A 144,179-nucleotide genomic window follows, 5' to 3' on the forward strand; every position below is an offset into this window, starting at 1 on the left:
CTAAGGGGCCGAGAGGTCTGCACGTAAATACCTAACGTGGTAACCATGGTCGCTAGTCCCCATGACCCTTACAACCTGGAAGTGGTAGTAGAGGCCTCCCCGAGAGAGTGACACAGAGGGAGCCCAGGGGGAGAGACAGAGGCAGCTTGGCCTTGGCTTTGAAGAGAGGTGGGAATGCAGAGAAGGCAGCCTGCGGAGAGTCTGGAAACACGGACCTGAACCTGGACTCCCACTCACTGGCCGTCAGATCCTGGCCAAGGAGCTGACACACGAGTGTCCAGCTCCTGCATCTGATCGGTGGTTGTGTGCCAGGTGGTTTGAGAAAGGGCAACACCAGAGCCATTGCAATACCACGGCCATGAGAGTATTAAAATATTAATAAAAAAAAAAAAAGGTCGCTGAACTCATCTTTAAGTTATTAAGATCATTGCCCTAAGGCTGAAAGTGACAGACACCAAGGACAGGACTTGAGGAGGCAGAAATGAGGATGAAATAAGCTCAGCCAGCTAGTGTCAAAAAGATGTCAATAGGTGCACTTAAGGATGTAACAAAAAATGAAGGGAGAAAGGATGTCCCCACCTGCACCCTCCACCTGCAACCCTGATGTCCTGGGGGACTGGTACAAGACGTGCTGTTTTCACAAGCTTGCCAGATGGTCCCAACACGCTGGGTGAGTCCTGCTGGGTGACTCACCTCATTCAGGCTGGATGAGTTCTGCTTTGGGACCACAACCAGGCTCACTGCAGAGCAAATGAGGGTTTTAACTTAAGAACACTAATCCACAGACTGCCCTCTTAAAACGGAAGTCAGAAAAAGAAATCCCATTAAAATCTCAAATGCAGGGCTTCCCAGGTGGTTCAGAGGTAAAGAATCAGTCTATCAATGCAGGAGACTTAGGTTCAATCCCTGATCCAGGAGGATCCCACATGCCGTGGAGCAACTGAGCCCATCCACCGCAACTACTGAGCCCATGCACCTAGAGCCCATGCTCCATAACAAGAGAAGCCACTGCAATGAGAAGCCCACGCACCACAATTAGAGAGTGGCCCCTGCTTGTCACAGCTACAGAAAGCTTGCCCAGCAACAAAGACTTGGCACAGCCAAAAAATATATAAATAAATAAAATTTTAAAAGTAAGATAAGAAACTCAAATGTAGGTGAAGTGGCAGCAACCACTGTTTACAGAATGACTTCAAAACCTACTCAGACCCATGACTCTTCCTCTTCAGACATCTGCTTGAAGCCCCAGAGAGCCCTTCCTCCCCTCTGATCCCCTGGGCAGCAACACTCGTGTGTGGGCCCAGTGACCACAGTCAGGAGACGCTCCATCTCCGGCACTGACCAGCTCTCAGTGTGAGAGTCTGGCCTCCCCCAGGAGACCTTGGAGAGCCCAAGGGTATCAGAGAACGACTCTGTTCCTGACATCCACTTCCTATTGAAGAACAAACTTGGACATTTTCACAGTCATGTTGTTCTTTATCTCATACAGATTTTGTCTGGGATGGTGCAGAAATGGAAGGTCCTCAAAGCCTCCTTTCATGCAGTGCCCATAAATGCCTCCCAGAGTAAGGCTCCTGCTGGGGCGTGTCAGTGAGGAAAAAGGATGAGGCTGTGAGACTGATCAGAAGAACCCTGCCACGTTGCCCCAGTGGGCAACCTGTCCTGCCTCCCAGGAGATGCTCTGGTATGAACCACGGGGAATATAGTGTTGCTGTTTTCCATCAAATGTGTATCTCAGACCTGCTTACAGAGCCAGTTGGAAAGACACAATTAAATAATACGAGAGCAAAACTATTCCTGGAGAGGGGCTTAGAAACTGAATTTTAGTGATGCTAGGAATAGGATCAAAGTGCTGTCCCCGGAGCGGCACACCAGCCCCCAAGAGCCTCAGGTCCAGGAAGGTCACCCAGCTGTGGCACCCGAGGTACAGGCAGTGCTGCTGTCTGAGGAAGATGGTATATGATTTCACCCAAACTGTTAATGCAACAAAAACATCCTACCAAAAATAACCCATTTCTGAAAAGAGTTTGAAAAAGAATACATGTGTCTAAGTATATCTGAATCACTTTACCATACACCTGAAACTCCCACAACATTGCTAATCAATTGTACTCCAATACAAAATAGAAAGCTAAAGGCACTACCTCAAAAAAGCAAGTAACCCATTTCATTCTGCCTGGTTTAAACACATGGATAGTGTATTTGGTGACAGATGTCCCAACAAATTGACCCACAGATTCAACGTAATTCAAATCAGAATCTCAGAGGGCTTCAAAGAGGAGGAGACGGGGGCTTGAAAGGAACAAGCTAATTCTAAAATATATATGGAAATGCAAACAATTTCTTAAAAGAAGAACTCAGAGGCATTTTCCGTCTAACTTCAAGGCTTACTATCAGCCACTCTATAAGAAGACAGATATGGCAAATGAAAACAGGAATGAGAGTAAATTCAGAGAAATACCTGATAAATAATAATGAGATATTTGCATTTGTCCTTTTTGGTCAGCCTTACTGAGGTATGATTTAGGTACAATAACTATTTACCAGGTTTAAGTATACAAATAAATTGGTTCTAACAAACATATATGCCTTTTAACCAACATCACAACTATAGCATGGAATAGTTCCATGACCCCAGATAATACCTCCAAATCGTCTGCATCCAGACCTCCCCTGCCCATGCCTGGCCCCAGGAAACCACTGATCTGCTTCCCATAACTACAGCCACTCATGTGTTCTTTTGTTCCGGTCAAAATTTTTAGATTTTCAAAGTATCTATAAATTCAAAAGTAAAATGCTAGTTATGCCATCCCCTTTAACTTTAAATTCTTAAAGAATTTTAATTGGGTTTCTGAAGAAGAAAACAAGATGCTTAAATAAAATCCTTGAAATGTTAGCTTTGTAATTAAAGAATATTTACAAGTTTAAATTTTTAGCATTTACAGCCAGTTATGGCTTAAGAAATAAAATTAGAAAATCCTTTAAGATAAACCAGACAGATCAAGAAAGGTCAAAGAAATAAAGTTAATGATACTTTGTATCACTGGCTAAATTTAATTTTGTATTTAAAAACACACCATTTTAAATTAGCTGTTTCTTTAAAGAAGTTGTGCAGAAAGTAATCAGGGAAATAATTATTACAAAATAATGATAAGAATGGCAACAAATATGATAAATATTTAAGTATTATTTCAGGATTTACTCTTGCCAAGTGCCCCATGTGTACCATCCCCAGATCACAGGGTCAGTTGGATGAATCACCATGATGATCCTCGTTTAAAACAATAAAAGGAAACGAAGGCTTAGAGTTCTTAAATGAGAGGCTCAAGATTAAATAGCTAAGAAGTACCACCCACTTTCAGCCAGAGCAAAGGGAGTTCAGTCTGATTTCTTCCACCAGAGCTTCTCAGCAACCCTGTACCGACTCTTTCCACAATTGCACTCAATGATGGATAAGACATTCATGTTTAAGACACAGAGCTACTCATAACAGTTTAATGCAAGTATGAAAGCCTGCTATGACCTAATAAAGATGCTCCAGAGGGAAATATCCCATTTAGAAATAAGTACACATCAAAACAACAGGAACAGTAAGAAATATAAAGTTGTGCGTTGACAAGGAAATGCAGGTTAAAAAATAATGACAGATTAAAATGAATAATATCCCTTCTAGTTCAATCATCACATGAGGACCACGGCTTGAAGGTATTGTTCCCACAAAAGAGACAGCGGGGCCTAGGAAGGAAACAAAGACAAAGGAAAATTCATTGGCAAAGGAAAATATGATCAGTGAAAATGTGTCAGAAATTTCAGCTGAAAAAGAATGGAAAGCAGGTTGATAGACTGATAAAACAAAAAATGTTAAACTATGCTTTCAAAGAACACACCAGCTATTCTTGTTCTGAAAGATGGGGCTCTCTATGTCATTTGTGGAGCAAAAGATGTGCTTCAGAGGTGCTATCCACCTTATCAGGGTGTTCAGCCATATATAAAACAGAAAACTATATCAAAGATGACGGTCTTTACATTTGGAAAAAAAGTATCACATTCTCACAAGTTTCTTCATTTTAATATACACTCTTCTAATATGTGATCACTCTGCTTTCCTCCATAAAAATTCAATGGTTATAGCTCTTATAAAAGATAATTACTCCTCCCTTCAACATCTACCCCTGGAGAAGGAAATGGTGACCCGCTCCAGGATTCTTGCCTGGGAAATCCCATGGAGAGAGGAGCCTGGAAGGCTACAGTCCAGGGGTCCAACTAACGACTAAACGCAAGGCAGCAACTAAACAATAACAACAACACACTGCTTACGGCCCTGACACAATCACTCCAAGAGCAAATTATGCTGACTACGCTTTATCAATGCTGAAAATAACATTCGTGTTTTAGCCCAAGCCTTTGTTGTGCTTAATTACACAATTTCTCTTTACATAACCAACATGTAGAAAATGATATAACAAAAAATCCTGTATTCTTGAAGCAGACTGTGATTTGACACTATTTTGTGTAGTAGATATCTTGGTTTTATTCATTTCAAATAACTGAAATGTTGCACATTTTGATCAGTAATACCTTCACATTTCTTCTCCCCCAGCTCCTGACAATCCTATTCTATTTTGTGTTTCTAGGTCCTCATATAAGTGATAACACAAGGTATTTGTCCTTCTGTATCTGGCTTATTTCATTTAGTATAATATCCTCCAAATCCATCCATGTTGCCAAAACTGGCAGTGTTTCCTTCTTTTTAAGCTTGAATAATACTTCACTGCACATACATACCACATTTTCTTCATCCATATGTCTGTCAGTGGACAGACCGCTTCCGTGTCTTGGCTCTAGTGAATAAATCTGCAATGGACCTGAGTGTGCAGATCCTCTTCAAGATTTTGATTTCAATTCCTTTGGATAAACACCCAAAAGTGAGATTGCTGGATCATAGGGAAGTTCTATTTTTAACTGTAAAATGAGAGCTTAGATCTTGCATTCTGGAAGTTCCCATATCAGCTAAAAGTCTATGAGCTTGTTTCATAAATTAATAATAATCACAATCACCAGTTAGCATCAGTAAAATGCCAATTTGGGGTCAAGCAATAAATTCATTCCTCCAGGCAACATCTCAGTCCCCAGGAAAATTGTCTTCATTTCGGAGATCTGTGATTCATGCACGATCAATCATCATGGGGCTGGGGCTCCAGCTGAGTCATCTATCTTCCTGCCCTCATGCTGACCTAACCGCAAGCTCTGGTTTTATCCAACAGATAACAGAATACTCAGTCATTCAAGCCGCAGGACAAAGCTTAAAATAATGGTTCGACTCTTACCAAAAGTGGCATTTCAAAGCTTCTATTTGAATTATAATATCAGTGATACAATAGGGAAGTTTTTATTACTTACAACTGTTTCAAGAACATCAGTCCTTTAAATGTTTGCTTTTCTCGTGTACAAATTTCATCCTTGTAGAGGCACCTGGAAAACACATAAAATGTTATTAAACTATAAATTAGCATAGATACCACATGTCTAGATCGGTACTTTTTAATTATTTATTTTGGGCTGCGTCAGGTCTCAGTTGCAGCATGCAAGAGCTTTGTCATTGCATGCAGGCTTAGCTGCCTCATGGCATGTGGGATCTAGTTCCCCAACCAGGGATCTAACCCATGTCCCCCTCATTGGAAGATGAATTCCTAACCACTCGACCACCAGGGAAGTCCCCAGTCAGGACGTTTTAAACTGCAGGGTGGGCCTAAGGAGCTTTGAGGTGTTAACAGATTCCCTAAAAATAGAGGGAAACTTTGATTTCATATCAATATATTTAATCGTCTGTGTAGGAGAGCTCCAAGGCTCTCATCAGATCCCCAAAGGGATCCTGGGCCAAAAATTAAGAATCACTACCTTAGCCTCTAAAACTTCGAATGGTCATGGAGAAATTCTGACTAATGAAGTCACATGCACTGACCTCATAGAAGGTAGCAACTTTTCTAAGAAAATGAAAGTTTGATGATAATTATTTTTTAAAATCCTTTCTATCACACTGAATATATTGAACTGTGAGTTATATTGCAAATCTGGCAAATAATACCATAGGACTCAAGCAGACAGGGAAGAAAACATATTCACAGAACCACAAGACGGATTTTATATTTCAGTTCTCCCATGGCTGCTGCTGAAAATCTGTAGGAAAGAAAACTGTTATAGATTTACAGACAACAATGTAACTCATCTGAACCCAAAAGTGGACGGAGACAAATCATCACCTGTGAGCACTTTCTCTGCCTTTTTTTCTTCAACTAGAGGATGGCAATGTTATCTCCTCTCTAAATCTCTGGTTTTTGTGAATGTTGTGAAAGTGAATATCTTTTTATCAAGACATTGCAAGCAGAACGGGACTTACTCCAAGTAAGTCCAGAGACTGAAGAAAGATGGCAAAGGCCAGTTAATGCTCAGTTAACAAGGACAGAGTCAACGACCCAAGAAGGTGAATTTGCAGATGGAGACATGCTCAGCAGCAGGAGTTCCTGAGACAATGATGCAAAAGCTGAGCCAGAAGGAGGAAGAAGCTGTAATTCAGAGAAGAAGCTGAGCCCAGGAAACAGAGCTACACCAGGAACAGACTCATGAATCTGAGTGTGAAAGAAATCTCCTCTTTAAACACCATTAATGAGGCTCAGTGTATCTCCTACCTGCAAACCTATTTAACCGTTTCTGCCCAGTAGATATTTTTTTAATTGTTCAATGCTCATAAGTGATGAGATCATGATCACTTTGTGGATTCCAGGTGTAATTAGAAGAGCACTGTTTCCAAGTCTCGTGAAAAGCTTTTTCCTGTTCTTGCCCAGAGAGTACGAAGCACTTGCACATGTAACTGAGCCAGCCCCAAGCAATGCTGATCACACGTCTGATCCAAAACTGTGGCTGTCATTCAGTTGCTCAGTCATGTCCAACTCTTCACAACCCCAGGACTGCAGCCTGCCAGGCTCCTCTGTCCTCCACTGTCTCCCAGAGTTTGCTCAAAATTAGCTTCTCGCTAATAGCTGTCACTGTGCTAGGTTTCTCACTGAGTATCTCACTAGTAACAAGACTTCTTTATTAACCATTATTTACAAGTTATAAAGTATTTTGTCTCATACTCTTTGTTAATTTGTTTGCTTTACTGTTGGGGAGAAACTTCTTACACTCTGGGACCCCCAGGACTAGGATGAGACACAGGGAGATCAGGAGCAGACTGCCCACAGCACCAGCCTAGAAGCTCGAGGGATCCTTTAACAACCTTTAACACCTGGAGACTGGTCATGACGATTAGGAGAACTAACAGAAGGGGCTGATTCTAAACAAGAATTCTAAACAAGAAACCTCTAGAACCAAGGTTTTAGGACTGAGAGATATAGGAGGCCTGGGATATCCCAGATGAACACAACAGGCTGCAAAACTCTTGAGCTGGGGTGTGATGTGAATTCTAGTGACTCAGGAAGATGCTATGATCTTTGTACAATTTAAACATGAGCAAAAGCGTAGGATAACATCTTCTCTTTAAAAGAATAACTTCAGTTGTTTTTTTTTCAGCTTGTCACAAAAGACATTTCAAAAATAATTTTTATGTAATTAAGTCACCCTAAAATACCCCAAAAAGAGTACTATAAACATTCTTGTTTTCCTGAAGTCTATCCTTTAAAATGAAAATTATCACCATGGTCGTGCTAACAAAAGAGCATATTCTTCAATAAACAGATGGAGAGTTACACACATTCAGCTTAAGCATTTTCCTTGAAAAAATAAATTGCACAGAACTTGGCACTGAGTGAACCCTCATTGTGCATTTGCTGAACTGTCAAACCCAGAGTCAAGTACACACAGAAGGGGAGGCTTTTATAGGGTGATCAAATGGTCCAGAAAAAACTTCTCAAAAATCCAGGGAGAAAAATAACAGGTGGCAGAAATAAATTGTGTTCGAACAGTCAAACAAGTTACCAAAAAGTCACCTTTCAGCAGCTTGGAAAGCTTCGGGAAATGCACTCTGACAAATGAGAAGTACAGATTGTTTTGGATAAAAACACTTAAAATTTCAAAGTTAAATGATTGTGCCACGTCTAAATGTATAGGGCAAGTCAGCTAATTGGATTGGCACACATGTTTCTGAATATCCTGTCACAGCTACAAAAGGTAAAACTTCTCAAATCTCCTGCCAGCGTCAATGCTGAGGCTTCATTTATAGTGTATTTTAACATCTTTGTTCTGTGCTTTTTTGATGATGGATTAATATGACAGAAGTGTGCTGGTTAATGGAGCAGGTGATTATTTCAGCCATTATACACAATTACCCAGACAGCCAGGGTCTAAAACTCAATAGCTCCTGACCTCTCACCCCTAAAGGTCCAGCCACAATTCTCCAAACAGAACCTAGAGCCACAGACACCTCACCTGTGGCACCAAGGCCACTTCTCATTATTTACGACTGCCCAGTGCTCTGGCCGTTGGGGCTGGCAGGCGGGACAGCCAACCTACGGTCTGCAATAGAGCTGATGCCATACAGAGACAATGGCCCTCTGTATGCACTGTTCCCAGCTCCAGTCCATGACCCAGTAAACCGCACAGTCCTCCGTGTGTTCCAGGAACTCCTATGCTGCCTGAGAGCCACGTGGCCAGTCCACATTGAGTTAACCCAGGACACTAACTTTGTCCTGAGAGAATTCGTCACATTTCTTTTTCTGAATAATCTCTTTAATGTTCAAAAATCATTACTATTCTTCCTTGAGTTCCCAAATTCACCACCATACCAACATTTCTAATTAAAGAGTGACAATTCTGTTCCCATATTTTATTAAACACACGTACCAGTGCATGCAGAAGGATATGTATGTATGCACATGTATATTCTATATACACGTTTGCAGACATGTGTGTGCATGCATATTGTACACTTATGTGCATGTTGCTCATGCACATCATGTAAGTTGTGGCCTGCACATGTGATGTGTGTATACATGTGGGATCTTGTACACATTGTATTCTCAGTCTCATCTGAAACGCATCATGCAGGAAACAGTTTCGACTATTTTCATAATTCTCCCCAGGATGGGGCCTAGGAGAGAACCTGGCTCCTTCCACACAAAGAATGCCTTTCAGTCTTACTCCTAATTCTCCTTCCATACTGCAGCTGAGGAAGGAAAAGATGCTACATGTCATCCATAATTCTTCAGTATATAAATGTGTTTGACATCTATTTCTGGATATTCTTATATAGTTATCTGGATTTTGGTAAAAATAAAATGTGAAATTTCTAAAAATTGCACTGAAGTTTTTATTTCTTTAACATTGTAATTCAATATGAATGTGAATACTCTGAAGTAAGAGATAAACTATCACAAAACAGAAACAGACTCAGACATAGAGAACAGACTTGCGGTTGCCAAGGGGTGGGGTGGAGGGGGATGGAGTGGGAGCTTGGGATTAGCAGAAGCAAAATATTATATACAGAACAGATAAACAGATAAAAGGTCCTACTGTGTAGCACAGGCAATTCTATTCAATATCCTGGGATAAACCATAATGGAAAATAACATGAAAGAGAGTATACATACATGTAGGACTGGATCACTTTGCTATACAGCGATCAACACAACATTGCAAGTCAATTATTCTTCAATTAAAAGCCATCATAATAATAAAGTAGGACATTAAACATTTAATTCACAAGTTTTCCTGGAAACACTTTTATTGCCAACAAGAAACAAATCCATTAAAATGATTCACAGTTGAATGTGTTTTCCAATCACAAGTACATATCTCTTGTCAAGGTTTATTCAAACATTATGCTTTCCATCAAAATACCTTTGTTACAATTTTAATGAATGGAATGCTTTCTGAGCAGTGTTCTGGTTAAGTGATTACAGATACTGTCATTTATATTATTTTTGCTTTATTTTTCATCAAGGAGACATATTCAAAATTTCTGAGAGATTCTACTGAAATTCAGGACACGAAACAATACCTAACACCCTTTCACCAGACATCAGCTCAAACTTGAGATGTGCATTTGTCTTTTATACTCTAGTTTTGTCCAACTCTTTATGACCCCATGGACTGTAGCCCGCCTGGCTCCTCTGTCCTTCAAGGAAGAATACTGAAGTGGGTTGTCATTTCCTCCACCAGGGGATCTTCCCAACCCAGGGATCAAACCCACATTTCCTGTGTCTCCTGCATTACAGGCAGATTCTTTATCTGAGGAGCCATCAGGGAAGCCCTCTATATCTTCATATTGCCTGTAGAGCCTGATTCCTACCAGCCCAGGAGCATCAGCTGAGCCAGAAGTGACTCTGAAGACACATGACCTGGACACCTGCAGGCCCCTCAGGACAGCTCAGGGCCTCCAGTCCCTGTTACTGTGTTGGGGGCTGACTGCTGCAAGTGAGTGCTGGGTGCCCAGCCCAGAAGCAGGCACACATCTGTCTCAGAGGAGGAGAAAAGGCCTAGTGTGGTCAGGTGTCTTCCCCCAACTTGGCCACAACAGGTGTATTTATTACCAAATTTATTTTGGTAATACTGGCTTTGAATTCTGCATTTTCACATTACTACTACTAACAATATTGTTTTCAGTCTACTGAATAGAAATAATATTTTTTAAAACCATTAGGCATAAAAAAAAAAAAGATGATTGCCAGCATTGAAAATAAAAAAAAGAGAGAGAAGAGGGTGATTAGAAGCCTATTTTATGTCACCATGTCATTCTAATACACTATGCCCTTTTCTCAAAGCAGATCCAGTATTGTTAAAATAAATCCAACCCAGGAATGTGACATAGCCAAGAGGGTCCCCAGCCTAAAAGTCCTGTTGAACATGAATCTGAATGAGTAAAGATAAAACAATTATTTATCCTGTAAGATGACCAGTGCCCACCATTACTGTGTGTCTGTTTCATTAACACAACTTTTTTTTCTCAGCCACGTCATAGGATCTTAAGTTTCCCAACCTGGGATGGAACCAGGCCTTCAGCAGTGATAGCATATAGTCCTAACCACTAGACCACCAGGAATTCTCTAATATATCTTTTAAAATAACCAAAATTTTAAATGTTAAGTAGTAAATAATTACCATGAGCTCCAATTAATTTAAAACCTAAAAGTAATTCTTACAAAAGTTATTCACTACGTTCAAGATATATTCTGAAGTCCTAGATGATACAAAGATAATAAAGTATAGAGAAATCTGAAAAATAACTGAAGATACCCAAGAAGGTGTGACACAGTAGAAAGGATATTTAGTTTGGAATCAGAGTGACAAGGTCCTGCATATAACCCTCACCCTCACTAAGTCATTCAGTATTTTTGTTTCCAGTGAGGCCACCTGCTTCATCAGGAAACTTTGTTAGAATCCTTAAGATACTAAGGTCTTCCCTGGTGGCTCAGATAGCAAAGAATCTGCCTGTAGCGCAGGAGATCCAGTTCAATCCCTGGGTTGGGAAGATCCCCTGAAGAAGGGAATGGCTATCCACTCCAGTATTCTTGCCTGGAGAAATCCATGGACAGAGGAGCCTGGTGGGCTACCATTCATGGGGTTGCAAAGAGTCAGACACAACTGAGCGACTAATACTATAATTACTTAAGATACTAAAGACTAGAACAAGAGAAGACTCATCTACATGGGGAGAAAAGTGATGTCGGATTTTAAAATATTACTCCTATAAATTATGAAACACCATTGTGACTTCTAAACACCATCACCATCAAATATTTACAAAGACAAATATTAGTAAACAGATGAATCTTCATGCTAATCAAAGTAGGTCAAATCATGCTGACTCATCTGTCATTCCACAACCAACTATGTAGACTCCTGAAGATTCATCTCAACTGAAAACAAGTATAAAATATTAAATATATAATGATTTCTTTCTGACAGAGAAAAATCAATTTTTCTTCCAAAACATTAGGGCCCAGGTTATGGCCTGGAGGGAGAGCAGGAAGATGAGGGAAAATTTTTGACAAGACTATAGCAACACATGATCAGGGTTACTTAGAGGTAAAACCAAATTGAGAAGTCAGAGAGAAGAAAATACCAAGTTACAGTCACGATGGTAAAAGAGAAGAAAAAAAGAAAACCCATCATTGAAATGGTTTTATGGCTCAAGTCCAATAATTGGCTGTCTTTAGAATATTTATTTAGATTGATTTTTTTGTACACTCGGGGAAGCACTATGGTTTGGAATTCTATCACTCTCTTCTTATAAAACTAGGCATACCAAAGAGACTATCCAAGATTTAAAGTTTTTTTTTAAATGCACCAATCTTTGAGCCTTCCCCAAGTAACGAGAAAACTAGGATTTCACTGTTTCATGCCCCAGTTCAGGTCTTCTACAGCCAAATGTCTGTCATAAAGCAACACCCCTGGAGACCCAACAAAATGTGCATTATGAAAACTCAGATTTTATCTTTTATGTTAAAAATGGGGTATTTGTGCTCACTTCAGCGGCACATATACTAAAATTGGAATCGTACAGAGAAGATTAGCGTGGCCCCTATACAAGGATGATACACAAATTCGTGAAGTGTTCCGTATTTTTAGCCAACGGGAATTTGCTGTATGACTCAGGAAACTCAAACAGGGACTCTGTATTCACCTAGAGGGGTGGGATGGGGAGGGAGATGGGAGGGAGGTTCAAAAGGGAGGGGATATATGTATACCTATGGCTGATTCATGTTAAAAAAAAATGGGGTACTTGCCACCATCAAATGACCTGAATTAATGAGACAATAAGAAGATGGATTTTGTCAAAGATAATAACCAAAACTAATGTACACATTACATACTGAGCACCAGCCACTGTTCACTTAGCCACCTATCTACATATCTACCTACCCACCTGTATCTATCATCTACCAGTCTTTCTGAACCAGCACACCAACTTCTTATCCTCTCTGATATTTAGATATAAAGCCACATTTCTGCTGTAATAAACAAACCATTCCCCACCCCATCCATTTTTCTGAAACCTCACACAGTAACAAGGGTGCTCGAATGTGGCAGCTGAGATGCTCAGGCTGGCAGACCTGCAGTCCTTCCTTCATTTGTTCGCGTGCATCCTCCATACACATACTGCTTCGTGGAGGAGGAGAACTTTCTTGGGTAGACACATGCTCTGTTCAGAACCTCCAAACACACTTTCAAACTTGCTCTTCTTGGCTTTTGCTTAAAAGCAAGTGTCAAAGGTGGATCCTGTTATACTGACAAATGTTCAGAAGAGCAGATCCTGTAAAACGTAAATATAACTGCTTTCAAAAGCCCATCAAGTTGTCATTGTGAAAAACAGTCAATTTGTGTTTTAACAAATAGTCAATTTTAACAGTCATATCAGTGAACCTAGTAAAATGTAAATATACAAGGCAATCAATCTGCCATCATGAACCAAAAAGACTACTTTTGTTATCAAAGTTTTAAAGGGTGAACAACCCTGGAAAGAATTCAAGCTGTCATCATCTAGGCTATGTCCACACGGACAGTCTTACACTTTCTGTTCACACTCTTCTGCCACCATGAAGTTGTTCTGCCACACTTATACTGAACATGTATATTCCTACAATAGAGATTAACAGGTTTACAAGAGCACATTTAATTTTTTCATCAACATCAAGAAAACATATATATATATATATATACAATTTCCAATTACATAAAGGATCTCATAATGCCATCTGAATTGTTTATACTTAGATTTTGTGTGTCTTTGCATGTGTGTTTGTGTGTATGTTGTTTAACTGCCCACTAACTTTTGAACTCCTTGAGGACAGAAAAGGATTATTCTCTGTACTTCCTCAACTTCATAAATTCCTCAATTCCATCAAAACTTATCACCTGTTAATCTTATCAACACCTAAACCACCCCTGCCTGTGTGTGTCATCCATATCCTATCTATGCAGCACAGTTTAAATGAGATGAATCAGATTTGTAATTTTTCTCTATATATTCATTCAGCTCTCTTGTTTCTCCTCTGTAACTGGTCTACACCTGGAATGAGCCAAACTATGTTTAAGGCCAATTCAGTTCAGTTCAGTCACTCAGTGTTATGTATAAATGTGTGCAGTATTTTTATGACTATAATAAACCTATCTGTTCAGTTCAGTCTCTCAGTTCGTGTCCAACTCTTTGCAACCCCATGAACTGCAGCACGCCAAGCTTCCCTGTCCATCACAAACTCCCAGAGCTTGCTCAAACTCATGTCCCTCAAGTCAGTGATGCCATTCAACCATCTCATCCTCTGTCGTCCCCTTCTCCTCCTGCCTTCAATCTTTGCCAGCATCAGGGTCTTTTCAAATGAGTTAGTTCTTCTCATCAGGTGGCCAAAGTATTGCAGCTTCAGCATCAGTATTTCCAATGAATATTCAGGACTGATTTCCTTCAGGATGGACTGGTTGGATCTCCTTGCAGTCCAAGGGACTCTCAAGAGTCTTCTCCAACACCACAATTCAAAAGCATCAATCCTTTGGCCCTCAGCTTTCTTTATAGTCCAACTCTCACATCCATACATGACTGCCGGAAAACCATAGCTTTGACTAGACAGACCTTTGTTGGCAAAGTAATGGCTCTGCTTTTTAATATGCTATCTAGGATGGTCATAGTTTTTCTTCCAAGGAGCAAGCGTCTTTTAATTTCATGGCTGCAGTCACCATCTGCAGAGCCCAAGAAAATAAAGTCTGTCACTGTTTCCATCATTTCCTCTCTATTTGCCATGAAGTGATGGGACTGGATGTCAGGATTTTAGTTTTTTGAATGTTGAGTTTTATGCCAATTTGTTCACTCTTCTCTTTAACTTTCATCAAAAGACTCTTCAGTTCCTCTTTGCTTTCTGAGGCCAACTATTCACAGGCTAATTGTCAGCTCATGCTGCAGTCCTTTGCTGGGGAAAACCTCTGACCCTGAAGAGTAGATTCTTCATAAATTTGTAATAATTAAGCCCAAGGGCATCCTTAACCTCATCTGCTAACCTTACTAGAATTTCCCAGTTTATTATTTTTCTGAGAAGCTTTGTCATGAGCTTTATTATCTGCTATATCTAGAGCTTCTAACTGGCCCTGTTGCCCTTAGAGTTTTTCTAGAAATTCTTACCTATATTTTCCTCTGAGTGGACTTTATAATCAACTTATCTCATTCCAGAAAAAAAAAAAATCTAATGGTACTTTTACTGTACTATAATAAATACATAAGTTAACTTTTAAAAAAGACCTTTATGATGTGGAATCCAGTCTACAGCCACATTACCCTGAACATGCCTGATTTTGTCTTTATGATGTTAAGTCTTCCCTATTCAAGAATACATATTTATTTAAATAGATATATTTGATTTAACAATCATAACCAGTATATTTTCATTAAAAAAAAGTAACCATGAATCATATCTATAATTGTAAGCTAACTGTACATGCAGGGATTTTTACATTCTAAATTTCTTCATGAATTTGCTTATAAAGATTCTGGATAAATTTAAATATTAGCAGGTAACCAACTGGATAACAAGTTAAATGGATACATTTCTGAACAGAGCTTCCAAAAATGAAATTATGATATTTGAAAAAATTAATAGATGAGTTTTAATAAGAAACCAGCTGTTCCTAATTATTTGTACATGATCATCCAATTTAGTGATAATTTTAAAAAATCTCTGGTTATCTCCATCACCAATTATATTCATGGTCAAGGAAAATACACTGAATTCTTTACCAGGGAAGCCCTATAAATAAATAAAGCATCGCTATGTTTAACTAAGTATTTCTAGAACATTATACCAATTTTTTTTTTTTTTTTTTTTTTTACTATTACTTCTCTTTCTTAGTGGAGTAGGGAAATGGCAACCCAATCCAAAATTCTTGCCTGGAAAATTCCATGGACAGAGGAGCCTGGCAGGCTACAGTCCATGGGGTTGCAATAGTCAGACACAACTGAGTGACTTTGACTTCACTCTCTTTGTTAAATATCAATTTTTTGCTATTTCTTCAGAATTTTTCAATTCTAGCCTTTGTATTATGTGTGCTTTTCTCTGTAATAGCAATTTTTAAATAGTCTCCTCATAAAGAACTCAAATTCTTCCATCATGAATAACTGACAGAAGACTAGAAAACACAGAAAAACAGTTACAAGATATGCACGATCTGTGAATGTAAAGGCTCGTTTCTATTTCTTCTTCACCCGATGAAAAGGTTCTTCGTCATGAACCCAAATTGCTTTGTTTCCTGGAAGCAGGGCCACCCTCCAGGATGGGCTCTCAGAAGACAGTGGGGCTCCCGGTCCCGACTCCCCGCTCCGACCTGCTCATTCTGGGAAGCCACTTTCTTCATCATCTTATGCCGGACAAGAATTGCATCTGTGCTTCTGGGTTAGGAATTTGATGTAAATGCTTTTGGCATTTGTTCTCATTATTTTGATCAGTAATTCAAGCTTCATTTGGTAAGGACTGTAGTTTTATCAGTTTGATCAAACCTGATAAAATTGTGGATTTGATGAGAATAATTTCCTTGCTCATTTTCATTATTTTGATCAGTAGTAAAAAAAATCTAAACAATTTGCAATGTCCAGTTGGCTTGTTTTTATTGTTTAGATCAGTAATTAAACCTGAAAAATGTGTAATGAACTCTGCAGATTTTATATGGGTCACGAATGGCAGAAGCCTGCTCTTTCATTATTATCAGCTTTTAAAAATTTAAGCAGACTGCTTCTAAAACACTACCTTTCTGCTGCTATTTTACCTTTTTCTGAACTCTATTTTTATGTCTTCTTTTCCAACCCTATCTTGTCATGTACTATTTCTCAATGGTCTAAAGAATTCTTTAAACATGATTGTATCCAAAGACTATTTGAATATATACTCATAAAAATCCAAGTTAAATATACAAAACTGAACACATTATTTTTCATACATATTTTGATAATAATTTTAAAAAAATCTAAACTGAGCAAGATGACATAGTAGGAGATACCAGCCTTCATTCCCTGCAACAACAAAAAAACAATTAGACAGCTATTCACAAATGAAAATAGCTTTAGGGCTGAAGAGTCCAATTAAGAACCTACAGCAACACGGTGGAGCAAAAAAGGAGAAAAACTGCACAGAAAGGACTGATGGGGAGAGCAGCTCAGCAAATATACTGGAGGCAGCGAGGATCAAAGAAGAAGGTGGTCCAGCAACACCAGCCACACAGCAGGCACCACTGTGGTCCCGTGGCCCGGTTTATGGGGCCCAGGCTGACTTTGCCACTGGGGATCCCAACAGTGCCTCTGTCGAACTGCCCACAACCACAGCTGCCAGCACTCTACCCCAGGGTATACCCAGCCCCAGAGCCTGCTTGGCTTGCTCTGTGCTCCCCAGCAGACAACAGCTCTGCTCCCTCATCTCAGGCTCCCTACCCAGCACTGCTGCAGGCCGGCCAGCAGAAGCTGAGGCTGACTCACAAGGGCCAGCTCTCCAGACCCCAGGCCTACGGCCACTGCACAGGCACCCACACACCCACACCTGTGACATCACCACCATGAAGACAACCACAAGCTGGGCCAGTTGCCAAAAAAACCCCACAGGCATCACCCATGGAAGGAAAAATATTAGGTGGTCCCAGCAGACTCTGCCTTGGTGGCTCAGGCAGTAAAGAATCTGCCTGCAATGCAGGAGACCAGGGTGTAATCCTTGGGTCAGGAAAATCCCCTGGAAAAGGAAATGGCAACCCACTCCAGTACTCTTGCCTGGAGAGTTCCATGGACAGAGGAGCCTGGCGAGCTACAGTCCATGGGGTCACAAAGAGTCGGACAGGACTGAGTGACTAACACTTTCACTTTCTTCCGAAGTAGACTCTGCATCTGTGCAGAGGCAGCACTGGCCCTCTAGGAGCCCTGCAGTCTTCATCAGCACCGCCCCCACCCGATGGCACTGCAGACAGCCTCCACACAGAGCAGTCCCCAGTCAGAACCACCATCCCCACCCAGCCAGGGCCTCTCACCACGCACGGTCACGGTCCTCCTACACCAACATCAGTCTGTCCAGAATGAGAGGGGACTGCTCCCCCACGTACACAGACATCAGAGCGAGGCTACAAGAAACACAAACCCTGAGCAAACCTTGCTGAATCCAGCCCCTCCCAATACCCACTGGGTGCTGCCCCTGGGGATTCTTTTAGTCCAGAGCTCCAACTTCTCTCTTAGATCTGGACTAATTCCCTGAAGAAAAAGGAAAAAGCTCAAATTTCTTTACAATTAGTTTGGAATTCTAATTGTAAGATTAGATAAAAGATACCCCTGCTGCTCTACATATCTGACAAACAAATATGTAAGCTAATACGTTATTAAAATTAAAAAGTCCATCAAAACTGACTCTTTGTCAGGACTAATTAGGAAATCTCTCATCCTTAACAAGTATAAGGGAAGTTAATTTTTAAATTAACTCCACATTCCAGCTGCTGGTTTAGTTTAACAAGATTATGGACCTGTGGGAGGGAACAAGACAGTTAATGAAGTTACTATAGCTCATAAAGTTAGGATGGCTTACTGAGCTGCTAAAAAAGAAAACACTATTGTGGAAGTGCAGTAAACAGCATTTTGTACTAAATATACATGTTGTTTAACAGGCACTTCAGAGTATAGAAATAACATGAATCCTCATTTAAAAATCTGTCACAGGATGTGAGACAAACATATACACTGACATAGACTCAAATGTCTATTGCAAGGAGATCCAACCAGTCCATCCTAAAGGAAATCAGTCCTGAATATTCATTGGAAGGACTGATGCTGAAGCTGAAACTTCAATACTTTGGCCACCTGATGCAAGGAACTAACTCATTTGAAAAGACCCTGATGCTGGGAAAGATTGAAGGTGGAAGGAGAAGGGGACGACAGAGGATGAGATGGCTGGATGGTATCACCAACTCGATGGAGTTTGAGTAAGCTCTGGGAGTTGGTGATGGACAGGGAGGCCTGGCATGCTGCAGTCCATGGGGTTGCAAATAGTCGGACACGAACTGAATGACTGAACTGAACTGAGACTCAAATGAGATTCACCTTACAGGATGTGTGTGTGTGCTTAGCTGTGTCCGACTCTTTGTGACCTCATGACTCTAACCTGCTAGGCTCCTCTGTCCATGGGATTCTCTAGGCAAGAATACTGGAGTAAGTTTCCATTCCCTTCTCCAGAGGATCTTCCCACCATCTGAGCCACCAGGGAAGCCCTAGAAGAAGCTAAAATCAACCCCAACTTTCTCATTTCTCAAATGAGAAAATGAAAGCCAAGGGGAAAACTGTATAACAGCCATACTGAAATAGAATTTGCATGCCAAAAAACTCACCCACTTAAAGTGCACAATTCAGTGTTTCTAGCATCTTGACAGAGCTGTGCAGCAATCACCAGTATCTACTTTTAGAATATTTGCACCACCCCAGAAAAACCCAAAACACATCATCATGCCCCACGTTCATCTATCTCATAACACATCCTCACGAGCAGAAATCCTCCCACGGACTCACCCACTCCATGGCCCCTACATCACTGTCTCTACAAGGTATCTATTCTGAGAGCTTGTTGGAGGTTCTAGCAGGGAAGCACCACTGCTTGCATGCCCTTGACCGAGGACCAGTCCTCCTCTCTTGGGGATGGTTGTCCTCTTCAACCGAGCGTGCAGCTTTGGGAGGGATGCACAGGGAGAGGTGAGAAAGGAAAGGGGACACCCCCCTAGCCAGACAGATCAGCCAAATCAACCCTGGTGATCAATGAGGTGACAGACGTCGAAACCAGATCGCCCTCATGATGTGTATATCTAGATGCTTATACAAATGAAACCATACAATATATGTTGGTTTGTGTCTGGCTCCTTTCACTAAGCAAAGCGTTTTCAACACTGTAGCATGAATCAGTACTGCCCTTTTACTGCTGAAGGATATGCCAAGGAATGGACAGACCACATTGTCTCTATCCACTTATCTGTTGATGGGCATTTGAATCACGTCCTGATGAACCCTACTACTAGGAGCTGATTCATTGGGAAAAAATCTGATGCTGGAAAGACTGAGGGCAGGAGAAAAAGGGGGTGGCAGAGGATGAGATGGTTACATAGCATCATCAACTCAATGGACATGAATCTGAGCAAACTCTAGGAGTTAGTGGAGGACAAAGGAGCCTGGCATGCTGCAGTCCATGGGGTTGCAGATTCAGAGATGACTTAGCAACTGAACAATGAAACACTACTAGAAACACCCCTGTACAGCCTTTTGTGTGGAAACATGTCTTTGTCTATCTTGGTTATCTACCTAGGACTAGGGTTACTGGGTCATATGGTAATTCTACATTTAAGGCTTTGAGGAATTGCCAAGAAGTTTGCCAAAGTGGTTCATTTCACAATTCCATCAGCAGGGTTTCTCCACATCCTTGCTGCACTTGTTTTTATGTTTTTATTTTCACCATTCTCAAGGCAAAATGACAGGATACTGAAAGAGAAACTCCCCAGGTCAGTAGGTGCCCAATATGCTACTGGAGATCAGTGGAGAAATAACTCCAGAAACAATGAAGGGATGGAGCCAAAGCAAAAAGAATACCCAGCTGTGGATGTGACTGGTGATAGAAGCAAGGTCCGATGCTGTAAAGAGCAATATTGCATAGGAACCTGGAATGTCAGGTCCATTGAATCAAGGCAAATTGGAAGTGGTCAAACAAGAAATGGCGAGAGTGAATGTCGACATTCTAGGAATCAGCGAACTGAAATGGACTGGAATGGGTGAATTTAACTCAGATGACCATTATATCTACTACTGTGGGCAGGAATCCCTCAGAAGAAATGCAGTGGCCATCATGGTCAACAAAAGAGTCCAAAATACAGTACTTGGATGCAATCTCAAAAATGACAGAATGATCTCTGTTCGTTTCCAAGGCAAACCATTGAATATCACAGTAATCCAAGTCTATGCCCCAACCAGTAACGCTGAAGAAGCTGAAGTTGAATGGTTCTATGAAGACCTACAAGACCTTTTAGAACTAACACCCAAAAGAGATGTCCTTTTCATAATAGGGGACTGGAATGCAAAAGTAGGAAGTCAAGAAACACCTGGAGTAACAGGCAAATTTGGCCTTGGAATACGGAATGAAGCAGGGCAAAGACTAATAGCGTTTTGCCAAGAAAATGCACTGGTCATAACAAACACCCTCTTCCAACAACACAAGAGAAGACTCTATACATGGACATTACCAGATGGTCAACACTGAAATCAGATTGATTGTATTCTTTGCAGCCAAAGATGGAGAAGCTCTATACAGTCAGCACAAACAAGACCAGGAGCTGACTGTGGCTCAGACCATGAACTCCTTATTGCCAAATTCAGACTTATATTGAAGAAAGTAGGGAAAACCACTAGACAATTCAGGTATGACCTAAATCAAATCCCTTATGATTATACAGTGGAAGTGAGAAATAGATTTAAGGGCCTAGATCTGATAGATAGAGTGCCTGATGCACTATGGAATGAGGTTCATGACATTGTACAGGAGACAGGCATCAAGACCATTCCCATAGAAAAGAAATGCAAAAAAGCAAAATGGCTGTCTGGGGAGGCCTTACAAATAGCTGTGAAAAGAAGAGAAGCGAAAAGCAAAGGAGACAAGGAAAGATATAAACATCTGAATGCAGAGTTCCAAAGAATAGCAAGAAGAGATAAGAAAGCCTTCTTCAGTGATCAATGCAAAGAAATAGAGGAAAACTACAGAATGGGAAAGACTAGGGATCTCTTCAAGAAAATCAGAGATACCAAAGGAACATTTCATGCAAAGATGGGCTCGAAAAAGGACAGAAATGGTATGGACCTAACAGAATCAGAAGATATTAAGAAGAGATGACAAGAATACACAGAAGAACTGTACAAAAAAGATCTTCACAACCCAGATAATCACGATGGTGTGATCACTGACCTAGAGCCAGACATCCTGGAATGTGAAGTCAAGTGGGCCTTAGAAAGCATCACTATGAACAAAGCTAGTGAAGGTGATGGAATTCTAGTTGAGCTATTCCAAATCCTGAAAGATGATGCTGTGAAAGTGCTGCACTCAATATGCCAGCAAATTTGGAAAACTCAGCAGTGGCCACAGGACTGGAAAAGGTCAGTTTTCATTCCAATCCCAAGGAAAGGCAATGCCAAAGAATGCTCAAACTACCGCACAACTGCACTCATCTCACACACTAGTAAAGTAATGCTCAAAATTCTCCAAGCCAGGCTTCAGCAATATGTGAACCGTGAACTTCCTGATGTTCAAGCTGGTTTTAGAAAAGGCAGAGGAACCAGAGATCAAATTGCCAACATTCACTGGATCATGGAAAAAGCAAGAGAGTTCCAGAAAAACATCTATTTCTGCTTTATTGACTATGCCAAAGCCTTTGACTGTGTGGATCACAATAAACTGTGGAACATTCTGAAAGAGATGGGAATACCAGACCACCTGATATGCCTCTTGAGAAATTTGTATGCAGGTCAGGAAGCAACAGTTAGAACTGGACATGGAACAACAGACTGGTTCCAAATAGGAAAAGGAGTTCGTCAAGGCTGTATATTGTCACCCTGTTTATTTAACTTATATGCAGAGTACATCATGAGAAACGCTGGACTGGAAGAAACACAAGCTGGAATCAAGATTGCCAGGAGAAATATCAATAACCTCAGATATGCAGATGACACCACCCTTATGGCAGAAAGTGAAGAGGAATTAAAAAGCCTCTTGATGAAAGTGAAAGAGGAGAGTGAAAGAGTTGGCTTAAAGCTCAACATTCAGAAAACGAAGATCATGTCATCCGGTCCCACCACTTCATGGGAAATAGATGGGGAAACAGTGGAAACAGTGTCAGACTTTATTTTTCTGGGCTCCAAAATCACTACAGATGATGACTGCAGCCATGAAATTAAAAGACGCTTACTCCTTGGAAGGAAAGTTATGACCAACCTAGATAGCATATTCAAAAGCAGAGACGTTACTTTGCCAACAAAGGTCCGTCTAGTCAAGGCTATGGTTTTTCCAGTGGTCATGCATGGATGTGAGAGTTGGACTGTGAAGAAGGCTGAGTGCGGAAGAATTGATGCTTTTGAACTGTGGTGTTGGAGAAGTCTCTTGAGAGTCCCTTGGACTGCAAGGAGATCCAACCAGTCCATTCTGAAGGAGATCAGCCCTGGGATTTCTTTGGAAGGAATGATGCTAAAGCTGAAATTCCAGTCCTTTGGCCACCTCATGCGAAGAGTTGACTCATTGGAAAAGACTCTGATGCTGGGAGGGACTGGGGGCAGGAGGAGAAGGGGACGACAGAGGATGAGATGGCTGGATGGCATCACTGACTCGATGGATGTGAGTCTCAGTGAACTCCGGGAGTTGGTGATGGACAGGAAAGCCTGGCATGCTGCGATTCATGGGGTCGCAAAGAGTCAGACACGAATGAGCGACTGATCTAATCTGAAGGGTTAAAGTTGTAGCTCATTTTAGCTTTGTTTTGCATCTCCTTAGTGACTAATGACATTGAGCATCTTCTGATGGGCTTTCTTGGTCATTTGTGTATTTTCTTTCAACAAACAGCTCTTCAAATACTTTCCTCAATTTTGACTGTGTTACCCGTTTTGTTGTTGCTGTTGTCGAGAGGGAAGGGCTCTTTGTTCTATTTACAAAAGACTCTTGTCAGATATATGATCTGAAAATTTTCTCCCATTCTTTGTCTTATTTTTTAATGGTGCTCTAGTTGCTAATTTTGGTAAAGAACTATTTATCTACTTTTTCTTTTGTCACTGTGCTTTTGGTATTGTATCCAGGAATCTATTGCTGAACCCAAGACTGAGAAGGGATGTGGTGGAGGATGGGACCCTCAGGGTAGACCAGACTCCCCTGGGGCAGATCCAGCCAGCCCCACTTTCCAGCCTGCGTTCTGCATTGGGGTTCCTCTTGGAGGTTCCATATAGCAGATCACTTTGCTATAATTTGGTTGGTCCAACTCTTTGTCACCCCATGGACTGCAGTCCACCGGGTTCCTCTGTCCATGGAATTCTCCAGGTAATAATACTGGAGTGGGTTGCCATTCCTTTCTCCAGGGGATCCTCCCAACCCAGGGATCAAACCCAGGTCTTCTGCGTTGCAAGCAGACATTTTACCATCTGAACTACCAGGGAAGCTTCCCTGATAGCTCAGGTGGTAAAAATCTGCCTGAGATTCTTTACATGTTAGGGTCTGGCCTGGAGAATTCTGTGGACTATGGGGAGTAGAGTCCATGGGGTCACAAAGAGTCGGACATGACTGAGCCACTTTCACTTGCTATAGTTTGACCAGATTGGTTACCTTTGTTTGTTATTTGTTGTTTAGTCTCTAAGTCTGTCTGACTCTTGTGACCCCATGGATGCCCACCACGTTTCTGTGTCCATGGGATTCCCCAGGCAAGAATATTGGAATGGATTGTCATTTCCTTCTCCAGGGGATCTTTCCAATCCAGGGATCAAACCCTCATCTCCTGCATTGCAGGCAGGTTCTTTACCACTGAGCCAACAGGGAAGCCCATGCCTTTATTTACCATGTTATCAAATTCAACATTCTGCTAAGAAACAGGGCATCTTGAGTCTTTCACATTGAAAAGTCCTTTCACTAAGTGTATACAATTTACACCATTTCCAGCAGCAGTCCATTTTTTATTACCATTATTCAAGGCTGCTCTACTGAACTGAATCTTTATGTGCAACATGAAAAGTGGCTTGCAGTCCTCTACAGCAGCCCTTGCCTTTTCTAGGAAACACTCTCCCCAAAAGAATCCTGCTCCCAGGAGTCATGTTTAAGAAAATCTTAGGAAACATGTAAATTGATATAAGAAGAGATGGCTACTATGTAGAATATGATTTTAAAAGAGCATCAAATACTGATTGCAGTGTAATTTAAATGCAGTGTGGAGAAGGCAATGGCAGCCCACTCTTGCCTGGAAAATCCCATGGATGGTGGAGCCTGGTAGGCTGCAGTCCATGGAGTCGCTAAGAGTTGGGCACGACCGAGTGACTTCACTTTCACTTTTCACTTTCATGCATTGGAGAAAGAAATGGCAACCCACTCCAGTGTTCTTGCCTGGAGAATCCCAGGGACAGAGGAGCATAGTGGGCTGCTGTCTATGGGGTTGCGCAGAGTCAGACACGACTGAAGTGACTTAGCAGCTGCAGCAGCCTTGATATGAATGTCCTATTTAATCCACTGACGTATAATCCATAGGAAAGCTGTTTAATATCTCTGCAATTTTAATGGTTTAATGGTGACTGAAACAACAGGATTCTTTCACTTCATAATATTCAGAACTTTAAGCGAATTTTCAAAGTGAAGTCTATGGTTTACATTTGGTCCCATCAATTCATGGCAAATAGATGGGGAAAAAATGGAAGTAGTGACAGATTTTATTTTCTTGGGCTCCAAAAATCACTGCAGATGATGACTGCAGCCATGAAATTAAGATACTTGCCTCTTGGAAGGAATGCTATGACCAACCTAGTGAAAGTAAAAGTTGCTCAGTCATGTCCAACTCTTTGCGGCCACATGGACTGCACTCCATGGAATTCTCCAGGCCAGAATACTGGAGTGGGTAGCCTTTTCCTTCTCCAGGGGATCTTCCCAACCCAGGGATCGCCCCAGGTCTCCCACACTGCAGGCAGATTCTTTACCAGCTGAGCCACAAGGGAAGCCCAAGAATACTGAAGTGGATAGCCTATCCCTTCTCCAGTGGATCTTCCTGAGCCAGGAATCAAACCAGGGTCTCCTACATTGCAGGCATATTCTTTACCAACTGAGCTATCAGGGAAGCCCTATGACCAACCTAGACAGCATATTAAAAAGCAGAGATGTCACTTTGCCAACAAAGGTCTGCATAGTCAAAGCTATGGTTTATCCAGTAGTCATACACGGATGTGAGAGTTGGACAATAAAGAATGCTGAGTGCCAAAGAACTGATGGTCTTGAATTATGGTGCTGAAGAAGATTTTTGAGAGTCCCATGAACAACAAGGAGATAAAAGCAGTCAATCCTAAAGGAAATCAACCCTGAATATTCACTGGAAGTACTGATGCTAAAGCTGAAGCTCCAACACTTTGGCCACCTGATAACTCATTGGCAAAGATCCTGATGTTGGGAAAGATTGAAGGTAGGAGAAGAGGGCAGCAGAAGATGAGATGGTTAGTTAGCATCACTGACTCAGTGGACAAACTCCGGGAGATAGTGAAGGCCCGGGAAGCCTAACATGCTGCAGTCCATGGGTTCACAAAGGATGGGAGAAGCTGAACAACAATTTGTTTTGGAAGAATATCAGAATTTTCCCCCCCACTCAACAATAATAGTGTCTAACCTCAAAAGATTAAAATCAATGTAACTTCCAATGGCAGTAACTAGCTAGTTAATAGAAATGCTTTATTAACCGTCATTTTTAAAGGCTATTCCTTAATGCTTTCCAGAGAAATGTCATCAATGTTACTGTTTCTGAATTATCTATGGTGGGAAGATGAAAGTATTAATAACTTTAGATTGCTGTTGATATTTAAATGATTAAAAGAATCATATGTCTTCTGAATATGTAAGTTCACAAAAGAGATTTAAAAGAATGAGTTAAAAGTATATCAATAGAGTAGACACAAAAGAACAGACACTAGTTATTTCTTAAAAAAAAAAAAACTATAATTTGAAAATGTATATACCTAATTCCTCCATATTATTTTATGAAATTCACATAAAAGATCAAAAAATGTGCCTATTATCATAACACATTTTCACACTTTAGACACACAAGCTATTTTCAGTCATTGTGAAACTGTATTTTGCATACAGTTTACCCAAGGAAGGGCTTCTGAAATTTAAGGTTTCACAGTAATTCATTTTGTTCCAAAATTAAATAAGTACATAAGAATAATATAGCTTTTATAGGGCTTGTTTTCCCATAAACTATGTTGGACATGTATTTATATAGTAGTTATTTACACAGGTAGCTGGCTTACTAATTAGTACTCTCCATTGGAGAATCCCAGGGACGGCGGGGCCTGGTGGGCTGCCATCTATGGGGTCGCACAGAGTCGGACACGACTGAAGTGACTTAGCAGCAGCAGCAGCATTCACAAAGTGCATTGGTGCAAATTTACAGGCTGATGCTGTGATTCATGGGGTCGCAAAGAGTTGGACACGACTGAGAGACTGAACTGACTGACTGATGATTTCAAACCTCAGCAGAACAAAGGGAGACAAACTTTGTATCCTCAATAGAGAAAAAGCTACATGGACAAAAGGTAGAAAATCAGTGGTTCTAATATTTATTACCTTTATCATGAAATTAATCCATAAAGAAAAATACCAACAGCAACTTAACACATTGTTCCACTCACTGTCGTTCAAAAGTATGGGGGGGACAGCTCCTCTTCTATCTGCCAGGTGGGTGTAGAGTGACCCCCCACCCCAAGGTGTGACCCTCCCATTCCACCTCCAGCAAGAGACCCCCCCACCACGACCACGTCTCCTCTTAGTCATCTCGCACCTACCACCCCAAATCCCCTCCTGGGCTGTAAGCCCCCTTGTGTTCAGAGTAGACCCCTGTGTGCATCCCCTATCACAGACACTTTCACACACAGGCAGGCACAGTCAGCCCACCGCACCAGGCTGTCCTCACCTCTGTCAGTGGCTACATTCTTCACAGCAGGCTCACGAGTTGTGACTCAAACCTTCAACATTTTCACGTTCAAGGCAAAGCGAGGTAAATAAGATGCATGAACTTCCCTTTTCCTACGTGCAGTCTCGCAGCCACCTGCCCACATGTACACACGACACAACAGCCTAGAACCTCTGTCATCACTGCTCCCTCCCGTGGCAGGAAGACTCGATTCCCCCCTTTTACCCATGAGGGGGACAGAGTACCCCTCCAAGCACCCCCTCCACATCGCTGTGGTAGGAACCTCATCGTCATCAAGCACAGAGGATGGTGTGAGCACCAGGACACTGACACCCTGGAAGGGCTCCAGAAGCAATGATCCCCAGTAAGCTTGGCAGCCAGAGTCACAGGGCTCCCACAGCACTTGGTGCCAGGTAAGAGCTCACCCACCCTCAGCAGAACAGGAGGTCAAGGTACCTCCCAGCCTCACCTTCAGTTCTCAGATTTCTAATAAGTGCCCTTTTACCCACAATTTAGTCAGTGCAAAGCACACACACTGCATAAAGTGAGCTAGAGTCGGGGGTGGGGGGTAGTGAGAGTGTCCTCTGGGGTGTGACAGGAAGCAAGGCAGGCACAGAGATGCGGGTGGAAACAGAGCCCAGATCTGAGCAACACTCATAGACCTAGACCTGAATCGCTTCTCCACAGTAGCAATGAGCCACACCATCAGAGGCAAGGCCCCAGGATGACTTCACTCAGGTGACCACCTCAGGCTGGGGTGGGAGGTGGGCGGGTGTCCACCTGCTCCTTGCCCTGACCCTCTGCTCCCTGAGAGGCTCAGACACGTCACCCTCGTGTCCTCATCGTCTTCCTCCTCCACGTCCTCCTCTACACACATCTGTAAGAAGCACAGAATTTACCCACTGCATGGTTCCCATGGACCAGGCACTCTCGAGGCACTTCTTGCTCCTTATTTGTTCCAGACCCACAACTCTCCAGTCAGATATTGTTGTTGTTGTGGAGGAAGGAACAGGCTCTGTGGGACTGAGCATCTCGCCCTGAATCCCAGGGAGGACCAGGCAGAGCCAGCTTCACACCCAGGTCGCTGAATTCAGCTCCTCCTGTGTGCAGCCCTCAGGCCTTCACTTGCAAAGGGCAGACCAGGACTGTTCTTAAAATAGCCCTTACGTCTTCTTCTTGGCATCCCAATTCCTGCCAGAAGCTATATTTTATTTATGATTCAGTTTCTGCAAGTATTCTTTTCCAAAAGTATGCTCTTTTACTTTCTAAAAAACACGCAGAGATTTGCTATTTACAGTCCTGAGACTTGACAAGCCAGGAAGAGCATCCACTTTGCGCAAGTGGCCCTAGGCTTAAGAATCTGTCTTGTGAGTTTTTCTAGTAAGACAATTCCATATTCAGGATCATACAAAATTAACAAAATACTTAACAAAAATTACGATGAAGACATACGGGCCGAATAGATATGTTTCATGTGCAACAGCCAACCACCAGTGTCAACTTTCATTACCGAGCTAAAAACCCTCATTTCATGATTCCCCACATCCCACGCGGAAGTAGGATGTGGTGTGCTCTCCCAGCCCACGGGGGCTCCTGGGTGCTGAACTGGGTGTCCACAGGCCCCACCCCTGAGATGCTGGCCTGGTGGCTGGGGGCGGGGGCGGGGGGTGTCGGGGGGAGAGCGGTTTGGGGGAACCGGGAGCATCACCCACCAGAGACTGCGGGGCGCGTGGACGCGAGCCCCGCGCGAGATTACGTGAGTTATTTCCAAATGCAACAGATCCTGTTCGTTCAATTCAGAGTAGGAAAGATGGGAATTGGGTGGGGTGGGTGTGAGGATGATAAAGGGACTAAATTGGGAATCTGTGCAGGAAAGTTACTAAAGGAATGAAGCAGTAAAGTTACTAAAGGAATGAAGATGAAAATTCTCTGTGGAAATTTCTGGAAGAAGTTGGAAAGGAGACGGACCCAGGAGCACACCAGTTCATTTCAGCGCTTCACTTGCTCGCGCTTTCCTTCCAGTCTAAGCGCGGAGGCCTGGGGTCGCAGGAAAGGTAGAAGCCGGCTCTGACCACCATCAGGGGACCTGGCGGTGGAGGGGGAGGGCCCGGCGGGCTCGTCTGGGGCGTGCGGGGGTCGCGGGTCGAGGACCCATCCACGCCAAAGCCAACGGGCATGCGCGCGTCCTTCCCCCGCGGTCGCGGCACCGTTTCCGGAGCCCAGCCTCTCAGCTGCCGGGAGCGCTTCGGAGCTCACGGTGACTAGTTATTTCGTCCACGCAGGACAGCTTTTCTTCTTTTTATCCGATAACATTTCACACCCTAACGGGCAGGTGTGGTGATAACTGGCTTATCTAGGTGCACATACCCCCTACTCCTGTCTGCTCTCAAAAGATGGTTTCCTTTCTTTCTGTATATTCACTCCTCAGACACTGGGCCAGTGATTTCTGATTTCTCCCTGACTACTGAATATGTAACAGGACCGGTGTGGCCCTGAGCCCCCGCCCTCGCCCCTGGAGCAGACTCGCCCGCGGACGCGCGTGTGCGCGGAGAGCCCCCGGGGGCCCCGCGCCTCCAGACCGGGCGCTTGCCCGCTTCGTGCACCACCAGTACCGGTGGAAGGAGCAGCTTATACAGTGAATGCGTCTCTCGGTTCAGCGTGCACTTTCCGGTCGCTCGGTAAGAAGGTATGTATGAGAAGTTCTTGGTTCTATCTTTAGAGACTGAAATCTTCAAACAACTCTCATCCATAAAGTAGAACTTAAAATATATATAAAACAGAAAAACGTAAAACTTGGGTCAATGTAAGCAACAATTCCAGATGACCAGCGGGGGAGACAAAGATGGTGAGTGGAGAACGTTTTGTCAAATTTTATCCACTTTCTGAGTATGAGGGAAAACATTCATTCGCCTTCTCTCAGTAATTGTTTAGTCACTTTCTATTCTACTGTAAGTGAATACTGCCCTCTTTTGGCAGAATGTTCGAACTTTTTAAATACGTGGGTTTTTTTTTTTTTTTTTTTAATATAAAAAAAGAAGAAAAAACTCTTCTCCATGAACAAGAATGATTTGTCTTAAAATAACTTTGAACTATGCTTGACATCGTTCATGTGTCTTTTATTGTCTGTTATCAATAAACCACAAAGCCGGCTTCCTTTCAGGCCGATTGCTATCATTCCACCGCTCTTGCTGATGTTTGCAATTTGGAGAACTTGGCCGAGAGGAGCAAGTTTATTACCATTTTCAGCTCAAAGTATCATAAATATTACATTGTATTAGTAGGGCATTTTTTTCTGGAAGGAAAGACTAAAAACTTTCTAGTTTAAAAACCTAAGCTGATGTTTAATGAGAATAAAAAAAAAAAAAAAACCTACTGTTGCATTCCATGAATATAAGGCTAAGAACTGCAGGACTCAGGGAGCTTACGAATGACAGCTGTGTCGTGAAAATGCAAAGTCAGCAAGGTAGAGTCTTGTTTAGCTGGAGAATTTACTTAACCAAGTGATGCCAGAAATTCAGGTTTGATCCCTGGGTCAGGAAGATCCTCTGGAGGAGAAAATGGCAACCCACTCTGGTATTCTTGCCTGGAGAATCCCATGGACAGAGGAGCCTGGTGGGCTACAGTCCATAGGGTCACAAGAGTCGGACACAACTGAGCAACTAAGCAGTCGCATTAACTACAGATTTGGGACAGCAGGGCCACAGGAAGAAGAGAAAAGCCCTTTCCTAAATTAAATGGGGAGTCTTGTGCCGGGGACCAGCCCCGGCTGATCCAGGGTATTCGAAGGAGAGACGGCGTAGGCGAAGATCAGGAGACAATTGCTTAATTAAATGTTAATTAAGGATATAAAGAGTAATAGAATGAGGATAGCTCAGTGAAGAAATTCAGTGGAGAAAAGAGGCTGAAATAAGGATAGCTCAGTGAGGAAATTCAGTGGAGAAAAGAGGCTGAATAATTCAGCCAGAAGGTAAGAGAAAGAACGACATGGTGAGACCAAGTTTCGGTGAACAAGGCCCGTACTTTATTTTCCAAAGTAGTTTTTATACCTTAAGTTATGCATAGAGGATAATGGGGGAAGGGGTAGAGTCAGGCAGCAAGCCAGGCTTTCTTCCTGCAAACTTAGCATATGCAAAAGTTAGGTGATTTGCATCATCTTCTGGCCCGGAGGCCTGTTAACATTTTAAGACCTTTTCTTCAGAAAACTTATTTTTCTCTAAAGGTGATTGGTCAGGAGCCACCCTCCAAAAGCATTAGATAAAGTTGCATTCCTGCAGCGCAAAGGTGTGGTGGGCTACAACAAGAAAAAGAATTAACTCAAGGGTCCCAGGTTACAAACATTAAAGCTACTATTTACACCAATTATATTAACCAATACACTGCCAGGGACACAGCAGGTAAGGGATATGGAGACTTAGCAGCAAACATTGGCCCAACAAGTGAAAATCCCTTCACCAATACAATTTCTAATCAATCTTTTAACTACTCAAAAGAATCTGTGTTTAGACAGTTTAGAACATCTCCTGCCTCTCACAGTTGGGAGGCTCTGAACAATCGCATGAGGCCGGAAAAACCTATTCAGGCAGGCTAGAGGATTTCCAAAGGAGTTTGTAAGTTAAACACTGTCACACCCAGGAATTATTAACTGGAGCTGTAAGCTAACTTTTTTCAGAGAGGTAGTGGGGGACAGCCCCCCGTAAAGTCAGAGGTGTAGGTGAAAGCACAAAGCAGAAAGTAGGCAGACTCTGGTTTTGGGGGTAGATTGCTCGAGAATTTCCAGGGAGACTCCTGAGGCTTGATCCCGCCTTTGCGTATGCCAAGCCTCCTTCCTCATGACCTTTGCCAGAGGCGGAGCTCGCTCCCCGCAGTCTTGGCTAGAATCTCCATCCCTATCAAGTTCAGTAATGGTGAACTAAAAATAATCCATCTACCCACCCCCAGCTCCCAGAGAAGGCAAAGAAAACTGCCTATTTCAAAATTTGCTATTCGAAGGAGGAAGGGAGTTAAGTCTCCCTGAAGATGTAACATGCCCAGATTCGCTTTGCCATGGATGTTCATGCCACTCTTCCTGAGTGGTGTGAAAACCTTAAGTCCAGGACTTAAAGAGGTCAGTGAACCAGCAGTGCTCACAAAGTACAAGAGAAACAGGGCTTATGAAAGCTAGCTGACAGGTTAGCTTTCATGAGATAAAGCCCACCGTAGAGTTCCGATACTGGAATTAGACATGGAATCAACCCTGAATATTTACTGGAAGAACTGATGCTGAAGCTCCAATACTTTGGCCATCTGATGCGAAGAGCTGACTCATTGGAAAATATTCTGATCCTGGGAAAGACTGAGGGCAGAGCCTGTGAAGTTAGTGAGAAACACATGTAAAGACATAAGGATACCACGAAGGTTGAAAATAAAAACATCTTTAAAAAGAAACAATCAGTACAAAAATTTACCAAAGACCTGAATAGGGATTTTCAGTTCAGTTCTGTCACTCAGTCATGTCCAACTCTTTATGACCCCATGGACTGCAGCACACCAGGCTTCCCTGTCTATCACCAACTCCCAGAGCTTACTCAAACTCATGTCCATTGAGTCGGTGATACCATCCAACCATCTCACCCTCTGTCATCCCCTTTTCCTCCTGCCTTCAATCTTTTCTAACTAGTCAGTTCTTCACATCAGGTGGCTCAAGTATTGGAACTTCAGCTTCAGAATCAGTCCTTCCAATGAATATTCAGGACTGATTTCCTTTAGGATGGACTGGTTGGATCTCCTTGCAGTCCAAGGGACTCTCAAGAGTCTTCTCCAACACCACAGTTCAAAAGCATCAATTCTTTGGTGCTCAGCTTTCTTTATGGTCCACTCTCACATCTATACATGACTACTGGAAAAACCATAGCTTTGACTAGATGAACCTTTGTTGGCAATGTCTCCTTTTAAAATACACCATCTAGCTTTTGTCATAAGCTTTGTCATGGCTTTTCTTCCAAGGAGCAAGCATCTTTTATTTTTTTATGGGAATTTTACCAAAAGGATTTTGGTGAATTTAGATTTTACCAAATTTTAATGGGAATTTTACCAAAAGGAAACCTGAACCCAAGAAGCACTTGAAAAGATGCAAACCTAATGAGTGGCAAAGCCCAACAGCACTTCAGTATCAGATGTAGGTGAGGATACAGAATACCTAGAACATTTAAACACTGCTGGAAGGGACACAAGTCTGCACGATTCTGCACCATCTGGGAAAGGTGGACATCGTCACGGCCTCTGGGCAGTGGTTTCTGCTCTTGGCTGGGTGCTTGAGGACTCTAGCGCACAAAGCCACAGGCATGCTGAGTGGTCTGGGGGACCACCTGTCCGTCAGCAGTAGGATGAACAGGTAACCGAGCTGTAACCTAGCATCGCTACAGACAACAGGGACCAGGCTCAGAGAGACAATGTGCAGTGAAAAGTGAGTGCACAGAAATGCATAGGGTGCACTCCACATCGCTTAGAGATACAAGTGTGTGTAAAACCACGGCAGAAAGCCAGATGCCTGCCCTTACATGTACATTCAATCAGTCCTTAGACTTTGCATGCACCTTATAAATATCCCTCATCTCTACTCAAATAGTTTATAAAAATTAACTTCTAAGAACCCCACAGCCTTCAGACGTGGCAGCAGTCAAAAGGCCACGAGATGTCCAGACACAGACACCTCCATGCTGTAATTCAGCATAGATCCTCAGGTACTGAGCGTCTCTAAACCCGAAAAGGGAAAAAAACGCAGGCCACTGACAGCAATGCTTAATTATATGCAAGTGTTTATTTAAAATAATTTTCCAAGTTTTCCTGTAATTTAACAGCTTTTGCTTCACTTTTATCCTCTTAAACAACTAGAAACCAATGCTTACATTTTCTGTATTTTATCTACGAATGCTATTTTAATAACATCTTTATTAATACTAGAACCAAGATATATCAACCAACAAGCAGCACAGATTTAAATGACCTTCCTGGTAGTTACAGTGTGGCTGGCAGTTTTTGGACTTTATCAGATGCTGGACACTATTCACGCCATCTCCCACCAGTGGTCTTGGGGAAGGGTTGCTCCCCCCTTCAGGCCTACTTCCTCTCTGCAAAATAAATAAAGCTTATCCTGCTGTAAAACCCCATGAATGCACTGCTCATCACCTTCAATTACTTCATCTTTATTTGCAACCTCTCCACTTATAAAGCATAATTATTCACACTCAAATATAACATGATTCATTAAAAAATAAACACCCAAAATATCCTCAATCATTCTAATATATTCCCATTAATAGATAAAGGGCTTTCATGTAAAATTTAATTTTTTATTTCTACTTCTTCAACAGTAAAGTCACAACTGTAAAACAAATGCATTTAAAAACACAAAAGATACATTTCAGTGACCAAAAATTGGCAATGATTATGAAAATCTATTATACATTTTACCAAGGCCAACAGAACGAAAGCTGATATGAAAAAGTCAATCTTCAAATAGATCCTTAACAAAAACTTCCCTCATGAATAGTAAAATCATTTAAGAAAAGGTTATCTTTACATACGTGGACACTTGCTTGAAAAACAACAAAGCTGGGGTGGGGGTACAAGATAAAAATATGTGGGCACCAGGAACTCAAGATTCATCTCCTAAAACACGTTTGTTTAAAAAAAAAATGACCATTTCTAATATAACTGTATGAAACAACTGTTTTTCCTTGACAGAAATAAGATGGGCACGCACCAGTAACTACAGCTTAGTAGTCCTCTAAGAAACCCTGTGGAGACACTATACCCCCAACCTCCTAGCCCCCAGCTCAGTCACTGGTATAAAAACCAGCAGCTTCCGTGAAATCATCTTTGACGTTACTAAAGGGATCCTGGGATAATTCATGCTCAGAATACTTCGAACACTTGTTTTTACATGTAGAGTTTTCAGAATTGAGGTGTTTTTGGAACCGTCCATGTGTGAACCTCTGCAGAACATCATAGTCCTTCAACTGCACTGTGACTGCATTTCCTCAAGCATGTCTGATCAACAGTTATAACAGTGATGCTGGTGGCAGTAAGTGACACTCTCAAATTCTTCCTTCTAAAAATGTATATAATCCATCAGAACACTAAATAGTAAATAGGCTACACTGTTTACTTTCCTAAGCAAGGAATGACTCTTCAGGCCCTAGTAAGCTAAGAATGGCCTTTACTACCTGTTTTACCACTGACATTCAAATAATAAAGTATGTGATACTAAGCGAAAAATGAAAACCACTGTTATTTCACCACAAGAAACAACCACAAAATAAAAACATGGGAAGAAGTTAGATGAGCCCAATGCAGGTCCCAAGATTAAACTACGATTCCAGATTTTCAAAGCAAAAGACATCTCCACATCATTTCTGTGAACACTCCCGACACCACAGAGGTGAGTTTCAGACCAGGGCAGGCTGTCCTGCCCTACCTGTCCAGCGCAAACCTGCAATCAACCAGAAGTTCCCTCTGCTAAAGTGCACCTGTGGCCAGCCTGCTCGGGCCTGACTCACCCACGAGCCATCGACAGTCACACAGAACTATGCCTCTCCTGAACCAAATACTCTATACAGTGGACGACAAGGAAAACAGTCCTAAATACACCACTACCTTCTAAAACTTTGAAGTAACACAGCCTCATCATGTTTAAATACTGAAAATGTCAAAGGTCCATACAAACTAAGAGCTGTATTAAGCATGTACGTTTTGCTCTGATATTCACTTGATGTGCTCTTAAAATCTTGATGAGAGAAGCAGACATTTTCCCCATGTCTTTTGGCAACAGATTCAAAAGCAAGATTAGCGGTGCTGTTGAATTCCATGAAACGTGGGTTTTTAAAGCTAAATTATTCAGTATCTGCATTGTTATTGCACTCATACATTGCCCGGAGTAGGTCTACAGCAACTTGGCAGTGGGGACTGCAGCGCAAGTAGGGGGTCTGCAAAGCGTCTGCCTTCCTTGCTAGACAGAGTTCCCAGGCAGAACTGTACATGACTGCAGTTCAAATCCGATCACATGCGCTTCACGATTGTGTCTCCCTGAGGGAAGTTAAGTCAAGCCCTCACCACTAACTAGATCCGTCAGGAACCAAACGGGGATCTGCAGACCCAGTCCTGACTACAGCTGAGTTCCACTCCTGAAGCTGCTCTGAGTTAAAACAGCAATTTTTCCAATTTTAAAGAAAAATATATTTTATAAAAGGGATTCTTTTTAATCACTGAATACATCATTTTTATTACTAAGACAGAAACAAGTTATACCTTTTTCCACTATAAATTCACTCTGATGAAAGAAAGAATTCTCTTTTAACTCCTAACAAATGCTACATTTTCAAGACGCAAGGAATTATCAGTAGGCATCCTTTCTTTTTGCTCTAAGCTACTTCTCCCTGAAGTATGTCAAGTAGGCTTTTAGAGACTCTGGCAGGGGCAGCTTCATGATCTTCTCCCGCAGCAGGTTTTGGGGTGGCTCCTCCGGCTTCAAGGCTTCACCCGGCTCCTTCTCCTCCTCCTCTTTGTCTTCCTCCATCTTCTCGTCCTCCTCACTGTCGAGAGGCTGGGGGATGAGTTGGTTGCCCACAAAGACGTAAGTGTTAATCCTCTGCTTGACCCGCTTCCTCTTCCTTTTGGGCGGAGCCCTCTGAGGAATCCCCTTGGCCTGCATCTCATCATTTATGAAATTCCTAAGTGTGCGTCGGATGTAAATGCGAGCCAAGTCCTGCAGGTTCCTGACAGCACAGGGGGCTAAAAACACATGGAAAACATAAAAAGTGAAACATTACATACTGTTCACTTCTGAGTGAACATCAGAAGACAGAGACTTGTAAAAACTTTGACTTTCATCAAACAAAGACTCAGGGAAGAGCACTGACTACGTGCAGATCACTCCAGCACCAAGGCCAGTGGATGGGGTGGCAAAGGCGTTGTGGGCAGACAACCCAGGCACATGCATAAACCCTCTTGGGAAGGACAGGTAACTCACAGCAAGTGGAGCACAGAGAACTGAGTAGTCAGGGGACTGAGGGGCAGGGGCAGGGCTGGCGACAGAAATGGGGGTGTCAGCCCACCATAACCTGTTGTCAGCCCCATGACCTGCTAAGACCAGGGGGGCAGATAGGGGAGGCAAACATGGAGGGGTCGCCGCAGGAGGTGGGGTGGAGAATCACCCAGGAAAGAGCTTCAGAAGTTACAAAGATGCTAAGAAACACCTCCATCTTCTCGGTGGCTCTGCTCCCGACTCCCCCGCACACCGGGTGCTCTTTCGACACCTGTACTGTCTGCCTCTCCCGCCAACACTGTCTGCTATTCCAGGGACCCACCACACCGATGCCCTGTCACAGCAGCCCAAGTTCAGAAGAACCCAAGGGTCCCAGAGTGGAAAAGGACGCAGACCTGCTTCAGCCACTTCTAACACTCCCAAGTCCTAAAATAGCTTCCACACGAGCTTCATTTAAACGTTCTTCTGATAATACAGAAACTTTCAGACAATTCTCAGCCCTAATTATTCAAAAATAGTGTTTTCTGTACTTTTATCCTCCTGGTTCCTAGTCATGAGAAGATCCAGTGGACCAGACAATACTAGTCCTGACTGCTATTGAACTGTAGTGTGAACTGAAGCTCTCAGGCCACAACTACAGGGAAGGTTCTCTCTAACACACACAGTCAGCTCTGTTTATCTCCCACAAGGGTACTTACGGAGGCCCACAGAGTCTGGCTTGCCGTTGTCATTCTTACTTGGCTGCACAAGTGGAGCAAATGACACAGCAAGGATGTTTTTACTTTCCCAAGTGTTCTGTCCAGTTCGCATAATTTGTGTTAACTATTTAGAGGGTGAAAAAAAAAAACAGAATGGCTCCATCAGGGAAGTGGACCACCTTACCCTCACAAGTTTAACAGAAAAATAGCAGAGATTGCTCTATAATCACTTGTATTTGAATGCACCCAATTATCTTCATTTAAATATTTACCATAAACGAGTACAGGAGGAATCACAAGTACTGGTTTCACAACATATTCCATGCACACAAATGGCTCTGCAGGTTATATTAACATGGGGGTCTGATGTCATCAAGGGGTGTTATTCTAACACACACCTGCCACTGGCTCCCAAAACACACGTCTCACACAGTTGTGTAGTTAAAGTGTTATATCAGTAAAAACGCATTTTGATTACTGAACCAATGAGTCAACTTCACAATCTTCCAGGGTGGTAATAAAATACAGATTCTAATCCCAACTTCATATTTCATGAATAAATGTAATTAGTCACAAAGGCATTAGAGCTTTCCCACTCAGCAAACACCCATCAGCAGTACATGGCTTGATCAGGACAACTCAGTATTGTCAATTAAAAAAGTCAACCCATTATTATATTTTATATTAGCATAATGTATATAAGAAATATTCAATAAAATACCAATGGGAAACCATATTTTAGATCTTTAAAAATATATCTTTAAAGGAAAACAGGAAAAAGATGATTGATCTGGGAGTCTCAACTCTGGAAGCATTCAAGTTAATGTTTTTCCAAGAATGTATGTTAATGAATGCTTTATAGTCTCTTTTTAATAATTGATAAACACAGTGTGATGAAGTCCTCTGACCTGCAATTCACATGCTGTGAAAGTAGAGAACTCTCAGAGACGCCAAGATGACCACACTAGGTCCCAGTCATCTGGGACAGTCCAGCTCCCACTTACAAACCACAGGCTGTTGTACACATTTCAGACTTAGGTTGCTGCTGCTGCTGCTGCTGCTAAGTCACTTCAGTCATGTCCAACTCTGTGCAACCCCAAAGACGGCAGCCCACCAGGCTCCTCTGTTCCTGGGATTCTCCAGGCAAGAACACTGGAGTGGGTTGCCATTTCCTTCTCCAATGCATAAAAGTGAAAGTGAAGTCGCTCAGTCGTGTCCAACACTTAGCGACCCCATGGACTGCAGCCCACCAGGCTCCTCCATCCATGGGATTTTCCAGGCAAGAGTACTGGAGTGGGGTGCCATTGCCTTCTCTGCAGACTTAGGTTAGTATGAACATAAAAGATACTTTTTGAAATGTATATTTATAAATAATTTTAAAGTAAAAGATCCACCCATTTTCTGAATAATTATTTCACACGTTTATTATACCTAATAATTCCAAATCAAAGGCAGGCAAGTAGGTGAAAAATAGTTTCAAATGAGTCTGCTGCTGCTGCTGCTGCTGCTAAGTCACTTCAGTCATGTCTGACTCTGTGCGACCCCACAGACGGCAGCCCACCAGGCTCCCCAGTCCCTGGGATTCTCCAGGAAGAACACTAGAGTGGGCTGTCATTTCCTTCTCCAATGCATGAAACTGAAAAGTGAAAGTGAAGTCCCTCAGTCGCGTCCGACTCCTAGCGACCCCATGGACTGCAGCCCACCAGGCTCCTCCATCCATGGGATTTTCCAGGCAAGAGTACTGGAGTGGGTTGCCATTGCCTTCTCCCAAATGAGTCTATGTAGTACTAAAAGAAGATCTAAAAATTTACTGGTTTCTTAAATGGAGTTAAGTAGTTCCAACCACTCCTTCAGCTAGAAGAGGCCACCACATTCAACAGCAAGGACACTGGTGGGTCGGGGGGTGTGTGTGGAGGGGCAGCATGGCCAACACCACGCACGGGCAGAGCTCAGCTTGGCTCTTCTTTCCCTAGCTAAGGGGCTTTTTCCACACCTGCTCTGGTTAAGAGCTTTGAGTCCATTTCAGTGCTTTCCTATACAGGCACCTGTGTGGCGAGCACTTCTTCCTCAACAATCCCAGTGCGCCTTTCACTGGCGCATCAGCCCCCATCCTACACTGAGCGTGTCTCCCGCGCCATGGAGCAGGATGGTGGTCGCTACCTGGTCCTCTATGGGCATGACCAGAATGCCCCCGACTTTCAGCAGAATCTTCATGTAGTTTTCATGGTCCTTCTGGACCCCAGCTCCACAGTAGATTCGATCATACTGGTGACTGTCCGATGCTATCTGCAGGCAATTACCAACCACAAATGCAGGCTCACAGAACTCAAACCTGTATGGAGAAATAAAAAGTATTTTAATTCATTTAAACAAAAGATGAGACCTAAAAAATTAACATAATCCAACTCTTTGAAAGTGAAGTTTTACTAAAATTATAAGGATAAAATATCATAAAATTTGAATTTGAATTATGTATATTTATGAAATCTAACAGTGATCAAATATATTGTTTTATTATCAATGACACAGTGTACATTTTCCCAAAACATCAACCTCTTTTTTCTCCCACTCTGAAACCTTACTTAAGGCTCAGAAGGTGAGTATAGTGAAAAGCTATCACAATAACACTCTTGTGACTGACTAACTGAAACAGTCTCTAACATACATAGTTAAAACCCCAATACACTAATAAAACATGTACAGTAATTTTAGGAAATTAATTCATGAAAATACCCTCTCAATTTTAAGTTGATTGAAATTAATATGACCACACAGCAAAGTTATCATCTGAGGACAAAATAATTTGCATTAAAAGGCTCAGTATGCAGTGAAAAATGTCTCTGAAATCATTTTTATTTTGTAAAATGCATCCTGCCCTTTGGTAATTAACAGACTTATTACCAGGGATTCTCTGGTGGCTCAGATGGTAAAGAATCTGCCTGCAATGCAGGAGACCTGGCTTCCATCCCTGGGTTGGGACGATCCCCTGGAGGAGGGCATGGCAACCCACTCCAATATTCCTGCCTGGAGAATCCCATGGACAGAGGAGCCTGGCGGGCTGCAGTCCATGGGGTCGCAAAGAGTCGGACATGACTGAGCAACCAAGCACAGCACAGACTTTTTACACAATATGTTTCCATTAAATTCACTAAATATACAGATACCCCATGGTCACTGATATTTAAAGAAGAGTTTCTCAGAATGATGCCCAGTCCTTAGCTTCCTGTTCCAGGGTGGGGAGTAGGGTGGGAAACAATGCAGACCCTGCCCTCTCTTCTCGACACCCACAGGGGCGGGTGATCCTAACCCCAGCTTCTACTATGACTTCTACTATGACTACTTCTACTATGACAGTGCCCACACTTTCTGGGTGTCCGCCACCCCCAGCACCACCCTGTGCCCAGCTGCTCAGGACAGGTTCCCACCTCTCAGAGGCCACATGGGGCCCTTCCTGGCTCTGCCCCCATCCCAGAGACACTGCTGTAGCCATGGGTGGAATTACAGGCCTCCCGTCATTTAGAGGAAATACTACAAGGTCTGTGCTGTTCCTGTGCCTGCATGGCCCCTCCCTCTCTGCTGCTTAAATGCCCAGCATCCCTTCAAGACACAGTTCAAATATGAGCTACACTACACAAGCACTCTTACCCAGCTCTTCGGGAAGATCTCAGTCTTTCTACTTGCATAACACTCACGAAAGTATAAACTTACATATGTAATGGACAGCATTTAATTTCTCTATTATACTCAAGACTATTGGACAACCTAAGATTGTCTAAAATACAGCCAAAACAATCTCTTGGCCTTTAAATAACTAGATATTGTGGATCACATGGTTTAATCATCTCAAAGTTACAGTAAGCATTCTTTGAAAAGAAAAAAGACTAGTATTTTCAATCTAAAAACCCTCATTATTATAAAAATTCATTTTAAATAACTTAATTTTACAATAATTTAAGCCACTCTTAAAATTTTCTAGATGAACGTGATCAAGGAATTTAAGTAAAATTATTTTGTATTATTAAACCTCTTTTATCAGTCTGTTAAATCAACTTAAAAATATGCTTATAGTTTAAAAGCTTCCTACAGCTTACAGAACTATTATCTACAAAAACACCATTACAAGTAAACAATTCGTGTTATTTTTATACACTCTCATCCCAGCAAAATGAACTATAAAGCACTGAGTGCCTGATTCTAAAATCAAATGTGACTCTGGTCAAGTGGCTTGACACTAGCAATTAGCACAATTCACTCCAAACATTATTTGTGAAGCCCCTGTTGTGTGTAAAGACTGGATATGCAGTGGGAGGCACTCATGCCTAATGCAGTGAGAGAGACAACAATCTCACCAATTAAAGATGAACTTATGGAGACAGGAGGAGAAGGGGACGACAGAGGATGAGATGGCTGGATGGCATCACTGACTCGATGGACGTGAGTTTGAGTGAACTCCAGGAGTTGGTGATGGACAGAGAGGCCTGGCATGCTGCAATTCATGGGGTCGCAAAGAGTCGGACACGACTGAGCGACTGAACTGAACAGAACTGAATGAGGGTGAAAAATGCTCTAAAGGAACACCACTCCAAGTATGGCTGAGGATGCAAGGGAACTGACAGGCCTGGGGAGCCAGAGTAAGGCTCCCCAAGAAATGGTGAGTTGGGATCTGAAAGGTGAGACAGGGCAATCAACCCCACTAGCCACCAGCCTTGTGCTGACAGGAGCCCTGTGGCTGCTGGAAAATGAGATGTGGCTGGTGGAAAATGAGATGCACGGAAAGGATAAAAATCATATGAGATCTCAATATCTCAAATATTTAGCATGTAAAACATCTCAGGATCTCGTTTAAATACGTGTGTATGTGTGTGTATTTCAACAGCCACGTAAACTGAAAGCACTAAGCAACAACCCTTCTACTTTATCAACTGTGAACAGGAGCTTCAAATACTTTCCTGAGCACAGTCTTTCCTCTGGGACATTCTCCTGCTTTCCCTGATTATCCCTTTGAACACGTCTTCTGAACTTTAATTATATCTTCATCACCTTTTACAGTCCTCAAGAAATACCTATTAAGTGAGAAACCTAAGAAATGTAATTGATTTGTCATCTTTTCCATCTACCAACTTTGAACATGAACTCAAACTTGACAAATACGCTAATTACAAGAATCTCAGGACTAGAGAAACAGTTACAGAAAAAAATGTGTGCCTGTGGCACCCTCTAAATCAACATGATGGTTCTTGCTTTACTAAATTGGAAACTATAAATAGCTGTAGTTTCATGTTACCAAACACATCATTTTTCCCACAATGTACCAAAAAAAGCAAAACTTAAACAGTAAAAAAGCCAAAACAAAACCACCGTGCCTTTAATAAACCAACTGTCACCTAACTTAAAAGTGCTTTTTAGTGGCCTCTCTGAAGATCTTAAATAAGCCACCCTTCTTTATTCTAGGAAACAAAGGCTTTTCCCCTAACAAGGCAGATCTGAGCCAAGTATACTATCTTATTTCATTTAGGAAGTGTTACAAAGAATCATTACAGAGAAAAGTTAGACCTTTACATTTACAAATGATTTCTACTAATGCAAATGGAACATACACTTCTAACATGTATAGGGGGTCTTCGAAAGTGTGAAGACCCTTTCATTTAGTATACCAAATTCATTTCCTTTACCAGCACACTCAAATTTGAAAGTTTAACTGAACTGAGGCAACATTCCAAAAGGAGTAGTAGGACTAGATTATTTCTAGATACAAAATAGTAAAGTTTCAAGGACATAATCAGGGAGAAAGGTGTGATATTTTAAATATAAACACTAAAACACAATGACTTAATAGTTACAAGAAACAGCCTAGCAGAGACAGTGTTTCATCTGGGGACTGTTTATTACATCCACAGCTGTGGCTTCACCTTCTCCAGTAATAGGCAAGTCCTTCATGATAGTAAAGGAAACAAAACAACTCTCAAACTGCCTATACTTACAACATTATTTTTTAATACATACATGGGTTAAAGATGATCCTTCCTAAAAGGACTTGGAGAAGTGTTAGCATTTCTGACTAGGTAGAGATGAGGATCTTACTTAGTTTATATTCTGACATTGAAATTACGGCTTGTTTTTATAACAGCGTTTCATGTAAATAAATTCATACAAATTCTACTGCTAACAATATTTTTCCAAAAATCTATAATTAAAATTCTTCAGGCAAATGTTTACGGATATGCTCATATATGTATAAAGAACAACTGACTGATGTGAGGCAAGAATGACAGCTACCAGGTGGTAAGAGTAAATTACAACTGCTATTAATGTTTCCAGAGTAAAGAGGAAAATAAAAGTTTCTTCCTTTTAGCTTTAACTAGATTCTGAAAGCTGCACCTTCTCTAAGTCTCCACAAACCTCTGTAGGCAAAGGACATATTTTATACCATAAACACAAGTCTGTATAATCCAGAAGTCTGCATTAATGAACCAACCAGAGGTTTTCACTATTTGTAGATTTGCACATAAAATCTAGGTTTGAAAACAGTAAAAGAGAAAATCTAAATTCCACTTTTCACATCAACTACAAATAAAGGGAACCCAAGAAAGGAAAATAAAACAACAAAAATTTTTTAAAAAATGGCAAGAGGCCTACCAAAAGGATATTTTCCATGGTTCTAATTTTAATCCTGAAAGTATCGATCTTGTGTTCTCTCCTAGTTTTCATACTTTAGGGCAGCTCATTAAAATTTTTTGTCTGTTAGTAACATGAAAAGTAGCAATCATTTTTATTCTTTGAAGACATTTTCCAAAACAAAATTTCCCAGGTACAGATGTCTTACACTCCTGAATTCCACCAAGTTATACTTCCTAACCATGTAAATTATCTGTATACAAAAAAAGAAGTAGTTCTGAACTGTAATAACTACAAATTCAATCACTTTAGACTTACAATCATTTATTGATTTAAACCTGAAAACCTAATGGCTTTTTAGACTTACGTAGAAAGGGGAGAGTATCTGACATACCCTTACTAAAACAAAACATACAAACAATATTTGTGGGAAAACCGAGAGCACAGGTATCTTGGTTTATGACATGAGCGCTTGGCCAAAAGGGCACCGACTCCATCACTTACCTCGGCTGGGGGCTCCTTTACAGGTGCACGCTGGGTTATCTTCATCTCCAGATGCACAGACGTTCCATTCACAGCAGGGACCTTGCCAACGTGCCCACATAATTCTCTGATAAGCTGCTAGGAGATCAGGGTGACCTAGCCTTGCCCTGCAGCTTCCCTCTTAGACGGGTATTCTAGGTCTAGGAGCTGACTGAGAGTAGAAAAAACAACATTCCCCTTCAATACACTGTTGAAATCGGGGCTGAAAATTTGCACACCTAGATTATCACGTGCCACAGGATGCTGTCATCAACATTTTAGACTATCGTTCCAGCGCAATAAAGGATTTCAGGGACACAGGAAAGACTCCTATAGTGTTCTCATACCTCACCCAAAACAACCTGCCAAATGAATCACAGATACTTCTTTTTCTTAAAACACTTTGTCAAAATGTGCGTTTTGAACTGTGACAGCTATGACAACTTCATTAAAACAAGACAAACTTCACAACCTTCCACTGGGAAGAAAACCCAGGAAAATAATCATCTCTTCTTTTCCAAATACAGTTATACCATTAAAAACTCTTATAACCAAGAATTAAGCTATTGAATTTTACAAAATTTTAAAAACAAAGACTTTACCTTTATAAGAGGTTTCCCTTCCAACTGCACCAAACTCACCTCAGAATAATTTAAACATTATTTAAAGCAAAGTGTTAAGAGTAAATACACAGATTTTTCACTGAACAGAGCTTTAGGAAACGCCATAGGACCAAAACCCATCTCTAAACATTTTAAAGGAAGCGTGACCGGTACATGATATGAGAGTGAGCCTTCATATTTCAACAATAATTTCTTATAAAATAACTTGGGCTACAAACTTTTATTTCTGTCAGTGTTTTATTCTTGGAATAATTTCTTCTTTTCCCAATAATGTGTCAGAAGCTATCAAACCTCCCCTCATACCGTTTCTAACTGATGTTAAAATACATAACTGATAGCTTAGAGGACTATTTTTAAGCATTTCTCTGTCCCACCATTTGAATGTCTGTCATGTTTAAAAACTGTGTTTAAAACCTGTATTTCTCATAAAACTACCATCTGAACATGACCGATATACCCAAATGTTCAACTATCGTAGAAAGAGTTCAAAATAATGTTGACTATGTATCTACAGATAGCAAAACTTCTTCAAGTATGCCACAATTCTCTTCAAGATGAAGTGCGACTGCTCCAGTGATAAAGGTGACAGAACACAGTATCATTTCATTTTCTCCAATCCAATATCAATTACGTGAAAAAGGAGCCTATAATCAAAAATAAAATTAGGATACTACACCCAGCCATACATCCATTAAATCTTCTAAAATGTAAATGACTACACTAACCCTGAATTTAATTTAGAATTTATACCTTGACTACACCTGAAGAAGGCACAGCCTCTCCAGCTCATCTCTGACCCCCAGACATCCACCCCAGAGGCAAGTCTCATTAATGAACAGGGCAGGTGTCCTCTGTGATAAAAAGGTTATCATGCATTTAACCAGGCTAAGAGCACTCCCTAAATTCTAACCTAGAGAAAAACAAATGACAAAAATAAAGGTGCCGCTTCAACCTCTGTTATCTGGAGCTAAGCTGCTAGACTGTAATTCATTGGCAATCTTACTGTTGGGAAGAACATTAGAATATATCCGTTTTTATATCATTATAGCTAAATCAGAACTAAACAACAAGACAGGCCTGGCTGAAGTTACGGCCTGTCTGGTCCTGTCCTCCCATCTGGGAAACATGGACACCAACACTGCCTCCAGGACTGTGGGTACAGCTGAGAATGGTGCAGACGACACACATTAGCTGCTGTCATTTTCATAATTTCATTACTGTCTTCAGTACTCACATTGTGACTCATTTATACAACAAACTACAGGAAACAATGGTCCTCCATGCAAACAGAATGAAAATCTTCAATAAAGCAGACAAAGCTGCACTCATGTGGCTTCTGGCAGGACAGCATTTCCAAAACAAGGTACAGTGTCCTTGGAGGGGGGAGGAGACAGGACCTATTGTCTCACAGGAAAACAGCTCACCCCAAAGCATGCCCTCCAAGGAGTCAGGTCAGCTGCATGCACATTTACACATATTACACAAACACATACATGTAGTTGTGAATAAATGCTATGCCAATTATCAACTCACAAAGCACTTACAGGGTATAATCCAGGCTCCTTTTATCTGACCTCCTCTTCCAAGTAAACACAGCTGGAGAGACTGTTTCGCTTATGGTACATGCACAAAACTGATTCAGATGATCTGGCCTTCCCCTATGAAAGCCAGATACCCAAGGGACTATAAACCTGGGGCTGGAAGACTTTACAACAGAAATGGGCTAAAGTAAGGACGTCCTGGAGAACGCGTGTGAAGAGCAGACCAGGTCAGCACGCTGCGGACAACAGGTTGCATGCGACCTGCACTTGCTCCAATGAAGTGGACGGAACCCCTCACCCACACCTGCTCAGAGCACCTGAGGAAGGCTGTGTACTGCCACAAAGACCACCTAGCCCAAGACACCAGAAATATTTACTATCTGCTCCTTCAGACGCTTGCCAGTGTTTTAGAGAACCTGTGAAATCAAGCGTCAGTTCCTAAGGGCAGGTCAGTGAGTCTGGGAACATCGGAGGCAGAGCACAGGCAGAAACCACACTGAAGAACCTGCCTTCTCTCTCGCCTCGGAGCACAGTAAACTCACAGTAGCCTCACCAAATCTTCACGTTTGCTGATACAGAACTAAGACACAGAAACAAAGTTTACAAGTATTAACACTGTATTAAGGATATTTTTTTCTGAAAGAAGAAATAGTACCTTCAAGACTCAGGAACCAAGGCTCCTTTATAAAGCATACACAAAAACACACACCTGCACTTTTTTTTAAATTTATTATCTTACATTATACATTCTTATGTTGAGTAGTTTATTGACTCTATTCTTACCTACTATATTTGGGAGTTTATTATGATCTCTGATACATATAAGAGAACTTCAAAGATACAGTTTAAATCATAAGTGATATAATACTTTTGAAAAAGGAACTGGTAAGATCCAAACCAAGAGGATAAATAATACTGGATAAATATTAGGTTTTCGCTTTCTATTTTCTTCCTGTTACACACAATCAAGGTGGCCTGGTCCTAAGTCCTAAGGGATACATAAATAGCAATTTTGTTTCCTGAGTTACTTTATATTTTATTAATTAAAACAAGTATTTTGATGATCTGTAAACAACTAAATATAGTAAAACTGCTTAGGAATATAATTTTTAAAGTCACTTTGCATGGCAAGTTTTTCAAATTTAAAAACTGAAAGTAAATAGAAATATTCTCCACAAACACCAAGAAAAATCGCAAAGAAATCATCAAAACATAAAGACAGGAAGAAAATTGCTACATCTTTATCATTTCTATAACCAAAATCAAATGATAAATGACCCCAAAAGGAGTCCATTAAATGACCCATCAGCTTTGACTACTTAACTTCCAACCAAGTCATGACTTTATGCAAAACGAAGCATTTGCCAGTACTTGCTACCTTGGTAAGCAAGATACCTTTATAATCTGAAGTACACTACTATTTCAGAAGCTACCTGAAAACCAAAATAGGTAACATTTCCAGGACTGTTTTTTTAAGAATAGTCTGTTAACAGAAGAATCTGTTTTAAAAGTAACATTTCAGAAACAACCATATTATAAAGCCTGATTATTTTAACTAAAATAGTAAGACCATTAAAAATTATGAAGAAACATTTAGGTCAGTCATATCACCATATTTGAGATGATTCACCATTTTAAGAATAACAAACCTGTACAACACAGTCTAACAACAACACTCAAGAAATACAACTGAAGGACATTTGGTGTCTCATGATTACATGAAAACAATTTTAGACAATTTTTTTAAACTTGAGACACTTAAACACATGTAGCCTTCAAACTTAACTGTGTTCTAGATTATTCAATATTTAAATTACATCGACACAGAAAGCCAGCGCTCTGGGACAACCCGGAGGGATAGGTGGGGAGGAAAGAGAGAGGGGGATTCAGGATTGGGGGGACATATGTATACCTGTGGCCAATTCATGATGATGTATGGCAAAAACCATCAGGATATTATAAAGTAATTACTCTCCAATTGAAATAAATTAATTTAAAGCAAAAGAAAGACTTTAAAGAATGACATGTTTTACTGTTTGCCAGGACCATGCCCTTGTCAGCAAGACTTGTCTCCATAGATACTGTAGAGGTGCTTCCATGATTCAAAGTTCTTCCTTGAGCTTGTTCTGCCTGATTAATGACCCAAAAGTGAATTATCTGTGCCTTTATGTGTTACTACCTGAAATGTATTATTATCTAATATATTAAGATAAACCTTAAATATATGCTTTTACTAATATTACTTTCATATTTGCTAAGTTTAATTGTATTCAAATGGTCTTATATGTATAATTAAGTTTCAACACCAAAACAAATACTTACAATAGAAATTCAATAAATTCCACAAAATTCCACAGTTCTAATAAACAATATGAAAATACCCATGCCCACATTTTTAGCAATTACCATACCACTAATTATAAGACAAACAGAAATGATGAAGACACAAAGCGTACTACAATTGAATCTCAATTTCTTACAAAGTAACTTGGACTAAAATCCATTTTATTTCTGCCAAACAGTATGTTTTTCTTGGAAATGGAAACAGAATATGAACCAACATGGTAAGCGCTTGAAAAATGATTCAAAAATGTGAATTAAAGGTTAACTATTTATTAAGACAGAATAAGATAAAAGGACAGTGTTCAGCAAACTGGTACAGAAGATTCCAGTGACCTGCTCAAACTCAACGGACTGATTACAGAACAAACCCAAACCCCAGCATGTGCACTCTCCCGGCTCGCTGGTCTCAGGTCTGGACACTCCTCCCACACACCCCAGCCCTCCCTCTGTACTGAGGACTGAAGCTGCAGCACAGGCTTAAGTTCCTCAGCCCACCAAGTGCCACTGCCAGGGTGTGGGAGGCAGAGGAGGGAGGCAAATGGGGGAGACATGCCAGGAGATGCCTGAACTCAGAAGACAACCTTCAGCTCAGACCCCTGCCCACTCGTAGATCTCTCACCTCTATGGCCACGGCCATGGCCAGATCAGAGCCGAGTGAGGGAGGCTCACACCCAACAAGCTGGGTTGGAACTCTGGACCAGAACTCTGGACCAAAGCTCTGTCATGTAAAGGGACTAAGTTTTAAGCTCAATTCTCATCCTTTGTTAGCCCTTCTCTGAAAATATGACTAGCTGAGAGAAAAATGCCATCTAAATTTTTCAGCTTCACAGTACTATCCACATTACCATCACTGCTTGCTGAATTTAGGGACATGACACACCAAACAGACTTTCCTGCAAGGACCAACGCCTGTGCAGTATTTTTCCCAAGGGAAATAGTTCAGAACAATGGTTTTAGAAACAGATTTCTCAAAGGACATAGTGATATATTTCTATGATAATTTCATTTAGCTATATTATTAAGTAACTTTATGTTTTTAAGAAAAAGTCCTCCATATGCTAAGAGGTATCGCTCATATTAAATTACTATCCCCAAAGGTATAAACACAGTTGCCAAAGATTCTATGGCCAGGAACATCTTTAACTTCTATCTTCAGAAAAGGTACCTGTGTGACATTAATGAATGGAACAACACCCTACTAATAAATTGACAACAGCATATAATTAAAACCTAAAAGTTATTTACTTGTAATCTACTGTATGTTTACACAGAGTAAGAATTAGAACATAGTTTTCTAACTTACTTTCCTCTTGCATTTTATAGCGTGCTGATTTTTGCTGCACTCAATCAAGCCAGGATCAATGAACTAACAGTAGTGAGGAACACACACGTCACTCTATCTACTTATCAAGTGCTTTCAAAGCAAAACCATAGATATGAATACTTACTTATCAAAGCTATCACTATTTTTGATGAAGCTCTCCAGTTTTTCCTTGGCATATTCCACCACATCTGAATGAAGTTCAATCCCATGATTTATTCCAAAAGGACCTGCAATTGTAGCAGCAGCATTTATAAACATTAAGAATGCCTTTACAGAGCTCTTTTAATTTGTTCATTTATCTATCATAGGAGCATTTAAAGAGAACTCAAAATGTATCTGCTGGCCACAGATTTATAAAGCTATATGGAAATATATTTACATTGCTTTAAAAAAGTCAGTCATAAAGAGTTCTCTCAGGAGTATAGTTTATCTGTCAGGACAATATCAGCAAAGAAATAATCACATTTCTATATGAAGTTTAAGTCATTTGCCATTGTTTTCCATTTAGCCATCATAATTTACCATTATTTATCACCTGTTAAAAAGCTTTGTTAACTCTCAAATGTCTGAATCCATGGGCTGACACAGGTGTGCACCCATTGCCCAGTAAATTCTTCCAGGGCTGAGACCACACCCTCTGTCCCTGGAGCTCCCAGGGTCCAGGGGAGTGTGGCCACTGGGCAAACCTGGTAGACGCTCCTGTTCCAGTGCACTTCTGACTTCTTACTTGGTATTTCTTCCTGTACACAGCCAAGGATGGGTGACCATCCAGGAATGAGGAGCAGGGGGGACAGTCCCGGGATGGCTCCTTCCCCAACCCTGGTCCTGGCCGAGAACATGACCACCTGGATTCCTATTTCCTAAGGTGACTGTGTTTCCTGCCTGCCCTGCGACCCCCTGACAGTGACACACTATCTCACCTAGTCACCTCGCTCCTCCCAGACTTCTTCTGACACTGAGCCAATCGGGTTTTTCACTCTACATTTCTTTTTCCAAATTTTAGTTAAATTTTTATCTTCCTTTGCAACTGGTCTCCCAGAAAAAAGTGTGTGGGGGTGGGGGGGGGCGGTGGTTGGTGCATGGGTGTTATTTTTTGGTTATCTGGTACATATCTTTGGAACTACCTGAATGTGCCCCTACTGAATGCCATTAAAAACACAACATATATGGGAGTGCTACGGACCTCGAAGAACTTTAAAATAACCAAAAAATCACATTTACATTCAAATGAACATTTTGAATGTACAGGAAGGGTATGAAAATACCAGCTTGTAATCTAGGAATTACCGAATGACAAAAATTAAACCAAATGTTCGGAAACCATCTTCAAGTCGAAAGCAGATAAACCTACTATATTTCTACTGATTTGCTTTGAAAAAAAAAAAAAAACTGATGCTACTTGAAAAATGTATTTAGATGAAAAGATTAAGTAAAAAGGTACTTGATCCATCATACCACATAACAGCATTAAATTCCTTTGCTGCTTTTATACTTTTTTTTAAGTTATTCTGATCAATGTAATCTTTTCACTTCTCGGTTTTTGTTTCATCAAACCATTAGCCTTTATCTGCAAATTAGAGCATCCATTCAATATTATTTAAGATCTCTTATAATTCCTTATTATTAACAAAGACAAATAGACAAAACTTAGAATTTTCTTTTTTTCAAAAAATAAATGAAAATGGCAAAAAAAAATTAAACAGAGAAGTACATACAGTGATGTCACTTTTTAATTTAGTATTCAGTCTTGAGTAGTGTGAAAACTTGGACTTCCCTAAGGAAACAAAAAAGGCTAAGAAACCCTGAATAAAGTTTTGTCTTGTTGTTGTTCGGTCACTCAGTCGTGTCCGACTCTTTGCGACCCATGGACTATAGCACACCAGGCTTCCATGTCCTTCACCACCTCCCAGAGTTTGCTCAAATTCATGTCCATTGAGTCAATGATGAATAATGATGATGAACAAAGTTTTCCTCATTTAAAAACCTCAAATTACACTACAATTACTTAACATTATAAACATAGTAAGGAAAATATTGCTCTAGGAAATCTAATTTTTCTCTTACCCTTTTATAGCAATCCACTGAATGTAAAACATTAAGAGACTTTTATATTTTCATTAACTATTAAGAATCTAGTTGTATGGATGAGAGATCACTAAAAGGCCAATATTTCTAGGGTTGAAGTTTCCAATAGAACTGAATGAATAAGCACTCTAAGAAAGGTGTCAAGTAAAGAATGTAGAAGTCTAGGCTGCTATTCAGTATTTCAAACTGCTTTACTAGCAGAGGGAGTCAACTTGAGTGCTCTGGACCAAAAGGGACTACATACTCTGTCACTTAAGACAGCTCTGGTCTCATTTTCCTTTTCTTGCTTTCTGCTCATATAATATCTAAGAACAAAGTGGCAACTTTTAGAAATAAGGCTTAAAGTTTGCTAAGAAAATTTAAGACTTTTTCACATCACCTTGACACAAAATAAAGACAATTTCATTAACATACAATGGATTTGACAGATAAATGTACATACTATTATTAATTCTGATACAAACACCACTGATGATTTAATGGATGGACTTGTTTAATTTTAAAACAACATGGAGGTATATCTTTATTATCACTAATAAATTAAACAGTAATTAATATACTGAAAAGAATGCACTAATAGAAGGCAGAACTTATATGGCAATGTCACCAACATCTCATTTATTTAGAATGTGATATACAAGTAGAACACATCGAGGATATGATAGAAGTGTATGTGATGCTTTTTATTACAGTTCATTTGACACCTGTATTAAACAGAACAGAAAAATAGAACATAGAAAACTGAAAAATATGCAGCTGCTTCCAAGGAAGGGGACGAAGAGGTCTGGGTGGGAGGAGGCATTTCCACCATTACACCCTGTTGTCTAAAGTGTGTCAACACAGGCATGCACAACTTTTTCAACCAAAAAGTGATGTGCTACTCAGAGATTTTTTTTTTAAGTACACTATTTTCAAAGAAATGGATAAATAATACAAAATAATTCTAACAGAAAGATATAAGCTGTCACTGGAGAAAATGAAAAAGGCACACAAAAGCAAAGCCTAAGATTTCCTAACATCATCTAACGTGATGTTAGCATGAATCTGACTGCACTGAGCAGATTCCAACGTTACTCTGTATGTGCCAATGGGAAGAGATCTTTCTAGAAATAATAAATGTTTAATTTCTGTCATACAATTTTTTTTAACTTTAAAAACCCTGTCATACAATTATTTAAAAAAAATCAAAGTACTAACAGTTGACCACTATCTTTAATAGCTAAGTATTGAAAGAGAAACTTACACAGAAGTCAACATTTATTAAGACATACAATTATTAGAAAAACCTAGATACCCTATATTAGAAATTATTTTTAAGGCTGGCAAAAGTTCATTTACTAAGAACAGTAACAAATACAATACAATGTCAATATAATAATAAGCTCTAGAGAATGTTTTTCTTTTGTGGTACTTGAATTAGCTTATTTATCACTTTCCAGTTAGTCAATAATCAGAACTTATACATAAAGGTCACCGATTATTATGTCTAGCTATCAGGAGTCTATCAACACCTCCATTTCTCATCTATATACCCCTTACTCCTCTCCTCTCTGAAGTACCAGAAAGGTGACAGAGTGTGGTGTGCAGGTGGAAGGCTGCCCTGGCAGGCGTGGGAACCTGAGAGCAGCATGAGCCGAGGACGCTGTGCCCTCCGTCCTTTGTGGAGAGCTAATCTGTGGAACAGCCTTAGCAAGACCACTTCACAGCACACGGTACGTGACTAGAGGAGCCCTAAAGATGCACTTACTCAGTCACTGGGGCAGGTGGAGGGGGCCGGGGGGTGCAGGGGGAGACACAGCGGATTCAAGGCCAGTGCCTCAGTTTCCAACTCTGGCTCCTACAGCTGCAGTCAGACCAGTCACGTTCCCCGTGAGGTCCTTTCTACTGTGTGAAATGGGTCTGTGGGAAATCACTAAATGATGTCAGAGTCTTTCATACCATAAAATACAAGACAGCTACAAATCACCAAAAATTCAAGCATGCTCTCTTTGCGAATACTATGTTAATCACAGCACCAAAACCGCAGCCTGTTTATAAGTGGTTGTCTACCCTGACTGCACATTAGAATAACCTGAGAATTTTTAAATTAAATGTAAAAGTAGATTAAATTTATTCTGATTTAAACTGTGAACAGAGGCAGGGAGTCCCTCAGGGAGAGGCCCAGGCACTGCAGGTGACCCTAACGGGCATCTTTGTGATCACACTATCAACACTCCCCTCATTACTGCAGTGCCCAACCTAAATGTGTGTTTAAATCTCTTTGGACTATCAGATCTGTGCTCTCTTGGGTAAAATGACATAGAGAGATAACCACCACACACACAAAAAAAGAGAGAGATTAACAACCACAAATAAAAGCATCAGGATAAAACTAAGTATTTACCACAAGAGGGAGTAAGTGAACCAGTTATTTGGTTTCTAGGAAACTAGTGAAAAGTTTCTCAGCAAGAATTAAAACATACAGTCATCCTTCGGTATATGGGGATTGGGGGAGAATGGTGGGGGGCTGACTCTAGGACCAGACCCTGAAAATACCAAAATCTACGGACTGTGGACACACAGGTCCCTTGTATAAATGGGAGGAGTATTTGCATATATGACCTGCACATCTGTACATCCTCCCCTAACTGTCTCAACTACTCAATACCCAATACAATGTAAATGTGAATGTTATGCATACAGTTGTAAATACAATGTAAATGCTATGTATACAGTTGCCAGCATGCGATAAATTCAAGTTTTGCTTGGCAGATGAATCCTCAAACCCTGGATATGGAAGGTCAACTATATATGGAAAAACACCCTTAAATAAACTGCAGTGATACTTCGTTACTAATTCCGGGCATCTTTGGGAAGATTCAGGAGTAACTTTATAAGGATTCAGAGACAGTAATAACAGGTGGAGAGCAGACATGAGCAGGTCTCTTTCTGAGAACACCCTGCCAGTGTACTGCAAAAAGACAAAGCAGTACAAAGGGAGACAAAGGAATGGGGAAGAAAATGAATCAGCCAAAGATTAAGGAATCACAACCAAATTAAGAGAAACTTACTAAGATACACCTATTTTCCTATGGTTTCTCCATTTGATTATATGACGTTAAAAAAGCACTGTCGAACGTTTACTCAATCTTACCACGTTAAAGCTTCAAATTCTTTGGCTAGCAGGGCACACCTAAGACTAGAAACCTGCTCTCTAGATTTGTCATTGGCCTTGTGAGGCAAGTTTTGCAATTAAAGAGGAAGTTCCAGTCCTGTGGGCTTCCCTCAGCTTATGGAATGAAGCGCTGGTTCCCCAGGTGGCTCAGCAGTAAAGAATCCACCTGCCACTGCAGGGTCGGGATCCTGGGTCAATCCCTGGGTCAGGAAGATCCCGTGGAGGAGAAAATGGCAACCCGCTCCAATATTCTTTCCATGGACAGAGGAGCCTGGCGGGCTACAGTCCATGGGATCACAAAAGAGTTGGACGTGACTTAGTGACTAAACACCACCCAAATCTGAAAAATATGTTTAACAAAATCTGAAAAGGTTGGTTTAAACAATTATGGACCAAAGGCTCAAGGCCCAAAGTAAAATGCATTCCTAAAATGTCAAACTATCAAGAACAGATGTCAGAACCAGCTGCTTTAGATACCTCCACCCAGTGGGCTGATAATACCCACCAAGTCTAACGTGGCTGAGTAATTTACAACTGCAACTCACATGTCTACACTGGAACATTACACCAAAGCAAAGTCAGTAAACTGAGAAAGTGTGCTCAACTATAACATAACAGAACGTGGTTTAAAAGGCAATGTAAACAGCGTTCGGTATCAGTCCTCTTCCCCTGGAAGCCATTTCATCAGCTCTTTCGCTGCACTGTGTATTCACCTGCAAAAGACACTCCAGGGCCAATACATGTGATCAAGTCACAAGTAACCAAGACACATCGATACTCAACAACTATTTCCTGACCTAAATGAAGAACAGCCAACAAAACTGACTCAATGCTCCTGCTGTTGGTTCAGAAATAACACGCACGATATGTGGGATGTCTTCTGCACAGCTGTATGCTCAGCAGCTCGCACAAAGGCACACATAACAAATACTCTTTGAAGAAAGATAAATGTACATAAAGGGAGCTATGGTCCCAAATTTTAAAAGGTTTACAAGTAAGACTGAGGCCAATCATCTATATAAAGCATAAAAATGTGTATTTTTCATGTCTTTATAAGTATACTGGCAAAAAACCAAGTGTCACATCTATTTCATCACAGAATGAGGCATTGTACAGAAGTACATCTTACACAGAAAAGTATATTCCATTCAAAATAAATTTATTAATTTTAGCAGCTTGCTAGAAATCTTCTAAAATGCAATTCATATTTTCCTTCATGTACCTAAGAATATTCTTCTGATTTCAAGTCAACCATCATCCCCATAAACATTAAATTGAGTCTGTGCAGAAGCGGAGGTGTTCCCAGGGCTCCATACGCTGTTCTTCAAGTGGGGAGGGCAACCAGACAAAGTGGAGGAGAGGCAGGTAAGGAAAATCTTTAAAAGTATGCCTTTTGATTCTTTTGGATTATTTAACTCAGTGAACGTATTGCCTATTCCACCAAATATAATTAGAGAGAAGAGAGAGTGGTGTTCAGGTTTCTGCCTTGAGTCACCAATAGATACACAGGTGGCAGAAGCCAACCTCAACTGCTCTGGTGTGTGGCTAGGGTGAGGAAGGGTCACTCGAGGTGGAGACAGGTTGAACTTTCAGAATCTCGTGCACACTGAAGAAGAGATATGCAGTAAGCACAGGAAAATCAAGTATCCAGTTTGTTGGTCAGCTTGGAAGATGCAGTGTCCACAGCTCCGCAGAGAGACCTGGTGCTGGAAACCTGTGAATCCTCTGCACGTGGAGGTAACCTGAAGACAGAAGAGGAGCCGCCCTTCACCACAGGCTGAAGGCAAAGAAGCTTCCACAACAGGCTAAAGTAAGTGTCTATAAAGGAAACGCAAAGAGGAGTGAAATCCATCAAAAGAATCTTTGCAGGCAGAAGGCATGGGATGGTGGCCAGGCTGATGCTGCAGGAGCCGCCCACACAGGGTGTGAAGGCCAGTGCAGGCGCAGCCCTGCGACATAGGTAAGCCGCTCACATGGGCGCTAGTCCAGCACATCTCAGCCCAGGAAAGACTGAGGAGAGAGCTGAGGCCACGGAGCCCGCTCCAGAGTAGTGCCTCACCGGAAACTGGAGATTCACAAATTATTTCATATAGATACATAAACTGAGAAAGGTTTAGTCATTTTCTGAAGCATCCAGTCAGTACTCATTATTTGTGGTAGTTTATGTTCTATAAAGTCCAGAAAAACAATATGCAAATAGCTTCAAGGGAAGAGTGTGCATATACTACACATATATACCTACCTCAAACAGACAACAATGTTCAGTCCTAAGAACTCACCCTAGAAGAGTCTGTTTTCTTTTATGAAAGAAATGAGCTCCAGAAGAAACTGGCCCAGCACCAGAGTTGTTTGCACCATGCTGTGAGTGCATCCTCTGGCCACTGCCCTGAGACATGAGCAGGACTGCACCCCTGACCTGGCCCAGGGGCACCATGTCCAGAGAGCAACTCACTCCGTCCCCTCTCCCAGAACACATGCACCAGTGATGAATACTGATGTGAGGGTTACAGACACACTTCAGAAAGGAAGCAAATTCACAAATACAGCTCAACTGTGCTCAGCTGACAGATAATGCAGATTGGAGAGTTAAGCCTGAAAGTAAAAACTCAAGATGCCTCACAATGCCAAGAGATCCACCTGACACCCTTCACAGCACTGAAGGAACTGCCTTTCAACCTCTAATAGGGAAATATACTCAAATTACTGTAAAATTTGCAAAATTTCTAAAACTTGTACATGTGTGTGTATGCTCAGTCATGCCCATCTCCCTGCAATCCTATGGACTATACAGCACACCAGGCTCCTACATCCATGGGATTTCCCACAGGCAGAATACAAGAATGGGTTGCTATTTCCTCCTCCAGGGTATCTGCCCAAACCAGGGACCAAACCTGAGTCTCCTGCAGCTGCTGCACTGGCAGGCGGATTCTTCATCACTGAGCCACCTGGGAAGTCCCTGATACAGGGTCAGTCAAGTCAAAGTCACTCAGTCGTGTCCGACTCTTGCGACCCCATGGACTGTAGCCCGCCAGGTTCCTCTGTCCATCGGATTCTCCAGGCAAGAATACTGGAGTGGGTTGCCTTTTCCTTCAGGGTATATGGACAGAAAAAAAATACACAGAAGCCCAACTAGGACTAAGAACAAACAGTTTAAATGGTAAGGAGCTTTACTGATTTCAGAAAATCTTAGTAGCCTAAAGGAAAGGGTTCTTTTCAAAATAGATTTACTCACAGCCCAAAATAAAGCACATACCAAGAATAGTCTGTAATTCCTTAAAAAAAAAAAAAAGTAGGGTAAAAAGATAGAGGGAAAACTGAAGTTTGGCTTAATGCAGAGAAGAAAATCTGCCTTAGAGAGAACCATGGAAACCTGCAGAACTGTGTTCTGTCCAGAAAAAAAGGGATAGGGGAAAGGAGACTCTGGATCTCCCTCACTCTCGGGCCTCAAGGGAGGCATGAGAGTTTTCTAAAGGGGTGCTTAAAAGGAAATGAAGAGAGATTTGAAAATCATACTTCTGAAAAAGGGCTTGTACTTAAAAGAACACTTACAACTCATTAATAATAAGGATGCCAACAATGTAATTTAAAAATGGAGCAAACAGCTGAATAGACATTTCACCAAAGAAGATAGAGGAATGACCAAAAATCATAGGAACATAACGCTCCACATCATTAGTCATCAGGGAGGTACAAGTTTAAACCACAAGATACCATGTTATGCCCACGAAGATGCTATTTAAAATAAAACAAAACACTACCAGTGAAGATATGGAGAAACTGGAACCTCATACATTGTTGGTGGGAATAGAAAATGGTGCAGCCACTCCAGAAAAGTTTGGCAAGTTCTTAAAAAGTTAAACACAAACTTACCATACAGTCCAGCAATCTCACTCCTAGGAATCCACCTGAGAGAAATGAAAATGGATGTCTCCACCAAGTCTTACACATGAATGTTCACATCAGCATCATTCAAAACAGGCATCAAGTGGTGAAAGAACAAACAAAATGCAGTCTACCCACACAACACAGTGTTGCTCAGCCACCAAGAGGAATGGAGCAATGATACATGTCACAGCACGGGTGAACCCTGAAAATCTAACACTCAGGGAAAGCAAGCATACAGAAAGATCATATGCTACACGATCCCACTGACATGAACTGCACAGAAAAGGAAAACCTAGAGACAGCAAAGAGGCAAGCGGCTGCCAGGGGCTGGGGGAGGGAATCTTCATGGGGTGATGGAAGGGCTCTCAAAATGGATTACCTTCATCAATGAAGGACTAGATTCTCTGTGACAGTTCTTCATAGGAAGACTCTTAGAATATGAATGTATCTTCAACTGGAAACTAAACAAGTTATCTGAAATGAGGTACAATTTAGAACTTGGAATCATCCACCTTCTCTGTGTGGGGCAAAAATAAATTCCATTTATGAATAACTGCTTCAAGTATACTTTAATCATGAGAAATCTCCTGAAGTGAGGATAAACCTAACTCCTCTCACTGAACAAGAGCTCTCAAGACTGCAAGGTAGATTCCCCAAGAGGCCTCCTCCACAGACCCCCACTCTCCCCGCCTTAGCCTGGACCCCCAGATTACACCAGCACGTCCCTGGATGAGAGCTGCTGTTACCAGGGAGCACCTGTCACCCTCGTCTTGTGACTGAAGGGCAGTGCTGAGTGCCAGGGTGCTATCAGAACTTAATAAGACAAGGTCATGGGAAGCACCAGGACCCAGCCTGAGGCACCACACTCAAATAATTACAGGGAGCATGTAAGCACCCTCCTCTGGAGTGAGTGCTAAGGGATTTCTGTGGATGTGTCCCCTCGATTTAATTAAATGCTCAAGAAACACAAACCAAACAAGGGGAGCAGCAGAAAAATGATTAGCTTCTCAGAAGCTGGAGAGATGCAAGATTAACTGTAATCACAGTTTTACAGGCTCTGTTCTTTCTTTCCTTTTAAAAAGTTTTTATCTTTCTCATCAAATACTTTCCTCATCAAAAGGAGAGAAATTATACCTTGATCCTGACTGCAGGAACACACACAGACGAATCCCCGAACAATATCCAGTAAGGGTGGTCATGCCTGTGACTGAACACTTGTGACTCCCTGGAGCCTGGGAGCAGGAGGAGATGTCCTCCCTATGGACTGCCACACAAGGGTCTGTATTTCCACACTGCCTTCAGGTTGGAGGAGGAAACATTCCAGACACAATAAATTAACGCATATACATGAAATCTAGAAAAACAGTACTGATGAACCTATTTGCAGGACAGGAATGGAGATGCAAACACAGAGAATGGACTTGTGGACATAGCAGGGGAAGGAGAGGGTGGGACAAATTAAGAAAAGAGGCACTGACATACACACACTACCATATGTAAAACAGACAGCTAGCGGGAAGCTGCTGAATAACACAGTGAGCCCAGCCTGGCGCTCTGTGATGACCTAGAGGGCTGAGATGAGGTGTGGAAAGCTCAAGAGGGAGGGGATATGTGTACAATTATGGCTGATTCATGCTGTTGTACTGCAAAGACCAAAAAAACGTTGTAAAGCAATTTCCCTCCAATTAAAAAAAAAAGTCAATAAAGTTGGCGGATGGCCCACAAAAGCAGCTAGCCCCAGGAAGCCCATTTCTTAGGGACCAGGACTAGGGAATGGATTGAGTCAGCAAGGCTGCTAACTGTGATTCCTTTTCTCTCCGCCAGGCCTTTGGCTAAACTCCCGCCTGCATCAGGAGCCAGCTAACCAGCTGGAGGAGCAGAACACTTATCTGAGGCTGGACTCGAGCCCTAGTGGCCAGAGCTGGTAAAGAAGCACACTGACTCAAGGACAGCAAGCCCACTTTGGGAAGAAGCTCTCTCTACCACTCCACTCTGCTCCTTGGATTTGGAGATCCTCTCAAATCCTGGATCCCTTTTCTAGAGGCTCTCATGATACAAGAGTTGGATTTCTTGGAATCCCAACCTGATGAAAATGCTATCTCAGAATCACAGAGATCACCAAATGTAAATGCAAACTGCTTAACTTCTCTCTGGGCAAAAATGAATAATGTCACCTTTCTGACCAGTTACTACGTATCAGGAACTGACTCCGTAGTGAGATAAACAGGCTTCTTTTAAGTGAAACAACTGCAGGCTCCATGACTGGGAGAAAAAGTGTAGAGACAGCCAGCACGGAGCAATGGGATTTCAGGCTTGAAAATGCCTGAAGCTATACGATGTGAGCACATAATTTACTGTCCAAACTGGGACACTTTGGCAACAAAAAGGACATTACTAATATTGACACTAGGATAATCAAAAAAAATCAGGACTGCTTAGTCACAGGGGGATCACAGTCATTTCTCTAAAGTCCTCCAATGATTCCCCCGCACTCCAGAGTGAACTGTAAGCCACAGCCTCGACCCTGTAACCTGGGACGACACCTCAGCCACAGGAAACATCACATGGGATAAGAACCGCTCACTTCCTGTCTCTCCACCCCCGCCAGTCTAGTCTGCAAACCCCAGGGCAAGTCTGTGTCACATGGGCCTTGGTGTTGCACCTTGATGCCTGTCACGTGGTGGTGCCCAGCAAACACCAAAGGGAGCTGTGAGCTGTGGTTGTCCATCCTCCACCCGAGGTCACCATGCCTTTCAGCAGTGTCTCCCCTGGCATGCTTTGTCCACACACAGGCTCAACTTCACAGCTCTCATCTCCTAGCTATGGGACCACAGGCAAGTCACTGAACTTCAGTGACTCAGTTTAAACACACAGGAACCATGACAATACACACTTCACATGGTTACTGGGAACACTTAACAAGTTACTAGACCGTGTCAAGTGCTTTCAGCAATGCCAAGCCTTCATCGTGAGTACCAGGAAGCTTTGTGAAGGCAGCGCTATCTGTCCCTTCTGATTACTGCTGTTCCCTTGCTTCAGAAATAACGCTTGGCGGACACATTAACAACCCACACTCTTCCCCCTCTTCTCCGCCCTGCGTCCTGTGCTTTGCCCCAGCAGTGCCACATCTTCCGCCCCCCACAGGGTTCTAGATCCCTAACAAGTACAGCACCACCCCTTTCAGCACAGGACACCAGGGCCCACCAAACTCTCCCAGCCGCTGTCAGGATGCTTGACCTCAAGTAGGCTACAAGATGCTCTGGAGCCTCTCACCTGCCAACTGCTCAGTTGTTACAGTACAGACAGTGGTTGGAGGATCAAAAACAGTTCCAAGAACTTTTCACGTCTAGCACTGAAAGCAAAGTTAACTATGGGGGTCAGGGCTGAAAATAAGAAAAGATGACTACTCTGACCTTAAGGAAGGAAGGAACTACTTTGAGCATTCAAACATATGCTGTATACAAAGTTATAAACCCTGTAAATCAGAAACAGCAGTACAAACTCAGCTTACTTTTTAAAAAAGAATTTTACAAAAATAAAATTACCTAAAATTAAGCCCACCATTGTACTTAAATATCCGGTTCCACTTCCCAGGTTAAGAAAAGACAATCCTGGTTGAAGTTTCAATGCTTCCATAACTTCAGAATAAATGCAAGGTGCTGACAAGTGTATGTTGCCATGCTTCCAGGCTAAGTCTTTGTACGCATTGTCTCGGTAGCCTTCCAAATAGTAATCTCCGCGATCAATCGCTCTGAAGGCTTGCTCCACTCTTTCAGTGCGGATATACTGGGCTTCTTTTAAGTTATCAATTAAGTCATCATTATCTTCCCCAGCACTCACAGCTCCTCCCATGATAGTATTCAAATCAAACCATAAATTTTAAACTGTAATAAAATTAGCAGAAATGGCTTCCAATAATGTAGTGTGGTTTTGTTTTCCTTTTAATATTGCACTTGATTTCCAAAAATAAATTAATCCTGAAAGGGAAGAATAAAAATAAACAGGTTTAAATGAATGCTCAAAAGAAAAGTAATTCTAGTTTATTAAATATATAATAGTAATTATAACTAACGACCACTTCTCAAGGACATAGTCTCTTCCAGGCACAGAGTTAAGCTCCTTAAATATAGTATTTATTCTTAAAACCACCACAAAGGGTAGCTTAAGTGTGATCTCATCCTCCAGAGAGGAAACCTGGGACACAGAAGAGTCAAGTCACCTCATCTTGTGAGGCCCAGTATAGCAGCCACAGTTCACACAGGGCTGCCTAGACATAGGCTGATTAAAATTAAATACACCTAAAAATCCAGCCAGTCACACCAGCCATACTCCAAGTGCTGAACAGCCCCACGTGACCAGTGGCTGCCATAGAGGACAATGCTGCTCTGGAAGGTGATGCTGCTGGGGTGAGGTCCCTGCTGGTCTAGACTTCAGAGACCATGCTCGTCATCACTGAGTCACATGGACTTCTACAGAGTGTGGAAAGCCTAGATAAATATGCACGTGTTACTTCATTTAAAATTCCTAAACAATCCAGTAACAATTCCTAAACACACCACATAAATTCAAAATGTTAACAGAAGAACATATTACCTAATCACTGAATACAAAATGGAACTTAAAAAGAGACTCACATATTTAAAATGTGTGTGTATTTAAATCTATATATATATATACATACATATATATATACATATACAACTCTTAAGATTTTCTTTGGTAAATTCTGTCACGATGAGACCACAAACTTTGTTAACAACTTTTAATAGTTTAAGCACTAGAACGTAAGTTATACACACATGCGTACAACAACTTCTTTAACAAACTCAGCATAATTGAATGGAAACATAAGTACAACTTGTTAAAATAAGAATTTCAATACTGAATACACAATTTAAGCTTTATTCAACAAGTTAATAAGCAAACTCATATATCAATTAAATTCTGAATTAATAAATCAGGTAAGGGGGAAAGTGAGAAATGCAATAGCCATGGCCCAAAACAAGCGTTCTGACGCACACTCTGGCCAGGAACTGGAGGAGAGAGAAGCAGTGAGAGGAGCAGGGTCCCGCACCAGCAGGCTGCCCCACTGCCTGAGCCCCTCGTCTTCTCCTACTTCCCCCCTCTGAGAGTCTGACCATAAACTCCCCTCTCTCTACTAAAAAATGAACAAACTGGAAGTTTTGCATACAATTTCAGAAGGCTCCTGAATTCCCAGAGGCCCCTGAGTCTACTGCAGCTTAGGAACATCTACTACAGGTGACAGTAAGTAACTTAAGTCGCTCAGTCATGTCCGACTCGTCGCGACCCCATGGAAGGTAGCCTACCAGGTCCTCTGTCCATGGGATTTTCCAGGCACAAGTACTGGAGTGGCGTGCCACTTCCTTCTGCAGGGCATCTTCCCGAGCCAGGGATCAAACCCGGGTCTCCAGCACTGCAGGCAGACACTTTACTGTCTGAGCCACTAGGGAAGCCCTTTCAGGTGACAGTAAGTCAAGTATTAACATGGGAAATTACATCTCCATTTAGAAAGTGCAGGGCATCTGTGTTTCAGATCTACCGCTACAGGCCTTAGACACAGGCACTCAGAAGGCTAGAGAGAACACGACCTCGTCACCCAGGTGCACCACACCCTGTGGAAGCAGACTTCCCTGACTCCTTTCCCTCTAGTCTGGTAGGAAAGACAAACAGATCTGAACAGAAAGCTCAAAGGGTAATGCAGGAGGAAGTCAGGAAAGGCTTCCCGGAATATAAGGTACAACCTGCTAGGATGCATGTTTCTTTAACACAAATAAAAGTTACTTAGTTGCTAAGTCATGTCCAACTCTTTGCCTGTGGACTGTCTCTGTGGACTGTAGCCCGCCAGGCTCTTCTGTTCATGGAATTCTTCGGGCAAGAATACTGAAGTAGGTTGCCATTTCCTTTTCCCGGGGATCTTCCCAACCCAGGGATTGAACCTAGGTCTCCTGCATTGCAGGCAGAATCCCAACACACAAATGAGCTCACAGTCAACAGAGTAATGACATGGAGATAAAGATGAAGGTGTGGTGGTCACAATATATGTGCATGTTCTGAAGTGACAGGAAGGGACAAACTTCCACACTTTAGAGCCACACCTCAGCAGCTTATGAAAACTTTCAACAAAAAGCTGAGAATAGAGTACCTTCCTGTAAGACAATGAGACAGTGTCTTCAAGTGATCCGGGGGACTGTGCATACAGATGAAAAAACACTAAGACATTTTCCATGAATTAAAACAGACTGCTGCTGCTGCTAAGTCACTTCAGTCGTGTCCGACTCTGTGCGACCCCATAGACGGCAGCCCACCAGGCTCCCCCGTCCCTGGGATTCTCCAGGCAAGAACACTGGAGTGGGTTGCCATTTCCTTCTCCAGTGCATGCAAGTGAAAAGAGAAAGTGAAGTCACTCAGTCATGTCTGACTCTTAGCGACCCCATGGACTGCAGCCCAACAGGCTCCTCTGTCCATGGGATTTTCCAGGCAAGAGTATTGGAGTGGGGTGCCATTGCCTTCTCTGTAAAACAGACTAATGAAGGCTATAACCAGGTTCAGATTTTTTAATTTTAATAAATAAAAATGACATCTGTCTCCACGTAAAATGATATTCAGGGCCTGAATGTCAAAGCAGGTCAAATGTCAAAATGTCAAAGCACGGTTAAAGCAGGACCATGATCACTGGGGTTACGACTGTGGAGGACTGATTGACTAAAGCCAGGTACAGACCCCAGCAGAGACTTAGCTGCACTAGAAATTTTATTGAGATTGTTGTTTCTGCTGGTACAGCTGGCTGCACAGGCTTTGAATGTTACACCCAAAGCTGTGCTTCCCACAAGCCCAGTTGCTTTGCAGAACAGTAGGTGTTTTCAGAGGTTACAGTAGAAAACCCAGGACAGACTTCTCAGGCCCTTAAAAAGCTCTCAGAAGACCTCAAGGACTCCAGACCACATGTGGAAAACAACTGGCATAAACAATTCCAAAATGAGATGAGCACAGAAGTTACACAAGGATGTTACAGGGCACCCAGCCCAGATACAGGTGGAATGAAGAATCAGAAGAGTTGCCTGGAGAAGCACAGACAGCAGAAGGAAGGAAAGGTGTCGGGATGTAGAAGAGATGGGGGCCACATGCCCACTCAAGGCACTATACACAGCACCGCAGAGCTGAGCCTGGGGAAGACAGCAGTGCTGCTGAGGCCAGAAGAACCCGGGATCTAGGCAAGCTGGCAGGCCCCAGGACACAGAGCCTGGGCCTCAGACTGCCAGGGAAGGCTCAGAGACAGACAGGGCACACTGAGGGACTAAAACAGGATGTTAAGGGAAAACCAATACCCACCAGAAAACAAAAGGACCTTTAGAATGGGAACTCGTTATTTGGTCTGTGGAAGACAATATTTAGTATTTACGTAGTAGCACCAGTGCAAACATAATTCCTTATTTAATCTGAATAGTCGTTTAACCACCCGGGGCGAATGAGAGTAGAGATGTCAAGGGGAATGGGAGCTAACCCTTTATCTGCAATGGAGAGTAAGAGCTGTCTACGCTGCACAAGTATCTCAGTGTGCACCGTGGAGGCAGCATTCCCGTGCTCTGTGGCGGCTCCATGCCGTCCCATCCCCTCTGGTGTCAGTCTCCTGAGTAGGGACAGGTGGAGCCGGGAGCTGCTGTGCTGTCGTCAAGGCCTGTAGTATCACTTAACCTTCTCAACTGTGTGCATGCGTTATGTGAACAAAACTGACAAGGTAAAAATAAAGAGAGCAGTATTGATTTATTTAGACCAGATGAAGTACAAGAGAGACACACAGACAATAATTTCCTAAGGAATAAAAATACACTAAATAAAAGTATACAGCAGAAAAATCAAGGAACAGAAAAAGGTCATAATATAAATAATTTACATCACAGAGCTTCAAAGATGTCATTTATCATATACATTTTTCTGAAAAAAGTGAAAAATGAATCCTATATTACATATAAATTATATGCATAATTATTATAAATTCCATTTTATAATATTCACTGATTTGATTATAATAGTAGTATACAAATTCACAGAAAACTTGAAAACCAAGTAAAATAAAGATTACTGATAATCCTAACCTTCAAAGAGCCACTATTATTTACTCTCTAGGCATGAATATTCTTGTTTTTTTTAACACAATGTTAGTATTATACTGTATATATATAAATTTCAGACTTTCACTTGATACGTCTTAATTATTTATTCATGCCATCAAAAATACTTGCAAAATCCAAGGCCATGATATGCCACCAGATAGATGCATCCAAGTAGCCAATCCCCTGACTATGGAGCAAGAGATTGTAAATTGATCAGAATCAATGTACATATGAAGAGTCTGCAAGTTAAATCTGTAGTGAATATTTTGATAATTCAACCATAATCCCCTAACTTGAAATACAGTTCATTTATGAGTAAAGAAAACAGTAGTTTAAAAACCCATTACAGCAGTACATCATGGGATGTGTTTGCCATTTAATTCTGAGGTAATTCCATCTCAATCATGCAAAGTACCAAACACAAGTTAAGAGACCAAGGTCCAGCCTTGACCCCAGTGACAACTTTGCTGTATGGCTCTAGGTATCCCTCCAGGACATCATTTCCTCACCTGTGAAATGAAGAGGCTAAATTCTCTGATTCCTAAGGTTCCCCAGGGCTCTGACTTCTCTGCTAGTTGGGCATCGGTTAAACCTGCATTTGAACACAACTGAGTTTTAGTTATCTAGGAATGAGTATTCTTGTCTCAGCGTTTCTGTTACTTCAATCACAATTTTTTCTGCTTCCCTTCTGCCATTTTCTGTGACACAGAAAAAAAGTTTTAGGGGTGTTCAAGTCCTACATTAAACATAAAAGCAAAATAAGGACTCTGAGAACAAGAAGAAAGGGTGAAGGCAGAAAGGGACAAAATGTAGAATAAAGGACTGAATAGTTTAAGGAAGCAGTCGCCTATACTCCTAGAACACATCTCACCCCGCAGCCTTTTCTCTCTAGGATGTGTCTGGCATGGAAGAACAGAGGGCACATTCACAGAAGCTCACCTGACATGATTTGTAAGTGCTCCAAAGGTTGCTTGATATTCTTTCAAAATCAGATCTGCGACTGGAATGTATTTGGGTTGAGGGGAAGAACTACTGGTGACGCAGTTTAATATTATGATGTCTTTCAGGCAGCTCAGGGATGTTTTACAGAAGGTTAAAGACAAGTCAAAGGAGGTGGGAAGCAAGCAGATGGCAGACAGATGTCGTGAAAGGGGAAGAGAACAGACTGAACAATGACTCCTCCCTCTCCTCCTGGCTCAGTGGCAAGCAGCCAATGGCAGCTCCTGTGTGCTCCTCTCTCTGCAGAGGTGGGGACAGAGAGCTCCCAGCTTTGGGGGAAGAAGATGAGTGACCCACACAAAGCAGAACACACTATCTGAGGGCATGAACAAAGGACCTTTCTTTTTTGGGCCCTCAAGGATCTTGTCATGGGAGCTATGGACCAAGGTTGCTTCGAGTACGGAGGCAACCGCACAGGGGAAATCCTTTTTCAATCATGACAAATAGGTTTCAGGGAATATAGAAAAAGAAGAGGATAAGCTAGGCTTCACTACTCCATGCCAAACACTGCTGAGAACATTCACTTAACTTTACATCAATGGTAATACAAACCCTACCCTTGTTTTAGCAGTGGTAACATACACATGGGCAATTTCCTATGCACCTACTACCTACTAAGCACTGGAGTTTATATCTTCAGCATACCTATGAAGAGGCACCAATTTTATTTTACTGAGGAGGACAGAGCTCAGAGACCACGAGACAAGCTCACAGATGGCAGGGGCTGAGCCACAACTCAAATCCAGTCTATCAAGCCATGAACCTTTCTGAAACACAACAGCTGGCCCACAGGTTCTTGACCCCTCACTCAGAAGAACTTCCCATTCTCTTAGCTGAAAAGATGTTCAATTCAGCTCTCCTTCCCTCTCCTCAACCTCTCATTTCCTCCTCTTCCTGCCTTTTGGACTTTTGGTTCCAAAGAAAGATCACATCAGAGGGAAACAAAGCATCTGATGTCATTTACTGACCATGCGTCTCAGGCCAATTGTTTAACCTGTGGTCTTCAGTTTCCCTGTCTATAAAATGGGAAAAATAACCACATCATCAAGTTGTGAAGAGTAAACAATGAGCTACACATAAAGTTCTCAACATACACACCATGAGGGTATATCTGGTGAGCTGGATGGAACTGGAGGAATCAATGTGAACACATGATATGAGTTTACAGTATTTATGTGTACACACACACACACACACCTTGTTTATGAAGGCCTAGAAGATTGGCAATGACTGCTTTTCACTCTGTCGACCTCCCCATCCACACTGAGGGCCCTCAGGGTCCAGGCCCCGTCATCAGCAAGGACTCTGGCATCTGAGCTGCAGGTCCTCTGTTGCCAGACCTAACCATCATCCTGGGCACCCTCACAACTGTTCAAACTCTAAAGCCCCAACAACTGCACTGTCGGAATCTCTGAGGAGCTGCTCCCACTGCCCCTCCAGGTCCTCATCTCATTCTCCAAGCATGTTTTGTATCGAATCACTGACCCTTCCACCACTGTACTTAACCTTCAGGCCTTGAACTCCTATAAAAGGTCAGTCTGCACATATTTTAGGATTTGCAGGCCACGGTTTCCATCACAGCTTCTGAACTGCGCTTCCAGAGCAAAGCAGCCACAACCAGCTTATAAGTTAAACAGGGTGGCTGTGTTCCAGAAGGTTGATTTATGGACACTTGAAACCTACATACAATTTTCACATCATAAAATATTACTCTTTTTCTGTTTTTTTTTTTTCCAACCATTTAAAAATGTAAACATGATTCTTAGTTTGCAGGCTACACGTAACTGCTGGCCCAGTTTAACCCATGGGTCAGTTTGCTGACACCTGTCAGGACCACTCTCTTCCCAAACCAAACAGGCCCCACAAATAATGCTTCCTTCTCACGCTCTCCTGTTCCTCTCCGCTCCTCACCCTAACTTTCTGCCTCACTCCTCTTGCGGACTCCTGACCTTGGACAGTCTGGTCATCTCTTGGCAGGCTCCCCAGCTCAGCGGGGGTCCCTGCACCCAGTTCCCTCAGCAGCCCCCATGGGCATCTGGTGGAAAGCGGCCTCTGGTGAAACAGCTCTCAGTGAACATCTCTGCCTGGTACCCCAGAGAGCAGATTGCTGGTGACTTGATCAAGGAGGCACCACAACAACTTCTCTGCTGTCTGCCTGCTTTCTTTGGCTTATGGCCCTTTCCACTGTCTTCCAAGCAGCCCCATCAAGCTGAGTGCTCACTGTGCCTCCTCCTTCCACTTTTAAGGAACCCTGTGATTACACTGGACCCATCAGAGTAATATAGGATACTCTCCCCATCTTAAAGTCAGCTAATCAGCAACCTTAATTCCCCTTGGCCATACAGGATGACCAATACATTGCGACAGGGCTCAGGAATTAACATAAGAACATCTTGGGGAAGGAGGCATTACCTGTCTGCCATACCACCCAAACTCTATAGTAGAACGCTGATCCATGGGGAATTAAATCTGTACACTTGGGGACTGAATCCATTCCCACCTATTACTCACCCAAGACACAGGAAAAGAAACAAGAGATCACAGTATAATCAGTGGCAAGAGATTTGCTCATGTTCCTTTACAGAACTTGGAATTCACTTAAGTATAAGGCATGATCATGTGAAGACAATCTAAAGCCCTCTGCAACAATAACAACTATACCACACAATAACTGCACGAGGACTTTAAAGGTGACCCTGAAATTCCACTTGATGTACTAACTGTAAATACTACAACAAATAAAACCATCAATGTTTTGCTTTGGTTATTCTTAAGCCATGTATCATTTTTTTCTTATAAAAGACAATGTATGCCCAGCCCTAAGCCTTGAGCATTATCACAAAAAAAACTTTAGCATTCCTAATATATTATACCATTGGGAAAAACTGTGCTCAAGCTTAAAACCACTTAGGGCACCAATCTGCTTCATTCCTGACCTTGCTTTTAGGACAGTGGGAAGCCACTACACAGATTCTGAGTGCTGACAGAAAGTAAGGGCAGCATGAGTAAGACCCCATATGTGAGAGTTGGCACCTTTTCTCAGTTGCTGGTACCTTTCAGGATATTTGCAGCAGATTCAAAACTGTCCAACTTGAATGCAGTATGACCCAGGTTGGCCGCAAGAGGGAGCACGCTTTTAAGAACACACTGCCCTGCAGGTGGTGCTTTGTGTGTTACCACTAAAAATGAATGGAAAGATGCGTGAGCAAAAAGGATATTAAGACAATTAGGAGCAGGACTTGATTTTAATAACACTCTGCACAACAGAGCGATTAATGTATATAAAAAGAAGCAAGCAGACACCGAACTTTATAAATAAGCTTTGAACTAAGTGAGAAAAAGGCCCAGAATCAAACATATTTATGAAGGTCTAAACTCCTGGCGTTTACCTTAACACTGACCATGAACCTTACTATCAACTATACTCTTTATTTGATTAAGAATCAAATAAAATGTACATATTCAAATTTAGTAAAATTCATTTTCTCTAACACCACAGACAGCCAAAAGAACTAATGCTACAGATAACTGAAAGATAGTTCTTTAAGCTTCAAAGAGTAAAATAAATTGATCAAAGTCTTCCTACGGTGTGACAGTTCCACAATCTTTGAAAATATCCAATATAAGTCAACATTTCTTGATGGTCCCAGATCATTACCAAAAACATCAGTGACAACAGTATGTTAGGAAAACCTCAGGGACTAACGCATGCAGGACACATGCTCCACAGTGTAGAATTCTGTCTTTCCCTTTCGCTGTAGGAATTTCTCGTTTCTTGTTGACCAGATGACTCAAATTTGCTATTTTACACATGACCATGTAGACCTGATGTGGCTCCAGAACCACCGCTCTCCTGGCTCCTCCAAGGCTCTCTCTCCTTTCACTTCTGACTCCACCCACACAATACTGATGATATGAGACTGCTCCCAGGCCTGGCCTCTCATTTAAATGGACACTACTGCTATGTAAGGTCTCATAATCTCTGAATAGCATGTGACTCCTGTTACTGTTTAGCTTCTAAGTCATGTCCAACTCTTTGGGACCCCATGAACTGTAGCCCACCAGGCTCCTCTGTCCATGGAATTTCCCAGGCAAGAATACGGGAAATTCCTACTCCAGGGGATCTTCCCAACCCAGGGATTGAACCCATGTCTCCTGCATTGGCAGGTGGTTCTTTACCACTGAGCCACCGCGTGAGGTTCCATAATCTTTGAAAAGTAGTATGTGACTCCTAAAACATTATTATCTTTATCATTAGCGCAACTGTCATTAGCTGAGCACTTACTGTGTATTAAGCTTTAGCATTTTTATGTACGTTAACTCAAAACTCTATGTAACAGTATTACTTCCAAGGAAAGGGGTTACCCAACTTGCTTAGGAGACAGAAAAGGCTTTGAGTTCAAGATCTATTCTTACATCAAGCCCTTTGTTCTTGAAGACTGCAGATCATTTCACAGGAAAGAAAACAAGACTCAGGACAAGGAAGTAACTCTGAGTCTCAATTCCTGCATCTATAAAAATGAGACTAGTGATACTCGCCAGACAAGATCCTCTTTGACAAGGCTGTTGGAAAGATTAAATACTTACATGAAAGTGTGAAAATGTTAAAGCACCAAAATATTAGCATCTCATATTGCACAGCTCCCAGATATGGTTTCCAGGTGGCTCAGTGGTAAAGAAACTGCCTGCGATGCAGGAGACCCAGGTTCAACCCCTGGGTCAGGAATATCCCTTGAAGAAGGAAATGGCAACCCTCTCCAGTATTTTCGCCTGGCGAATCCCATGGGCAGAGGAGCCTAATGGGCTACAGTCCAAGGGGTTGCAAAGAGTCAGACACGACTGAGTGAGCACGCACGCACTGCACAGCTTGCAGGAGCATCAGCCACATAGCTGTGAGACTTCCTGAGGCAGCACAGGGAATGGTATCTGTGAAAACAGGGCATTCAGGCACACGTCTGTGTGCAGGTGTGGACCACATACATACAAAATGTACCATGCAGGCACAATAAAACCAGGGGTTATTAAAATAAAGTGACAACTGAACAATTCCTTAATAAGAAGAAAGCCTGCAGAAAGCTTTTTTGCCATCAACAGTGAGGTAACTCAGCTAGTTTAGGACCATGGTGACTTCCCTCCCTTTCCTTCAGAACCAAACCAATTTCAGGAACAGTTACAATATAGATATTTATATAAATTACTGTAGAAAAGCCTAAATCTTTCTTTTTCCATTTCTAATTTCTGCGGTTCAAAAAAGAATAAAGGTTCAAAATCACTCTATTTGCAGGAAAAAAGTCAAGTCCATTAAACCATTAAAATGGTTCAGAAGTATTTAAAGTAATTCTTTCACAATGTATTCTTTTACAATATATGTTAAATCACTACAGAGCACTGCCAGGCTTTTTCTTAAAAGTAAAACTGTAGTAACTACCTTCATGTATTCCAAAACTTGCTCTTATATTTGAGTATCGAGATGACTGACCATGAATTTAAAAATCTATTCTAGTCATCAAGAGACTACAATGCAAACAGGAGACTAAGGAGGGTGATAAAATACACCCTCCTTCTCAAAACTGTCTGACAAAGAAAGGTTCACTTGTGCGGGTGTTTTTTTGTGATTTTTTTTTGTTTTGTTTTTGAGCTATGGCATTTGTAAATATCTCTAAGGCACTTAAAGATCCAGTATTTTAAAGATGGATTACAAAAATACAATGATTTGTTATCAGAGTAAGAGCTCTGAACTATTAACACAGGAGCAGCAATAGAGGAGGGTACCGACACCCACTGACACATTGGGCTCCCTCACAACAGCTACACCACTCAGCACTCAACCATGTGCACAAACAACCTGATGGCTGAGCCGAGGCCTTGCCACAGTCCTGGTTACCTGGCAGAGCGTGCAGGTCAGAGAAAATTCAAGTGATCACAATTTCCATGCTTCTATCACCAAGTAAATATATCTATCTTATTTGACAGCAGGGTTTATAAAGCTGGGCTCTTCTAGCTGGTGTTCTCATTAATACAGAAATCTCTGAGAATTAACTAAAGGAGACACCATCCCAATGATTGCATTCCCAATGATCTATTTCTTTTTTATCCATATCTTCTAGTCTTTCTACAGTGAATTGGTATAGCTATTATATGTGGCGGGGGTCCGTGGATGAACAAAAACAAATGACCTTTTATTATCCTGTTCAGTAACCCTATTTAGTAAGCCATGCTTACTAAATACACCACCACTACACCACCACGGATGAAGCACAGCCTGGGAAACCTTCCTGGACCAGTTAGGTGTGAGCTGGCAGAACAGCTGCACCACTTCAGCAGCTGAGACACGCTGTACACCGCCACTCTGCACTCAGAGCGCCCTTGGTCTGAAGGAATCGAGGAGCACTCACTGTTTACCTGGTACACACCGTCACTTACTTGTTAAACCATACAATTCTGACCTTCATTAGTCTTATCATTACTTGCTATTCAGTAGGATTCTGACTGACATGTCTAAGATGCATGAATGTTATTTTTGTTTATACATAAACTCTGAAAAGACTCATACCACACTGTTAAAAAGCCATCATTATTACCCAAACAACCCATGAGGAACAGATGTGGATGGCAGAGGTTTGCTGAAGGAGGAATTTGTTTAACTTCATTTATTTCAGTACTTTAAATCTTATCTCTGAACACACAATATTACAGTAAAAAAGTTAATGACCTCATAAAATATATTGTGTTGTTGGCCATGACATTTCCTTCCAGAAAACACCCAGATACCTTATTCCATTCCCTGAAAAGGTTGCCTATGTTAGATATACTACTATAAGCCACAGTCCCAGAGATGATTTTCCAGATATCAAGAATCATTTCTGAGCACAGAACTTGTAAATACAGGCATAGCAGGCCTCGTCCAGAGCAGACAATTGGTCCCGGAAGCTGCTGCCATTCACCACTGCCATCCCCCCTCTTCCCATTAGGTTGTCAACAGCTCCCAGAATCCTCACATGGTCCCCTTCTTCTCTCCATTCACTCACCCTTCATCAGCAGCCTCAAAAGGCATCCATCTGATTCTCCACCAAGAAACAGCCATTTTAGCTTTCAAATTTTATTTTTCTCTAGAAAGATCTTCCAGTTTTTATTTCTCTTCCTTCAAACAGTTGCTTCAATGGATGTGTGTAACAGTAAAGAATGTGAAACAATCTAAATGTCCATCAGTAGGGAATATGGTTAAATAAATGATTATATATATATATATATATAGTCTATATATGTAGTGACATACAGCTGATCCTTTGAGGCTGCAAAAAAATTTTAAAGAATGAAGACATTCTTTATCTACTGTTATGGAATATCAGAGATACACTGAGTGAAAAATGCAAGTGAAACTATTTGCAATACATTATACTTTATCATAACTTGAAAGAAAAATATTTATTCAAATATACTTATAAACAAACAAACTGCTTCTTCTATATCATTCCAAAGATAAGTGACTACCTCTCAGTAGGGAAAATGTGAGGTGGAAGAGGAGTCACTTTCAGTCTATAAACTTTTTATAACACTTATACCTTGACCCATGTGACTATATGTTTTTAAAATCAATTACTATAAACTTGATTAAAACTTTTATTTTCAGAGAAGTATTTATGATTATTTTTATCCTTTATAAAGTTGAGAGCTGGAAGACTGACAAACTGATTAGTCTGAGAATAACACTTTTATTATTTAAACACTTTTCTAATAAACTTCTATAAACACTTTTATTAAACTCCAATGCCATCACTGAGATAGCCTACATTCTCAACTTCTACCAGAAAGGATTATATTTTTATATAACAAAGCAAAAACAAATTACTTAATAAAATACTTACATTAATATAGTACTTACAGTAATGTAATACTTAAATTGTAATACAAGATGCAAAGGCAATATGTTGTTGTTGTTTAGTTGCTCAGTCATGTAAGACTGTTTGTGACTCCATGGACTGTAGCCCGCCAGGCTCCTCTGTCCATGGATTTCTCCAGGCAAGAATACCAGAGTGGGTTGCCATTTCCTTCTCCAAAAGGCAATATAGAGAAATATAAAATTTTAACCTCTGCATGGTAATCATTAACCATGATAAATTCAAGGTTAGACATGTGCATGTAAAAAAACACTTATAAGTAGTTTTACAAATTACTTATCACAATTACCTAGAAATGAGTCTGAAATTTTAACTCATTTGATAGCCTACAATAAGGAAATCCGGTTTTGTTACATACACAAAATTAAAAACTCCATTAAACTACTGTGTCATCTACCAATTAAAATAAAAAACTACTTAAATTACCATTAATGGGGCAGGTGACCAGAGATCATTTTCATTCACACACATCTCCTAAGCGTCTACAATACATTTTCTGCTTTCTAACATTTTATAATCCAATTACAACTGTTAGAGTACTCAAAATTCAGAGTATAAGGTTCTCATCACGAGGTTAACAACTATATGAATGAAAAAAGACCTCGCTAGCAGACAGGGAACAGGAGCCCTAAGGAAATACAGCCCATCAGCTAGCCTTTCTGCACAGGCACCTCCTTGAAAAGCAGACATGGGAAAGGGAGTAAATCCTGAATGAAAATGTATAAGAAACCAAAAGCTTGAATAAAACAAGAAACAAATGTGAGAAGGAGTGCTGGGTCCAGGTAAGGCACTTTTGAAAGACAAAGGTGAAGAACAGGGACTGTATCCCAGAGTTGATCAAAAGCCACTGGGTGGAGGTACAGAACTCTTCAAGAACACAGAACTGGAAGACAGGCTGGGAATTCAAACTCCAGGTCTTCTACCTATTAGCAACTCCTTCAGGTTCACGAAGTCTCAAATTCTTTCCCTGTAAAGTGGCACAATAGTACCTAAGACATAAAGTACTTAAGACACAATAGTACCTAAGACATAAAGACATAAACTATCATGAGGACCAAATGAGACAAAGCATGCCAGCACAGTGACTTTTGTCAGAAGAAACAGTAAATTTGGAGCTCTGCTTTGTTCCCATGCAGGGAAAAAAATGATCAGGGTTGCATTTAGGACAGTTAACTTGATAGCAGTATGCATGATGGATGGCACAAACTTGGAGATTATGGTTGTCTCCTGTTAACGACAGCTAAAGCAAAGGGATTAAAACTGTTTCACCGCCGTGAAAATGCAAGACAGGAGAATCAGGAACAATGTGCAATAAAATGACAAATCATTTCTAAAAAAAGTAAAGTGAGGAATCAAAGATGTCCTTTGAGTCCAGATGACTAAGAAAACGTGATGATTAATATAAACAAGTAAATGGAGAAAAAAAATTAAATCTGAAAACAAAACACTTCAGCTCTGAATGTATTTGATTCAAGATAACAAAATGACAGCCACTTAAAAGAGTTTTTCAAGGAAACCAAGTTAAAGGCAAATCTGAAGCTTTGGAAAGAAAATGAAGCTATGCAGAACTCGGGCATCACAAAGAGGGAAAGAACAGTGGGAACAAGAGGCCTGTGGTGGCCAAAAGGGAGAAAACAAAGCTCCCAAAGGGAGATGAGGAGGCCCTCTCAGGTGGCCTGCACCTCAGTGAGGTGAGAAAACAAAGGCCACGGGGCCCAGGAGTCTGAGATGCTGGCCAGGAGAACAGGGAAGACAAGGGCCTCAGGGTACTTCACAGCCCACAGTTCTCAGATGCTCACTGCACTTCAGATTACAGACTCAACTGACTCATGATAATGTGGTCATTATGGGTTTACAAGAGCCTGCAGGTTACCACATAGTGTTAATTATTGCAACTCAACCCCCAGACATACTTTTTTTCAGTATCTCTAAGCTCAGAACTGTAACTTTCACATTCTTATTTCCCTTGACCTCCATCCACATAGCTGACTCCCCTCCATCTACACTGAGGGCCAACTCTCAGATTTTCTCCCCTCTAATTCTGGCTTCAAGATCTTGCATCTGAACTAACTTCTCCTTAGAAACAAAGTTGTCAGGCAACAGGTCCTTTCGGCAATTCCAGAGTTGTTTTATACTTAGCTTTTAAATCCCATCTAGATTTTAAACTCTAGGTGATGCTGATGCTACCGTTACCATTCATAGGATGTAAAAGTTTATTGATTTCTGGCTACTCATGAATGCATTCCCCCCACGGAAAGGATTTTTTAGGCTAAACTGGAAAACTTTTTATTACTACCCACCAGTCATAAGACCTCTCTTACTAATTTCTGAGAATATGCACACACAGTATTGGACTCTCCATTCTCCTAGGGCTGGGAGTACCAGTGTATCCTAAAGACATCTTGCTGGTGCTGCACTGTTGTTTATATCCCACAGCTATAAACCCACTTACATCCAGCATGAGTCGTCCAAGAGACAAGCGATGGCAGATTAGCCACTTAAATGTGCATCTAATTACATCCTTTAACAACTGCCAAGAATAAAAGCTCAAATATTTTCCTATACGTGGGTTTCTTCTCAAATACATATATATTACAACTATCACACTTTAACCTCAGTATTTGCCATATTTCTTTAATCCAGTTTTCACACATGCCGGAAAACCAAAACAGATTAATAACCATAACATTAAGACATAGATGCTATTAAATTGCCAGTCACAATGTAGTTTTACAAGACCAAAATAAATATGGAAATCAATCTTTTTAGGGCCCTCTTTGTATTCTTTTCATCATATTAGTTTACAAAGAGTGTAACTGGGTTCATAATTCTAAACGAAATGAGACTAGTCTTTAAGGAACAGAATAGAAGTATCTGTAAGAGCTACAATTTACTATGATGCCCAAATGAGCACGGCATCTAGTAGAGTAACCAAAGACTAAAGTAACACAATCCCCATCTTCCCGGTTAACGGCATCACTCCAAGGTATTCAATATTTTAATAACACTCCATCAGAAACCTCATCTAAAAAGATATCACTATAGATTCACACTAACTATCCTTTAGATTATTTTTCAATGCACACAATTATATTCATGTCTCTACTCTTAAGGAACATTTACAAGCCAAAAAGGAGAAGGAAACTCTGAGATCAGTGATTTTGTAAGGTAATTTTCACTAATGGGGGGTAGCACGGCAGAGCAAACCACATGATCTTGGCAGCATGTGTGGAGCATGAAGCATGCCCAAGTCTAATTTAGCCACTATCAGTAAAAAGGTAACAGGGTTTTGAGCAGTTGACTTTGAGAGCCTCTGTTTAAAAATCCACAGAATGGACAGCATGCCACCTAGGTTGTGAGAAATACATGAAAGAGTGCTTCTATTACCAGCCACGATAACTAAAAATGCCATGGATGTTTCTGATTCCTTCTGAACACAGCTTCCCAAATAATAAAACGCTACACAGCTGGGCCTATGATCGCGGGCTACATGTGCTGAGAATCAAGTGGTTCCATATGATTCCCTTACTAAGTTGTCCTCCCTGGAGGGCAAGATGAACATGCTGTACATTTTCAATAAGCACAGGGCAGTGATTAAATCACCAAAGCCTCCAGCGTCTGCACACAGAACTATAAAACTTAACTTCCTAGCTTTCTATCTTGCTGAATGGTAAGCAGCTAGGGTCACCCTTCCACTTAAGAGTTTACCTCCTACCGGCCTGAAACACGAACCTGTGGGCCGCTGGCCTTCTATCCTACCTCCTCCTCATACACAGTCCAGTTTTCCTTTGAGTGACAGAATTTGCTTTCAACTGGCCCTATGGAATTTAAGTTTACTCTGAAAAGTACTCTTAAAAAAAACAAAAAAGAAACTATTTCAGTAACCTGCTTTGTGAAGTCATCCAAGCCTCCTGCAAGCTGCCATTAAGTTCTATGTAAACATATTACTCAATTTTCTAATATGTAAGTATCCTCAACTGGCCTCAGACATTCTTAGTTTTATTATGTTTCAAAATATCACTTTGTAGACTTTATTAAAAGCTAAATAAAAGCTAAGATTATAGAAATAATAACAATGGTCAGCTATTAAATTTACATATATAGCTCTGTAGTTTATTGAAAGAATAAGGTATGTAAAAAAAAAAGAGAAATAATTGTGATATTGTTGACCAATAAAAACTATGTGCTACGTATGATCCCATTTTGTTTTTCGTTTTTGTCTGCTTGAAGTATAGTCGATTTACAATAAGTTTAATAAGCAATGAAAAATCCTTAATGGCTGAACACCACACTTTAAGACTGGTTACACTCTGGGTATTAAGGGAGGGAGGGGAAATGGGTGAGAGTGAGGTGGTGAGGGGAAGGAGGAGACTTTCTGTATGGTTAGGCTGCTAAATTTCTTTCTTCAAAGAGAATGTAATACTTCAGTAATAAAGGTAAATTAAAAACTAGGAGAAAAAATTATTGGCACAAACTGTACCTCCTCCATACCCAAATGATTCTAGTAAGTAACATTAAAAAACATAGTTAGGTTCTCTAAATGTTAAAGAAGACAGATGAAAGCACAGTATTGGGGTGGGGGATGGCCGCGGACTCGTACAATCCTCCCCTCCTTGCTGCCCCGTTCCTGGGTCCCCTCCACGCCGGCGCTGGAAACCCCCTAGGGACCAGCCCGCACTTCACATGAGTAACCGCCCAACCCCAAAACCGAAAGTGGGAACAGGCTGCGCCGCTCCAGCCCCAACACCCCCTCCCCTCCGCTCTGGCCCCAGCGGGCAGGTCCGCCTCCTCCAAGACAACAACAAAGTCACGGGGGCGGGGAACTGCCCAGCGGCGGGCGCGACCCCGGGCCCCGCGAGCCTCCCCACTCCTTAGACCCCGGGCCCCCTCGACGCCCCTCAGCAGCCCGGCCCCGACCCCCGGCCTCCGCGATCCTTCCGACTCCTTAGAACCCGGGGCCCCAGTCTCCCTCCACCCCCACCCCCCGCCCCGGTCCCCTCGACCTCTTCAGCCGCCAGGCCCCGACCCCCGGCCCCCAACCCCGGCCCCCGCGACCCTTCCGATTACTTAGACCCCCGGCCCCCTCGACACCCCTCGGCAGCCCGGCCCCGAGCCCCGGCCCCCGCGACCCTTCCGACTCCTTAGACCCCCGGACCCGTCTCTCTCCACCCGCAGGCTCCCTCAACCACCTCAGCGGCTCGGACCCGACTCCCGGCCTCCGGCCCCCCTCGACCTCAGCCGCCTGGCCCAGAATCCCGACACAGACCCCCGATCCCCCTTCTCGACTCCCGGGCCCTGACCCACCCGACCCCCAACCTCCCTCACGCCCCTCAGCCTCCGGGCCAGCGACCACCCTCCGGGACTCACCCCTGCAGCCTCCATCTCCCCTTCCGGCCCCTCGGACCCTACCCTTGGGCCCCGCCCCCGCCCTCAGCCCTCGACGGAGGCCTTACCTGTGGCGACGCGGTCGGTGGGCCCGCCGCAGCCGGTGCTGGTGAGGCGCTGGGTCTCGGTTGGCTCCTCAGCAGCCAGCGCCGCCGCCAAAACAACACGTCCGCCGCAGCAGCCTCCGCCGCCGCCGCCGGGGGGAGGGGCGGGGCCGGGACGCAGGTGGGGGAAGCCCGAGCGCCGCGGCCTCGGAGCCGGCGGCTACCGGGCATGCGCGGACGGCGGCGGGCGGGAGGACGCCGATGTCAACAAGGCCCGGGGACGCTCCATCCGGCGCCGCCCCTCGGGTCGCCCCGCCCCCAGACCCAAACCACGCGAGGTCTCGAGGGTCCCGGGACGCGGCTTCAGAAAGAGGAAGCCCGGGAAACCGGTTTCCGCGTTGCAGCTGCTATCCAGCGCTCCCTGGCCGGTCCCAGAACCGAGACCTGGGCGCTAGGTGCAGCTGCTCTGCGGTGCCCGCTGCTGTGTGGGCGCCTGTACGTCAGTCAGGGCAGGCGGCGCCGGGAGCGGACCGAGGGCTGCCCGGCGGAAGGGCTCTGTCCGCGGCTGCGGGCCTTAAGAACGTGCGGGCCGCCTCCGTTGTGGGCCTCCCGGTGAGCAGCTATTTGGGGCGCTCGGGATGTCGCGCTGACCGTGTACGGAACCGTTTAAGTCAGATGCTGTTGGCGGAGAACCTGCGAGAGCGCAGGCGAGCAGAGCAGTTGCTGTCCCGTTTGCTATATTTGCAGCGGACGGAGCATGAATGCAGGCCCGGCGGCCGCCCTCCCGGGTCTCCTGCAGGATCGCTCCATCTGCGGCGCCCGGCCCCAGGTCCCAGCTGTGACGGGCCCACGTGGCAGTCTCGCAAGGTTCGCTTTCTGCCGTACCAAGCAGGAATTTCAGCACCCGAAAATCTCCTACATGGGCTAGGTAACTAAAAATGGTCAAGTTAGGAAAACTGCTGAAACACCTGCCACAGCATTTTCTCAGATTTTTCCATTTCTTTCTATGTTTACTTTCTGCAGTCTACTATAGGAATTTCTCAGAGTAATTGACCTCTTTTTTTCTCTTCTTCCGCAATTGCTTGAAAGCTGACCACAGGTCATTTGTAACAAGACTGCTAGTAAGTACGAATTATCAAACAGGACCCAGTGCTGTTCTTGTGGGTGAGGTGTTCGACAGCAGACAGCAGATCAGGGGACAGCTCAGGGTCTTCCCAGGGTTCTCCACCTTCAAACCATGTCTGAGTATGCCTTCCAGTTAGCACTTTTCGTGAATGATTTGCTTCTGGTAAGTGTGCGTTCCTACTGGTGTGTGATCCCCAAAGTCTGCACCCAGGCCCGCTTCGTTCTCTGCTGCTCTCCAGCGCCCAGTGCAGGGTCTCCTGCAAGACTGATACTCTACGTTTGTTGAATGGCTAGTAGGATTTTAAACTATCCCATCATCTGGAATTATTTAGAAATTTATTTGGACTTTACTAATCTAGATTCCCACAAGACAGTTTATTCCTAGAGTTCTTGGCTTGTAGTTGCAGCAGGTCTGGCCCTGGAAACAGGAAAGTAACCCTTGCTCCCTTGCCTTCATAAATTAATTCTTCACACCAGGTTGCTTCAGTTTTAACTTTAAGCATAAAATAACCAGAGTGAATACACTGCGAATACAGAACCCTGGGTAGCCAGGAGCCTTGTGATATCAAAAAATCTCTAATTTGCACACATGAGGCCATTGACTGGAGGGGGGAAAAAGCACCACATGAGCATTGTGAGTTAAGTTTTATTCGGGGAAATGAGAGCTGTAGCCCAGGAGACAGACAGCAATTGAGGTAGCTCTGAAGAACTACTCCAAAGTGGTAGGGGTGAAGGTTTGTATTGCATATAATTTTTGTGAAGGTGGGGTACATATGCATTTGGGCAGCCTTGCTGCTAATCACAAGGAGCAGATGTCATCAATGATGCTTTTAGTACTTTTCTAGCTATGGGGAGATATAGGAATTAGGCTCATAAAATCTGAAAATATCTGAAGACCAGTTCTACACGTTCTTCCCAGAGCACAGGTTTCCTCATTCCTAATCTCCACCCTGAACTCCTTTCAGGGGATGTTGAAGGTCAGCAGCTGCAAGGGCTCATGATTTAATCATTGTAGAGGTAGATAGATGGCAAGTGCCAATTTGTACTTGGCAAAGCATTCAACAAATGCTTATTAAATGAAATCAAATTCCGAATACAAACTACTGTAACCATCCTAGAAGTTCACATTTCCCAAAGTCATGACAAGAGTTGTTGCCTGTTTTCTTCAACCTGGGGGTTAGAGGTCTTTGTGGGTTGCCCAGATTAACCTTAAATCACCTAGTCATTTGCAAACACTTCTGTTGCATAACGGGCCTTGGTTATGATTTATAATGAGTGCCAAGTCTGGTCTGAGGCCTGTAAGAATTTCCTTCTATCTTTCATTTGACCTGCAATATCTGGGGAAAATCCAGAACTGAATCCTACTAAATATGGAACTGTTTTGTTCTGCAATTTTATTTCCTTGTACTATTTTCAGTACAGTTACAAGTCTATCGCCTTCTCCCCGCCCCCCCCCAAAAAAAAACAATAAAAATAAATACTTCCTCTCTAATAAAAGAGAATTAGTCTCACTGTACTTATTTTTCTCTGAAAAACAAGGGCAACACAGTGGCATTTCCATACTGATTTTAAGAAACAGGAATTTTAGTTTGTTGGGAAGATGGCAATATTTTCTAGAGTAGAACTAAATTTAAATGTGGAGAAAGCATCTAACCCTACATTCCTGAGAAATGGTATCTATATAGTTTACAAATTGAGGAACTATAACACAGCCTCAGAGCTGACAGAGGTAAAAGGGCAACTTGGTGACAATCTTTACAACCATCAACACTTACTACAAGGCATCTCCTTGGTATTGTGTCCCACCATAGTCACTAAAGACTACTTAACTCCACATTCTAAGAAACATCATAGTCAAAATTAAGGATTTCTCTATGACAATCTATCTAGGTGGCTGTCCTCTAGTAGAAAAGTGAAATAGACTTTGTGTAAATTAGTGGTTCTCAAAATGTGGTCTGGGCCCAGAGACATCAAATCTTAAGGGCACTTCCCAGAAGTGCAAATTCAAGGGGCCCCACCCCAAGCTAACTAGTCCTCTGGGCGATTCTGGTCAATGCTGAAAGCTTAAAAATACACTTTTTCAGTACTTTTTCCTCCCTAAGTTACATACAATTCGTACATATGAAACTGGGTGGAAAAACTTGCTTTGGTGAAAACGTTCCATTCCTGGTATTCCCAATGTTTGTAAATCACATGGCTAAGGAAATTGTACCTACTGTTCATGGACCTTCCCAAGGGTTTCTTCATGAGGCTTTCTCAGTCCTTTGAGCTATGATCTGATGTTTTGTTGACCTTGTAAACATTCAAAGATACTATTCGTGACTGAGGGTGTGAAGGGAAAGACTTCTCCCACAATCCTTTCCAAATGGGAAAGTCACCCAGAATCATGCACCACTGCTGCTTCTGGGGGCCTCAACCTTTAGTGACTGTTCTTTATTTTTTATTTTTCGCTCCGAACTATCCACCCATAATGCCAAGCTGATCTTCAGACTCCATTAGTTTCCCAGCATTTCAAAGCTAGTCTGTGTTTTCTGAAACTTCTTACTGTGTTTAAAAAAAAAAAAAAAAAGACAAAGTTTATGTAAAGTTATTTTATGATGAGAGTGTTTTAAAAAAACAACCTGGAACAGTAAGGAATTTAATTCTTTTGAGACCAAACAACAAATGTAAAAACATATACCTTGCTCTGTCCACCCACCTGCCTCCACCGGAAGTATTTATAGCAAAATACTTAAAAAGCAGAAAAGTTGGTTTTAGCTTCTCAAATTCAGTAACTATTGAAATCAAAGTAATAAAGGAATTGTATGTGCAATTAAAAAGAAAATACTCTCCCAAAGTCACTTCCAAAATTTCTGCTCTATTTAATATTGAGAAGGAAACCTGTTGGTGCAGACTATCCAAATAGAAATGAATTTTAATTAGAAATTTAATCTCTTATATTAAGCCATAACATGTGTCTGTGTTACATTGCTTTTATATGTAGATGCCTTTCATTCTATCTGACAATACATAAAAATGCCAAGGACATTTAAATGATTGTTTTAGGCCTCCTTGCTCACATTTTCAGGAATTTACTTGAAAATAACTTATCTGATAATGGACTACTGATTCCTACATCAACACTTTTTCTCTTTTCCATTGGTTTGGAAGTCTTTAAACTCAAAGAAAGCTATGCAGCTAGCCCCTTGACCACCTAAATTGAGAAGTCTTAGGAGAAGGCGATGGCACCCCACTCCAGTACTCTTGCCTAGAAAATCCTGTGGATGGAGGAGCCTGGTAGGCTGCAGTCCATGGGGTCGTGAAGAGTCAGACACGACTGAGCAACTTCACTTTCACTTTTCACTTTTATGCATTGAGAAGGAAATGGCAACCCACTCCAGTGTTCTTGCCTGGAGATTCCCAGGGATGGGGGAGCCTGGTGGGCTGCCATCTATGGGGTCGCACAGAGTCGAACACGACTGAAGCGACTTAGCAGCAGCAGCAGCAGCAGCAGGATTACTTATCTTGTTGCATATGCCTACCACTCCAGTTATATACTATGTAATATTAAGTTGGCCAGATGGCTTTTAAAGTAATGTGTAGTATCCATTTATTAATAAGTAAATCAATAGATTGAGTGAAAATAAGAATAAGATAAAAAGGGCAAGTGTCAGCCAAGTTAAGGAGCAAATTTTATTTCTAAAATCATTTGAGAGATTGCTGTATTTATGCTCATATGTTTTTATGTCATGGATCTAAGATGTTGATGAATAAAATAGTTTATTACCATATACACTTAAATAGATGAAATAACTATTTTGAAGTGATGACATAAATTGCTTTATCTTAAACAATTGATAATTATTTAATGACTGTATAGTTATCTTAGCCTTTTTCACTTTCCTTGGAACCTGTCTTCGCTCCACATATCAGATTTTGCCCCCTCTCTAATAGTTTAAAGTACAGAAGTTAGAATCATTTCCTTATGACAAATACTTACATTTAATTTTAGTTTCAAAATTTGCAAAACAGGCTGCTTTCTGGAACTCAAGTATCATTATGTGGTTAAGAAGTTTAGGGAAGAAATTGCCATAATCTAACTTTATATCTTAGGTTTATATATTTTAAGTTACTAACATAATATAGTGAAGATATTTTTGTTGACAAAAATAGCATTTTAGATACTCTATTTCCATGAAAACTTACAGCTCTTTCCTGTCCTTTCTGCAAGGAGACAAGTTTTCACCATCTTTTCTACTGTGGGCAGTCAGGCACTAATAAATAGAAACAGGAAGTTGTTCCATTTTTAGAGCTCACTAGACATTAAGAGAAGAGAAATCTAACCCTCATCCTTTTTTCGTTAAACTTTTTATTTTGCACTGAAGTATAGCCAATTAGGGCTTCCCTGATGGCTCAGAAAGTAATCTCCCTGGCTAAGACTTCATGCTTCCAGTGCAGGGGGCACTGGTTCAATCCCTGGTCAGGAAACTAAGATCCCAGAAGCTGTACAGCCAAGAAAAGTTAAAAAAAAAAAAAAACCAGTATCAGCCAGGAGCCCCATACTAGCATTAAAAAAAAAAAAAAAGGTCCAAAATTAAGAAAATTTTGCATTGCAAAGGTAATGAGAATGGTTATTTTAGAACAAAGGGTAACACAGAGTAACCCTGAAATATTAACAGGTTGTTCACGGTGTGCTTCTGAAGAGTAGAGACTATCTTACCTGAACATAGGGCACAAAGGGGTAAGGGGACTAAGTCTGGCAGGTAAACTGCAGCTGGATTTGGTGTCATTAGACTCTCGCAGCAACAAAGAGCCAAGTTCATTTTCTTCATGTGCCCTTGACCCCAGAGCCTTCCATCAGAGCTAAGAGGTCTACCGTGTGTCACTGTTGCTGTGAGAGTTTGTTATCATCCTTCTGAGAGTTTGCCTCAGTGAGTCACAGTGTAAACAGACTGTGTGTGTGTGTGTGTGTGTGTGTGTGTGTGTGTGTGTAAGCCTTGGCATCTGAATTCTGAAAAGAAAAGGATAAATTCCCTGGTCAATAAGCCTGTCTTTATTGACCAAAACTGAACTATAGCAATGAGTAGTCTAGGCAGTGAAGTGGTAACTAGTATTTATAGATTCTTCCTGCTCTAAATAGGTTGGTAATCTTGAACACAGTAATTAGGAGGAATTGACTAGAACCAACTGGCCTTCGAACAGAGTGTTTTTAAAAATCTCATTAACTGGAATAGTTTGCTAAAAATAATACTGAAAATATGGGTTGTGTCAACAAATCCATTATTAGGGCAGAACAGAGAATTTAAGTGAAAAATCCTAAAGCAAAGCCTGGGCCTAAATAATTATCAGCACCATTCCATTTAGCAAAAATGCTAGATAAATCAGAACGTGATTTAAATTCTATGCTTTTTCCAGGAGGTATTTACAGAGTCTGGTCCACCCCAGACACTCTGGACAAGTATTCAGTGTAGCCCAATCTGAAGGTCACGGTTAGGTGACGGAGGCAGTCCCAAAGCACAGGTGCTTGGATCACATGGCTCCCACTGCCCCCTGCCAGGATGTGACACAAACCAGCACATAACACAAGCAGCACCTCAGCTCTTCTCCTCTGCCTGGTCCCTCACACTGCCTGAGACTGGGAGGACCCAGAGTGGACGCCTCCCTGGTCTTGTCCACACCTTCCCCCACTGTGTGATCTTTTAACCTGATATTCCCTCTGCTTCTCCATGATATGTCCTGTTGGCCCCAGAACTAGCACTGTGTTCGAAAAAACTTACTATAAAGGGATTCACATCAAGATGCTTCACATACAAAAATCAACTTGGCTTCCTTCCAGGAGTATATTTACCAAGACAACTGTTGAAAAAAGCTAGAATCCTTACAAAGGAATTAACTAACAGAGTTCTAATCACAGAGGACTTCAACCTCAGTAGTAAGCCCCAACAGAAGGTTACAGGAGGAGGGCTTTCTGTTTTCTGAGCTTCCTTCAATTTCTGCTTAAATGGCTGAAAGATGAAATACATCTCTGATTCTGGTTTATATTTTTATTCTGCACCTTTTCCTTTTCCCTTGATCTGTTTAAGCAGGTAGCCAAGTCACATGGCTCCTCACTTTGTTGAAGAGATGAAGTTGTTGGCAGGACAGAAGGATGACTTTGTGTGCATAACAGTTAGGCCCCAAGCTAACTTTCACTCATTCCCCAGATGGGAATGAAACAGATGACCTGGGTCCAGCGAGCAGCAAAACAAAACAAAAGCTTTTTTATCAAGCAGGGGACAAGACCTCGGAGGAAATGGATGCACAGTATAGCTAGAGAGGCTGGTCTTTTACTCTTGACGTTTCCAGCTTCACTAAGTTTTCTCATGTCTGTAGTGTAGAATAGACTCAGTAGAACCTCCAGGAGTGAAGGGTCCACACCAGTGGGGACAATGGGCATCTTAGCAGTAAGCACTGTGAGATGACGGCCCCCAACCAGGAGAGCCACCTCAAGGATTTGACCTCACCAAGAACGCAGAATGTTTCATCTTCATGGACATATGCACGCATGCTAAGTTCTTCAGTTGTGTCCGACTCTTTGCGACCCCATGGACTGTAGCCTGCTAGGTCCTCTGTCCATGGGATTCTCCAGGGAAGAATACTGGAGTGGGTTGCCATGCCCTCCTCCAGGGGATCTTCCCTAACCAGGGATCAAACCCTCATTTCCTGTGGCTTCTGCATTGCAGGCAGATTCTTTACCAATGAGCCACCGAGGAAGCCCCTTTATAGACACAGGAGATCTGAAAGTGTAGTTCAAATTGAAATTTCTCAGTAGTTCCAGAGATTATGAGCTCACACCCAAAATTCACTTGACTAGGAAAGAATATTTGTTTTAACTTAGGCTCTAAAATTGCACCATCTGCTGCAATTTGAACTGCATTCCAGTATACCACTGGAGAATGTTACTGGGCAGCTGTCTGGTGGTCAGACATTCTCAGGCCACAGACTGAAGATGACCGTACATCCTGGTCTGCTTGTGGCCATCCCAGGTGACAACTGTCCTCCCATTATGGTTATTAGTAGAGAACCCTTTCAGGGTCAAGTGTGCATATTTGGAGGAGACACTGTGTGGCTCCCTGACAAAACCCTGTACTACTCTCAAGCTGCACTGGGGAGACTGGGCCGCTCTTACCACACAACACTGCACTGGCTCCCAGGACACAGGTCCAGCAGGTGAACTCTAGGTCGCTGTCCTCAGTGGGCTGGCTCAGCACTCCAGACCCCACCAAATCAACATGTGCTCTGCACAGCCCTTACCATGGGGAAAGAGAGCTCTGCAGCTCACTAACGCCAGCAGATGAATAATCCAACTTGCTGGCCAGAATTACTCGCACGGCTCAAGCTACTGGCAAAGGTTGTGGGCGGGGGACAGTAATTTTCCAAGAAGAAAAGAGCAGAATATGAGTGTGAAAAGTCTCCCTGCTAGATATTCAAGCCAGAAGCCCAGGAATCCTGTTTACTGCTGTGTTATGAAGCTGAGAAATGTGCTCTCAAATAGGAAGCCACTTCCTTCACACTAAACCACAATTCTAGTAACAGCTACTCTTCTGAGGACCCTAGGCCCAGTTCTCAGAGGCAAGAGAGTTTAAAGTTTTGTTTGCCACTGAAAAGGTAAAATAACCAGCAGCAGACAAGAAAAAAAAAAATCGAAAATATGACTCAAGATGCTTTCAGTCTGAGAACAGAATAATAAAAGTCATGAAACAGAAATGCACTCAGCATAAATGTATATGTATTGCCCCGAACTTAGCTAATGAAGAAGTGAAGTGTTAGACAGTCATGTTCAACTCTTTGTGACCCCATGGACTGTAGCTTGCCAGGCTCCTCTATCCATGGAATTTCCCAGGCAAGAATTTTCCTTCTCCAAGGGATCTTCCCGACCCAGGGATTGAACCCTGGTCTCCCACATTGCAGGCAGATTCTTCACCATCTGAGCCACCAGGGAAGCCCAGAGCTCCCTCAGCCCTCCTGCCTGCCATGTGAGGACACAAAGAAGATGGCAGTCTGAATCCAGAACTGCACCTCATTTGCTGTGAGCATCCGAGCGTGGCAGCCGCCCTGAAGTTCATCATCAGATCCTACTCACCCAGGGATTCATCTATAATGGTCCCTGGAAAGGCTTTTATAATTTGCATTTTTCAATTGTATCAAAGTCACATGTGTCATGATGAATAAAAGCCAAATCTTGCTATAGAACTGAAACCATCAACAGTTCCTTCACCCATCCTTCCTTATCCCTGACCCACTCTCCTCACTACTCCTTTAAAAATGCTTAGGACGCTCATTTCTTTTTCTAAAGTCACAGGTTAACTGCTGTGTCACATGCGGACACTCTTCTCCTCTTCGAACAGCAGATGTGGAGATGGTTCACTTACCTCACTGCTCCTGCTCCCCTGCGTTTACCCTTTTGCATTTATGTCTCCTACTACCATTTCCGTCTTTAGGACCATCTGTGTCAGCCCTCGTCTCCTGTTGCAGCCTCGTACTCCCTTCCACTGACCCTTTACCTCTTCCCTTCCCACTTTACAACCTCTGCGACCTCTCAAGGTTGTTATCGTTTTTTAATATTTGTAATACAATTGTAATGATAGTGAAATTAGAAGCGTTCTTCCACCTGGGACTTTATAAGTGAAAGTGAAGTCGCTCAGTCGTATCCGACTCTTTGCAACCCCGGGGACTGTAGCCTGTCAGGCTCCTCTGTCCATGGGATTCTCCAGGCAAGAATACTGGAGTGGGTTGCCATTTCCTTCTCCAGGGGATCTTCCCAACCCAGGGATCAAACCCGGGTCTCCTGCATTGCAGGCAGATGCTTTATCCTCTGAGCCACCAGGGAAGCAGGACTTTATAAACATAGACTCAAAAAAGGACTTAATGAGAAGAATGACTAGAGAATGAGGATTGTGTAGTTTACAGTTCAAGCATGCATAATTTCTTGCCACAAATTTTGCATACCATAGTTTAATGGGCTTGAATTGGCTCTTCTAAATGAACTTTGAATATCTCTTTATTTAGAATTGTGGAGAGCTTTAGCCAGCTGGGTCAGTCTGTTGCAGGATTTCCTGCTCCTGTTCTGTGGGTCCAGTGGACCTGCTTCCTGGTTTTATTCCACACTTGCTGACCCTCCAGGGGTGACTTAAGCTGTTCTCAGGCGTTTGCACCTCCAGTCACTCCAGGTTTCAATTTCTATGAATAAATTCCTTTAACCTCTAAGAATGTCTTGCAGGGCGGGCAAAATGCCTGATTCAGGTTTTACATAATCCAGAAAGTCTTCTTTTATTAATTATGTGTATCTGCTCCCCCGAATCTTAATAATCATAATTATTGTGGACACACGGAGCATAGCACATTCTGTGCAGCTTACGGTTTACTGTCTCATTTGCCATCTCATTTCTCATCCAAATGTCCACTTCTCAGGGCTGGGTTCCCTCAAGGCTGTGCTCGTCACTCTCTACCCTATGACCCTGATTTATTCTCACTGTAGCTCTCATCCTCATGGGAAACTGAGCCGTTTATGCATTTATGAAACTCACCCTTCTAGAAGGTGCGTGCATGCGTGCTAAGTCACTTAGTCATGGCCGACTCTTTTCAACCCTATTGACCACAGTCCACTGGGCTCCTCTGTCAGTGGGATTTTCCAGGCCTTAATACTGGGATAGGGATGTCTTGCCAGGGGGTCTTGGCAGGGGGGTTCTTTACCACTAGCACCTCTGGGAAATGGCTATGGAAGGTGAGCTCTGTGCACACAGGCACTTGTTTGGCCTTTTATCTTTCTGTGTCTGGAAGCCGGGCAGTGCCTGCAGCAGGCTGGCTCAGTGAGGGTGGCTGGTGTTCACCACTATCCACTCTCCTGCCTCCTGGTGCAAAACAAGTTATGTTTTCCAGCAGCACAAGCTGATGCTTGGCAGGCTCCATCCCTGGGGATTCTGATTTAGACGCTCTCAATGGGCCTCGTGGGTTTGCATTTCTAACAAGCTCACAGCATCATTCAGTGGAAACAGTGTTCCACGGCCGACCACATGCCCTTCTTTGTGCCAGTACATCTGTGGCTGCAAGAACTGAGAGATCCTGTTGTTTTGTTTTATTGTTTAACTACTTAACACTTTTCTGTAATTTCCTCCAAAGGAATGTAGCCCACAGCATCTCTTCTCCCGAAACACAGGAAACAAGTATACCAGGACTCGGTCAGAGGCTGTTTGAGCAATCAGTTCACCTCGAGCATCTCAAATCTGCCTTCCCCTTTATCCCAGAATGGAGCCCCTGCACTTCACCTTCCTCCTGTCTGAGAACGAGGACTTGCCCACCTGGGGCCCATGGCAAGCTAATTGAGAGGGCCTTTGCCTGTCTTCTTGAGACGGCATTTGTACTGTCTTGGGGTCTTAATCCAAGTTCTAAGCAAGCCTGGTTTAAATGGAGCTTGGAGACCTGGCTTAGCACCCAGCCTGTGCCGGGACTGACGCACTGCAGGCCTGTGCCCTCTGCTTCAGCCAGAGGGGCTTAAGGCGATGGCATGAGAAAAACAGGCCACTAGAAAGTAAAGTGTATGTCTCAGGAAGAATGGTGATGAACCCAGAGTTTTGCATCTTCCCATCAGAGAAAAGAACTAAAATCATTAACTTAAGATACCTTTGTGACTGCCAGTAACCTTTTACTGCGATGTAGACTTGCCTGCATGTAATCCCCAGCCGAAAGGATGAATAAACTCACCTCCCACTCCCACTCCCGCTCTTTGGAACAACTTCTCAGAGCTCCTGAGAGGTTGCCTCCCAGGCTACATTTCTCAATGTGCGTGCGTGTGTGTGTGTGTGTGTGTGTGTGTTAGTTGCTCGATTGTGTCTGACTCTTTGTGACCTCATCAACTGTAGGCCACCAGGCTCCTCTGTCCATGGGATTCTCCAGGCAAGAACACTGGAATGGGTTGTCATTCCCTTCTCCAGGGGATCTTCCCAACCCAGGGGTCAGACCCAGGTCTCCTGCACTGCAGGCAGATTCTTTACAATCTAAACCACCAAGGAAGCCCATAGTTCTCAATAAGACCTTGAATAAAACATCTCACAGCTCTTATGCTTAGCATTTTTCTCTCAGTTGATGCATGTGAGTTAATTCTGCAATCAAGGTTCATCAAAAGCCCTTTAGGATCTCATTCTGTAGGGATCCCTAGGTGTCTACTCTGGTTCGAGAAAACACCTCTATAAATAGGAGTTGACTCTGGGACCCTAATTAAGTTGGGAATAAATAAGTAGAGAAGAAGTATTTCACATTTTGCAGACAGAATTAAATAAATAAGATGAAATAATGTCTTTTTCACAGAACTTTCAATTTAACACTGAACCACGGGTCTTGTAAGCCTTGCTAAGACACCATGATATTAAATCCATACAACTTTCACTATTCTCTGGGCTTTGCAGAGAACTCAAAATAGTAAACTATAAAACACACGTCAAGGACTGTCAGATCCTAAAAGCAGTGCTAGAACATTTCCCCAAGGACTGACCAGATGCTATGAAGTGAGTTCTCCCAACACTAACAAGTCACCCACCCCAGGCAGCCTGAAGGATGCCTGGGGTGGAATTCTGGGTGGGATTGAAGAGGCAAGAGGGAGAATTTGGGGGAAGAGCTGGTATTTGCTGGGACTACTTCCCTCCCTTGCAGAAGGCCAAAGGAGGGACTCTGAACAACACAGGGAGCTGTGCTCCTCTGGGACTCTGAGGGCTCACAGGACTGTTAGATTAGTCAGTTCAGCAAATGTACGCAGGCGTCACAGTGGCTGATGTGAGTGTTGGCTCTGCTTCCTGCAGCAACTTGAGCTTGGGTGTGGTCCTCAGTGTCTCCACGCCTTTGCTTCCTCATCTGTAGAGTGGGGTCACAGAGGACCCATGTCCCAAAACAGTCATGAGGATTTAATGATGCTTGTGAAGAAACAGCGCCTGACACGTGGTGGTGCTGTATGTGTTAGCAATTCACTAATTCATCCTTGAGTGCCAGGATTGTGTCTGTCATTGGGGAAGCAGCAGATAACTGAAGGACACAGCTCTCTGTGATTCTGATTGTTGTCAACTGTGATCTGAGCATCTCTGATGTCAAGACGCTTCATTTTTAAACATATTTCCAACTCTAACATTCTATTGAAAAGGGAAATATTACTACATTGACAAAGCATGTATCAATTCAGTGTTATTTTCCCATTGTGTGGTGGTTAATTGTAAATGTCAAGTGCCTGGATCATTGTTTCTACATATTTGGCCAGCAGTCTAGATGCTGCTGTGAAGGTATTTTTAAGATGGGATGAACATTTAAGTCAGTAGGCTTTGAGGAAAGCAGAGTACCCTCCACAAGGTAGGTTGGCATTATCCAATGAGCTGAAGGCCTTAAGAGAAAAATACAACTCAGATAACTCTGATGCAGGTGGTTTGAGGATCAGAGTTTTGAGAAATAGGGTCTAGTCCCTTATTAAATTTCAAACTCAGAACTTTTAAAATATATCACAGTTTAATTGAATAAAGTACCTGAAGTTTTTCATTCTTTGCCATTTTAGATGAGAAAAAAGGACTTAGGAACAGTGATGCTAGATTTTTATAAAACGCAGCACATTTTTACAAAATGTGCAAAATGTTCTTTGAATAGGAGCAGATTCCTTTATTTAGCATTTCTCACCTACTCCTTAATTTCACGTTAGAGTCCCGAATTCTTCATCTGTTTTGTAATTGACTGAGAAGCTTCAAACAACTGAGGTGCATGCATTCCAATCATCAGTCATTTGGATCTATGCAATGAGTACAATTTTGTACATTGGGATTTTGTTCATTGCTTTGCAATCAGCATGAAAGACAGTCCAACAGTGCTTTAACTTGTTGTATCAAAAATAAGAAAAAAAATTCATGATGGATCATGCTTTGAAGATAAATGTTTTTAGCCATAAGTTATATAATAGCACATGAAAGAGTGTTTTGCGCTTTTTTTGAATCGATAAATGTGGGTGTGTTTGTGGGTAAATTTACCTGAGGTTCAACCTCTAACTTTGTCCTTATGTAATTATTAGAAAATAGCTCATATCAAACACTTTTTAAAAGTACCATAAATAAATGTCACATCTCACAGAAATCATGACTTTCCCAAAGATGAAAATGACAGGAAATAGGACTGTTGAATTCTAGGAAGTCGTTGTCTATACCAAGGACAATGGCCTTTTAAATTTCAACATTCCTTCCAAGTCGTGCCTTTTCAGATAAGCCCATGGGCCAGTAGGTGGTTACACACAAGGACATCGGGTTCTGTTGATGGATTGTGAAAGCTCTGGCCTTTTCAAAATGCTCAAAGTCACCATGTGTCATAGCCCAGCACCCTCTTTGAAAACAAGAAGAAATGTACTAATGAAAAAGTCAATATTTCTTTCCTTGAAATATTTTTTTCCTAAAGTAAAGAAATGCCTTTTAGTGAAAAAGAAAAAATCATCTTTCTGTCTTCCACTATATCATAACAGAGCCTTTACAGTTTCTTTTGTTCTAGTAAGGTGAGACCATCCTTCCCTTGTTAGAAGGATTAATTCAGGAAAATAACAGATGGTAAGAAGTGTGTGTGAAAGGCAGGGGCTCACAGCAACCGCAGCATCACACTGTGTGGGAGAGAGAAGTTGTGACCCCTCCCTGCTTTAACACAGTCTGAGAGACTTCCCTGGCAGCTGAGTGATTAAGACTCTAAGCTTCCAATGTGAGGCGAGCTGGTTCGATCCCTGGTCAGCAAACTAAAATCCCACTTGTGGAGTGGCAATAAAGAAAAAAAGAAAGAAAGGTCATCGTAGATCATTCATATTAAAATATATATGAATTAGATAAAAAATAAAATAATCTGAGGAGAGAGAGAAGATGCGCAGAGGCGGTAGCAAGTGGGGGTGACAGAGGGGCTGTTAAATGAAACAGCAGGAGGGCCCAGACGCTGTGAGCGCCTGCAGGCTGTGGGTGATTTTACTCAGGAGTTCTGGCCACTAAGTTCAGTGGTCACACGTGTTGCCTAATTAGTTCTGCCTTCTTAAGTCGCTTTTTATTAAGTTTTAAAAAGACGGGAAAAAGAATGATTTACACTAAGAGAAATGAATGCTGATAACCCACGAATTAGAACAGCCTTCTTGCTAAGAATATATTTGTGAAACATTTTACATTCATGGATCAAAATATGAAGTTACCTTTAAAATGTACTGATTGCCTTCTGCTTTTTCTTTCTGTAAATTTTAGCAGCATGTCATTACTTGGGGGAATGAGGAAATAGATAAGAACAGAAAAAGCTTGACCTCCAGTTCTGAATATTTATTCCAGTTCCTGGATTATGCAAATATTTAACCAGGTAGAAACTATCCTAGAAATACAGATTTATTGGTGTAGTTTATTTTACTTGCAATGAGATTAATAGCTTCTATTGGATATACTTTGTGATTCCGAAGTATATCCTCCAAGAATTCCAAAAGGAAAACTTATAAAAATATATATTTTTAAATTTCAAACCTCTATCGTGTGTGTGTGTGTGTGTGTGTGAGATGTGGTAGAAGGAGTTAGGTGAAGGAACCATGAAATCCATTTTTTTCCCATTATCTAACATTCTTTATTTTTTAATTTATTTTATTCAAGTATAGTTGACTTACAATGCTGTTAATTTCTTCTATATAGCCAAGTGAGTCAGTTACACACACATACATATATATTTTTTTTCATACTCTTTTTCCTCATGGTTTGTCATAAGATATCGAATATAGTTCCCTGTGCTATAGAGTCGGAGAAGGCAATGGCACCCCACTCCAGTACTCTTCCTGGAAAATCCCATGGACAGAGGAGCCTGGTGGGCTGCAGTCCATGGGGTTGCTAGGAGTTGGACACGACTGAGCGACTTCACTTTTACTTTTCACTTTCATGCATTGGAGAAGGACATGGCAACCCACTCCAGTGTTCTTGCCTGGAGAATCCCAGGGACGGGGGAGCCTGGTGAGCTGCCGTCTATGGGGTCGCACAGAGTCAGACACAACTGAAGCGACTTAGCAGCAGCAGCAGCAGCAGCAGCAGTGCTATAGAGTAGGGCCTTGTTGTTTATCCATTCTGTATATAAAAGTTTCTGTCTGCTCATCCTGAATGCCCGGTGCGTCCCTGCCCCACACCCCCTCCCCCTTGGCAACCACAAGTCCTTTCTCTATGTCTATGAATCTGCTTCTGTTTCATAGGTAGGTTCATTTGTGTCATATTTTAGGTTCCACATATAAGTGATACCATCATGATATTTGTGTTTCCCTGTCTGACTTCATTTAGCATGATAGTTTCTAGATGCATCATGTTGCTAAAAATGGCCTTATTTTATTTTTTGTGGCTGAAAACTCTACTCTTCTTATTAATCTTTTATTCATTAATTAAATAGAACATCACCCTATTTGCGAGACAGTGACAGAGACACAGATGTAAAGAACAGACCATTGGACTCTGTGGGAGAAGGCGAGGGTGGGATGATTTGAGAGAATAGCATTGAAACATGTATATTATCATATGTGAAATAGATCGCCAGTCCAGGTTCAATGCATGAGACAGGGTGCTCAGGGCTGGTGCACTGGGATGACCCTGAGGGATGGGATGGGGAGGGATGAGGGAGAGGGTTTCAGGATGGGGAACACATATACACCCATGGCTGATTCATGTGAATGTATGGCAAAAACCACCACAATATTATTGTAAGGTAATTAGCCTCCAATTAAAATAAATAAAAAATTTAAAAAAAAATAGTACATCAAGAAAGCAAGTTATCTGATTACAGAATAGATTGGTCACAGAAAGCTAAACCTATTCCTTAATTAAATATAACCAGTAAACACAGCTCCTTAACCAGGATGGAGTGCTGGCTGGGAGCAGATGGTCCTTGTTGTTTTAGTAACATCATAGGGACTGACCCCGGCGAAGGTGATGGCACCCCACTCCAGTGCTCTTGCCTGGAAAATCCCATGGACAGAGGAGCCTGGTAGGCTGCAGTCCATGGGGTCCCTAAGAGTCAGACACGACTGAATGACCTCACTTTCACTTTTCACTTTCATGCATTGGAAAAGGAAATGGCAACCCACTCCAGTGTTCTTGCCTGGAGAACCCCAGGGATAGGGGAGCCTGGTGGGCTGCCGTCTATGGGGTTGCACAGAGTCGGACACGACTGAAGCGACTTAGCAGCAGCAGCAGCAGCAGGGACTGACCCAAACCACTGTGGCTGCCATGGACTGGCGCTCCTAAAGGAGGCTTCAGTCTCAGGGATCCAGCTCTGGCCTCCACGGCACTGTTTCTGTGAAGGAAATGAAAGGTTTTGAAAACCTAAGATGCAGGTTGCTTCCTGAAAGACAGCTTAATTGCCACATTGTTTAAAAGTCTGGAAATGGAATCCTTTCTAATAAATTAAATACAACAAATCCACTGGAGATTTAAAAAAGAAGAAATGAGACTAAATTGCAATGGGAGACATTTGGTTTAAATAGAAGAAAGACTTTTTTAACAGAAAAAGTGTCTGGACATAACAAACAGGTCCCTGAATAGGGCCTAAGAAATCTTTCTCCCACAGCATCTGTAATAATGTGGCAGAAAGCCATGTTTTGAAATGGCTAAAATATTTTAAAAGTTAAAGAAAGAAATTCTTTTCCAGGAAATGGACAGTCTTCTGTTCAAATAATTGTGAGTGTCAAAAGTTTTTAGAACTCATTGTTATCTTCCATATTGCATGTGTGTGTGTGTGCTCAGTCGCTTCAGTCGTGTCGGACTTTTTGTGACCCCACGGGCTGTAGCCCGCCAGGCTCCTCTGTCCTTGGGATACTCCAGGCAAGAATACTCGAGTGGGTAGCCATGCCCTCCTCCAGGGGATCTTGGTGACCCAGGGATCAAATGGTGTCTCCTGAATTGCAGGCAGATTCTTTACCCACTGAGTCACCTGGGAAGCCCCTTTCATATTGCGTAAGACCTCATTTTCATTCTTTCCTGGTCACTATTTGTTATTATAATATTCAAAAGAGAATTGTATCAGGTTTTTTCTTTTTACTTTGTATGATTTTTTTTTAATTGTGGTAAAATACATAAACATAAAATTTACCATTTTACCACGTTTAAATGTACAGTTCAGTAGCACTAAGTATATTTTACACTGTTGGTCAACTATTCCCACCGTCATCTCCAGAACATTCTCATCTTCCCAAACCGTGAAATGCTAACTCCACCTCCCCAGTCCCTGGTCCCAACCATTTACTTTCTGTCTCTATGAATTTGACTACTTTTTGTATCTCACACAAGTGAGACACAGTATTTGTCTTTTTGTGACAGACGCTTCACTCAGCATGATACTCTCAAGGTTCAGCTATGTCGTTGCCTGTCTCAGAAACCCCTTCCTTTCTACGGCTGATGTTCCACTGCCAGTACATACTGCCTTTCGTGTGCCCATTTATCCACTGATGATCGTTAGGTGGCCTTCCATCTCTTGGCCACTGTGATTAATTCTATTGTGAACTTGGGTGTACTAACTAATGTCTGAGTTCCTGCTTTCAATTCTTTTAGGGTATTTTCTCAGAAGTGGAATTGCTGGATCATATAGTAATGGCACCCCACTCCAGTACTCTTGCCTGGAAAATCCCATGGATAGAGGAGCCTGGTTGGCTGCAGTCCATGGGGTCGCTAGGAGTAGGACATGACTGAGTGACTTCACTTTCACTTTTCACTTTCATGCATTGGAGAAGGAAATGGCAACCCACTCCAGTGTTCTTGCCTGGAGAATCCCAGGGACGGGGGACCCTGGTGGGCTGCCGTCTATGGAGTTGCACAGAGTCAGACACGACTGAAGTGATTTAGCAGCTTAGCAGTAACATAGTAATTCTATGTTTTAATTTTGTCTAATGGGGGCTTCCCTGGTGGTACAGTGGGAATCTGCCTGCCAATGCAGGGGACACAGGTTCAACCCCTGATCAGGAGAGATCCCACATGCCATGGGGCAACTAGTGCCTGTACGCCACAGCTACTGAAGCCTGAGAGCCCTAGAGCCTGTGCTCCACAACAATAGGAGCCACCTCAATGAGAAGCCCATGCTCCACAGCATGGAGAGCAGCCCTCTGCTCACCGCAGCCAGAGAAAGCCCTCTTGCAGCAACAAAGACTCAGCACAACCAAAATAAATGAATTAATAAAAAATTCTGTCTGAGGAATTGACATACAGGTCTACTTTTCTTCATCTTTTTGTAGGTCCCACCACTGATACACAACCGTTCCAGTTTCTCCACATCTTGGCCCACACTTGCAGCTTTCTGCTTTATTTTTTCATGAGAGCCGTCCTAACGAGAAGTGATTTCTCTATGTGGCTTTGATTTTCATTTACTTAGTAGATAGTGTTGTTGAGCATTTTTTTGTGTGCTTATTGGCCACCTGTGTGTCTTCTTGGGAGAAATGTCTACTCAAGAATTTTGCCCTTTAAAAATTAGGTTGATGGGTTTTTGCTGTTACTCTTGTTTTTGAGTTTTAGTTCTTTATATTTTCTAGATATTAATCCCTCATCAGATATATGATTTGCAAATCTTGGGTGTGGGACACGGTTGAAGTAAAAGTTTAAAAAATTCCAGTGAAAATATTCTAATGGGAGGCTGATCACAAGCACTCAGCTGGTGTCCCAGGAATCGGCCCCCACTTCACCCTGTGCCCTTGTTTGCTTTGGCTCCTCACCGAGAGCGAGGTTCCCCAGCTGTGTCTCCAAGTGGAATGATTTAATTCATCGCAGCCAGGCTGGCACCACCAAAGGTTCCCAGCACCTGCCTGAAGACTTGTTTTCAAGACCCTTGCATGAACTTGAACTAGTCATTCACACTCTTGGGGCCTTGTTTTTCCATCTCTAAACTCTCCTTCCATTCTCACCTCTTCAGTGAAGTTATGCAACCAGCACTCCTGGTTCTTGTTCTTGATGTTGAAGAGGCTATTTCTAGAACTCACTAGGGCAGAAAATCCAGTTCATCATAGAGAATGTCCTCACAACGTGCAGTGGCTTGTAGACTGTTACATTCAGAATTGTTAACTGTATACTTTCTCCTTCTCTCTCCAACCTCACATTTTCTTTTTTATGATCTTAAAATATTATGTAGCACCATTAATATATTTTGAAACCAAAATTTTTACATTCTTTCATGTACGGTCACTCAGGATACTAATTTTATTAGCAAATTAATTGCATTCAATGTTAATATTGTACAAGTTATTAACATTTTATTGCCAATAATTTCCAAAGACCATTTAAATTAATAAGCACTTGGTATCCAACATTACAACACCCACATTTGGATGGTGATTTCTCCTTGCATAAATCACATTTCAGTGCCCGCTAGGCCTGTCTGAAAACACAAGACGCTTCATGTTATGGTGCAGCTTCAGACACAGCACGTTCAGATGGGAGTCCATGGAGGTCACTGCACTAGGAGTGTGTTGACCAGTCTTAGCGATGATTATGGTGAGTGCATCACCACTGATATTCCTGTCTCGCTGCCTGATAGCAACACTGGGGTTCATACATCCTTACCACACACAGCTCCGGGCTCCCCTGTTGCTAACTTTCTTCCACTAAGGTCTCTGACAAGCTTTCCACCCATTTTTCTTGCTATTTAAAGCTAAAGGGCTTCCCAGGAGTTTCAGTGCTAAAAATCCATCTGCCAGTGCAGGAGACCTGGGTTCGATTTCTGAGTTGGGAAGATCCCCTGGAAAAGGAAGTGTCAACCTACTCCGGTATTCTTGCCTCAAGAATCCCATGGACAGAGAAGCCTGGTGGGCTTCAGTCCATGGGGTCACCAGAATTGGACATGACTGACTGAGCACCCATTTAGAGCAAAGTGGACGTTGAAACACTCTGGTGGTTCTTAAAGGGCTTCTTTAGGAGGCAAGAGGGATTTGGCCCAGGAGACTTGTTTGGTTAAAGGGCTAAAATGCTCCAAAGGCCCCGCAGCTGTTAGCACCTGCCTGCAAGTCACCCTGGATCTTTGGTCCCTCCTCCTGGTGAATGTTATACTGGTGGGAAAAACCACACTCCACATGGTTTCTGGCCCCTTGATGCTGCTGAAACAACCCAAGTAGCAGCCTAACATTTTGTTTCATGTTCTACTTGAGTGGGCTGGCTAAGAGACAACTTCAAAGCTTCCTCCCAGACTCTGTGTCCAAGGTTACTTGTTTATGTACTGGTTTATCAGTTTCTTTCCTTAGTGTGCATTGACTGCAGGATGTATCAGTCAGAGATAAGACTTTAAAGTATTTCCATAGGGGCACAATATTTTTGTACACTATACAGGTAATGTAAATTATATTCTTTCTGTTTTCACTTTCCCATTTCAATTAGCTCATTGAAAAAGCCAAATCCCCTTTAAAGAACCCTAAAGCTAAATATTTACATTATCAGCGCATTGGGACACTGATGGCCTTGGGTCTGCCCACCTCCAGAGGTAGGTTCCGGCTGAGACAGAAGAGATAGTTACCAGGTTTTGCCTCTTGGTGGGTCAGAAGACAGCCCTGCCCCACCCCTCATTTCCGTGCAGGCCTCAAGCAAAACATTGACTTCCTGAGACACCAGCATCGTGGATCAGACGGCACACCCAGCCCTACCTTGACATGAGTTTTTGCCAAGGCTCACATATGTTTGCACTGGGACAACCCAGAGGGATGGTATGGGGAGGGAGGAGGGGTCAGGATGGGGAACACGTGTATATCCGTGGCGGATTCATGTTGATATATGGCAAAACCAATACAATATTGTAAAGTTAAAAAAAAAAAAAGAATTAAAAAAAAAAGGAAAAAAAAGTGGACATTTAATTTTCAAATAAATGGGGTTTTTAAAGTTAAATAAATAAATAAATAAATAAATAAAGATCTTCCTTTATGTCAACTGTCAGATACATAAAGCCCACTTTTTAACCAGGGTGGGGTAAAGCCAGACTAGGTAAGAGGAGGTGACTGTTTAATAAAACAGGAAATTGACAGAGATAAGGTTAAACGGGGTAAATGGGACTTCAAGCAGGTCTGGGTTTCAGACCCCCTCTTTTCATTGTGATGTGTGCTCTGAGATCAGTTCTGGTTACCTTCCGTCTTCTCCGCTCCTCTTCTCCCTCCTGCCCCCTCCTTCTCCCCCAATATGACACCAGGGTCTCAGAATCAAACATTCTACCTTTCACAGGGTGGGAGGAACAGTCACTAAAACCCTGCAGAATGTGTTCCTTGAGAAATTAACTTTTGTCCTCGTTTTGTGGGCCACTTCTCTATTTGCTTCCCTGGTGGCTCAGACCGTAAAGAACCTGCCTGCAATGTGGGAGACCTGGGTTCGATCCCTGGATTGGGAAGATCCCCTGGAGGAGAGACTGGCAAGCCACTCCAGTATTCTTGCCTGAAGAATCCCCTGGATAGAGGAGCCTGGCGGGCTATAGTCCATAGGGTCGCAGAGTCAGACACAACTCCCCTTTTTGCCCTAAATGAGACTGGGAATGTCATTCTTACTAATAAAAACATTTGAGTGGGAGGCTGAGTGGCAGGCCACAGGGGGAGGAGAGGACCTGAGCTGTGCTGGAACACCCTGCACTTGGGCCAAAGGTCCGGCATGGGAGCCAAAGCCCTTCAGACACTGTGTGCTGGAGCCTCGGCCAGGAGGCACCAGAAGTTCATTCCTGCCCGGCTAGGCCAGCAGCCTGGACAGGGTCCCCCCTGCCTCCCACCCTTGGGGTCTGAGCACACAGTCCAGCCCCGGGGAGTGTGCTGTGTGCTCAGTGGGGACTTTCTGAGTCTGCCGTCCCTAAGAGCATTGTGACAGCGCATGCCTCTATATGGCCAGGTCTCCTGTGAGAAATTCCCAACATGTTCTTCCCAGAAACCGAGCTCACACTGCTCTTGTCGACAGAGGCTTCCCCAGGCTTCCACCTTGAGTGACCTAATACCTGCACCCATCAGGAACTACATCAGTGAACACTGTGACATGCAGAATGCAGAACTTTTCAAATAAGAACTGCAGAATAGGAATAGTATCCTAACATTAATTTTCTGTTTCCATGGTTTGGCAGTTAGTTTTCACACAGTTCAGTTCAGTCACTCAGTCACGTCTGACTCTTTGTGACCCCATGGACTGCAGCATGCCTGGCCTCCCTGTCCATCGCCAACTCCTGGAGTTTACTCAAACTCATGTCCATTGAGTCGGTGATGTCATCCAACCATCTTACCCTCTGTCGTCCCTTTCTCCTCCTACCTTCAATCTTTCCCAGCATCAGGGTCTTTTCAAATGAGTCAGTTCTTTGCATCAGTTTTCACACAGTCCTTGAGCAACTAGAGTTTTCTGGGAACAGAATAGAAACATTGTAAATGAATTCAATATAGTAACACTTGATAACTCTGCTAGAAGACAAGAAACACTTCTAAATGCTGAAAAGTAAGCTGGGAAGTGCACCTGTGAATTCTGCATATCAGGTTCCACACTTGATGCTGTGGGGGAAGATTTTAGGGTTGAAGTTTGTGTATGTGTGTGTGTATATATGTGTGTATGTGTTTATATTTGTATATAGGTGTGTGTTTGTGTGTGATGTGGGTATATGTGTTTATGTGTATATATATGTGTGTGTGTGTGATGTGGGTATATGTGTTTGTGTGTATATATATGTGTGTGTGTGTGTGTGTATGTGTGTGTGTTATGTGGGTATATGTGTTTGTGTGTGTCTGTGTGTATGTGTATGCTACTTGAAGAAAGACCACATTAAGCTCGAAACCAAGAGGACTTTGTTCATCCCTTGCTTGCACTCCAGGGTGGAAATGGCAGGATATGAGCCAAGGTGACCTCAGGGAAACTTGTGTAACCCAGGAGGCTTCCCAGGACAGTTGTGGAAACAACTTGGGCCTTGGTGTCTCCACTTGGGGACTGAGGGCCAGTGGGCAGGATAGGTGACTGTCCAGCGCCTGGCTCAGTCCGAGCTCAGGCTCATGTCCAGTTCACCTCACAATGGCCATGGACACTCAGCCCTGCTGGCAGGTGTACGTAAGCATCATGCTCCTTCTCTGTGCCCTGGGGACTGCCCTCTGACCCCACAGGGCTGTGGGAGGGACACGTGACCAGTGCCTGGACTCGGAAAGAACAGCACGGGCGGCAGCAAGGCCACCTTGACCATCAGGAGTCAGGTTTCAGCTCAAGGCAAGATGTCTAATGAAAGGAGGAGCTAATTCTGGAAGTGCTAAACTTCAGCCTGGACAAGCGCTTCATGAGGAGGCAGTATAGAAGGTCCAGGATGTTCTATTCAGGCACCCTGACTGCCCTTTCCTCCCGGTCAGCTGGGGTCCCTCCCAGGCTGAGTCCCCTCCACTCGCAGACTCAGATAGAGCTCTAGGAGACATGGGAGCCACTCCGTGTGGCCAGACGTCTGAATGGGGAGTTAGGGCCTGGGAGCGAGCCTTGAACAGGGAGGAACGAGACTGGGTGGGGGAAGCTGGACAAACACCACTCCTCATCCTGCCCACACCCACCCCCTTGTGGCCGCTCCAGAGTCCCGCGTGGACTGGTAGGTGTGAAGCGCTGTCACACACACTGGCCTGTCCTCTCCCCTGCGTCTTACCTCACCCTTCTGGGCCTGCACCTTTTTAAGCAAGCTTAGCAACTTAATCCTTGCTCCAGTTTCTGGATGATCTGGGTAAGACAGGTGTTTCTTTTAAGTCTGAGATTTGCTGTTATTGCAAAGCTAGGCTTTGCCTTTCACTTGATGAGAGAGGATGTCATACAAAGAACAACGGCCACGGATTTGTCCAGAATTTGTCTACCTATTCCCAACGAGGAATCACATTGTCTTGACACTAGGTATTCACATAATTATTTGGGGGCCCAGACACCAAAGTTGTCTTGTTTTTCATACAAATTGTGATGTTCCAGTGGTGCTAGGGGGCGGCTAATCTCTTACAGTCCAGGGCATGGATTATTCTTGAAGAAGGAGTTCTCAGAGGCTTTTTTCAGAGAAGGGGAAAGGTTAATCCTGAAGATGCCAACAGAGAGGATTAAGGAGGATCCACGGACGTGGGAGGGAAACCGGCAGAGGGTGGGGTCCTGGGAGCTTCGGGAAGAGTTGCTGGGAGAGGAGAGCCCGGCTGTGCCGATACTACTGAGAGAGTGCAAGACAAGACTCCAGTTCCCACCACAAAGAGTTACCGAGACACCCGTGACCTTGACAAGATGGGTGTTGGGTGAGACCAAGCCTAGAGCAAGGGTAGATTTGATGCAGCAAAGATGAATAAAGAAGTGGTGTCTGTAGACTCGAAATCTGGACAGGCGGCTGCACACAGGAGCAGAGCTGGTGTCTACATGCATGGAGAGTAATCAGAAAGGGGACATAGATGAGAGTGATTCAAGAGGCAGTAGATGCCAGAGAGAAAAGACAAGAGAGGACGATAGCAGGTGGGGGGCCAGGGCCGGCAGATCCCGCTAGAGAGATGGCCAGGCATTGAACCTGCACCTCCTGCATTCGAAGCACAGAATCTTGACCACTGGACCACCAGGAAAGTCCCAGAAGAGGAGGTTTTTAATAGGAAATTTCAAGAAATTTTTATGTCAGAAAAAACATTTGCTTCCTGATTTGAAAAGCTTACTAAATATCCAGTGAAAGAAATGAAATGTAGATGTTCTCCTCCTAGAACTTTGTCTTCCCTCAAATCCATTTTTAAAGAAGCACTTGGCACATCCAGAAAGTGAAAGTGAAAGTCACTTGTGTCCGACTCTTTGCAACACCATGGAATTCTCCAGGCCAAAATACTGAAGTGGGTAGCTATTCCCTTTCCCAGGAGATCTTCTCAACCCAGGGATCGAACCCAGTCTGCCACATTGCAGGCAGATTCTTTACCAGCTGAGCCACCAGGGAAGCCCAAGAATACTGAAGTGGGTGATTGTGCTGTGTGCTCCGTCGTATCAGTTGTGTCTGATTCTTTGCAACCCCATGAACTGTAGCCCACCAGGCTCCTCTGTCCATGGGATTCTCCAGGCAAGAATACTGGAGTAGTTAGCTGTTCCCTTCTCCAGGGGATCTTCCCAACTCAGGGATTGAACCCGGTCTCCTGCATTGCAGGCGAATTCTTTACCAGTTGAGCTACCAGATAAGGCACATCCAGAGGATATCCCTATTTTTAAAACAGGCCCTGGAGGGCTGTCTAGCAGAGTCTACCTAGACCTGCAGATGGGTCGAGGGGTGTGCCTAACAGGGGGCCTGGAGGAATCTGATCTGAGGGGTTCCCAGACAGGATCCTGGGACAGTGGAGATCCCTAGGGGAACAAGTGCATGGTGTTCCTGAAAGTTGGCTTTACTAAACACCTTGTCATCAAATTAGTTCAGAATTATTGGAGCTCCCAAACTTCCAGACTCAGACAGTGAACACGTCAGGAAGATGTAGGAAGCCAAGGACTCCATTAACCCCAAAGAGAGGAGAACGCCAAAAAAAAAAAAAAAAAAGGCTTGGAGAGATGAAAAACCTGTGACTTTCTTTTTAAAAATATTTACTTACTTTTTTTTTTTTTAATTTGGCTATGGCATCTAGTTCCCTGACCAGGAATGGAACCCAGGTTCCCTGCACTGGGGGCAGGGAGTCCTATAGCCACTGGACCACCAGGGAAGTCCCAAAAAACCTGTGACTTTCTTATTCCTTATCTGGGGAGGAAAATGCCCTAATGGAAAACTTAATCCATTTCATGTAACAGAAATGAGAAATAATCACAGCTTCACCAGAACTTTTGACCCCGAATTTGAAATACGAAACAGCAAGAGTCTACAGAGTATTAACTGGTCTAGACACTGTTGGGGCTGTAATCAAATACAGGTTGTTGGGGCTGTAATCAAATACAGGTGTTGTCTCCATGGGGCTAAAACTTACACACCTGAGAAAACATCAAGAGACTCGATGTCTTCAGCAACATTTGTTCCTCACTCTGCTGCTGCTGCTGCTGCTGCTGCTGCTGCTAAGTCGCTTCAGTTGTGTCTGACTCTGTGTGACCCCATAGACGGCAGCCCACCAGGCTCCCCCATCCCTGGGATTCTCCAGGCAAGAACACTGGAGTGGGTTGCCATTTCTTTTTCCAATGCATGAAAGTGAAAAGTGAAAGTGAAGCCACTCAGTTGTGTCCGACTCTTAGCGACCCCATGGACTGCAGCCCACCAGGCTCCTCCATCCATGGGATTTTTCAGGCAAGAGTACTGGAGTGGGGTGCCATTGCCTTCTCCACCTCACTCTTCTGGAGGCTGGCAAGTACAAGCTGATCAAGACTCAGGCAGATCTGGTGTCTAATGAGACCTCTTCCTTTGTTCATGGAATAAGGGGGCTTCCTGGGGTTTCTTCTCAAAAACACTCATTTCATTCCTGTGGACTCTGCTCTCATGACTGTCTGGGGACCTGAGCAGTTTGCCTTCAAATGTGTACAATGGCATATTGGTTATCTGAGAATTAAAGTTAGTCAAGAAACAGCCAACACAAGAGGGACACTCTGACACTCCCTTCTGCTTCCCTGAAGCAGAAAATAAATCTCCCCTGTGAAAGGGGCCCCCGTGCAAGCGGAAGTGGAAGGAAACATTTATCACTAGGGATGGGGAATCCGGCCAAGAAGCCTGGGAGAACAAGCCTTGTGACTTCTTTAATCGACTACCCCAAGCCCAAAGTCTGTTTACATTCTTCACTACTTGGGCACCAGACACAAATTTCTTTGTCCGGTCAATTCCTCACAAGCGTTCTGTTTCTTTGTCCAGAAAGTATAAAAGCTGCCTGCCGTGGCCACTTCTGAGGTTTCCTTTCGATGGAACCTGCATGCACACAGTTTCTTTTTCTCCTGCTCAGCTGTCCTGTGTCAACTTTATTATTCGTCCGGGCTCCAGAACTCAAGGGCCTGGAGGGCGAATATTTCCCCCCAACCCTGCCCCCGACAGGATTTGATCACTTCCCAAAGGCCCCACCTCCAAACCCCATCACATTGGGTGTTAGGTTTTGACGTGACCTGGGGGAGCTTGGGGAGACACAAAGAGTCAGCCTATAGGAGTCATATTGTCACCTGCTGGGCTCAGGGCTGCAACATATGAATTGTGGAGGTGGATTAATCCAGGCCATAACAAGGAAACACACTTTTTCTCCTGTCATAGAAAGGGAAGGACAAAGAGACCCCAGCAGGTGTATGGACTTGGTAGCAGAAATAAGGGGGAGGCTGCCTAGTTTTTGGCGTCTGGAGTCTCAGGGAAACAAGTGTGTATACATTAGAAAAGAGGAAACTGTCTGAACCAGTTGCCTGTGGAAGACCCAGAGCAGGAGTCCTGGGCTGCACTGAGGCTGGGTTCAGGCCTGTGGTCGTGAATCTAAAGTGAAACCAGGTGGCTGGGTTTGTAATTTCCTCTAGCAGCTGCTCCGGAAGGCAGAAGAAAGCAGATGGGCCTTTACCAGCAAGTGTCACTTGCCACCAGTAATGAAAATTACATGCAAGCAGGAGAGGGGGTTAAAACAACATGAACATTTAAACAGAATCCATCATGCTTCTCATCGAATGTTAGCTGCTACCCCTCACACCTCTGTCTCTTTCTGGGGCTCTCTGAGTTTCCGTAAATGAACTTGCATCAAATATTGTCTTAGAACCAAGACGTTCCACTGACCGTGTCACACCTCTGGGCTTCAGAACAGTGAACCAGGCCAGTGAGATCCTCTAGAGGAGAATCAGGGGTGTCTGCCTGGAGACAGAAGACAAGCCAAACCCCAGGTCTGGAGAAGGCTTAGAATCCACCGACTTGCCTGTTCACCTCTAAATAGGAAGCCTGGAGAGGTTACAACATTCATGCACAGCCAACAGTCAGCTTGTGTTTATTTGCTCAGCAGACACATCCTGAGAGCTCTCTACATGCAGGCTCTGTTCTCAGGCTGCAGGAGGCAAACACATCTCTGAAGTTGAATAGAGAGAAGGAAAAGGACATGTGTGTAAGCAAAATGTTCATATGGTCTGACACAGGGATAACACGATGGAGAAAATAAAGCCTGCTAAGGAGTGGCGCTCAGTGTGGGGAGGATCTAGAAGAGATCCAGTGAACTTGGAGGATTGCATTTGGGGAGCATGTGAAGGAAGGGAAGGATAGGCACCCACAACCCCCAGAACTCTTCATGCTCAGTGTTTACTGAACTACAGATGGAAGATGGTAAAGCTGTCTCCTCTGACTTGGACTGCTTGACACACAGAATTTGGTTACAAAGTTGATTAAACATTGCTTTATTGGAAACACTGCACCAAGGCATAAAAAGAAAAAAAGTCTATTATCAAATTGTTATGAATTCACAGCTATTATTTCCACTGTGTCAGTTGCTTCCTTTAGTATTTGAAATTTTAGGGACTTTTCACTACTTATAAACAAAGTTAACAGAGACGTTGAAGGCACACAGATTGTCAGTTTCAGTGGATGGAGAGATACTAAAATAGTACCCCCACCCCCCAATACAGCTGCTAAATGGGCTCTCGGACCAACAGACACTTCTGATGACATAGAGGCTATTTCCATATCACAGGATTGTCACATGAGCTTTTTCCAAATATAAATTCACCTCTCTGCCAAGGCACCGTGACATGATAGCTGAACCAGTCTGGTATTAAAAGCAGTGGAGACCTTTAGAGAGGGAGGTAAGATCACAGTTTAGAAGGAAGCTTCCCATCTATACAGAGTCTACATAGACGTGTGTGTCCACCCCTCAAAGTGCAACCTTTCTGTCTATTTCAGGGAATCTAGAAATCCACAAACAATTAGCTTACGTTAAGGTAAGCCAATTCCAAGTAGGCTACTTCATTTTTGTTGTTCATTCACCAAGTCCTGTCCAACTCTTTGTGACTCTATGGACTGCAGCATGCCAGGTTCCTCTGTCTCCTGGAGTTTGATCAAATTCATGTCCATTGAGTCGGTGATGTTAACTAGCCATCTCATCTTCTGTCACCCCCTTCTCCTTTTGCCTTCGATCTTTCCCAGCATCAGGGTCTTTTCCAATGAGTCAGCTCTTCACATCAGTGGCCAAAGTATTGAAGCTTCAGCTTCAGCATCAGTCCTTCCAATGAATATCTAGGGTTGATTTTTTTAGGACTGACTGATTTGATCTCCTTGCTATTCAAAGGACTCTCAAGAGTCTTCTCCAGCACCACAGTTTGAAAACATCAGTTCTTTGGCACTCAGCCTTCTTTATGGCCCAACTCTCACACGCATACATGACTACTGGAAAAATAATAGTTTTGACTATATGGACTTTTGTTGGCCAAGTGATGACTCTGCTTTTTAATATACTGTCTAGGTTTGTCATAACTTTCCTTCCAAGGAACAAATGTCTTTTAATTTCATGGCTGCAGTCACTGTCCACAATGATTTTGGAGCCCAAGAAAATAAAATCTGTCACTGATTCTGCTTCTTTCCCTCTGTTTGCCATGAAATGATAGGACTGGATGCCATGATCTTGGGTTTTTTGAAAGTCGAGTTTCAAGTTAGCTTTTTCACTCCCCTCTTTTACCTTCATCAAGAGGCTCTTTAGTTCTCTGCTTTCTGCCATTAGACTGGTATCATCTGCATATCTGAATCAAGATTGCCAGGAGAAATGTCAACAACCTCCAGATATGCAGAAGATACAATTCTAACTGCAGAAAGTGAAGAGGGACTGCCACAGACTGGGTGGCTAAAACAACAGAAATGTATTTGCTCAAGTCTGGTAGGAGAAGTCCAAGGCCAACGTTCTGGCCAATCTGGTTTCCAGTGAGGATTCCCTTCATGGTGTGCAGAAGGTTCCTTCTTGCTGAGTTCTCACACGGCCTTTCCTTATGCAGGCATATGAGGTAGTGGTGGGGAATATGTGTGTGTGTGTTGGGGAGAAAGCTCTCATGTCTCTTCTAATAGGGACACTAATCTTTCAAGTCAACACCCCCACCCCTCATGGCACCCCACTCCAGCACTTTTGCCTAGAAAATCCCATGGATGGAGGAGTCTGGTAGGCTGCAGTCCATGGGGTCACTAGAGTCGGACACGACTGAGTGACTTCACTTTCACTTTTCACTTTCATGCATTGGAGAAGGAAATGACAACCCACTCCAGTGTTCTTGCCTGGAGAGTCCCAGGGATGGGGTAGCCTGGTGGGCTGCCGTCTATGGGGTCACGCAGAGTTGGACACGACCGAAGCGACTTAGCAGCAGCAGCAGCAACTCCCTTTGAAGCTCTGTCTACAAAAACAGCCACACTGGACATTAGGGCTTCAATATTTGAATTGGGAGCGGGGGAAGCACAATTTTATAACAGGCACCTATTGAACCCTGAAAAGAGATTTAAAAAATAAGGTGAAAGAGGAGTTAGCATGGTCTTTCTTCCTGAAAGTTCCATGAAAGACATCTGGGGGTGTGTAACCTTCTTGAAATTATATGCAAGGTTGTCTTGGCATCTGTTCTCGGGGTGGAAATAGTGCAGAACTTCCATCAGATGTTCAAGGCATATGTGACTTTGGGAAAGTTAGGAACCACTCAGAGAAAATTCAAGAATAAGAGCACAGCAGATGCAACTGTAAATGTAAGAAGAAATAGTAATATTTCAATGGAGGAAACATGACTCAGCGTTTCTCATACAGAGCAGAGACAACTTTGCAAGGACGTCAAAGGCATGGTTTTGGACCTAGTGGGTCTAGGCTCAAGTCTGTTCATCACTGAGCAGAAGCATGACTTAAATGAAGTTCATCAGCTTCCTGGGGTCTATCACAGCATCTGCAAGTCTGGCATGTCGGCTCAAGTTGGTTGAGTGCTGCCACCACCGTGCTAAGCAGTTCACAATGTGCATATACACCTCGTCCATCTGATGACCTCTGGGGGCAGGACACAGGAGCTGTGACCTGCCCGGCAGGGTATTGTGGAAGTTCCCAGGTAGCACGTAGTACATGGTCTGCAGCGGGGAGACAGCCTGGCGCGGCTGGCCTCCATCCCACTGAAATGGAACAATTACGTCATCACCACCACACGATCCTTCCTGTTCTGCTCCCCTCTCTGATGTCCTGGACATCAACAGACACATAAGAGGCTTTTTTTTGGTCTATAATCCTGGGCTCTCTCTCCGTTTTTTTTCAAACTTTGTATTTGGTATTGGAGTATAGCCGATCAACAATGTTGTGATGTTTGAGGTGAACAGTGAAGGGGCTCAGCCATACATTCACATGTATCTGTTCTCCCCCAAATCCCGCTTCCATCCAGGCCGCCACATTAGATTGAGCAGAATTCACTGTCCTGTACAGTAGGTCCTTGTTGGCTATCCATTTTAAATGTAGCAGTGTGTATCCCTTCTATGTGGAATCTAAAAAGAAATGATTCAGATGAATTTACAAACAGAAACTGACTCATGAACTTAGAGAAGGAAGTTATGGTTGCTGAGGGAAAGGATGGGGGAGAAGGGTAATTAGGGAGTTTGGGATGGACACAAGTGAGTGTTTTACTGCAGCCCAAGTGACATCCTGGAGGGAATGACTGGACCAGGCCTAGCGGGGCTCGGGGGTACAGGCCTGGCTGAAGGACCACGGGTGGGGCTGATCCTTGCAGGAGTTTGACTGCAAGACAGAAAGCCAGTGTGGAGAATGTAACGATGTGGCGCTGAGAACGATGAAGTGATGATTACTGAGAAGAGACCAGAGGATACCCACTCTGAGAAACCTGCCCTCTCTTGCACTCTAGTGACTGTGTTCTCAGGGGCTGGCCACGGCTGCCAATAGATGAACATCGATCCTCCTGGGCCGGTGCCCCTACAACGCCTTCGTGTGCCTTCACGTATGTTGTGTTTAGCTGCTTTCACAGACTTAGACACTGGAGAGACACACAGAATTTGTACATAATATTCCGTTGAAGTCTGGATCTCAAGAATGGATGAGATTAAATCACTCAAAGCGGGAGACACTGCCCCCCTGTGGCAAGACTGTGAATTTTAGGGATTGTACTTGGCAGAATAAGGCAGTTTGAGTGTTAATTTATAAACCAGGATAAATGCCATATTATGAAATCACAGTGAGTCAAAAGACTGTCTATTTTGTGGGGTAGGGGATGAATGACACTAAAAAATTAAATGAAAAGGAACTCGTACCTATCATAAAATTCCAGTGCGTCCTAGGTCGCTTCAGTCGTGTCTGACTCTGCGACTCTATCGACTGTAGCCCACCAAGCTCCTCTGTCCGTGGGATTTTCCAGACAAGAATACTGAGGTGGGTTGCCATGCCCTTCTCCGGGGGATCTTCCCAACCCAGGGATCAAAACTGCATCTTTTAGTTTTCTTGCATTGGCAGGCGGGTTCTTTACCTCTAGCGTCATCTGGGAAGCCCATACAATTCCAGCACACAGTGTTTTTGTAGTGGGTTTCAAAGTATACCCCAAGGAGCAGTCCTGAAACAAGTCAACAAACTGAAGCAAACTTAAAGCATGTGACAAGGCTCCCCACCCTGAAAATCCCAGAGGCCTCTGCTGTGAGAGGCCCCCTCCCCTGCGAGAAGCCCCTCCCGTCGTCCAAGCAGAAGAGATACTCCCTGCCTGTGCTTCCAGAACATCAAGTATTCTGAATAGCAACTATTGGTGATGTGAAATTCGAGGCAAAAACAGCTGATTTAAAATTGTTTCCGGTCATTTTTCATCTTCCAAACCAGCGATGGAAGGCATAGGATGAAGAGCTGGAGGCCAGAAGTGAAAACAAGTTTATGCCTGGGGAGACCAAGGGCATGTGAGAAATTTCAGGAAGGTCTTGTTTTCACTTAGAGTGTTTGTGAACCTCCTGAAGTCCAGGGATCCCAGCCCTGTGAGCCTGTCCAGCCGGTGCCCCTAGCCTGCCCCCTGCTCCAGCTCTGCACCTGGGGGCCCACAGGACTCAACTCCAGGAGCCTGGGGGAGATGCTCCGTTACAACACACCCGTTACTGGCTTCACTCCCTCCATGAGTGCTGGCCACATTTCCTGGGATCAACTCCCTTGTTTCAGGTCCTGGGCAAACCTAAGCTGATTTTGAACTTACTCTGGACTATGTCCTGGCTTTCATCACTCGCTCCAGGACAGGCCATGGAATCCTCCACGTGACTGTCTGCGAGGCCTTGTCTCACTTATCCAGCAGATCTTTGTGAAGCAGTAAACGTACCATTGAATGAAATCTACCACACCCAGGAGCCGCACAGTAAGGAGATTTAGGGAGATTCCTAAAATGCTGGGAGTAAGGGTCCCCATGGCTTTTCTGCTTAAGCAAACACACCCACTCTCCATGAACTGAGCCATATTAGGTAGTAAGTGAAGCTCAAAATATCTGAATCACGTTCATACTCTCCAAATGAGTCATTTTTTCCAAACCTATGTAGCGTTTTATTGGCTTTAAAGATGTTTTCACTAGTTAAAATGACAATAATACTGTTTCCAGTGGAGGAACTTTTTATTAAAGAGTTTAATGATCCCAGACACTCATTACTTTTCTTTCTTGAAACACAGAACCAAAACATTTCCATCTCGTCCTAAAACATTTTTATGAAGCTAGCTCTCTTTGAATGCCATCGTTGACTCCGTGAAGATGAATCTGAGCAAACTCCGGGAAATGGTGAAGGACAGGAAAGCCTGGTGTGCTGCAGTCCATGGGGTCACAAAGAGACAGACACGACTGAGCGGCTGAACAACAGCATCAGTGTTCTCCACCACTGAATTTAGACAGAAACCTCGTAATTCAGAATCAGATATAACAGACTTTGTGTTGACTTAAATATGTAAGGATATATTTAAAGTAGCGTATTTCCTGTACCACAGAGCTATACAACATTCAAGTTGACATTTTAAAGAATCAAAATACAGAAGCTAAAAGGTAAGAGGGTTAATTATTGTTAGTTGGTCAGGAATCAAGTTTAAGACGCATACACAAATATATTCAGCCAAAGATGGCTGATACTCTTCACATCTCAGGCACCATTGGAAAGCATTCTGATTTGACAGCATCCGAAGCAAACTTGCGGATGCACTTTCCTTGTCGCTGGCTGTTGATGAGGAGTTGGGGATATACTATTTCATCTTAGTTTTTGACTCGTGTGCATGTGGTGCCGGCGTTCTGCTGTGGACTGAAAGCCTGTGTTCCCCAAGTCCATATGTTAATGCCCCAACCCCCAGTGCAACTTGGGGCCTTCAGAGGGAATAAGCTCAGGAGGGTGGGGCCCCTGTGAGTGGGGTTTGTGCCTTTAAAAGAAGAGACACCAGGAAGTGACCTCGGTCTGCTTCTGCCACGTGAGCACACAGCAGGGGGGCGGAGGTCTGCAAGCCTCGAGGACAGCACCTTGACCTTGGGTTCCCAGCCTTCTTAAACATCTCTTCTGTGAGCCTCCCAGCCTGTGGAATTCTTGTTACAGCAGCTCGAGCCTAATGAGACAACAGAGAACTAGGGGAGCCTGAGAGGAAACGCGCAGGAGAGGGTAGAGGATGGCTGCCCCTGGCTGCCCAGCACAGTGTGGACGCTACCGTCTTGTCACTTTATGAGCCAGAAAGTCTGCCACTGCCCCAGAGAAGGTGCAGGTCGGCCGGGCCCTCCCCGAAGTGCTGGAGGGTAGCAGCTCTGCGAGTGCCCTGTGGTCAGCACAGGCTCGTACGGCTGGAGGGGCCTGTTTATTCCCATTTGTTCTGCCCTTTCCCCGCATAGAGGGAGATTAAGCAAGAAGAAGAGGAAAGGAATACACATTTATGACATAGACTGGATCTGGAGCCACGGACACACTTCCCCATGAATCTGCTCCTCACCCCAGCAGCCCACGAGGTCTCAGTTTCTCCTTCCTCTGATAAAAGCTGGGGTGCTTTCTACAGTCCTTTCATGCACTGTGAGGAAGGGTGTCTGTAACATTTATGGACAACTGTCGATGGGAATGTACTATGTATACTGCTATTCCTCTGGAAAAAAATGTGCCCTCAAAGTAATGTTTATTCAGAAGGAGAAACCCGCTCAGGAATGCAGCTGGGTGGCCACTCAGCCTGAGCCTCCTTCACTGTCACCACCAGGCTTGTCTGTCCGGAGGAGCCTGGGCCTTCAGGCCCACACACGGAGTCTGGGAGGTGACAAAGTTTCCCTCTATGACCAGACTCAAGTCCTCTGAGCCCCCTCTGGCCCCCATGGAGAAACCTGAGCAAACCCAGTCCGAGGCCAACACCCAGGTGATACCTTCAGCACTAAGTGAGTGCTTGCTGGGAAACCAGAGCTGGCCAGAGCGCCTCCTGTCTGTTCCAGAGCCCGGGGTCTGGGCTTCGCAGGAGGAGCCAGACCTTGGTAAGAAAAATACCCATTAGCAAAGCCCCACAGCCTGGCCTCAGGGATCGACTGCCTCCTTCCTCTGTGAGGCTCTCCTCCCCTGCCTCCTGAGCCCCCCTCGCCCCTCCCTGCCTCCCTTCCCTTCAGATACCTGGTCACCTCTGAGCAAATCCACGTGGAGTTCACGTCACTCTGGACTCTCTCTTTTGTCTGTTTCTATGAATTTTGACTAAAGGTAGCCATCACCATTCCAGTGTTCTTGCCTGGAGAATCCCAGGGACGGAGGAGCCTGGTGGGCTGCCGTCTATGGGGTCGCACAGAGTCGGACACGACTGAAGCGACTTAGCAGCAGTAGCAGCAGCCATCACCACAGTTCAACTGTGGAACAAATGCAGCATTTTAAATCACCTATACTCCAATAAGAGGCCCATGTGGCTCTGATGGTAAAGAATCTGCCTGCAATGCAGGATACCAGGGATTCAATCCCTGGGTGGGGAAGATCCCCTGGAGAAGGGAATGGCAACCCACTCCAGTATTATTGCCTGGAGAATCCCACGGACAGAGGTATAGTCCATGGGGTCGCAAAAAGTTAGACACGACTGAGCAACTAACACTTTCACTTTCACACTCTGGGAAAAAAAAAAGAAAAGAAACCACAGTGGGACAAAAAAAGAAAATCCTGACTTCTTCACTTATGAGCTCTGTGACTTGGACAAACTTTGGTTTTATGGATTAAACCTTTCATTTTATTTACTTAGTGAGAAAAAAAATTGCTTGTATAAACCTGCCAGAATCCTCTGTCCATGGAATTTTCCAGGCAAGAATACTGGAGTAGGTTGCCATGCCCTCCTCCAGGGGATCTTCCCGACCCAGGAATCAAACCCAAATCTTTTGCATTGCCTGCACTGGCAGGTGGATTCTTTACCACTAGAACCACCTGGAGGGTCCCAGAAAAGATTATATTTTATCTTTTTTTTGGTATTAACTTGGTAGGTTGTTATTTTAAAGGAGAGGTCACAGAAATGAGACAGTGCAATTCCTATAACATACAGGTTAGTTTGAAGATGCCTCCCAGCTCTTTAGGGCTGAAGACTGACGATGCTCATATTCAGACAGGCTAGAAATGAAGCCTTGACTGCCACAGTTGCCACTGGGACCCACCCTAGTCTAAGAAAACAATTCTGAGATCTCTTTTGCTGAAAAGAAAGAGTTCTTTGTGTTTCAACCATTCAAGGCGGCTCAACCTGCCCATATTACGACACCATTGCTATAGTCATAGATTCCAGGAGAAGTTTCCAGGGAAGAACAAAGCTGGAAGCTGAGATTAGAGAATTCCAAAGAGCCTGAAGAAGACGGTTCATATTAAATATGCCTGACAGTGTTAACTTAAATAAAAATGAGGACGTAGCTGGTGAAAATATTTTAAGTTTCCTTTCAGAAGCATGTGCTGGAAGAAGATGAGAGAGATATTTTAGTGTTTCTTTCTTTCTCCTCTGATTCAGGATCAGAAATCCAGCAAGGTATTTACAAACCATGGTCAAAACAAAGATAGTTCAGATGTGGTTAACATGTATGGTTACCATGCTTTTTAAAAATGTATGTTTTGATGGCTATATTTTGGAGATATTTTTAATAATTTTAACATCTAATAATCATCTGCATTAAGATATTTTAAAAGTGTAATCATATCCAAGCTGTTGTGGAGCACCTTTATATACTGCAGTCTTTTAAAAATTAATTTGTAAACTAATTTATCAGTCATGAAAACAGTGTTAAGCTGATCATTCATTAGCATGCAGCTTCATCTTTGTGTCATAAACAAGTGAGAAGGATGCTTATGCATATTTATTTTTTCCTTTTAGCAGATCAAATTCTGTACAGTAATACTGCTAAACCCTGATTTGTACACCTTTAGGTGACTCAGTGGTAAAGAATCTGCCTGCTAGGCAGGAGACGTGGGTTCGATCCCCGGGTCAGGAAGATCTTATGGAGAAGAAAATGGCAACCCACTTGCCTGGGAAATCCCATGGACAGAGGAGCCTGGTGGGCTAGTCCATGAAGTCACAAAGAGCCAGACACGACCAAGCAGACATGCACAAAAATTGTATTTGGAAAGATAAACTATGTTCCTTAAAAATGTCTCTCTGATATTTTCTTTCAATTAACAGATATAAAGGGGAAAAAAAAAGAAATGTGACAGCTGAGAAATATAAAAGAGTCTATTTATTAACAACTAGTTTATAGATCAAGTTGAAATAATGAGCTGAAGAAACTCCTGGCAGACGCATAGGACTTGTTTACGTTCTGATTGCAGTTTAATAATTTGCTGATTGCATTATAACCACAGCAATATTGCATTTTAATCACATGCATACATTTAGTTAACAAAATGAATGCCTTTAAATCACAATTTGATTTTTGCTAATACATAACCAGTTCTTTCTCTGTCCCTGCTCCAATAAGGGTCATAATCAGTAAGCATGGTTTGAAATCAATTCTTTTTGGTGAACTCCCTAGCCATTGCCTGACTCTAACCTACTAAAGGCATTATCTTTCACACAGATGTGGAAAAATGAATAACGCTTCATAGAATAATGTATAATAAATTGGGAGCATGCCTCATCTAGCACAAACCTGCAATGTTCCTTGTGTGACTAAAAGCCACAATTACTCTGGCTGGGCATTGTCGTCTCTTCAGATGCTGGACACCATCTACCTGGTGCTGAAGCTGTGAAGCCTCCGAGGACCAGCGGCTGGACGAGCTGTTGCAGAAGGGGACCCAGGCCACTTCACCAGCCCCACTCAGCTCTGCAAGCACCGTGAGGAGTTTACCACATTCCCCTCCCCATGAGGCAAGCATTGACTCATTTTTGTTTCTTTTTTTCTTTTGTCAGTGCCATTTGGCTTGTGGGATCTTAGTTGCCTGACCAGGGATCGAACCCATGCCCCCTACAGTAGAAGCAAGAAGTCTTAACCACTGGGCCTCCAGGAAAAGTCCTGAGGTTTTACTCAGTTTTGGTGGAAAAGATAAGAAAGCAAAAATGACTCATCATCCTCTGCCCAGAAAATCTCTGCCATTTTATTTATTTCTGCAAACTTTAAACTTTTTATTTAGTATTGGAATATAGCCAATTAACAATGTTGTGGTGGTCTCAGGCGGACATCAAAGGGACTCAGCCATATATATACATGTATCCATTTTCCCCCAAACTCCCCTCCCATCCAGACTGCCACATAACACTGATCAGAGTTCCATATGAGATATAGTAGGTCCTTGTAAGTTACACATTTTAAATACAGCAGTGTGTACATGTCCCTCCCAAACTCCCTAACTATCCCTTCCCCTACCACCTGCCGGCAACCATAAGTTCATTTTCTAGGGCTGTGAGTCTGTTTCTGTTTACTAAATAAGTTCATTTGTATCATTTCTTCTTAGATTCTGCATGTAAGGGGTGTCATATGATGTTTCTTCTCTGTCTGACTTATTTCACTCAGTATGACAAGATAAAATGAAAGTGATACACCTGTGGTAGAAAACTCAAACAATGCAGAGGGGTTGTAGTGAAAAATCATTACTTTCTATTCATTTCCACCTCATTCTCTTCCTAGAAAGACCCTTCCAGTGCAGTTTTCTAAAATAGAAAAATATTATGTTACTTCTTTAGACCTGAGATGTGTTTTTTATGATAGGCCTGTTCTACTTGAACTATATCACTAAACCATAACAGCGTCAGGCAGTATCATCTCATTTTTACAGATGAAGAAACAGATTGGATGGCTGAACTCACCCAAAGTTATATGGCTGGGAAGCGGTGACCAGGCTTTGTGCCCAAACCCCACAAGTCCAGTTATTTTGCACTGGATGGGTCAGGGGGCCATCAGAAACAGGAAACCACACCAGTTATTTTAACGAAAAGAATTTATGTAACAACATTCACTAGTATTTAAAACCAGGAACCTCAAAAAGGTAGACACTTCTTCCTGTCTCCTGGACTATGAAAGTGATGGTTGGAGCCCTGGGCACTATATTGGACCTTGGGGTAATCTTAAAGATAGAACCATGGGACTCAGAACTTTTTCACTTGAGAGTGAAAAAGCAGAAAATCTCAAGTGACTGTGGAGTTTATGTGTGACAGAAACAGATGTTTATCTTGCTTAAGTCACTGTCATTTGGAGTTTCCTTTACATGTAATTCAGCATAATCCTAACTATTTATGGATACAGGATTCCATGAATATTTAATACGTTGCCTCAGATCATTCAGTTTGTTGGAGCATAGCTAGGACTCAAATCTAAGATGCACTCTTCTTCTGTAGCTCATAAAATATGAATAACAACACATAATATATTTATATCATTCATGTCAGTTCATTAACTCAAGCTTTCTTTCAACAACTCCATTGGCATAATTTATGGTACTTAAATGAAGTAGCAGAAAAAGACTAAATATTAGGATCAAAGCAGGATAAGACAGTGTTTTCCTTTAAAGTTTAAACCATCTATTATCTAGATCACTGATTTCTTTCTTTCTTTTTTTTTTTACATTTTTAAACTAGGATGTGGTTTCCTCTCCGCAGTCAGCTTCATCCTTACCAAGCTTCCAGTGACTTAGTTTATGAAAGAACACAGCCAGGTGGCGCTAGTGGTAAAGAACTTGCCTGTCAAAGCAAGAGAAGTAAGAGACGCAGGTTCAATTCCTGGATCAGGAAGATCCCCTGGAGAGGACAATGGCAACCAACTCCAGTATTCTTGCCTGGAGAATCCCATGGACATAAGAGCATGGCAGGCTACAGTCCATGGGGTCACAAAGAGTTGAACACGACTAACTTAGCATGTAAGCACATGGAAAGGTGCAGTAATTCTGAGCATTATAGCTACTGTTGCAAGTCCTGTCTGGAGCTGCTGGGGGCTCTCTGTGACTTCTGGGTCAGGCGCTGGTCTCCTGCAGGACAAGCTACTGCATGCGTGGTAATGAGGCTTCAGGGCTCAGAGAAGAAAACCCGCTGAGAGGCAGAAAGCTCGCTCAGTCCTTTTCTTGGAATTCACCTGATTTCCATGTTCTTTGGAGTCCTAGGCAGGATAGATTTTTGCTGATTAGCCTTTATTAAGGCGATGGCACCCCACTCCAGTACTCTTGCCTGGAAAATCCCATGGGCGGAGGAGCCTGGTAGGCTGCAGTCCATGGGGTCGCTGAGGGTCGGACACGACTGAGCGACTTCACTTTCAACTTTTCACTTTCCTGCATTGGAGAAGGAAATGGCAACCCACTCCAGTGTTCTTGCCTGGAGAATCCCAGGGACGGGGGAGCCTGGTGGCCTGCTGTCTATGGGGTCACACAGAGTCGGACACGACTGAAGCGACTTAGCAGCAGCAGCAGCCTTTATTTTATATTTCAAGTAGAAGAGTCTAAATCAATCATCTGAAAAGACCACATGTTAGAAAATGTAAATCTAAGCCAAAATGACCAAAAAAAAAAAATTGATTTCAACCTTCCTAGGTACATTTTTACCTTTTTCATTTATATACTCACTTTTAAGCCATCTTAGGTATTTGAGGATGTCAATAAATTGATATAGTAAATTAGTATAATTAACATAATTATAGCATAATATAAATTAAACTGTATTTTGTTTGACATTTAAACATATACTGGTGAGTTAGGCAATGATTAAAAATTATACCACTAGGGCTTTGATTTAATTAGTGTTCTTGAACTTGAAAGGTACAGTTGCTAGGTAATAAAAATGTTGAACTGAAATCATTTAGTCACTTCAAAGACAAGGACCCTTTCTTTAGTCCCATATGATATTTTAAAGTCTCTAAAAGGAGAGCTGTTGAGAAAGGGCAAATGGGGTGGGAAATCTGACTTTCTTTATGGCCATGCCACAACGCACGTGAGGTCTTAGTTCCCACGCTAGGGACTGAACCCCTGACCCCTGCATTGGAAACTCAGACTCTTAACTACTGGACTGCCAGGGAAGTCCTTGGGTGGGAAATTTTAAATGCTAATGATTCAGCTCTTAGTTTGAAGCTACTTTAACCTGGTGAGAAGGTGCAGAAACACTGGGGCTGGCTGTGGAGGTATCCGAAGATGATGCAAAAGGAGATGAGTGGAGAGGAGCATCATGGGAAGGCACGGGAGGATGGATGTGGCTGGAAGGATGTGCGAGTACCAGTCCAACAGCCCTGGGACTTACGTCAGCATCAAAGAACCTAACAGCCCGGGAGAGGGGTAGCAGCTTCCTTTGGGCTTGGTGACCAAAAAGGTAGACAATCCAGCCTGGAGCACTTCTGAGAATAAGGGGAGTCTCTAAGTTTAAAAAAATTGAACTCCCAATGGCTCTATTATGGTGGCAGACTTGTAAAATAATTGCATTAAAAATTATGTTAAAATGTACATTTTCTAAAAAATAAAAAATAGCATATATTTGCATATATTAAAGAAAAAACTTAAGCTACTTTATACTGATTATCTGATCATTAAAATGACAAGAGCAGGATCATTATTCTTGGTATATATTCAAACACTTCAATTTTTTGGATCTATCTTTTTTTTCTAAATACCATGGCACTGGTACTTCTCTGAAGCATGTTTTACAATTTCCTTACTTTATAAAGTTTTTAAAATGAAAATTGCCTGCAGATGTGGGCACAGGGGAAAGGATTCTGAGTCGCTTGTACCTGAAGGGAAGGGAGGGGATGGCAGAAGGGCCAGGGGGCATTGCTCAGGGCCCAGGTCAAAGGGTGGACTGAGTTTCATTTTCATCTCCTTCATGAATAACTTAACTTGGCCTCATTTAGAAACTCATGGGCTTCCCAGGTGGCTGAGTGGTAAATAACTTGCCTACTAATGCAAGAGATGTAAGAGATATGAGTTCGATCCGAGTCAGGAGGGCATGGCAACCCATTCCAGTACCCTTGCCTGGAGAATCCCATGCAGGCTACAGTCCATACGGTAGCAAAGAGTCGGACACGGCCGAAGCAACTTAGCACGCACAGAAACTCTTCGTTTCTGCGAACAGTTCCAAGAATGACCTGAGATCGCTTTGACTCTACCTTTGTGGCCGCATCTGCCCTCTTCTCTCTGAGCATCAACCCTGCACTTGGGCAGCCCCTGGCCCAACCCACCTGCTTCACAGGAAGCAAGTCGATTTCCTGATCCCTCTATGGGGTGTGGACCCCTCTTTTGACTGTCCCCAGCCTGGGTGCCAGGCTTGGTCAGGATGCGGCTGTCCCTGGTTGTCCCCATGGATATGATCCTCATAGGGTCTGAGTGTCTGGTCACTTTTGGGGCCCAGGTGAGGTCTTCTAGAGGACGAGGGTGGCGCCCACAAGCCCCAGGGTCTCTCCATTGCTTTCAGCATCCGCCAAGTGTGACAGTGGGGCTGGGCCGAGTTCAGTGCAGATGATGGTGTCGGGTATTAACTAACCCAACACCCCTGCAAAGACATCATGGCCCAAAGACAATGACACCAAAATAAACACGAGCTGGAAGTAAGAAAAGGGTAGCGCTGTCCCTCTGATCCTAAAACAGGCAAAAAAAAAAAGTCAGATCTGGCCATAAACCATACAAAATTGAGATTATCAATAAGAAAACTTTGAAAAGTATATTTATAAATGTGACAATAAGCCTCGGCCCAGTATCTTGTGAGGCCCCAACAATAATGTAGAACCATCCCGGAGAGCGAAACATGTACCAGTCAGACACCCAGACCATGAAGACACATGTCTACATCTTTGTAGACAGTGTCTCTTGTTGGCTGTTAGAAAAGGAAAATTCACATGGAAAACAAAAAAGAAAAGAGCAAATACAAATTCGAGCAAAATAAATGATGATCTTCAATGTTGGGTTTTCTAGACAAACACTGAGATTCCTTCTGAACAGAAGTTTGCCCATCATAATGACCAGGCCACCCCCTCCTCCTGGAGATTTGGGGGCCCTTTGCTCTTACAGCTCTGGGAACTGGTATAGCCTGTGAGAACCCCCACATTGTGGGCTTATGAAAAATGCAGCGTTAAGATTACCTAACTTCTTGCTGGGAAATAATCCCCTTCTTGCAAAGCAGTTCTGGACAGATGACTGTCGATTTTATATGTGATGCCTGCTGTGGCCTTCATCTTCATCAGTACTTAATTCAAAATTAAAAGAAATTATTGAGTTAGATGAACAAGTGATTAGAAGCTGTTTTGCAAGTTTTTGTTTTTAATAACAAAAGGCAAAAGTCTCATGATGTTTGAGAACCACTGAAACCCCTTGGAACACAACAGGGACACACAGGCTGAGGAGGCTGGGTGACTGCTGCTGGCAGCCAGGAAGGGAGCGTGCCTTGGGGAACAGCGGACGTCTCAGTAGGGGTGCTGGAAGAAAGGACTGTGGGACTTGGGCTTGTCTTAGATAATTTGGGAGGAAGGTTTCTGCTAAGGCATGAGGCTGTCGGAAAGCAGGGACGACTCTCTGACTGCATATCCTAGGAAATGAGGTCTTGCTTCTAGGGCAAAGCTAGGGCCGGGATCTGTGCAGAAGCCGCATTACCTATCCTGGCCAGCAGAGGGAGATGTTTGGTCATTTGTGCTTGAACGGCAGATGTTCTAAGTAGACAGTGATTTTGCTTTTGCCTTCTTGGGTCATGGCCTCAGAATGGCTTGTCCGATATTGGTGAATGTCCTGTAAATGGTGGGAGTTCCACAGGACACCAGCCTCTCCGTGAGTGCCAAGCATTGGTTATCACTGTTGTGATAGTAATTGTGTCCTTACTATGAAGGATTTTGTACTTTTAAAAAGTTGTTTATTTATTTATGACTGTGCTGGGTTTTCATTGCTGCAAAGGCTTTTCTATAGCTGTGGTGCACACGCTTCTCATTGCAGTCGCTTCTCTTGTTGCAGAGCATAGGCTCGAGAGAACAGGCTTAGTAGTTGTGGCAAAAGGGCTTTGTTGCTCTGTGTCATGTAGGATCTCCCTGGACCAGGGATCAAACCTGTGTCTCCTGCATTGGCAGGCGGATTCTTTACACTGAGTCACCAGGGAAGCCCCAGGATGTTGTACTTGTTAATGGTTATTTTTTACTGTCAGTATGGAAAATGTATTCTTATACTATGTAGATACATAGTTATATGTAGAAACGCAGACCTCGGGGCTTATGTATCTATATGTTTCACTTTGGCAACATGGAAACACCAGTCTGCTTCCTGCCAAATGGCTACATTCAGTCCCTGGTCCTCAGCTTTGAGATGATGAGTGTTGATACAGCAGATTAGAACTAGCTGGCTTGTTTCCCTGGTCCCATGTCCCCGATGGTCCAGGAGTGGATGGCTTTACCACCACCTGTTTCCTCAGGATCCCGAGACAGACTTCTCAGCGACCCTCTGTCCGTGTTGGGTCCTGGCCTTGCAGTGTCTCCTCACCCTGTCTCTGTTCTCACTCGCCTCTCCCCTTCCACATGGCCGGGAATATCGTTTTCATAAAGCACAACTCTGATCATGATGCTGCTTGGAAAGCAAGGAAGCACGCGGGGGACACCACGTTAATCCTGATTCCCTCATGACCTTGAAGACTGTCCCTGGCTGGTTGACATCATCTCGCGTCTGGGCTAACTTTTTAGCCCAGTGTGAAATATTTTTTCTTCCTTTCTCTGCTCAGCACAGTGTGACATTTCCTCCCAGTGGTCAGTGCTTGCCACCTCTCCAAGGGGAAGTGAGTCGCTGGCTCTTCTCAGACCCTCATCATGTGTGTGTGAAGCCTGTGCCCTGCTTGGGTGCCTGGCCCCTCTCAAGATCCTGGTGTGACCAACAAAGGACAGGCCGTGGGGCAGAGGGTTGATGCCAGCACCGCAGCTTGCAGACTCCTCGCACCCCCTCCTTCCACGCCTCCGGCTGCATCTCCCCAGGGGCTGCTGTAGTTATAAGAGCAGGTGCATTTCTCTCCACCCTCATGGCCAGACCACAACCTCTTAAAGAACACTTGTCCCAGCAGGCCCAGCACAGGCACTGGTGTATCATAAACTCAAATATTTATAGAATGTATGAAACAATGTGTAAGCAGAAATTAAATAGAGGCATCGGCAGAGATTACAATGAAAATACTTATGATACATTCTATTAGTACAAAGTCTTAAAACTCTAGTGGGCTGTAAAGTACTGCTAAAGCGGTGGCCAAGCCTCGTCTTGCCACTTTCATAACAACATATTGTGGATTTGACTTCTGATTAGGGAGGCAAACCAAAAAAGCAAATTCTGTTTCCTTGATTAACTTGTACAGGATAATTTCCAGGATGCAACAACTGGCTTCCATCCTTGAAATTCAGAATTTATAACTCATAGGTCCTCAGTTGTTGGAGATTTGGTTAAATACAAAATCAAACCTAATTCAGACCATTAATTACGGAGCTCCTGATGTTCTATTCATCCCTGATAGCTGTATTCTCCTGAAGAAAACTGCATTTATAAAAGAGTTATTCGTATTGGCTTGGAAATTCCAAGTTCTTTGGGATTTTACCCAACTCCACAGTTATTAAACCCTATTTTTCCCCATGTGTTAAGAACAAGGTCCGTTGGGTATTTGCATGGGTTCGCTTGGATTACCTTGCATTCAGCATCGTCACAGATAGGCAGATCCATGAACCAGGAGGAGAGAACACACGTTGCTGTTCCTGCCCAGCGTCTGTTTCTTCTCAGGTCATGACCCGCCACCCTAATCCCCACTCTGCCTTGGTCTTGGCAGGACTGTAAGTCAGTGTTTCCCCATCCTGTGCCATCAGTGGTGACTTGCTGGGCCAACAAGATGCTCTCTCTGCATCACAGACTCTGCTCCCAGCTGTCCAGGTATCTAAGCATCCCTGGCCCAGGTCTCCAGAGTTGTCTAAAGCCCAGGTCTTCAGCGTCTCTTCCATCCTGGGAACAAACTGAGGGCTTGGCAGGAAGTCCCTTTTTCCCTTGTTATGCAGAATGGGTTCCTGTTGCTCATAACAGAGAATCCTAGCTAACACATTTAAGGAAATTTGCATTTAAGGGAAACTATTTTAATCTCAGCATCATCTTAATCGATGTCAAGTGACCATCCTCCACCCACCATCTCATGATGGATCTCTAACTATAGATGGGTCCTCTGTCACTGGGGGTCATCTGCCACCTCCCCCTCAACATCACCCAGCCTTGACTTTTGCATTTGTAAAATGATAATGGTTAAACATCTCATAAAATTAAAACTATTTCCATTTTCTAACCCAACAATGTCACTCTTGGGAATCCAGCCTTCAGAAAGAAAATCACCATGAATTAAGGAGTTATATTAAAGGTATCTCCTGTAAGACTGTTTGCAGGAAACAACTGGAAACAGAATAAATACCTTATTACAAGGACATGGCTGGACTGCGTATGAAATACTCACACCAAAGGAACACATGCAGCCATGGAAAAAAAGAATGAAAATGCTGTCAAGGGACTTGGAGGAATTTCTACAAGATGAAGAAAGTGTTTAACATGATCTTTTTTGTTAGAACAAATAAAAATAAACAAAAAACTCAAAAAAATAAAATTGGTGAAGTATTTTCTTGAGCAAAGCAAAAGCAAAACAACAAAAACAGGCAGTGAGATACCCGTTTTTCATAGACTTGCTGTAACAGCGAGGTTTTTTTGTTTTTGTTTTTTTAAATACAAACTGTTTTTCAAACCACAAAGGACTAAGACTTTTATTTATCTTTTTCTTCTAACAAACATTTCTCAAAAAACAAACTGTTCCTACAGAAAAATCTGCCTTGGGGATAGCTTAGTGTTCACAGCGCATGTTTCAAAGAAATAACCAACTGTTTCCTAAAGTGTGCATCTGGGTATCTGAGCACTGACTAGGGGCTAAGCTTGCAGACTTCGGTCTTTCTGGTCTTCTGGTATGGACGAAATTGGACTGCAAATCCACATGATCATGGCTGCCTGGCACTCATGTCACAAATGAGCGGTGTCCTTATTTCTGGGTGAAGGGAAGGAACTTACGAATTCTGGTCTTCAATTCAAGTGAAATATTACAGTTTAACATGATTCACATGGAGATGTTTGTTACATAGTCTCTTTTAAATCATTGTCAGGACTTGGGTAATTAATTATTTTTCCTTTTTTTGTTTTATAGAACATTTTGCATTGTTCTGTTCTTCAAGCTAATGGAGGAAAAACACCCTGATGGACATGAGCCACGTTGGACCCACACTCACTGGGCTTGGCAAAGGGTGAAGAAATCAGGAGAATGGAGAGAAATTCCACAGGTGGATGGCAATGTGCCACTTCAGCTCCGCCTGGTGCCTGGCATCCCCTCCATCTGGGACATGGGGACCCTTCTCTAAAGAAACCCAAAAGCTTCAGGGAAATATCAAGACCAGGGAGGGACCAGAAGCCTCAGCTCCCTGCTGATTCCACTTTAAGTCCTGTCCATTGAGAAGGGGTTGCAAGAGACTTGTTAATGTCTCTTGTTTTGTTTTTCTTTTTAGTTGCTTTAATATGGGCATCAGCTACATATTAAAAATAAATATTTTTTATTTTTTTGGCCACATCGAAGGGTATGTAAGATCTTAGTTCCCTGATCAGGGGTTGAACCCACGCCTGCTACACTGTAAGCTTACAGTCCTAACCACTGGACCACCAGAGAAGTCGGAGTGTTTCATTCTTAGTTATGAATTAACAACCAGCAACCACCAGTAGGGTTTCCTGGATGGCTCAGCAGGTAAAGAATCTGTCTGCAACACAGGAGATGTGGGTTCAGTCCCTGGGTTGGGAATATCCCCTGGAGAAGAAAACGGCAACCCATTTCAATATTCTTGCCTGGAGAATCCCACGGACAGAGGAGCCTGGTGGGCTACAGTCCATGGAGTTGCAGAGATGAACTAAATAGCAAATCGCCAGAAGTAAAGTCATACACTCAATGATTAAAAAAGTAAAAAGGAGCAAAATAAGAAAATAATAAAGAAATTTAGTAAGAAAATGATAATACAGACGTTAGCCTAAAACAGTAAAACTATACTTAAAACCCTTAGAGAAATAAGAGATGATATTTTATTCAAGAAAATTATACCATAAGGCACAAAGAGGAAACAAGAGCTTTGTACAACAGAATATGTGAGAAATGAAACTAAAAAACTCAGTTGGAAATTTGGAAGATAGAGTAGAGAAAACCTACCAGAAGAAATGAAAATATAACAGTAGAAACCAAAAAACGGGAGAGAAAAAATAAGAAAGTAAGAAAAATAGTGCTTAGTTGCAATGTCTTCTAAAGAATTTCATTAGAAGAGAAAGAGTGGGAGTGAGAAAAAGACTCTTTTAAAATGCAGTGTTTTTTGTTTTTTTCAAAGTTGAAGAACATTAGCTTCTGGTTTAAATGCCTCTCCTCCCACTAACCTGATTCCTCAAGACAATGAGCAATAAAGCGAAGAGTCTAAATATACTGCAAGATTAAAACAGGCGCTGACAGCAAGCATACAGGATCAGAATGCTCTAATACTGGAATTGAGAAAGACAGTGGAGACATACCTCCTCAACATCAAAGGAGATCAGTTTCTCTGCCCCAGCAAGGACAGAGAAAATGAACCGCTAAAATGGGTCTCCGGACTCCAAGGAGCTCCGGTTCTCTATGTTTCAGTGCTAGAAGAATCCAGCAGGAGGCAAAGTGAGAGAAAAGAAGTGACTTATTAGAGTAGGACCCTTGTGAGGCCTACAGGCAGATGGGTGGAGAGGGTGCTGCCCCGAGAACTTGGTGGGCTACAGTCTTACAATCAAAGGGAAGTGGGGAAGGGGAGAAGACCGCCTTTTTCCTCCTTCCTGAGTAGATGTCATGCTCCCCTCATCAGCTCCTCCTCCACGCTGGGTGGGGGTGTTTTCTTGTCCCGATGTGGTCACGCCAGGACTGTCACGCCAGGACTGTCACGCCCTGGTGGAAATGAACAAAAAGGCAGTCACATATGCTAAAAGTGGTAAATCACTCAGAAAGGAAAAAAGCTCAAATTTTTTTTTTTTTTTTGGTTGTGCTGCTTGGCATATGGGATCTTAATTCCCCAACAAGGGATAGAAACTGCGACCCCTCTGGTGGAAACAGAGTCTTAATGCTGGACCACCAGGGAAGCCCCAAAAGCTCAAATCTTGGAGGTCCACTAGCGTGTTTAGGGGGTCCACCTGGCAGGGGGTGCAGGTGTTATTTTCTGACTCAGAAATACCAACCGTCCACTTGCAGATGTCCCCGGCACTGGCCTGTCTGTCTGTTTCCCAAGCCCTCCTGTGTCCTGTTCTGGGCTTTGGACCTCAGGGTGGGGCCCAGCTTGGGAACCTGCTCCAGCTGTTGGAGACAGGTGTCACCAGAATCACACCTGGGGTCGTCATATCCAAGCTCCCTGACTTCTGGGACGATGGGCTGGTGTCTGTTTGGGGTCCATGGATCTCTTTGGTCTTGTGAACAATATGTATCCCTGGCGTGGTGACAAATCGTCTGTGATCATGCTGGTGGATTATGTTCCTGCAGGATACACTAGAGATGCGGGTTCAATCCTGGGAAGATCCCCTAAAGTGAGAAATGGCAACCCACTTCAGTATTCTTGTCTGGAGAATCCCATGGACAGAGGAGACTGGTGGGCTACAGTCCATGGGGTCGCAAAGAGTCAGACACGACTGAGCAGCCATACACACATATTTGGCCTCACCCATAATGATAGCTCAGTTGGTAAAGAATCTGCCTGCAGTGCAGGAGACCCCGGTTCATTTCCTGGGTTGTGAAGATCTGCTGGAGGAAGTGGCTACCCACTCTAGTATTCTGGCCTGGAGAATTCTGTGGACTGTATAGTTCATACAGTTGGAAACGACCAAGTGACTTTGACTTTCACTTCACTTTCATAATTATCAAGTCGGATTCAACACAAAGAGACGGTGAGATGCATAGAGATCATTCATGGCTCCTTCAATCATCCCAGGCTTTTCTTGTCTTTGAGTTCTCACACTTAAATTAGTGTTGGAAACTTTTCATCAAATCATTCCTCAAATATTTGAGGATTAACTATATGCCAGCTCCTACAAGCAGGGGAGAGGTGTTCCCATCCCCCAGGGTTTGCTGTGACAGATACAAGAACAGCTGTGGGATTTTGCAGGATGACCGCTGTGGAGCAAAAGGGGTGCCAAGTCACTGATTCATTACCTGAAAAGTTTTCTCACCTCAGACTCAGAGTGTCTGTGTTTTTCCCTTGTTTATTTTGGCTCCTTTAAAGCTCTGTTGGGATGGTTACACACTAATCCACATTAATTTTGTGAGGAACAACTAAGAAAATTTTCCCTTAAAAGAGTTTATCACAAATGCTGGTAAGAAGATGGTGACTCAAGTCCTGCACTGGGAAGTCAAGACATCTGACTTCCTGGGTTTTTCAGAAGCAGCTGCAGAGTCTCCTGGAATCAAATAGTTGCTTTTCATTAGATATTCTTTTTATATTATTTATGTACTGAAATGTGTCCCTTTTATTTTAAGCAGTAGAATAGATATCTCCACAGTCTTTAAGAAATAATGGTCAGGGCTGTGGGTTCTGGAAACACTGTGTTTTTCAGATTGTAACAGCTGTGGACAGCAAATTGTCCTTGCCTCTGAGGTGAGCAAACAGTATTCAACTACTTAATCCTATTATCAAAGTGAGTTAACAGGATTCAGTTTAAATAGCACCAGTTCATCATTGTTGGTGCAGACCTGAATAATGAATGTGCAGGTCTTCTCATGTCTCTGGCTCTAAGACAAATACTGCTGGTTTCACATTGTCTAGTGTGATTCTGGGAAACTGATAACCCACGTCCCTATGTTTTTACATGTGAGTGTGCTTATGTGTGCATGTTGTGACTGGGTGTGCATATGTATGCAAGCACGTATGTGTGCATGTGGGAGCGCGTGTGTGTGTGTGTGTGCATGCACATGTCTTGTATGTATGTGAGTGTGTGCACGGGGGACGTGTGTGCATGTGTGTGTGCACATGTATGTGCATGTTGTGTGTTAGGGTAGTGTGTGCGTGTGTGTATGCATGCATGTGTGGGATGTGTTTGTTTGTTCAGCATTAAATATACCCCTGACATTTGATTGGCTTTCCTTTTTTCATCTCTTTTAAGATAATGCAAGTCCTATTCCAATAGCCAGGTCTGCTCAGCTGACTAGTGTTTAAACTTATCATAGTTTTTAGGAAGCAAACTGAAATGCAGCTATCCACCAGTCGGTATTGATTCTATGCCAATATCTTTTTTAGCAAACACTTACTTCATTGTTATTGAAAAACAGTATAATATATGAAGGCACGTTAGATATGCCATGTTTGACTATATAGAAAAAATGAGAGAGAATGAAAATTAAGTCAAAACAAAGTGCAATAATAATAGTTAAAATACAAAAAAGGGATGATCAGTACATTTTACAGGAATTCAGAAGTCACAATCGGAAGTACAACTTACAGAGAAGCAAACACGTGGCCTAGTAACAAATCTGAACTATATTTTTATGTTATCTTGAAACAGTCATAATTAACTTTGTTTCAAAATTATAAATGAGTCAACATGACTAAAAGGTGTTTCGACATTGAGAGTTCTTTTCTAGAGGAAATAAATTTGCCTAATTTTTGACATACTTAAAATAGAATCAGATTTTAAATGAAGTCAGCAATGACTTGGCAGCAGGTTTTGGAAAAGTTTGATCACGTTGTTGAACTAGCAGCAACAAATGAAATATTTTTTATTTTTAAATTAAAAATTAGAGAGTGTATATGAATAAAATGGGAGACCTGTGTTCAATCCCTGGGTCAGGAAGGAGGGTCCATTCCTTCCTCATCCCTTCCATGAGGGTCCATCCCCATGGAGAGGGGAATGGCAACCCACTTGCCTAGAGAATTCCATGGACACAGGAGCCTGGCAGGCTACAGTCCATGAGTTCACTGTTCATCCTTCAGGCAAGTGGTACTATCCAAGGCTCCCTTGTCTTTGGATGCTCACAGCCTGTGTTGAGGTAGGAACCCAGACCCCCCCACCACATTGCTGTCCCCTCTGTGGCTCATCCCCACTTGGCATCCTAACATACCACCCTTCTCTTCCTGCTGCCACCGCCCTGCCTGACTCACCGTCTCCCACCTGGCGAATCCCCACAGCCTCCAGGCTGGTTTCCATGCTCAGATCCACCCACCCCAGGACTTTTGCTGCAATGCTAGCAGATGAACGAGCTTCTAAAACTCATCCTGAGCATGTTACTCTTCTGCCTAAAATTCTTCAATGGCTCTCAACTGGGCAAACTCTAAAACCCTTCACAGAAACCCTTGAGAATCGATTTTCTGCCCTGCTTTGACCCTGCACTAGAGCCAGCGCTCCCCAGGGCCCTTCCTGATGACCTCATGGGGGTCTCTCCGCTTGGGGACCTCAGCCTGTCACTGGGAGGCTTGCATGACACCCCTGCTCTGTCCCTCTACAGAACCTCACAGCAGGTTTTTTTTTTTCATCCCGTACCAGAGTAGATTCTTGTTTCAGTCAGTCTGAATTTCCTGTTAGAGACTAGACACGGAGCCCTGTGCGAATGGACCATCTCTCACTATGTTGCATTTGTTTTTGTGTATTAATAACACAGTAAATTCTCAAAATTTTTAGTAGATTAATAATATATTTGTGAAAATCTGAGGTAAAAAATATTCCCAATATCCTTTCTTTGGTCATCTGATTATCAATCATCATTTGAGTCACTGGGTTATTTACATGTCACATCTTTTAAAAAAATATGGAGTTTTCTAATAAGAAATCTACATCATGTCATTACAGTGAAGCTTACAGAGTGGGAATTACACGGCCTGAGATGATGCCATCTTGACCGTTGGGGAAAAGCACGGATGAAAAGGCAAAAAATAAAAATACACAAAGAATTACCTATGGCGGAGTGTTATAGCTTAGCTTTTAAACCTTAAATATCAAAGAGTCCCTTTGTAGCTACTGTGCTTTTTCTATCAACTGTATCTCCCCATCTCCCATCAGACGAGGATGGTGTGAAGATCCTGGTGAGGCGTGTCTCGGCCCCCAGAGTCCATTGGGGTCATATTTAGAACTTGGCCACAGCAGAGACTTGGCACTCACACCCCCCAGGCCGGCATTCTGCTTGGTGGAGCCTGCCAGGTGCCTGATTGCGTGAGCTGGGATGGGATTGCTCAGTGTGACAGTCGGGGGAGATTTCACAGATCACAAGTGTTTGGAGAGCCTAGTCGCAATCCAGCCATGGACACGAGGCCTGCCATGTTCCCACTAAACGGCGGTGGCCTGCCAAGCGGGAGGCCAAGGTCACAGGGCGACACCGCTCCTTTGGATGACCGCCTTGGAGGAAGAGATGCCTTGAGGCGAACTGCGGGTGGGTACCATTTTGGGAAAAAAAATTTCCAGACTCTTCTTTACCTGATCAGCCGGCAAGCAGAGGGAAATTGGAGTTCAGCATCACTCGGTGGATAATAAGCCTTTAAGTAATGACATTTTTACAGGCCGTCCTCAAAGGAGTCCAATGCCAACTTTGTTGTGAGGCAGATGGTGGGGAAAAAGGTGGATGTGAATCTGATCATTTAGCAGGCAAATTAATTTATGTGACAATAACCAGCCTCCAAATTGGGTTTATTGACTCATTACATTTTCTCCCTATGAAATTTAGTAAAATGCCAAACTCTACATTTTAAAGGAGCTGAAGGTTATTTTCTCATTTTAAAGGGGGCACATTCAACATTTGTTAGGATCTATATTAACAGTATTCCCAGAGCTTCAAGTGAGCTGGTGATTTTTCTGTAGTTTCTTGATAGTATGTGTATAATAAAATTATGGTACCCTCAGCAATCCTTAATTAATCTTAGAAATACTCAATTATTTAATTGCTGGATCACTTTATTTAGGAGACCAGGGTATTTTTTAAAACTTAATTCTCCTTTTTAAAAAGTTTTTATTTTACATTGGAGTATAGCCAATTAACAATGTTGTGATAGTTTCAGGTAGACAGCAAAGGGACTCAGCCATACATATGGATGCATCCATTCTCCCCCGAACTCCCCTCCCATTCAGGCTGACCGCTGACATTGAGCCGAGTTCTCTGTGCTATACAGTAGAATCTTGTTGGTTATCCCTTCAAAATAAAAGGAGCCCAAGTTAATTAAAAAAAAAAACAAAACAGTAAAAGCTCAAATTATTTTGGTAAGTAAAAAAAAAAAGGAGAAAAAATGAAAGGAAAGAAGAGTGAGATGAAATGTTAATATCATTTTTTCTGCTCCTCAAGTTTGCAAGGTCTGCTTTATAATAGAGAGGTCGTCTTATGTGATCTTCTAAAGCCTAAGTTTGAGCTAATTTTCCGGGAGATGGTGAAGGACAGGGAAGCCTGGCATGCTGCAATCCATGGGGCCACAAAGAGTTGGACATGAGTTAGCAACTGAACCACAACAGAAGTCTAAGTAATGAAAAAGAAGGATTTTCTTACTCTAGAAAATCTAGAAGAGAAACAGTCTGTGGTTTGGATGAAACCATGGACTGGGCACTGAGTTCTTCTAACCCAGACCTTGACTCATGGGCTGGCCCTGTAGGACCTCATCAGACGCACCTCTCTGAGGCATCTCTGCAGGTGTCTGGGGCCAGCGGCTTTGTTTTAGTGGTAGCTGGGGGCTCCTTGGGCAAGTGCTTCAGCACCCCCAGCCCAGCCCAGCTGCAGATTCTTGGACTTGCTCTTCTTGAGCTTTAAAAAGCCACATCTTTCCCAGACTTTCTCACTCTACCTTTTGCTCATCTCCTCAAGTCAAGGAATTTTGCTAGAGGTGTCCGTTTTGTTTGCGAGACAAAAGTAATTGGTATGGGAACCGTGCTTTTAAATACATCTTTTTTAAAAAATCACATAAATACACTTTCGTTGGCACCAACGTGAGAAATGTGGATAGATCTAGGCTGCTGAGCGCCTGCTCCCGGTCCTCCAGGGCTGATTCTAGGTGGTGTCTTTGTACTTGTCCACGGGGGTCTGTGGGGCTGAGGCTGCCTGTCTGTTTTCTAAATGTGTAGCCAGTTGCTTCGATGCTGTCTGCTGCCTCGCATGATTCATGTATGCCTGCTCAGTCATGTCCTACTCTTTGTGACTCCATGGACTGTAGCCCGCCAGGCTCCTCTGTCCATGGGATTTTCCAGGCAGGAATACTAGAGTGGGTTGCCATTTCCTTCTCCAGGGAATCTTCCTGACCCAGGGGTAAAACCAGCATCTCCTGAGTCTCTTGCATTGGCAGGTGGTTTCTTTACCACTGAGCCACCTGGATTTTGAGCTCTTGGAATGATGCTAAATCACACAACCTTTTCACAGCTGCATAATATTCCAGGTGTGACTGCATCTGTTTTGTGCATCTAGGCCTCTTGGTTTCCTCCCCTGAGAGGGAAGAGAGAGGACACAGTTTCTTCTGGACAGAAACTCTAGCTGCACCATTTTTCTTATGGCCTTAGGCAAGATCTGCCAGCAGACATGGGAAAATAAGCATAATAAAGCATGACTAGGATCAATAATTGCTAATTTGTTTAGAAAGCAGTGTATCCAGCAAACTACTTTTGTAAAATGCTCTGAAGCTGGTCCACTCAATATGTCCCCTAAACACACTCCACTGATCCCTCTCCCCCCAACCCTGGGCCACCTCCTGGGCCGGAGTCTCCCTAGGGCCCCCTGCCGCTGGTCTTCTGCCACTCCCTAGCCTTGAGCAGGACCCCAGACTCTCCTTCCTGGGACCTGGGTCTTGGAACCTTGTGGGCAGAGATCATTAATGGCTGTGTTAGCAGTAGGGTTAGGGTGGGCTCTGCACCCCTGCAGTGGTACCCACCGCCCCCACAACCCAGCCCCAGCCAGAACCGGGGGGTGGATATCCCGACCCGTCTCAACCACCGGCCAGCCATAGGCTCATCCATTGTGTCACTGGCCCTCCCCACGTCAGTCCCTCGTGCACAGAAGGAAGTGTCCTGCTGTGTGATCCAGGTGGTTCTTCTTGGTTGTGAGACTCAGCCCATCTCAGTATTGATCAAAGAGCAGGAGAGCTTTGTCTGCCATGCCAGCTCTCAGATCAGCTATGTATTTCATCCTCACTTCAACAGTTTAAGATCTTTTGAAGGATTTTGCTTCTGCTTTAAGCATGTGAGTAGGGATGGTTATTGAAATCCCCAAACCGCCAGGACCTGGCTCGCTCACACCCTGGCACTGTTCGCCGTGACTGGCAGGAGGTGCTTTGGCCAACAAGGCCTGTTCTAATCAAATGCTTTCATCTGAGATGCAATTCACCATTTCTGAGTGGCAAAGACTCCTTGCCCACAGGATGGGCGTACAAAGGAGCAAAGCTGAGCTCTTCTGATACTTCCATCAGGGGGGAAAGAGCCTTCTTCCAGAAAGCCTGCATTCACTGCTCTTCGGAGCCACTGTCCTAAGACTCAGGGTGACTGGACTGTGCTCCCAGCCCCGTGTGGCTTTGGGTCCAGTTGTGGATAAGCCAGCATCACTGCACTGTGATAGAAGACGGCGAGGTCACTCTAGAAGCATAAAGACTCTAGAGTTCACAAAGGGCAAGCGTAGTGGTAACCAGGGTGAGGAGACCCTGGATGGAGGTTTCAGAACTCTGATGTTTCCTCCACTAGCCTTGCTCCAGCTTCCACGAGATGGGTCCCCTGCCGCCAGGTGGGCCCAAATCTCCCAGGTAGATGCCAGTACTGGCACAGGTACTCAAGCACCTTCTTTGCTCCAGGACCGTGTGGTTCTGAGTGACAAGCCCCTTCCCTTCCTGCTGTGTCTGCAGCCCCCGTCCTGCCCAGCTGGGTGGTCGAGTGTAGACCTCCAGACATTGTATATAATGCAGGCAGAAGGCCAGCTGAACATGTTCCCAGCAGAGTAAAAATGCTCCACCTGTGATCACTGTGAATCCTGCACACGAACAGATCTCCAGGGAGAGAGGAGAAACCAAAAATACGCCTGCCGGGTTTTTATTCCTCTCGACCTCAGCCAGGAAGTCTCCGCCATGACCCCTGGTAGTGGTGCCTCCACGCTTCATGCTTTCTTTAGCACCTTAGAAGTCTAATCAATCGATTCAAGACAACACACATCTCTCATTGCTTCTCTTCCTGAAGAATCATCAAGAAAGCCTTAGGCCAGGCAGGTTCTATGGCAATAAATCCCCAGACCATGGAGATTAGGTACCCAGGATACAACAGGATTTTCTGAAATACAGTATGCATAAAATTCCATTTTCCCCATTCATGGAAATGAAAACGGCAGAATTATATGTTTTATATGGAATTGTTCCACTCAGATTTGAGGCCTTCTGGACAAAGTGGCCTCAGAGTGAAGGCAGGCACTGCCGCTGGTCCCCTCCCAGAAGGGACATGGCCTGTGCCTGGAGGTGGCCGAGGGGGACAGCCCGGATGCAGGGCTCCAATCCCTACCTTCCTTCTCAGGGTTGTGGGGATGCTCCGGGGTCATGGGGACGCTCCCGGCTCGCAGAGGCAGGTCTGTGCTTAGCCGAGGCCTTGGCTCGGCTTGGTTCAGAGACACACTGGGCGCATGCCAGGCAGCCTTAGGGAATGAAGGTGAATGTTTTCTTTTCAGCTGAATAGCCAGTAATTTGTTCGTCTTTCTGTCAATATTTAGCAGATTCTTTGGTTCTGCTGTGCTAGATAACACTGAACCAGAATGGAAAGTGGGGATAAAAATCACCCTCTTGAATTAAAACACAGGGGCTTCCTCCAGCAAGCAGCCCTTGAGCCCTGTCCTCCAGCCGCCCGTCAGCAACCAGCTTTGCAGACAGGCTGTGCAGCCGTTGGGGCCTGACTCATGTTCCCAGATTATACGTGATGAGGCCCTAACCGCAGTCCCTGAGAACAGAACTGTGGTTGCAGGTCTTTAAAGAGGCGATCAAGGTGAAATGAGGTCATTGGGTGGATTCTCATCAACCTGACTGGTATCCTTGTAAGAAGAGGAGATGAGGACACAGAAACTCAGACAGGAGCACCCAGAGGGGAGGCCGAGTGAAGCCATAGGAGAAGAAGCCCCATGGCCGCCCGCCAGCCACGGACAGGCTTCCCGAGAAACCAGCCCAGCCTACACCCTCAGCTCAGGCCTCCAGCCTCCAAAACTGTGAGAAATGGATTTGTGTTTTTAAGTCGAACAGGCTGTGCTGTTTTGTTACTCCCACCCCAGGAAACTAACAGAGTGACTCACATGTTTGATTTTTCATTTTTGTTCTGCGTGAACAACAGGTAGTGAATCTGATTCGACCTTACAATCTCTCTTTGTCTAGGAAACTAAGGAGAAAATTTAGGTTTACCTCTGAGTCCTCTTCTCCTACCAAGTATTATATTTTGTGAGAAACCCAGTGAATCAGTCATAATTCTGGGTCCATTCCAAAGTATAAAAGAAAATATTATGATTCATTCACAGTTCTTTAGAAAATAGACATGATGTATACATTCCGGTAAATGAAAGAATGAAACAGTTTCTTAGTTCCAAAAACAACTTCTAACATACCGAAGCAAAACATACAGAGAAAGTGTTTTCCGAATCAGTCAAATATTTTCCAAGATAAATCAACCCATGTTCATAAATTGGCGTGTAAATACGCTTTGCTCAAACTTCTGCAATTGTTTCTAATGAGGATGATTTCACAAGAGGTTTTAACAGACACTCGAGTGATTATTTCAGCTTAGAACAGATTACAATCAGAACTTGTGCTGCAAGCTCAAACTTCCAGTCGGAATGTTGGGAGTGCTGGATCCTGAAATAACTCCCTCTCCACTAAGTGTCAATGGCCGGGTCCCGGGGTACCTCTTGATTCAGAAAGCCTAAAAATGACCCAAATGAAATGACTGTTTTCCACATTCCTTGTCTAATGTTATGTGAATTCATAAAAAGAACCAGATGTTGTAGTCATTCATTGTCTAAATAGCTAATGAATGACGAAAGAAGCCTAGGACGTTTTTAAAGGTAATTAACAATACCCTAAAAGCTTCTCTTAATGTGCATTCACCTGTGAATGTCAGAGATCAAGGTTTGGGACAGATTGATTTTAAAGGGATTGGGGTGGGGGGCAAGTTTTTGATCGCTTGCTTTTGAACAAGTAAAAATAAAAACACAGAGTAGCCGATAGCAATTATGACAGAAAGTCTTCAGCTGGGCTGAGACACAGGCGAGGGAGGAAGGTCATCTGAGCCAAGGGTGTGACCTGAACTTTGGATTCTAATTTTTGCCCAGACCGTTTTATCAGACTTCTTGTCATGTAATTAAAATAAAGCCCAGGGAGCAAATGAAATGAATGTTCAAACATGTAGGAGCAGAATGTGTCTGTACTGTCTGATTTCTCAGGCTGAATTCAGGGTATATGAGTGTTTATAAAATTATTCTCAAAACTATCACTGTATCTATCTGAAATATTGCATAACAAAAACAAAATGAGAAGAAATGTCTTCTCGGCACTTTAAAATTTCCTTGGGTTGTGGATGATGACCAGTGAACCATCCCTCCGAATGTGGAGGGTCCCCGTGGCTGGGCAAGCAGGAGGCCTGATGGCCAGTCCCCAGGGCCTTAGAAGGGCTGAGAAGGGCTGCATCCTTTGGGACTGGCCAGACCCTGCAGTGCCCATGACTTCTCTTCTGTTTATGCCGTCATGTAGAAACGCACTTGGGCACTTTCAAGATAGGGAATCTAAAAAAATTTTTTGATAATTGGGAATCTCCAATGCTTCAGGAAGCTCTTGTGAGATTTCAGAGGTTCAAAAGAGGGGATCCTTTGATGCTGAGATGGGAAAAGCTGTCAGGAAGTGCCCTTGTCACTGGTTAAGGCAGACCATTCTGTTTAGAATGTTGGAAACAAAAGCATGTTA

The 144,179-nt window shown here is 43.0% G+C and overlaps 2 protein-coding genes, 2 long non-coding RNA genes and 1 other non-coding gene across 14 annotated transcripts; 2 read left to right on the top strand and 3 right to left on the bottom strand.

Annotated features, from left to right (window-relative positions):
- Nucleotides 1–12,452: 12,452 nt before the first annotated feature.
- Nucleotides 12,453–12,559, top strand: LOC112449652 (U6 spliceosomal RNA). The gene has a single exon (XR_003038250.1). It is a non-coding gene; the product is annotated as a U6 spliceosomal RNA (small nuclear RNA).
- A 21,869-nt stretch (nucleotides 12,560–34,428) lies between these two features.
- On the bottom strand, nucleotides 34,429–83,041 carry PCMTD1 (protein-L-isoaspartate (D-aspartate) O-methyltransferase domain containing 1). 10 transcript variants are annotated; one of them, XM_059893251.1, is made up of 8 exons: nucleotides 82,945–83,041; nucleotides 69,104–69,186; nucleotides 51,463–51,565; nucleotides 47,365–49,801; nucleotides 45,490–45,679; nucleotides 40,531–40,702; nucleotides 38,371–38,494; nucleotides 34,429–37,419 (listed from the first exon to the last, which is right to left on the bottom strand). In XM_059893251.1, exons 6-8 carry the CDS (start codon nucleotides 40,582–40,584, stop codon nucleotides 37,055–37,057), a joined length of 543 nt encoding a protein of 180 aa, XP_059749234.1. In that variant the 5' UTR covers nucleotides 40,585–40,702; nucleotides 45,490–45,679; nucleotides 47,365–49,801; nucleotides 51,463–51,565; nucleotides 69,104–69,186; nucleotides 82,945–83,041; the 3' UTR covers nucleotides 34,429–37,054. The 10 variants fall into 10 exon arrangements, with proteins under 10 accessions (XP_059749234.1, XP_059749231.1, XP_059749232.1 ...); XM_059893248.1 differs by lacking the exons at nucleotides 45,490–45,679; nucleotides 47,365–49,801 and adding exons at nucleotides 64,008–64,439; nucleotides 72,647–72,772; XM_059893249.1 differs by lacking the exons at nucleotides 45,490–45,679; nucleotides 47,365–49,801 and adding exons at nucleotides 64,008–64,439; nucleotides 72,627–72,772.
- LOC101906226 (uncharacterized) lies at nucleotides 54,014–64,001 on the bottom strand. Its single transcript, XR_009490472.1, has 2 exons — nucleotides 59,469–64,001; nucleotides 54,014–58,319 (listed from the first exon to the last, which is right to left on the bottom strand). It is a non-coding gene; the product is annotated as an uncharacterized lncRNA (long non-coding RNA).
- On the top strand, nucleotides 80,734–108,078 carry LOC104974020 (proline-rich protein 2-like). The gene is made up of 3 exons (XM_059874379.1): nucleotides 80,734–80,769; nucleotides 82,637–83,532; nucleotides 91,975–108,078. The coding sequence occupies exons 1-3, from the start codon at nucleotides 80,734–80,736 to the stop codon at nucleotides 92,066–92,068; spliced, it is 1,026 nt and encodes a 341-aa protein (XP_059730362.1). The 3' UTR covers nucleotides 92,069–108,078.
- A 3,980-nt stretch (nucleotides 108,079–112,058) lies between these two features.
- LOC132342193 (uncharacterized) lies at nucleotides 112,059–120,184 on the bottom strand. The gene is made up of 3 exons (XR_009490473.1): nucleotides 119,470–120,184; nucleotides 119,232–119,332; nucleotides 112,059–118,441 (listed from the first exon to the last, which is right to left on the bottom strand). It is a non-coding gene; the product is annotated as an uncharacterized lncRNA (long non-coding RNA).
- Between the last annotated feature and the right edge of the window lie 23,995 nt (nucleotides 120,185–144,179).

This window comes from Bos taurus, chromosome 14 (assembly GCF_002263795.3).
Source record: "Bos taurus isolate L1 Dominette 01449 registration number 42190680 breed Hereford chromosome 14, ARS-UCD2.0, whole genome shotgun sequence".
NCBI classification, from domain to species: Eukaryota; Metazoa; Chordata; class Mammalia; order Artiodactyla; family Bovidae; genus Bos; species Bos taurus.

What these genes read in the sequence shown, in the direction of transcription:
- PCMTD1 (XM_059893248.1), bottom strand. Translation starts at nt 64,314, where the DNA reads ATGGGAGGAGCTGTGAGTGCTGGGGAAGATAATGATGACTTAATTGAT. An exon ending in AATAGTGATAGCTTTGATAA is followed by an intron (nt 40,703 to 51,462) that starts GTAAGTATTCAT and finishes TTCTCCATACAG; the next exon opens with GTTTGAGTTCTGTGAGCCTG. An exon ending in TCATGCCCATAGAGGACCAG is followed by an intron (nt 38,495 to 40,530) that starts GTAGCGACCACC and finishes CCCTCTAAATAG; the next exon opens with TTAACACAAATTATGCGAAC.
- LOC104974020 (XM_059874379.1), top strand. Translation starts at nt 80,734, where the DNA reads ATGCCCAAGTCTAATTTAGCCACTATCAGTAAAAAG. An exon ending in TAGCCACTATCAGTAAAAAG is followed by an intron (nt 80,770 to 82,636) that starts GTAACAGGGTTT and finishes CCGACTCCTTAG; the next exon opens with ACCCCCGGACCCGTCTCTCT. An exon ending in CCTCCGTTGTGGGCCTCCCG is followed by an intron (nt 83,533 to 91,974) that starts GTGAGCAGCTAT and finishes CCCACATTGCAG; the next exon opens with GCAGATTCTTCACCATCTGA.